At 34.0% G+C, this 117031-nt stretch overlaps 11 protein-coding genes across 20 annotated transcripts; 4 read left to right on the top strand and 7 right to left on the bottom strand.

Moving 5' to 3' along the window:
- Positions 1–8502: 8502 nt before the first annotated feature.
- LOC25482514 (protein TIFY 6B) lies at positions 8503–12535 on the top strand. The gene is made up of 7 exons (XM_013611089.3): positions 8503–8734; positions 9440–9564; positions 9929–10221; positions 10313–10397; positions 10773–11094; positions 11276–11333; positions 12062–12535. The coding sequence occupies exons 1-7, from the start codon at positions 8659–8661 to the stop codon at positions 12186–12188; spliced, it is 1086 nt and encodes a 361-aa protein (XP_013466543.1). The 5' UTR covers positions 8503–8658; the 3' UTR covers positions 12189–12535.
- A 7911-nt stretch (positions 12536–20446) lies between these two features.
- On the bottom strand, positions 20447–38831 carry LOC25482512 (mediator of RNA polymerase II transcription subunit 23). The gene is made up of 21 exons (XM_013611087.3): positions 38585–38831; positions 38468–38511; positions 38245–38344; positions 36508–37497; positions 35481–35715; positions 34836–35053; positions 34323–34530; positions 31435–31715; positions 31103–31186; positions 30390–30484; positions 29169–29331; positions 28774–29019; positions 27630–27800; positions 27309–27422; positions 27097–27222; positions 26044–26192; positions 24495–24735; positions 23614–24388; positions 22793–22974; positions 21123–21226; positions 20447–21034 (listed from the first exon to the last, which is right to left on the bottom strand). The coding sequence occupies exons 1-21, from the start codon at positions 38702–38704 to the stop codon at positions 20833–20835; spliced, it is 4848 nt and encodes a 1615-aa protein (XP_013466541.1). The 5' UTR covers positions 38705–38831; the 3' UTR covers positions 20447–20832.
- Positions 38832–43287: 4456 nt separating this feature from the next.
- LOC25482511 (glucan endo-1,3-beta-glucosidase 3) lies at positions 43288–47927 on the top strand. The gene is made up of 4 exons (XM_013611085.3): positions 43288–43615; positions 45255–46508; positions 47028–47055; positions 47477–47927. Exons 1-4 carry the CDS (start codon positions 43555–43557, stop codon positions 47628–47630), a joined length of 1497 nt encoding a protein of 498 aa, XP_013466539.1. The 5' UTR covers positions 43288–43554; the 3' UTR covers positions 47631–47927.
- Positions 47928–48819: 892 nt separating this feature from the next.
- On the bottom strand, positions 48820–53642 carry LOC25482510 (50S ribosomal protein L15). Of its 5 annotated transcripts, none has more exons than XM_013611082.3 (7): positions 53355–53642; positions 53184–53255; positions 52364–52788; positions 50978–51061; positions 50801–50890; positions 50028–50280; positions 48820–49177 (listed from the first exon to the last, which is right to left on the bottom strand). In XM_013611082.3, exons 3-7 carry the CDS (start codon positions 52763–52765, stop codon positions 49041–49043), a joined length of 966 nt encoding a protein of 321 aa, XP_013466536.2. In that variant the 5' UTR covers positions 52766–52788; positions 53184–53255; positions 53355–53642; the 3' UTR covers positions 48820–49040. The 5 variants fall into 5 exon arrangements, with proteins under 5 accessions (XP_013466536.2, XP_024627083.1, XP_024627526.1 ...); XM_024771315.2 differs by having other exon boundaries at positions 53430–53642; XM_024771758.2 differs by having other exon boundaries at positions 48820–49197; positions 53430–53641.
- A 975-nt stretch (positions 53643–54617) lies between these two features.
- LOC25482509 (dynein light chain 1, cytoplasmic) lies at positions 54618–57317 on the bottom strand. Of its 2 annotated transcripts, XM_039833944.1 has the most exons (3): positions 56866–57317; positions 54954–54996; positions 54618–54868 (listed from the first exon to the last, which is right to left on the bottom strand). In XM_039833944.1, exons 1-3 carry the CDS (start codon positions 57148–57150, stop codon positions 54807–54809), a joined length of 390 nt encoding a protein of 129 aa, XP_039689878.1. In that variant the 5' UTR covers positions 57151–57317; the 3' UTR covers positions 54618–54806. The 2 variants fall into 2 exon arrangements, with proteins under 2 accessions (XP_039689878.1, XP_013466535.1); XM_013611081.3 differs by having other exon boundaries at positions 54618–54996; positions 56866–57316.
- Positions 57318–64846: 7529 nt separating this feature from the next.
- Positions 64847–76798, top strand: LOC11431603 (transcriptional elongation regulator MINIYO). 3 transcript variants are annotated; one of them, XM_039833936.1, is made up of 11 exons: positions 64847–64953; positions 66252–66490; positions 67703–68672; positions 69593–69687; positions 69821–70008; positions 71065–71170; positions 71260–71520; positions 71938–72123; positions 72255–74543; positions 75585–75794; positions 76423–76798. In XM_039833936.1, the coding sequence occupies exons 1-11, from the start codon at positions 64923–64925 to the stop codon at positions 76615–76617; spliced, it is 4770 nt and encodes a 1589-aa protein (XP_039689870.1). In that variant the 5' UTR covers positions 64847–64922; the 3' UTR covers positions 76618–76798. The 3 variants fall into 3 exon arrangements, with proteins under 3 accessions (XP_039689870.1, XP_039689867.1, XP_039689873.1); XM_039833933.1 differs by lacking the exon at positions 64847–64953 and adding an exon at positions 64983–65500; XM_039833939.1 differs by lacking the exon at positions 64847–64953 and adding an exon at positions 65567–65987.
- Positions 76799–79631: 2833 nt separating this feature from the next.
- LOC25482506 (uncharacterized) lies at positions 79632–87448 on the bottom strand. Its single transcript, XM_024775558.2, has 11 exons — positions 87156–87448; positions 85698–86843; positions 83449–85593; positions 82350–83073; positions 81998–82173; positions 81746–81883; positions 81535–81648; positions 81308–81451; positions 81177–81227; positions 80792–81046; positions 79632–80438 (listed from the first exon to the last, which is right to left on the bottom strand). The coding sequence occupies exons 2-11, from the start codon at positions 86841–86843 to the stop codon at positions 79719–79721; spliced, it is 5613 nt and encodes a 1870-aa protein (XP_024631326.1). The 5' UTR covers positions 87156–87448; the 3' UTR covers positions 79632–79718.
- A 1562-nt stretch (positions 87449–89010) lies between these two features.
- On the bottom strand, positions 89011–95318 carry LOC25482505 (exosome complex component RRP42). 3 transcript variants are annotated; one of them, XM_039833927.1, is made up of 9 exons: positions 95179–95314; positions 92233–92312; positions 91944–92077; positions 91777–91833; positions 91544–91636; positions 90687–90765; positions 90445–90569; positions 89558–89701; positions 89011–89483 (listed from the first exon to the last, which is right to left on the bottom strand). In XM_039833927.1, the coding sequence occupies exons 3-9, from the start codon at positions 92067–92069 to the stop codon at positions 89247–89249; spliced, it is 861 nt and encodes a 286-aa protein (XP_039689861.1). In that variant the 5' UTR covers positions 92070–92077; positions 92233–92312; positions 95179–95314; the 3' UTR covers positions 89011–89246. The 3 variants fall into 3 exon arrangements, with proteins under 3 accessions (XP_039689861.1, XP_024631323.1, XP_024631325.1); XM_024775555.2 differs by lacking the exon at positions 92233–92312 and having other exon boundaries at positions 95179–95318; XM_024775557.2 differs by lacking the exons at positions 92233–92312; positions 95179–95314 and adding an exon at positions 92652–92788.
- Positions 92687–95313, bottom strand: LOC112418743 (uncharacterized). Its single transcript, XM_024775554.2, has 2 exons — positions 95179–95313; positions 92687–94065 (listed from the first exon to the last, which is right to left on the bottom strand). Exon 2 carries the CDS (start codon positions 94057–94059, stop codon positions 92806–92808), a length of 1254 nt encoding a protein of 417 aa, XP_024631322.1. The 5' UTR covers positions 94060–94065; positions 95179–95313; the 3' UTR covers positions 92687–92805.
- An 8176-nt stretch (positions 95319–103494) lies between the features above and the next one.
- Positions 103495–105158, top strand: LOC25482503 (2-keto-3-deoxy-L-rhamnonate aldolase). The gene has a single exon (XM_013611075.3). It carries the CDS (start codon positions 103611–103613, stop codon positions 104667–104669), a length of 1059 nt encoding a protein of 352 aa, XP_013466529.1. The 5' UTR covers positions 103495–103610; the 3' UTR covers positions 104670–105158.
- A 1829-nt stretch (positions 105159–106987) lies between these two features.
- On the bottom strand, positions 106988–112202 carry LOC11421623 (putative receptor-like protein kinase At4g00960). The gene is made up of 6 exons (XM_003589619.4): positions 111896–112202; positions 111671–111810; positions 110538–110748; positions 108919–109153; positions 108118–108268; positions 106988–107706 (listed from the first exon to the last, which is right to left on the bottom strand). Exons 1-6 carry the CDS (start codon positions 111957–111959, stop codon positions 107281–107283), a joined length of 1227 nt encoding a protein of 408 aa, XP_003589667.2. The 5' UTR covers positions 111960–112202; the 3' UTR covers positions 106988–107280.
- Positions 112203–117031: the final 4829 nt, after the last annotated feature.

Below are 117031 nucleotides of genomic sequence, written 5' to 3'. Positions count from 1 at the left end.
GTTTGTCAACACAAACCGCGGGAGGGAGAAGAGAGGAGAGAAAACCAGAGAAGAGTATTCGATTCTCAGTTTTGGAGTCAAGAATACTATTCCCGAGCTCTCAATTTATAAGGAGGATTTCTACTAGAGTGTGTGATCTATCCGATGTGGGACATAAAATTTTCAATTCACACTTTACACTAGTTTCTCCATCCTTGTGTTTACATTCCAAAGGCTCCACAAACTCACTAGTATACTCCAAGTTTTTTTCCATTATACACTAGTGTTCCAACAATCCCCCACTTGAATTCAAAATTGGTTTCGAAAGTTACGTTTTAAACGTTTCTTAAAGATTGCTAGTAAACAAAGGTGTCGCCAACAACTTGAACCTTTGCATAGTGAGTAGTATTCCGATTAACAAGAATTTCTTACAGCATTGAACTCTATCTCAGACATAGGACCCACACACAACCTTTTCTTAGGTGTTTTCTAAAAAGCCCATGCGTTAATGGCCTTGCACATCTATCCCAGTTTTAACGAATGCTCTAGGAATTCTGCCTCGAAATTCCATAAGAACCGGCCTCAGTTCTACATACGTATAGGTGAGTCTATCAGAAGTACTCCTGTAGCTATGTACTTCACTCCATAAGGAGTATAGATCTCATTAAGAGTTTCTATTATCTCAACCTTCGGTCACTGCAGGATCATGCGTTCTCATAGCATGTTCTATCACTTGTGATTTGTTATTACCCATTGAACCTAGTTCTTGGGATCTCCAGTCATTTAGGTCGGGTTTCCATCACTTATGATCAATAGGCATTAGTCCCATCCTACTGGATGTATTTGCGACTTTCTCTCTGTTTAGTCCTTTCGTCAAAGGATCAGCTAAGTTTTCATTTGTTCGTACGAAATCTACTCTTACCGTTCCGTTCGAAAGATATTCTCTTATCGTGCTGTGTTTTCATCTTATCTGTCGTCTCTTACCATTGTAATAACGATTCTCAATCTTTGCGATAGCCGTGGTACTATCACAATGAATTAACACAGCTGGTAACGGTCTCTCCCATAAAGGGATTTCAGATAGCAAGCATCTTAGCCAACTTGCTTCTTCACTAGCAGCAGCTAGTGCTATCATCCATTGTGGACTGAGCCAGAATGGTCTGTTTCTTGGATTTCCAGGAAACAGCTCCTCCAGCAATGCTATATATATAGCCACTGGTCGCTTTGGAATCATCTGATAAGGTGTTCCAATCTGCGTCACTGTATCCTTCAAGCACTGCAGGATATCTCTGATAATGCAGTCCTAGAGTCATGGTCTTCTTCAAGTATCTCATGACTCTTTCGATAGCTTGTCAATGCTCCATGTTTGGCCTGCTCGTAAACTTGCATAATAGTCCCACGGCGTAGCCGATGTCGGGTCTAGTACAATCAGTGGCATATCTGAGACTGCCAATGATGCTCGCATATTCAGTTTGTCTAACACTATCTCCAGTGTTCTTAAATAGCTTCACACTTGGGTCACAAGGTGTGCTCGCAGGTTTACAATTGAAGTAATTATATTTCCTTAAGATCTTCTCAACGTAGTGAGATTGATTCAAGGAAATTCCATTATCAGTTCTAGTAATCTTGATTCCAAGAATTACATCTGCTTCTCCTAGGTCTTTCATATCAAAGTTGTGGCACAACAATGATTTCACATCTTTAATGGCATTAAGGTTTGAACCAAATATGAGTAAGTCGTCTACGTAGAGACATATGATCGTGCAAGTGTTATTTTCGTACTTGTAATAAATACACTTGTCGCTTTCATTCACCTTATACTCATTCTCAATCATTAGATTGTCGAATTTCTCATGCCATTGTTTCGGTGCTTGTTTTAGACCATACAAAGATTTGTCTAACTTACAAACTTTGTTCTTTTGTCCATTGATTACGAAACCTTCAGGTTGGTCCATGTAGATTTCTTCTTCTAATTCACCGTTTAAAAAAGCAGTTTTTACATCCATTTGGTGTACTATCAAATTGTGGATGGCCGCCAAAGAGATTAGTACCCTAATGGACGTGATTCTAGTTACAGGCGAATATGTGTCAAAGAAATCTACATTTTCTCTTTGTCTAAAACCTTTGGCTACAAGGCGTGCCTTGTATTTGTCGATTGACCCATCATGTTTTAGTTTCTTTTTCAAGATCCATTTACAACCTATAGTCTTGCATCCAGGAGGCAAGTCAGTTAGGTGCCAGGTTTCGTTGGACATTAGAGAATCCATTTCATCATTTATAGCTTCTTGCCATAAATCAGCGTCAATTGAAGACAGAGCTTCCTTGATGCTTGATGGATCCTCCTCTATAGTATACGCCACATATTCGGGGCCATATTCTTTAGCAATTCTTGCTCTCTTACCTCTACGAGGTTCTATAACATCTCTTTCGATGTTTTCATTGCTTGTTATGATTTCAGAAGGTTGATCAAGAACTGAGTTATCGGTGCCCCCACTATTACCCCCACTGTCTCCTGACTTAAAGGGAAATTTATTTTCAAAGAAGTCAACATCATTTGATTCTATGATCGTTTTAGATTTCAGGTCGTAAAACCTATAGGCTTTACTATTTAAGGCATACCCAATGAATACACATTCATAGGCTCTACTTGCTAGTTTGACTCTTTTGGGGTCTAGTTTTCTTACATAGGCTAGGCAGCCCCATGTTCTAAAATAAGACAAGTTTGGTTGTCTTTTCTTCAAAATTTCATATGGAGAAATTTTGTTCTTTGTTTTGGGTACTCTGTTTAGCACATAGCAAACAGTCAATAAAATTTCTCCCCACCAATGAGGCGTTGCTCCGGAATTAAGCATTGTTGCAACTACTAATTCGGTAAACGTTCTATTTTTTCTTTCCGCTTTACCGTTCATTTCAGGAGAATAAGGAGCAGTTGTTTCATGAATAATTCCGAGTTCTTTATAATACTCATTGAATGTATGTGATCCATATTCAGTACCTCTGTCACTTCTAAAACGCTTGATTCTAATATTGAATTGATTTTCAATTTCTTTTACATACTGTTTAAACATTTCAAGCGCTTCATTTTTATTTCTCATTAAATACACATGTGTGTAATCCGAGCAGTCATCTATAAAAGTGATGAAATATCTTTTTCCATTTCTAGTCAAGTTTCCATCTAATTCGCATAAATCAGAATGAATTAATTCGAAAGGTTCAGTTATCCTGGTTACCGATTTATGTGATTCTTTATTTATTTTTGCTTGACTACAAAATTGACATTTTTCAAAATCGTTTAAAGATATTTTAGGAATTAATCATAAACCGCTCATATTTGAAATAATTCTTTTGTTAACGTGACAGAGTCTAGAATGCCAAATATTAAAATCACAGAACATATAAGCAGAAGAATAAATTTTATTCATATCAATGTTCAACTTAAACATGCCATCAGTGGCGTACCCTTTCCCAACAAAAATACCATTCTTAGTGATGGTGTACAAATCAGCCCCTATGCTTTGAGTAAACCCAGCCTTATTCAAAAGAAACCCTGAAACTAAATTCTTCCTAATCTTAGGAGTGTGCAGCACATCCTTCAGTATCAGAGTCTTTCCAGAGGTGAACTTCAGCTCTATATCTCCGATTCCAGCAACATCAGTGGAGTGGGAGTCTCCCAACAACACCTTCTGATCATCATAAGCAATATATGTTTTGAACATATCTCTATCATAACAGCCATGGCGAGAAGCACCAGTGTCCACCCACCAGCCATCAGAACCTGCAATCATATTTGTCTCAGTAATCATAGCCACATAGGGCTCATCAGGTGCAGCAGCAGTAGCCATGTGAGCCTATGCTGGTCGGTTGGTTCTGTTTCTGCACTTGCGTGCCATATGACCTGCTTGCCCACAATTGTAACAATTGAAAGGTGGAGCAGCATCATTCTTGGGTGGCTGTTGAATCTGGGGTCTAGGATTGTTCCCAGTCTTATTCCTGTTGGAATTCTTATTCATAGGGCGGTTCTGATTCTTAAATGGTTTGCCAGCAGGCTTCAGAACAGCACCTACAAATTTCTTTTTAGTGTTGTTGTTTGAAACAGCAAACACCTCTTCATTCTGGTCCTGCTTTCTCGCTTCTTCCTCAATACGAAGGTGAGTGATCAGACTTTCAAGAGAGAACTCCTTAGTTTTGTGTCTAAGAAGACTCTTGAAGTCCTTCCAAGCAGGAGGCAGTTTATCAATAATCACATCAATTTGGAATTGTTCGGGAAGTGTCATCCCTTCAGCTATGATCTCGTGAGCAATTTGTTGCAGCTCATGTGATTGTGCCTCGACGGACTTATCATCACTCATTTTAAAGTTCAAGTAGCGGCTTACGGCGTATTTCTTAACACCAACCTCTTCCGTGTCATACTTTTTCTGAAGTGCCTCCCATAACTGTTTGGCAGTATCACAGAGTCTATAATAATCATACAGAGGGTCTGTGAGTCTATTAAGAATATAATTCTTACAGAGGTAGTCATTTTCCTTCCATAGAGCAATATCTATGGCTAGCAGTTTATCTGGGTCAGCTTTCTCAGGTTCAGCTTTCTCAGCAGCAGTAGGGTCTGCTGCCTTACCGTTATTATTCGCTCCAGCAGGAGTCGAACTCGTAGGTGCTACAGGCATAGCTTCCTTCAAAACGTAGGCAACATCTTTTGCTGCCAACGTTTGAAGTGGCTACCCGTAAACAGAAACGGTTTGTTAAAGTCATCAGCTGAAACCGCGGTAATTTTTTCAGAACTCATTGTATCGTATTCGAAACGTCTTAAAAATGTTGTTTTTGTAATTTGAAAATTACGACAGAGCTTTGAAACTATTACCGGGGTGAGTCACGACCAGGTCGCTTTCTTTAAGACGTTTCGCGGCACTACCTAAGTTGTGCAAGGTAGACTAGCAACCGCGCCGTCTCCAGGATAAAACAGCCCAGATTCTAACTGTACGATTAAAGACTGCACTGCCAGTAATCGCTCGAGAATAACACCTCAATATGGTTTTCGAAAAACCACTCTAATATGATACGTAGACCACTCGATAAACCAAAGAAGGAGGAAAGAAAGAACGGTTCGTCAACACAAACCGCGGGAGGGAGAAGAGAGGAGAGAAAACCAGAGAAGAGTATTCGATTCTCAATTTTGGAGTCAAGAATACTATTCCCGAGCTCTCAATTTATAAGGAGGATTTCTACTAGAGTGTGTGATCTACCCGATGTGGGACATAAAATTTTCAATTCACACTTTACACTAGTTTCTCCATCCTTGTGTTTACATTCCAAAGACTCCACAAACTCACTGGTATACTCCAAGTTTTTTTCCATTATACACTAGTGTTCCAACCGATAAACCCACGGAGAGAATGAAAATATCATCTTTTGCCCTTACAATCATTGAGAATTATTTTCCTTTATTAGATTTGCTTCTAGTAGATTTCTTTTTTGTGATAGTTGGGGTTTGAACCTTATATATTGTACATATCAACTGAGTTAAACTCACGAGGACGGCTTCTCAAGATTGCAACAACTTGTGTAGTCCTTTTTCAATAGTTAACTATTTCCATTATTACCACACACAAAATGAAATTGGTCTCCAAAACAAATCGGGCTTCGAATAGAAAGAAAAAAAAATTAAAGGCATAACAGAAATTTGAAGGCATAACATCAAAGACTAATTGTGAGATATACTAGATTATAGTGAGAGGGTGAAATTAAAATGACATAACAGAAATTTGAAGACAAAAAATTAAAATTAGAGTTGTATGACTATCTTCTAATTAATAATAATTGATCTATATGACATTTCATCTTTTTTTTGTCAAGTAGTTTGATAGTTAGAATTCACATTTTTTAAGATAAATAAATAGGATGTTTAGGATTCGAACTCATATCCTATATATAATAATGCATGTCCCTCTCAACTGAGATATGTTTACAGGGACATGACATTCCATCTTCTATCTTCACTGAAAAAAGGAAAAAAGAGAAACATATATATGATAAAAAGAAAAACGTGGTGGATTCCAACTAATTCATTCATCTTTATTCAAATTAAAACTTTGAGTAAACTCCACGTACGTACCAATTCAATTTTTTTTCCTTTTTTTATTACAACGTACCAATCCTACTTCATTAAAAAAAAGGAAAAAAAAAAACATTTTAAATTGTATATTTCGACTGTCTCTAGATTCTAACTGTCTATCTATAATTAGTAAAAGAAAACTAGGCTTCTATAATTAACATGATATATAAGATTCAATATTCATGGATATATATACACGTGCATATAATTTGCCCTTAAGGGTCGGTGGCATGTAAAAATGGGGTCGACACGTTACACAAGTGGATAACGTGGTAGGGTATAATGCACGTGGGTCTTAACTTGATGGATCATCCTACAACAACTTGTTATTTTATTTTTGAGAAAAATTAACTATTGTCTCGGGATCACTCTTAAAAATATTAAATGATGTGTTTTTATGAAAATATATGTATTTAATATATTATAAATTGTTTTATTTATTTTCGAAAATTTAATTCAATTGATAGGGACATTGCATAATTTATGCAGGGGTCGGGGTTTAAACCCCGAACACCACACTTCTTTCATTTATATGTGTGAGTTCCGACCACTAGGCAATTAGACAAAAAAAAAAGTGTTCTACAATAATAATTATGGATTACATGCATCATTAGTTGAATGAATATAAAAAGTTAAATTTATTTATAATTAGCAACAGATTAAGTATTACTCTAAACTTTGTAATTAATGCTTTTTAAATTTTGGCATTTCATAGCAACGTTTTAAATTAACTACTTTTTAATGATTTATTGATTACAATTGAATGAGAAATCAAAACAATATTTACAGGGATCAATTAAATTCATAAATACACTACAGAAGAGATAATATTTAAAAGGAAATGTTAATGTGTGCTCTTAAGGCACAAACTAATGATTCAAATATAGAGAAAAAAAAATATTAGAATGTGTGCATTATATTTAACACTCCTTCGATTCCTTTTTAATCGTCACTTTTGATTTTTTTACACAAACTAAGACAACAAATACATTTTACTACTTTTGATACAATAATTTATCTTTTTCTTATAGTAACCTTCATCATGTAATATCTCATTTCATATATTTCTCTCTCTGAAATAAATAATCAAGGGTAATAATGACAAAACAACATTTAATGTTGTATTGAACTTTGAAAGCGACACTTAATTAGAAACAATTTTTTTTCTTCAAAAATGACAATTAAAAATGAACGGATGTAATATTTAACTTTTTAATCATTTAAATGCACAAAATTTTAGAAAATACTCATTCCATCCCTATATGTAAGCACCATTTGCCTCTAATAAAATAGTGCTTAGATATAGGGACGGAGGAAGTATTTTTCCTTTTGATTTCTTAACATGTGCTCTTAGAATACAAGTTAACATTACCCATATTTAAATTACTTGAATAGGATTTGGACCACAAATATAGATGGAATTAGTGAAAAATTATAAAGATATCAAAATTGTCACTCTTTTAAGTATATTACATATTTTTATAAACAAAAAATTAAATATGATGGTGCTATAAATTCACAATTAAAATAACTGTTGTCGTCGCTATCAAACAACCTACTTTTGTGGTTTTCTTTTAGTTTTTATTGCCCTACAACATGGTGGGAACATGCCTATTATCTATTTTTTCACAATTTTTTTATTTTAATTATTATTAACCTAATTAACTCTTTTTTCATCGAGGAAATACATCTAAAACTCTTACAAACAACCCAATAACGTTTAAATAAGATGACATGTATCTCTTCTAATTTAATTAAGATCTTGAGTTCGAATCAAGTCTTCAGCATGCAACAGCGTTAAAACTCTTAAGAAAAACTAGTCGTTCTTTTAAGTCTCACAAGACTTAAGAGATGCGTATTATTTCATCCAATGATTCGACTTTTATTCATTATTACTATTATTATTAGAAAAATGACAACAAGTGTTCTAAGGACACTTTTAAGGACTTTATATAATTAGTTTTTAGGAAAATTTGTACATTTTATGTATCGAAAATTGAAGTATTGAATTTTTTCAAGAGAAATGCTAGGGACACTCTTTTTTCAACACTCATTTTTTAATTGGCTTAAATCATGGTGGGTCTCACACTTTGAAAATGGGTTCCACTTAAAATGGTGGATCACACATTGGTTTAAGCCAATTAAAAAGTGAGGGTTGAAAAGAGAATTAATTTAAAATCCTTAAAAAGTATTTTTGACAAAGTATTTTAATACATTTGTTATCAAGACCCTTATTATTCTTACATCCTCCTATCTCTATATCTAATCTTTATTGTAAGAAAAAATATAGTGTTAACTCATTTTTAATATATTATATACATCATTTATTGAATGCAACTTAAATAGTCGATTTTTTTATGTAGTATTTTTTTAATTATTATTGTTTGTGCTATTAATTGTGTATTTATGGTGTTTCTTTCTTACGTTGTTGGGACCAGCCAATGTGAAGAACAGAGCTTGCTTTTCCTTTTGTTTGGTTTAAGAAAGAAAGAAACTTTTCAGAATTTCAGTTGTACTAATTCAAACCAAACCAAACTGGGTTTTCATTGGTTTCTGGGTTTCTTCAAATTATGGAAAGAGATTTTTTGAGTCTTTGCTCAAAAGAATCATCACCTGAGATTAACAATGAAGGGTCAAAAAACTCAGGCATGTTTCTTTGCTCTTTTTTTTAATTCTTTGAGCTATAATTTTGGTTTGGTTTGTGGAATAATTAAATAGTTGAACAAGTTACTAAATTTTATGATTTTTTTTGAAGTTGTTTTATTTAGTGTGTATAAAATTTGTAACTAGTTTTGTTGATTTGAGTTTGAAATCCTCACAACACAGATGCTTATATAGATGTCAAAAAGGTGAAATTTAACATATAAAATTGAAAATTTATCCTTGAATTTTTTTCTTCTTGTCCATATTGAAGCGTGTAATAGTGTGCCAAATTGATTATTATAGGGTGTAGTAGAGTATATGATTTTTTTTTTTTAATCCTCGGGTTTCTCTGCAAAGGAGACCTGGAAAATTGGAGTTTGGTCCGAAGGTAAATAAAGTATGGTCAAGGATTGTTCCAGCCAGATTCGACATTAGCTACTCCTGATCAATTCGGCGTTAACTGAAGCTCGTTAAGCACTTGAGCTCAACGGGGGGTTGAGTAGCTTGATTGGTTTGAGCCAAGGGTTAAGTAGTAGGGGGAGTCGGGTTCAAACCCCGGTGAATGAGAAAAATGTTAATCTAACAACTAATTATTAACATTGCTTGTTTAAAAGAAAAAAAATCTTGAGCTCAATCACTTGATTAATTTGATTATGAACATGAAGTTATTTTAGCTTATGTTAATGATTCCTTTGTGGCTATGTGTAGGTTTTTCAAATGTTTCAGCAGTAAAATGGCCTTTCTTGAACAAAGTCGCTGTTCATTCATATTTGACGCCTTTTAAAGTTTCTGAAGACGATAAGGCTAAAATGATATCTTCTGGTTTCATACAGGTTTGTTAATATCCTTTCTCTAAATTTCTGTTTTTTGTTGAAAAATTGTGAAGTTAGGACAACATTCAGTTAATCAGGATTTCAAAGTCATTAAATTTAAGCGATTAAAACAGATTCACTTTTAGAGGGTCGTTGGACTCGAGCGTGAGCAGATAGGTATTTTAATTTTCAGTTCAATCTGCTTACGGTATCTATCAATTATACAAGTCTTTTTAGGATATGATTCATATGAAATTGCTTTTCAGATCCGAACATAATTTTAGGATGTTTTGCTACATATCATGTCTACATTTGATCTCACATTTAATAAGTATAATCTGACATCTTTTTCCACTTCCTTCCATTGTTTGTTCTTACTATTTAGAACTCTTTCAAACACGATGGACAAGTTGGCATTCATTTTTCTGTGAATCAGTATCCTGTACAACACAATGTGAATTTTATGAATCGTCATCATGATGTGAAGATGTTTCCAATTTCCAATCAAGCAAATTCACTTTCTGCGGTACATCCGCTCCTAAAAAATCATCTTGCAACTTTTGGTCAGAATATAAATGGTGCTAATGCGAAGCAATCACTACTTGGTGGATTACCGGTTACCGCACCTCATTCAGTTCTTCCGATCGTTGGTACTGTTGCCGGTTTGGTTGAACCATGGTAATTTTCGTTTAATGCTTGAGATGTTTCTTAGGAGTAATGGTTTGAATTCAACTAACTTGTTTGTCTCATTTATATTATGCTTCAACAGTGAGAAACCATCTGCACCTGCTCCTCAACTTACCATGTTTTATGGCGGTACTGTGAACATCTTCAATGATATCACTCCTGAGAAGGTATTTTTCTCTCATATATATTCACCTATTCTGCTTGGATTGATTTAATTGAGCTTGTCTACTATCATAAGCACTAATGAGAGTATGAGACTGTTTGGAGAGCTTATCGAAACAGGTTATGACATGTTCATTGTCCATAAGCTGTTTTCAGGTTATTATCATAAACTAACTCATTAGGATAGCTTATGAAAACAACAGCTTATAGCTTCAATAAAAACAATATGACTATTTTATTTTACTGTAAAGTAAATTAAGTTGTTTATCCAAACAAGGCCCAAGTATAAAGGAAAAAGGGAAATCATACATCTCATAGTTAAGCTTAAGTTTGTTTCATTTTGACTGAAGTTAAACATAGGTTTGATCAATTGTATTCAGGCACAAGCCATCATGTTGTTGGCTGGAAGTGGCTTATCTGCAGCTTCAAACAGGGCTCAACCTGAAGTTCAGGCATCTAGCTCGAAATTCGCATCAGGTGATGATGGTTTGCCTATAAGTCCACCTGTATACATACCACCCTGCTCTGGTATTTCAAGTCCTTTATCTGTTTCTTCACACACTGGTCCACAGCCAGGGAGTGGCTCAAGTAGCAGTGATGAGTTTATGGCTGCTAAAACATCTAGAGGCCCTACTCCTACCACATCTGCTTGCAAAGTTGTGACTCCAAAAGTAGTCAATGCAACCACCATGATTCCATCAGGTATGTAACAGTATAAATTCTTGCTACATGATGTTATTTTACTTATTCGCATTCTTTTGCCATAAGTTATAATAAATATAGGATGCATCCTTTTGTAGTATGGAGTTAATCATGTGTTTGATCATTTTTAGTGTTTGTATTTAATGATTTTAATGGAATTGGCATATAATATTTTATGCAGCTATACCGCAAGCTCGCAAAGCATCATTGGCTCGATTTTTGGAGAAGCGCAAGGAAAGGTTAGATCTAATGCACGGGTTCTATTTCTCATCATTACCTTTTCCATAGAACAAGTTATCATCTTTAAATTGTTGAAACTTGAAACATGTTGATTTCTTATTCTCTCTGAGTTTTTCATTGTTGAGAGTTTTACTTTTACATCAGATATGATGTAGCCTAAAAAATCTTTATGTGGGAGATGTAACTCACCTTACAAGCCAGTTTTGTAAGGTTGAACTAGGCCACTTCAAATATAAGATGGTCTTAGAGCCCATTCAAAAGTCTTTATAGGTGGGAGGCATACATCACCTTACAAGTCGGCTTTGTAGGGTTGTGTTAGGCCAACACAAATTATAAGATGGTCTGTCTGAGAGCCTATCCGAAATTTGTTGGGCAACCCTTTATTGGATCACACTCTAGATGTCAAGTTCATGGTGTGACGAGGGTCTGTTAAGCGTCCCAAATCAGATGTGATATAGCCTGAAAAAGTCTTTATAAAGTGGGAGGCACACATCTTACTAGCCGGTTTTGTGGGGTTGAGTTGGGCCAACACAAATCATAAGATTTATTTTCATGATTTTAAACTTTTATATTGTCTATACTACTCGTTTGCCTCTAAATAAATTGGTATGATGTGTTGGAAGGAAGAGGAAGAAGTAACTCACCTTCCAAAATAATTTTATACATCAAGTATCATCAAAATCATGTGAAACATCATTACGATTCTCATGTGTTTCTGTCAATACAGGGTGATGAGTACAGCACCATATAACCTCAACAAGAAATCTGAGGATGCACAAATGCCGAATTCAATGGGTGCTAACATCTCTGCGACCACTGGTACTGCTAATATGCTGGTAGCAAACCAAGGATAACAGTAAGTAACTCCTTCTTATAGAAGGAGATTACATAAGATGGAGAACATTTGCTCCAACATGTAACTTAAAATATTGTTAGAAGATGACTCTATTCTTCTTCCATGATTAAAACTTATCCTGAGATTGATATGTATGTTTGATACATAGGTAGGCATTTCCCTTAAATAATTTGTTGTGGGGGGGTCTTACCTTATATTAAGTGGTTGGATTCTATCATAGCTTCCAACAGTATAGCATTAGCATAGACCATTATGTAACTATATCTGACAATCTGTTACAGATATGTTGGAGAATTCAAACCAAGATCGAATATATATACATTTATATTTAGTTTTTAGATTTTACTTTTACTCTGATGTACTAAATTTTTTGAAGAGATATCCTACTTTTGTTGCTCTGATTGCCTCTGCTTGATGGTTTTAGTTTTGAAAAGTAAACTCTTATTAGGTTCCTGAAATATCTTTAGAATATCAATCTGATAGTAAAATGATACTTTTTACATCAAAGTATTGTGTTGTTATGTTTTATTTGGATCTAATTGTCATGAAATAAGTAAGTTATATAAGAGAATTACTTTTCAATTACCTAATTGGCATAATAAGTATCTTTTGAAGAAAAATTTAGAATGACAGAGGTCAGAGTGATAAAAAGGTCATGATGAGTTGAACTTTCATCACAAGCATAATATACTAACTACTAACATTTATCATTAAAAAAGTTTGATCTACAACACTTTTGCTAAACCAAATCATCATAATCCGGTACTTATCGGACTAGTTTTTTATGGATTAACATTGAAGTTTAAGCATTTAACATTAAGAGTTTAATTTGTATACATCAACGGTGTAAAATAATTTTATGTAAATGTCCACTTATATTTCTTTATTTAGACATTTTTGCCGGTATTTTAGGAATAACTATTATATATGTATGTAATTATTAGGAAATGATTGGGTGTTTGTGTAAATTTCTTACATTGTCATTGCATATAAACTACACTCTGATATTAATCAGAGTGATCTTTAGGACAAACAATTCAGTGGTGCATATTGCAAACTGCCTTTGGAATTCATACCAAATTTACAAAATGTTGTTACAATGGAAAGAGGTGATGAGATAAAAATAAATATATTGTCAAGCAAGTTCACAATAATTTAAATTAATATTATTGTAGCCTACAAAGAAAGGTAAACACGAGTGTATGAAAATCACAGGTTTCACTATCATACATTAACACTCACGTGAAATAGAAAGATGATATATAATGACAATATTTCTACAACCATAATTAATATATGCCTCCCACTTGCAAATTTGCCAATTTGTCAAAATAAAAAACATAAATCCGTTACATGCAAAGTTGATAATTAGTGGTACCAAAGAAATAAAAAAAATTAACACTTCAAATCAAAGTGTAGCAGAAAAGATAGCAATAAGAAATATCTACCAGCTATATGGTATGGTGTAACAATCAATCACGTTTTCAACGAAGGAATAATATATAGATTGACATGGCGTGCATATGTGTCAAAGCTTCAACCAATCATCAAAGTGATTTGCTTTTGAGGTCATATTTTAATTGTTGCTTGCTACCTTCCAATTCCAAAGGTCGTTTTCAAGGCATGTGAACATGTCTGCTTTATATATATACTCACTTTTTTTTTTTCCTAGAGGATTTATTTTGAGGAATTTTATGTACTCCCTTTTATTATTCATAAGTATATCATATTACTCATTATCTATGTTTTTGTCATAAAACTATTATTCAAGAAATACATAAAATAGGTATTAGAAAATGATTAATCTGTACCCGTGAGTTTAACTCAGTTGACAGAGACAATGCATAATATATGTAAGGTTTGAATCCCGGACACAAAAAAAAATGATTAATCTATATTATATATATTAAATTCAGGTTTTTCATATTGATTGAATCTTATATAATATAATATAATATAATTGAAAAATATGAAATATTAACATTTTCTAATTAACAACTATTTAGTAAAACAATTTTTTTACATTACTTAATTTTTTATCTATATTTTAACTTTTTAATTTTTTTTTGGTATAATACCTTAGTGACTATAAATTTACCTTTTAAGATGAATAAGACCGTTTTCAATGGAAAAGTCTCAAGTTTTAAAGACTTGGTACTTATTAGGTATCTCCATTTTGGAGAAATTATTGAGGGTCTTATAAGACCTAAGGTTTCACTCAAAACTCTCATTCTTAAGTGGGATCCACACTTTTTTAATATTATAAAATTGAAATATAATGATATAAAGTTATTGATAGTTGATTAGTGGATACCTTTTAAAAAATTTGTGTGAAATTATGGATTGGAGGAATTGGGTGTTTATTATGTACTAATATTAAAAAATTATAAATGAGTGGTGTGTATACGTGAGATCCATTTTAGTATCCAAAACTGAGTGTCTTCATTGTGGATGTTTTAATTGGAATGTCAGGGGTTCAAACTCAGACCCTTGCATATATTATTTAATGTAGTTAGCTCATAAGGACTAAATTATTAACTAAATTAACTTTCAAACCTAATCATAAGATATTACATTGACATCTTTTTAACTAAAGTGTCATGTTAAGTTGTGTCTTAAGAGCATATACTCCATCCGTTCTAAATTATAAGCAAAAAAAAAAAATCACACTTATTAAAAAAATTAAAACATAAGAATTTGGAGTATAGTTTTTTGTGTTTTCTTTGGAAAAAGTTTTATAGGAAGATGTAAAACCAATTTTCATTGGCTATTGGTTATGGAAAAAATTGAATGTAATTTACATTTAATTTTATGAGAATAAACAAAAGTTTTTCTAGAAAAAAGATTTTCTAAAAAACAAGATTAAATAGGATAAAAGTGTGTCCTTTTTGCTTATATTCTGGGACAAAGAAAATATGATTTTTTTGCTTATATTATGGGACGGAGGGAGTATTAAACAACTCAAAAATAGAAACATTCCTTTGAATTTCGTGCATTCAATTAATCAAAAGTAAAAAAAAAAAAATTCAAATGCATCTATTACACCAAATTATTCCCACTTTTGGCTCATTAAATTTGTCTTAGGGTGTGTTTGGTTTAGAGGAGAAGTTGTGAAGAGAGAAATAGGTGAGAGAGAGAGAGTGAGAAGAGAGAAATATGTGAGAAATATAGTAGATATGATGTGTTGTTTGTTATAAGAGAGAGATGAGAGAAATAGAAGAGAGAAGTGTTGATTATTTATAAAAGTATTAAGATGTCCCTACAATAAAGTGAATAGATTGAGAATATAATATTTTAATGCAAGGGCAATAATGGAACAACAAAGTGAATAGTGTTCTCTCTCTCCTTTCTTCTCTACTGTGAGGAGAAACCAAATGTGGTAGGTCCCACTATTTTTTAATCTCTCTTCCTTATTTCTCTTCATTCTAAACAAGAGAAAGTTACTATCTCTTCTCTCTTTGTCTCTTCTATCTTTTTCTCTTCCTTATTTCTCTTTAAACAAACAGACCATTAAGAATACAAGTTAGCATTTTCTTTTAACTAAATTAAAATAAACATAGCAATTTTGTTCATTTTGACTCGCAGAATATTGAATTTGTTCAGCTAGAGCTAGAGATGAGCTAAAGTATTGAATATGGTTGAGGATAATACATCTCAACCCTCTTAACCATATGATTTTTTTTTTTTGAAGGACTCTTACCCATAATTATTAGCTTGCTATTGAGGCTTTTATAAGTCAAATTTTCAATGCAAAATCTACGCAAATTTAGGTAGGAATCTTGTATTAAAGTATTATCATAAGAGTTATGCTTTGAGTTTCAATACATTGCAAAATAAAATTCTAAAAAATCAATATTTCATTTTCAACTTTCACTTATAATTGAATAATCATCTTATAATTTTATGTTCTTTAAAAACAAAATCTTATAATTTTATTTCAATTGTTCTTTGCTCAACTTGATCTCGTCTTAAATAGACCTAATCTTATTTTAACTCGTAAAACATCAAATTTGTTTGGGCATAAGGAGTAAAAATTTAAGATTCGGTTAGGGACCAAATATAACATGTCTCAACTTGTCCCTTACTAACTTCTTCCTAAAAAAAAATTTTATTTTTTTATTCTGGAGATTATATTTTCTAATAGAACAAACAAACAATCTGAATTTAATATATTTGGGGGTTTTGTTGTTGTAAATATGTATGGAATTAGAAGAGAAAATGAAATGTAAGATTGATGATTGTGGGTCTAGTCATTGGAGCTAGTCGATGACTCTCAGTCAAGAAGGCAATCACCTAGTTTACAAATCTTTGTTAAGTGGCGATGATCTGTCATTGGAAGACGAAATTGAACATTGTTCTTAGATTATTACATTTTCTACCTCGTGTGTTTCTTACACGCTCTATTTTTTTTTTCTTTTTCAAAAATACTTTTTGCTCGGATTATATAACATAAACTCATTTATATAGATTTTTGAATTATAAGATCTTAAACCTTGTTTTGTCAAGGACTTCATATTACATAATCACTAGATGATATAATTAAAAATGACAAACAATAGGTAAAGAGATGAGCATGGTACAAATTCTCATTTTATTAATAGTTCAATACTTTCAAGGTACATTTACATTAAAATTAGCATTATTACAATTCTAGACACCTAAAGCTAAATCTCTAATAGATGAAAATGGAGGAGGACGGAGACTGAAGTAAGGCTTGTTTCCTCTCTCGTTTTAAGAAGGGAGAGGAGGGGGTAATGCTAAACATGGTGGGAGAAAGAGATTATGATGAGCAACCTTAGACCTAAAAGAGCAAACTTACACTCAAACGGATGGTGTCAATTCGCAGAGTGAGGCATTTCCTTTTGACCATTCATACTATCCATGGATAAAGGTAAAACAAACCATTTTATGAAAGAACAACAATGAAACATTGTAAAAGAAAACAAAAGGAGAGAATGTGAAATATAATGAAAATTTGAGAAGAATTTGTGGGTATTTATATCAGGGAATTTGTGAAGAATGGTGCATAGAGTATAACAATCCACTAATTAGAGTAAATAAAAATGTAGTTAAAATGGTCTGACTAGACAAGGGACAAAAAACAGTGTTGAATGAGCTAGTCTTGCTGACCAAGTTATTGTCCATACTTTGAATTGATTCAGATTATGTAATCTTAAACTATATCAGAAATGGTCGGATAATATCATATGTACAAGTACAAGAGTATGTTAAAACTCGTACTTTATAAGGTGAGGGATGGTTCGAATTTTATATTTTGAACCAGTCAAGTACATAATTTTTCTATGGTTCACATTACAGCGACAATTTCTTTGATCCATTGCACAAAAAACTTCTATAATTTGGTGCGCTTGTTCATTTGTTGTAAAACACACTAGATAATCAAGGACACTTCGGTCATTGATCTAAACACCAAACTACTCTCTCCGTTCTTTTTTAAGTGTCTTTTTAGGGTGAATTTTTCGTTCCTATTTAACTGTGGTTTTGGTATTTTAAGGGTACGATTTGTCAGTTATACCCTTTGGCAATTATTCTTATATTTTTCAATAAAACTAATTAATGATATATATTTGGAAAACTAAAATTTATTTTTTTAAACAAAGTTTGTTTGTTTTCTTTTAAAACAAATTTTTTTCTTGTATCTTCAAATTTAAACAAATTTTTGTTACCTATGATAATAGTTCCATGAAGAGTAAAAATTCTATAAATAAGTCCTCGTGAGCATAGCTCAGATGGCATGGACATGCATTATTATATGCAGGGGTCGGGGTTCGAATCCCGGACACCCCACTTATTCATCTTGAAAAAGGTGAATTCTAGCCTGGCTACTTGACAAAAAAAATCTATAAATAATACGAGTAGTTGTTAAAAATTTCAAGTGCAAAGTAAAAGAATAGATCTCAGAGAAGAAAAATAAAAGCCTCCATGAATGTTCAAAAGAAAGAAAGAGTCGAAAACTTCATTGGAACTGCTGATGGGAGCTGAAGATGGAGAAGTAGTTGAAGACTCATTTGACAAGATACAAGATCAAAAACAAGATAAACCGCACAAAAAAATAGGAATTTGTTGGAGAAAGAGAGTAGTAACTAACAATTGTTCGTTACATATTAAATTTATTGGAAAGATAAAATGTGTGCAAAAAAATTGAAAATTATTAGTGGATTAAAATGATGGTATAATAGGAAAAAAAATGCAAAAATACACTTCACTATTTTTGTGTTATAATTCTAAAACGACACTTAAAAAGTAACGGAGGGAGTAGTTCTTTACTACAACATGAGAAAACCCAATTTGTTTCGGGTTCGAAATGATTTCACATTGTATGGGTTGAAGGATCAGTTGGATCAAATCAATTGTCGACTCAACCACAAAGACACAAGGAGGGTGGACAGTGACGAGTATCGCCGTCCATCAACTGGCTCAAATGGAAGCATACAGTTTACCCATACGAAACTTAGGAACGAGAAAGATGTGGGAACCATGTTCTCAATATTTGGTCAGTACAATACTAAAGGACCAATCGAGTTAGAGATTTCGTTGGTAAGATCTTTCGAAGATATTTGAAAAAATTTGATCCGGCCCCGGACATGTGAAGAAATCAGAGCTTGCATGGAGGAACCAAATGAAGAAGTAAGTTTGTATGATATGTAATTTTTTATGTTGTGTTTTACGTTGTTGAATTATGTAGTTTAATTTTTTAATGTATTTGAAATTGCTATATTTAATGTATGTCGATGAAATTACATTACCTGTGTTAAAACTCATATTTTGCAGGGTGAACGACAATTTATCTGGTCCATGACGCACATCAACTTGTATAAGATGTTTGATTCATTTGTTGTAAAACACAACAAAGAAAGAACTCTGAAACATTACTTGGTGGATCTGAACACCAAGAGTTTGTTATGAACTTGATCTTGTTTTTAGAAATAGAAATATGAAAGTTGGCAGGGCAACTGAATCAAGTTCAAAATAACATTTTGGAACACACTCTCTTTCATCATCATTATTTTATTATGTTGTTTTACGCCGTTTAATTACGTCGTTTAATTTTTTCATGTTTTATGCACCATGCAAAACCCTCCAAAACTCAAGTTTTAGCACAGCCTGGGATGGTTTGGATTTTATAATTCAAATCCTTCTCTGAAAATTTCAGATTATAAACCTGGATCATCCCATAATATGGAATGTGACGTTACATCCAAGGTTTAGGCGGTTTGTGATGTGTTAATTGCATTTTTTGTCGTTTTAGACATTATAAGTGTTTCCTTTGACTATAATTACGGTCTAAGAACGTTTTAGGGCTATCTATCGCCTTGCTTCATTCAACATTTTCATTCATTCTTTATTTCTCATCCATTCTAAAATTTATTTCTTATCTTTTAGTCATGAGGTGTTCATGACATCATTGGTCACTACTGACCATTCATTCATACAATCCCAGATATTGCTTTGCAGTTTTTGTGAGGATCGTACGATGATCATCATAGACCTTTGATATCAATTAAAACATTATTTCTAAGTTTCAATATGTTTTTGATTCTATAATTCAAAAATACATATGAAGAGGTTCAGATTTTATAATCCGTACAAAAGGTATTTTGCAAGAGAGAAAAAATAAGACACATGAGAAAACACATTATGGAAAAAGTAATAGTCTTGCTTTTACGTTGCCGTCCTCTTCAATTTTCAGAATCGAAGTCCACATCCTTTAAATATAGTGTATCGAATATCATCATCCCTTTTGGTAACTCCATTTTGATCTTATCATGATTTTTTTTTTCTAGAATCAGGTGTGATGCTTTAATGTATCCTAAGATATTCTTGGGTTTCACATTCAAACATGTTTTAAGAAATATTTAAGAATATAGATTGAGTGAAAAAAGGAATTTGGGTAGTTTGCAGCCGCGCCAAAAACCATTCCTACCTTGTACGTATTGATTGCAAGTGGCATTGCAAACAGATTGGTGATATAAACGGAAAGAAAAATTATTATATGGTTGGACTCAAATGGATAGTGAACCTCAGTTAAGGTCTCCAATCTTTTTGCACAATCCGATTCAAATCTTGGCTTAAACAATCTTTGGTCAACATTTATTCATCTATCAGTCGAACTCGAAATTATCCGAACTCCTCAGACGGTTAACAGAAAAAAAAGGACTTGCCAGGCGTAACGTAACAGGTTTCTGTCGGCATTTCCACACTTTCTAACTCGTTTTTGAAACACTGAAGGTCAACTGAAATTGAATACAGACAAATGATTTTCTGATACAAAGTTGGGTAGAAATGTGTAATACATCAATTTATATACAACTCATGACTCTTACAATATCTAAATCCTATGATGCATCTGTCACACGCAAATGACTACAAAAAAATGTATGAAGAATCCACGATATGCTTTGTCTCTCTATACCAATTTTGAACTTAAAAAATTTCATTACTCCTATAAATATCTACCCACACAAAATAACTATTTCTAATTTGAGTAACTGACACTTTTCTTCAATTTTTCTCTCTAAAATAATTTAAACCAAAACAAAAGACCAGGTTCTGCCATATTAATACTTATGGAAGACTGAGAACTTGCCATTTGCTGATATGTTAGTAGTATACTCATGGACCTAAGTTGGATTTGGGACTAACTTTGGATGAGAAGCTGCATAAACAGAAGAATTCACATCAGTATTCAAGTGTGAGAGCAGATGTTGAATATCTGGACGTAAACTCTCCGCTGCCCTTCCAATGAGTGCCAGAACATCTGGTCGAGGTTTGCTGCTAGCCTGCACAGGCCCTCCCTGCCCTTCATAGTGAATGACATGATGACTGAACACCAAGTGATAAAAATTAGTGGCAACACGAGACTTGTTATAACTTCTGGTAAGACGTTTTGAAACAAATTGTTAAGACTTACAGGAAATCAATGATATCTGCTATCTCTGATGCATCAACAGCAGTTGATGTCTGGGAATTCTTTCCAAATACATCCACTAATACACTCAAGAGTATAGATAGGGTCTGTGACATTTTTCAGAAGATGACAGTAAAACAGTTAATACCCAAAAAAAATTAATGACACATTAAAGTTCCAATAAATTATGTATAAATGCATAATAAGATCCAAACAATAAAGAAGACCATGAGCTATGAATAAAGGTAAACTAGACCTGAAAATAAATAAAAAAATTCAAAACAGCTTTAGCACACTTAAATTTACACTCCACGTAATTTCATTAATCGATGGATAAAAAAGGAAGGACATACTTAGACAAGACCTGACAAATCCTGATGTAACCATGTTAAATCCTTCGAAAATAATAATAGGAAAATTACAAACTTGTTATTTATATATGACGATATTTGGTGTTCCTCTCTTACAGTAGTTTACTATGGTGGTAATATTTTACTTCTAGTTTGTTATTTCTTTTGGTGATGTGGGACTCTTTAACACCCCTCCTCACGCCTGGCATTATTGGGCTTGCTGCATGGGATATAAATGGTGGGTGGCCCAACGGATCTTGGAGGAGGCTCTAATACCATCTTATAATTTGTGGTTGGGCCTAATACAACCCCACAAAACCGGCTTATGAGGTGAGAACTGTCCCCACTTATAAACACTTGTTCAGGCCATCTCCCAACTAATATGGGACTCTTTAACAAATTCTCTTGCTTGGAAACTATGTGCCGCACCACTTTATGCTACTTCCAACGTTTTAACCAAGGATTCTTGCTACTCTTTCAACCCAGAAGTTGGTGTCTGTTGGATAGGAAGATGATTAATAGGGGCAGTGTTCTTGTTACTCAAATTATTCTCAAATGGAGGAATTTTCCTCCTAAGCATGGTACTTGAAAGTTTGCTGCTAATATTGATCCTGTTATGGCTATTCTACATAGAAAATGATCAATTGAAGAAGTATCTTTGCTCTTGAAGTTCTAATCAGATGGAAAGCTTTGCCTCTTAAACATGGAACTTGTGATCATTCATCCTTGAGGACAGGGATGTTTGAAGGGGAGGGTATTGTTACAGTAATTTACTATGGTGGTAATATTTTACTTTTAGTTTGTAATTTGTTTTGGTGATGTGTCATTTGTGAGTCGAAAGGGCTCTAGAGTATTCCAATGGATCATTTTGTAATTGCCTCAGCTATATAGCTAGGTCAATCATCTTGAATGAATCAACTCGTATTTCACAAAACTTATCTTCTTCTCTATGAAAACTCTCTAATACTATTAAATTTACTCTTCATCACCGGAACTCATTCAATCATTGAGTTCCCTGAGTTTGAGAACAGAATTTCTTGGTTAATCCCTGAAAATTAAATTTCACATCTCATCCTCAAATGTGTAGAGCCTCAAGTTTATTGCTAAATATTTGGAAAACAAAAAAGACTACAACATCAATAAACTATAAATAACAGAAACGAGTGAACTCATAGTTCTATCATGACTTCAAAAATAAACTACTCTCACGCATCGAAGGGTAAGACTCTTTGTATAGCATTTATTGTTCTCAACATCAAAGTATTCAACCTAGCAGACATATGAAAGTTGTATTAAAACTGTGGAATTGATAATTTTATGTACCTTGTTGAAAAGTGCATGAGCATTGGCAAGTTTTGGAAGGAGGGGGCTCATTATACGAAATGCTATCCTCAACATTGCAACTGACGTTACTGGCCGAAGTTGCTTGATGATAACATTAGTTCCTTCAAGCCATTCTTGAGGCAGGTTACTGAAGAAAGAATGAAGCAAAGCAACCACATTCCCTGTAATAAAAAAGGCCAGTATTTCTTTTAGGCACAACTAACCACTAAAAATAGAATGTAATTCACATAGATTAAATGGAAGCAGCATATCCTAGTAACCATAAATCAATGTAATAACACTTCAGTTTCCATTCAGATGCTTGCTGAATTTAATGCTTAGAAAATGATAATCATCTGCGTAAAATGATTAAATTGCTTCCATACACAATAGAAACAATAACGAAGAATTTTAAAATATAAGGCTGTGCTATGAGTGTATAACAGAAGAAGCTTAGTAATAATCAGAATATGGTTAGTGGCGCCACGACAGCTGTCCTTACTAGTGACGGCTGTAACAACTCAGCAGAGTTTGTGTAGGTTAAGTCCCTGATAGATTAGGATAAGAATCGGCAGATTCATTCAATACAAAATACAATTTCAGTAACAGTGTTTCTCTCCTCTATCCTAGTATCTCATAAATGTTATCTCATAAGTGTTTCTCTCTTCTATCCTAGTAACAGCATTTCAGATACGCAAATATGTCAAACATAAGTCACAATTTTGAATATCAAGACAGATAAGTGATATAGGGAATTCAAATTATAATGATTCAATTTAAGCAAGGAATTTTTCACTAAACAACCCTTTGCCAAACCATACCGATGGCTGTGGAGGTATTATCCTGTGCAGCCCATGTTGGATCTAACAAAGCATAGCCAACAGCAGAGTCTATTTCCGCAAGAGACCTTTTCACATCTGTAAGCCACCAATTCTCTTTTATTATACGTGTTGTCTCCAAGTAAAGTTGTGAATGAAAATCAGAAGGAAGCTGAGCCAGAAGGAGGCCACAAGCTTGAATCAACAAGCAAGACAGTTGTTGACATGTATAACCACTTCGTGAAGCAAAATTAGTGGTATTTACTCCAGAAGTTGAAGGAGTTGATCTACTTGCACCTATGGAATCTGTGCTTCCCCCTGAAGGTGATGTTGGCAACACTGAACCTTGCCCTACACCATTAGAGGAGCCGTTGAAAGAATCATTAGACTGGACCAATGTTGGTTGTATATTAACAACAATTTGAACAAGTGATTGTACTATCTGAGAAGCAGACACAGGAAGGGAAAGTATTTCAACAACAGCAGTCTCAAGAACTAGCTGGGTATATGTGCCAGGATCCTGAATTTGGTAGAATGCCTTTTGACTCTCTGAAGCATTTGCTGGCCCAGACTGAGAGACAGCTGGTGGCTTGCTTTGTGAAGTACGTTGTGCACCGTTTGATGAATCTCCTATGGATCCCGATTTTGAGTTGTTATGTAATGGAGGAATGACATTATTTACTATTCCCAACAAAAGAGTCGTAAAATAGTCATGAGGAGGGCACATGGCAGGATTTGGCGAACTTATTTGCTGTGGGAATGACTCTGAAAAGGGAATCTGAAAGAAATACAGGCCCAATAAATGTTCAGAGTAATACCAATTTTAAGTTAAACAACTTTAAGGAAACAAAAAACTGCTGACAAAATAAAATGAAGTTCATTACCTTACTGATGTCAAGTACATTGAGTATTCGAACAATGAGCTTTCCAGGAAGATGGCCATAGAAATATGCAAGTATATCACGAACAAATGTAAATCTTAGAGGGTAATAAGCAAGCAATGGAGAATATAGGGCCAGTAGTCTTTCTGCTGTATCCATTGCATCATTTTCAATAAGTCTGTAAATTATTAAGGGGATAATTGGAAGCAAGCGTGCTGCAATATCATCAAAGTACACAGGTTGCCTGGAACATTTGTAGCAGCCAGCATTAGTCCGTGCAATTTTTAGAGTAATGGACCCGAACAAAGAATTACAATGAATTTAATACTTAAATACCAAATAAAAAACGTAAACACATACAAAAACTCGCTAAATCGAAAATCAGTTTAAGGAAGCTTCATCTCTCTCGTTGCAAGCCGAAATGTTGGATGCATTAACAAGAAGTGCACCTACTATTAGCTAAAGCTTATACGGTAATTTTGGTCTCCATTAAAAACAACTGGGAGCCTTTTTGGGAAGAAAAAAAAAAACTGGGAATGCTTTCTCAAAAATTACTAAACAAATTTAGATTCAACTTATTTTTCAGAATTCTTTGTCTTATCATGCTATGTTACTTCTTGATTGAATCATGTCATATTCTGCATGTAATTTGAATCTCCCTATTTTTATTTTTTACACTTGGTGCATGTGTGTTGAATAATCAATAGTCACATTGTAGAGTGGCCTAAATCTCATCAATCAGTGAATGTATTTTAAGTTCAGCTATATAAAGCTATAACTGAAACAGTGCATTAAGTTAATTGTAGTTCTAGTTCCAATTTTCAGAAATACAACTTCCATGTTCTCTCTGAAATTCTACCTCCCACAATAAAGAGTCATAAATACATAGATTTACAGTTCCCCTACTTAATGTAAATTAGTCGAGAGTATCGTAGAAGAGATAGGACAAGGCTTTACAAAGATATAGATGTTTTATGCTCTTTTGAAGAACGACCGGAATTTTCAAGGATAAATGTTTATATATTACTTCTTATTCTGATATTTCAAATAAGAAGTTGCTTTTTTAATGTCATATTTGCCTTTTTAATATGTATTTACATTTTTTGCCTTTGGTTTTAATTTCTCTTGTTATTTTATGATTTAATGGGATGTCTTGTCTTATAATTTTGAACTTCACTTGTCTTATTTATTTTATGATTTAATGGGATGTCTTGTCTTATAATTTTGAACTTCACTAGTCTTATTTTTAAGTTTTTTTCTTTTATTTAAAAAATTCTGAAGTATACAACACAAGAACAAACAACTTGTAAAATATGAGAAAGAAATAATTCTCTAGTTTTTGCTATTAATCAATCTTTTATTATGTCTCATTCTTTTCTTATGGCTTCAACCACAAGAAGAATATTAACAGATCTCCATCAAATAACACAACAATTTGGTTTGAAGTTCCATGTTTTCAATTTTCAAGAAAGGGTTTATCAACTGCTGTGACAAATAAAGATGATGGATCGCAGCAAAGAAAACCGTAACTCATTGTTTCAAAGGAATGTACCTATCCTTCCATGAAAGATGATTTCCAAGAGCCTTTTGCAGCTCAACCCGCTTGAACATTCCTGTGTATAGCCAATGTTCAGGGTGCCCACGAGTTAAACAAAAGAGTTTTACTCTCTGCTGAAGCTCTTGCCTATCAAGCAAACTAATCTGCAATTACATCCAAAATAGTATTAATCTTAGTAGACGAAAGATACAGAAGCTTAATTTCCCCTAGTTTATATTATAACAAATATGTTTACTTGGCCTTTCTATTATGTTCAGCTAGATCGTGATACATTTCCACAAGACATGCAAAGGGATAGATGACTTGTAATATACTGATGTTTTCTTTCAATACTTGTGTTTCTATCTATGAATAAATGTGATGTTCGGGTGTTCTAAATTTGGGAGCGGAAATAGCACTGAATCTCAAGATGTGAAACAAAGGAGGAAAAATAAAACTAAAATGTGAAATTTAACCACAAAAATCTAATATCTTCATTCTTCAGTAAAAAAAAATGAGAAACTAAATGGAAAAAAGGGGAAGAAATAGACGGATCAAGATGCAAAGAATTAATGAAATCGACTACATAAAATTGGGATAAAATGTCACCAACTATAAGCAAGTTTAGGACCCATTTACTTTGTGAAAACATTATTTTGTTTTCATTTCTCAAAATTTGTTTTAGTTTTACTTGTTGACAGGAAGAAAATAGATTTTTAAAGCGAGCCATTGTGATGAAGAGAAGATAAAATGCTAGGTTACTGATGCTGCATTTCTAAAAATAATGAAAATAGCTCTCTTGACATTTTCATCATTTCCATTTTCCAGAAACACAAGACAGTTGTTCACTTCAGGTGTCTCTTTTCTTTTCTCCTTGTAAACAAATAAAACTAACACAAATTTTAGGAAATGAAAATAGAAAATGTTTTCACAAAGTAAATGGGCTCTTACTTTTCTCAAACTTTCAATCTCATTCTTTTTACTTATTTTTCTATTTGGAAAAAGAGGTCATGACTGGTGTAGGGATTAAAAAATATATATAATCAAAGTGAATTTGAATGTACGTACCACAATACGCAAAGCATGTGGATCATCATCACGGTCGGTAAGTGCAAGAAGCAAGATATCCAGAGGAAGTATCTCATTTGTCCAAACAAAAAAAGCAAGACTTGAAATGGCTTTTAACATAAGGTCCTACAAAACAAAACTATATGAAGAATGCTAAAAGGATACTGATTTACAGAATTGAAAGATAAAAAGCCTCATTCACAACTGTTAACCTGAATCAAGTGTCCTTGTTGAAGCTCTATTTGCATATGATGAAGCATAACATCAACCATTGTGTAAATGTTAGATGTCACTTCTTCAGGAGAAAATTCCCTCAGTACACGTCCCTAGACCAATATGGAAAACAGGTTAAGCATTTTGAGTGCTTAGGAGAGTTTTGGGAATAAAAAGGAAATATTTATACAAAGAAAGAATATAAGTGTCAATGAACGCATCGGGGAAAACTTCCTTGTAACAAAGATAAATTTATTTCAAAGCAGGAAATATTAAAAGATACCAGCACAATGACAAAGATAGCAGTTAAAGATAAATACCAGGTTTCCACTGTTAATGTTCTCTGCATGTCCTTGCATTAGTATCAATGCACCAGCACACAAATACTGTCTATGCTGAGGGAAACTATGGTTGATGTAGGTCATAACATAATTACTATCTGCCGAAGGTGAAAGAAGCTGGTTGCACTGGTGTATAACCGTTTGTTCTGCCTGCACATGTCTCAAATATTAATTTGCATATTTAGAAACAATATCAACATATAAAAAATTATTAAAAAAAAATAAAAAAATATTCACAAGATTCAGTAACTCTTAAGCAAGATTTATGGACCATTGTTAGTTGTTACTATATTCATATTTCACAAAAGCAACCAAAGAGAAACTAGAAGTAAAGAGGCTTTGAGACAGCGCGTAAAAAATCTTAATGGTGGGACGAATCAAGGAACAAAAGATTAGCTTAAAAAGGTGTGTTATAAAAAATTGTCCGTTTTAAAATGGGGAAATATCAGCGTACTTGCTAAAAATAAGCAAAGACAAGCAAGAGACTTGAACAAGGTGTGATGCACCAAGAAGATGAAGGAGAAGTATTAGGTGCAAAACAATATTAAGACAGGATGGAAGAGCTGTTTTTTTGTAAACTTCTGAATGAAAAATATAAGTATTCATTGAACTTAAATAGACTTGACAAGAAGATCAAAATTACTCCTACTGCCAAAGAATCTTTTTGCAAAAAAAATAGTAAAATAGTAAAATAACAACAGAGATGGTGGACAATGTATATTATTGATGGTTGATGATGAAAACAGAAATGCAGAAGGGAATAAACAACCCATACTACCCTAGAGCATATCCTCAAAGAATGAAAACTTCTCTGCCTAACAGAAATTATTCCCTCATCATGACCTCTCCTCTCTCAACAAATTCCCATATAACCGAATTCCCACTAACAAACTTACTGCTCTCCTTCTCTCTCTCGCCTCATCATTCTTCTCTCCCTTTCTATTATTTCTTATATAAACCCTCCACACCTTGGGCCTGTTTTGATAGTCCAAGCCCATGACATCAGTTGAGGGCCTATCAATACCCCTTTTTAATTTGAACCCACATGGTTTGTCCACACCTTGCATTATGTGTCTTTGTTCTTTACTGAAGGCATGCCTGCACATATGAAAATATAACAAACCTGCTGCCATGTTTGGATTGCAAGGCTCCTTTTATCCGGTCGACCACTCAATGCTTCACGCAGAACAGACGGGAAGTATCGTAGTGTTTTTTCTGACCAGGTATGTACGCTGGTTGCCATTATTTGTTCCAACATGTTTTGGAGATAAGGCAGGTGATCAGCATCTGCAATCCCGCGAGTCTTAATAAGTATAGCAAGTGTTACAACAGTCACTCGGTTCAAAGTTTCCGAAAATTCCGTTGGGCCCTGCAAATAGTTAAAAATAAAATATTTAGACAAGAAATAAAACACCAGTCATCATATAGAGTGATGAGTGAGCTCAAATAAATAACATAAAATAGAAGTTTCTTTGCCCAAAAAAAAAAAAGTTACAACTTTGATACCAAAGCAAATACCTTTCCTTCCCTTTTGACCAAAAAGAAATCCCTCAATGAGAATATAAGATTCAGGCACAGATTTTCAGCTAATCTGAATACTCGATGATCTCCCCGTTTTCCTTTTAGAGCAGAAATTATCTTTGTAACATCATACATCAAGGCTTTGCTTTTTCCCTGATACCTATGCAAAATGAACAATTTATATTTTTATCTTTAAATCATAACTTTTGGCATATCTAATTACCAGAAAAATAGAATACAGATTTGAAAAAAAAAACTGTACATGCAAATACACAGTTTTGGCTTTTATTCCGAGTAAACAAAAAAATTTGGTTTTAGCCCCTAAAACATGGGAAAATTTTCTTTTAATCCTCGTTTTTTATTTTAGTCTATGTACTAGTTGTTAACAATCGTTCCAGTCCCTGAAAGATGGGGATCATATTGATTTTAGTCTCTGAAATAAGGACCGTATAGGACTAATTCTAATATTAACAAGTATTACGGGAACTAAAACAAACAAGGACCAAAAGCAAATGAAAAAGATATTAAAGTCTAGAATATATAGCCTCAATTAAGTCCATTTCTAAAAAATAAATACACAATTGAGTGAAAGAGTCCAGATGTAATGGTAAATAGGGGTGTGCACAATATTTGGCTACCCCTAACCAAACCTTTCCACATGTTAAAATCCCAGTAACTAAACTAACCAAACCAGCCCATATCACTTCAAGAACGGTAAACTGCACAAACCGGTATACCCATTTTACTTAATTGGTTTACACCGATTTCACAAATCCCATAAATGGCACAAACTCGCAGTCACATCAATACACCTTCTCTTATATCTTCTCCACTGCCATCACTCCAAATCAATCTACAACTTATTTTCTTCTTTTACTTATCAACCGCTAAATTCTTACAAATCGATAACAATCTCCATGTATGTTGACCTCTTTTTTAAATTTAAATTATTATTATTATTTGATGCAATTTAGTCCTCTCAATTTCCTTGCCGTTTTTAGCACTTTTTGTTTGAGTAATTCCGAGTTGGATTCCTCTATGACCCATGCGCACCCCTAATGGTAAATGATCTTGTAGCGTTCAAACTTAAAACCACTTATTGAACTGAAGGGCACAACCGCACAAACATGAGAAAAAAGATACAGGGACTCCTTACAATTGCAACATATCCTTATCTTTGAGAAAAGAAATTTAAATGGTCCATATAGAAACAATCACCTGTAAAGTGGAAGTAGTCTGTAGTTCAATATCTCAAGCACCAAAAGTGTTACACCAGGCCTGCTCAACAAAGAAGGACTCTTTTGCCCCAAATGCTGCAAGTGACAATTTCATGATATGTAATCATAACATCAGCAAACAAACAAATAATAAGTATACAGAAAAATGAATGGGCAACAAAATTTATCAAAATGCTTCATGAAACCACAGTGGAAAGGACAAGAACTTGGTAAGACACGACCAAGAAAATGTGAGATAAAAACAACGCTATATTGTAATTTTACGAGATTGGTAGTCTGTTCAGTACTCCATAAAAAAAAATTATTATTAATTTCATGTGGACTATAACAACAAGCTACATCAATTACTTCATTTGCCCATATAACTAATTTCCATTATAAAAACTAATCCAAAGCTGAAAGCTAACTTTCACTAGATGTAGTAGTTCCACCATGGAACTTCGCACATTTAGTACTCAGTTTAACATTTCATCAGAAGTTAAGAGCAAAAGTAGTTTCGCCTAAGCAGAAAATGGAATCATAAAGATAAGATATTTTTATTTACATATTGACATATAAACAAAAAAGTAACACAATGTTATCACTGAAGGGAGAATGAAATTACAATGAAATAAAGATAAGATATTTTTATTTACATATTGACATATAAACAAAAAAGTAACACTGTTATCACTGAAGGGAGAATGAAATTACAATGAAATGTGAACGGAAAAGTGAATGAGGTGCAATAAGCAGCAATCTGGTATAAGTTTCAACCATTGCAATGCTGGGTAAAACCTGCACACAAAGAGAAGCTAAATATCAAAAGAGCTGTTCCTTTAGCTGATGAGAAGGGACATTAGAATTATTCCTTTCCAATTCTTTGAAGATGAAATCATTGCTTGAAATGATAATTACCAGGACTTTCTCAAGTCTAAATGATAGTATGATAAAAGATATACTGTGACAGTATAAAGCATATAAAGTATGGTGGTAAATGATCCTTAACATATGTGTGTGTGAGAGAGAGAGGGAGGAGGGTGAACCTGTCCAGAAAACAGAGAATCTTCCATTTGATAAGACAGCTTCAAACATAAGTTCATCGAAAACCCCGATATCAATGACATGGGCAAGGGGTTAACTTCTCGTGTACAAACTAATCTTTCAGGTGGTTGTAGATTTGTTGCTGGTGCCAAGTCAATAACTCCAGCAGAAGTTAACCAATTCATTACTGTTTCAAGAGCAGGTTGTGCCATTGTGTAGGTCACAACCCAAAACATCCCTATTGAGCGTTCATCCATATTCATATAATCCATCATTCGGTCTCCTGAAAATTCAAGGGTTTATTAGAATGATAAAATCAGATAATACAAGAATAATAGTTTAACTACTATTTAACAATATTTCACTCAGCAAACTGCCAAAAACTATGGAGAAGGGTAAAGAACAAATGTAAGGATCGGCAGAAAGTGTAGCAAAAGAAAAACAGAAAAGATAAAGAAAAATTTAGTCAGGGAGAAGGAGATACACCATGACACACACACAGTAGGATAATAATTGGATGACTTTCCTTATACTTGTCTTAACTACGAAAGGAAATACTACTAGTCTATAACTAAGCTACAACTAGAGTAAACCATGATAACTATTTCCAATTTACCATCATATCCAACAATAAAAGAAGATTAAAGTACAAAGGATGAGGATTTCCAGCTTTCAACATCATGAAAATAGTAAAAAGAAGTCAAACAGAAAGGAAGTGTTGATTGTATATATAATTATATGATATTCTTTACTTTATTATTTGATTTAGTTTCCTTACATAGTTAGCGAATACTGATATTGCTCCCAACCCTGAGGTATTCAAACTCTGTTTCCCCCTTATATATAATTGTAGGTATAAGAGCATTGTGGCCGACCCACTCTCCGCTTTTATAAGTTTCACATAGTCGTTTCGGTTTAGGTCTTCATCCGTTGTTGCGATAGCCATTGAAATGCAGTTGTTTGAATTCTAAGATATATTGAAAGATAACATGACAAGGGCTTGTTTATACAAACAAAGATCATATTAATATTGTTGGATACACAGTTGCAAATTGGGCAGGTGATGCAAATGATATCAAGGTAGTCAAAATCGAGATCCATTGTAGGATCAGGAGGGAGATGCAAGATCGTAAATCGTGTGATCATAAGATCCTACTAGATTCACAAATTTATACATACATACATACAAGACAAAATAAACTCTAAGATATATTAAAAGATCACATGACAAGGGTTTATACAAACAAAGATCATATTAATATTGTTGGATACACAGTTGCAAATTGGGTAGGTGATGCAATTGATAACAAGGTAGCCAAAATCGAGATCCATTGAAGGATCGGGAGGAGATGCAAGATCGTAAATCATGTGATTGTAACACAGATCTTAAGTTCCTACCAGATTCACAAATTCATATATTATTTACATAAAAGGCAAAGTGAATAGATGAAGAAAAATACTTCAAAATACACCATAATTACTTGACAGTAAAAAAATAAAAAAATACTCCTATAATAATTAAAGAATAATATAGCATAACTTGTTTATCATAATGTGTCTAACTTTTTATATCACGTTAGAAATTATTATTAATTTGCAAAGACTAAAATGAAAGCAAGTTGAAGAGATGAATCAAAACAACAAACATATCAATGTATCATAAATGTGTTCTCATAGTGACGCAGAAAACTGTCACTTTAATTATAAAAAAGGGTCTTACTAACGAGTATCCAAAAGACATTGGTTAAGGAATCCACAAAAGGGAAGATTTTCTTGGGAATACATGTTAACCACTTGTCAACGTGGTAAATACAACATTTTTCTATACAAACTTACCTCTTTTGATTCCTTAATCAATGCCCTAAGGATACTTGTTAACATTCTTCAAAAACAAGGCCTGTGTTGACAAAAATCCCTAAGGATACTTGTTAACATTCTTCAAAAACAAGGCCTGTGTTGACAAAAATCTAGAAAGGGTAAGAAACAATTCAGCACCCATGTTTCCCATTTCTTCATCTTCTTTCTTCTCTTTGGTTACCGTTTTCTCCCTTTATTTCTTCCATCAAACTGAAGCAAGTTGCGATAAGGATAAAGGCAGAAAGGGTTGCACGATGAGGGAGAAAGGGTCAAATGACAAGGGTGAGCGATTTTGTTGGCACGAACTCGCTCAACCCCAGCAAGATCGTAAAATCAAATGATTCTACGACTTGAGCGCGATTTTGACTACCATGAGTGATAGAGGCATAATGTGTTCTTATTAAGCAAAACTTAATTTTGAGGAAAAGCAAGCAAAATGTTGTTGCAAGGTTAAATATAGAGGCATAATATCGCGTTATGGCTCACAATACTTATAAACTTTTGTGGTGAAAACACTCAAAATAAGAGTTGAAGGTTAGTGAAATAGGTCTTATGGAGCTTGTTTGCGATAACTAATCAGCATTTTATCTTTCCGCAAACCCATTTTTTTAATCAAGTGGCATCAAGACTTCCTCTTAAAGCTCCAACGATTGGCTGGATGATATCGTTATTGAGTCTCTATAGCCTATAGGAACCTCAGATTGATTATATATGTAACAAGTTGGATGCATGTGATGTTATGCTCCAACTAGAAGGAGCGTCTACATTATAATAATAATAATTATTAGTTAGTCCTTCTCTTTGTTATCTTTGATAATATGGTTTCCCTGGATTGTTAACTCGTTTCCAAATTTCCCTCTTTTGAGATATTTTCTCCTGTATAAATAAATATGCATAGTCTCATTGTATATTGAAGACAATTATTCAGTACCATTTATGGCTCACATTTAACTTGAACAAACAGCAAACCATTATCTAGTGATTTAACATTGTCATACATTAAACCATGATCAAATAGTCATATTTAATCTACCTTTGCTTGCTTGTCTCCACCATTCATCTATTTGCTTTCCTTTTTGAAGCTGTTCGTTATTCAGGTATTCTCTGGCTGATGTGTTCAATGACCATATGCGTAAATTTTGACAACTGCTTACGAAATCAAGCAAGATACTTTGAGGACTATTAGGATCTGAACTTCTGTCCTCTCTATGAAATGATAATACCTTTCTGGTTGTTTCCACCTGCCATGCAGTGCCTAGGACATTATTATACATCTAATGCTAGCAAGAATAATTTCATGAAAATAATGTAACACACCAACTTAAGTAGCAGTCCCAGCATTAAATTACTATTTTAAGTGGATGAAACATTAGAAAGTCCGGGTATGTAAATTATTCATTCCATAAATCATTGTGCTATTACTAAAATATGTTTTAGACCTCAAAAAATATTCTCTCTTTGCATCAAAAGGAAAGTAGAAAGAATAACAAGTTTTGCTTGTCCACAACTGAAGAAAAAGACAATAATAATGTTTAACGTTAACCACCTTTCTAGAATCTGAATTCAAAGCAGTCATAACCAGCTCAATTCGTATGATCTGTGCAAGCAGCCAAGTCACGTGATTTGTCTTGAGCGTATGATGATCACCTTCTGCAAGACGTGACACCAGCTTGTCCACAAAATCGACAAAATTAATGCACCCACTTTTCATAAGAAAATAGAAAATATCAGAGAAGACAAGCCATTCCTGCCAGCAATTTATCTCTGCAAAATTCAGAAGAAATTAGCTTCTGAAATGTGATAGACATGCTTTCCTAGAATCAATCATCATTTTCATTAGGATAAAAGATTATCTTATAAAAGAAAAAAGGAAAGAAGGCATGTCAGAGGGAGGAGATGATAAGGAAAGATCGAAAGGAAGTAGCACAAGATGCGAAGTAGCTATCTAGTCGCAGAGAGGTAATAAACACAACCACATCCACACGATTCCTACCTAAAATATTACCACAAGATTCCTGCCTAAACTTGAATCCACATTACTTCTACGAGCAGTGTTTAAATCCCAACAAGACAATCTAACATGGGTTTTGTGAGTTGAAATACACACGCGCGCACACACAGTTCTACGACTCTATCTACGATATATATATATATATATATATATAGAGAGAGAGAGAGAGAGGATCATTGCCTGAATTTGTTAATTTCAATAGTTCTACGATTCTATCAATAGTTGCCTCACAGATCATTTCCGTAGAAAAAACAGCACCAGCAGTAGGCCCTTGAGCTGAAGGCCTGTAGGGAGAAGCCAGTACCAGTACCCGTCTCCACCAATCAGGTGAAGGTGTAGTACGAAGAGCATGCCTGATGCAACGTACAGCTCTCTCCCAGTCCAAACTTCCCTTCTGAATAGAGATTGCAATATCCTACAAACAAACATCAAGACACTAGTTTATCAACTCGAGACAAATTATGATCAAACTCAAATACATGCATTCCATCAGAATAGAATAAGACTGCAGAATATTGGACAAACTAAAAAAAATTAAATAATAGTTGACATTCAAATTGGAGAAATCAATGAATATTAGAAAATTTATTAATGGACTGTCTATTAGAATCAATTATATCGATAGATATATTTAATGAAAATTAATGAAATAAACAGTGACGAAATGCCATGCCACTAATATTCTATCTGTATGGTAGATCTGGAAAAAGCCAGAAACACAGTGCATATATACAGATTGTTATGTAAGTGGAAACGTGACGATCATATTTAACTTATTGATGCCCAAAACCGAAGCAAACAGGGTAACTAGATTTACTAGCTCAATCATTTTTATAAACAGTTCTGAACAGCTACATCAAATGTTCCGCATAAATAAATCATTAATAACTCAAACTAAATCTTTCAGAATTATGAAATTGATTCCCTACTTTAAACAACTTTCCAGTCAACTTTTTATTTGACGTGCTGTGAAGGCTTGGTTGATCAAGTGATTACTTGGCTAACCATTTTGCCTCACTTTCATAGCAAAAATCTTAGTACAGGTAGTATTGATTTTAAGACGGTCGTTATTTTGCATTTTTAACAAGAGATGAAAAAGGGTATTGTAAATATCTAGTTTGCTGAAGAATATGATAGTATCCAAGCATTCAAGTACAGTCTCATTCATCAATATTGAGTTTCTTGAAATAGAAATGAGATTTTTTACCTCTCCGTTCAATGGTTCCCCAAGCACACTTAAATATGAGATTGGTGATAGGCGCAAATGTGCTATTCCTTCACCTGAAATAGTAGGTGTTGTCTGATTCAGGATCCGATGAGTCCCAAATGTAGGGCAATGTAGATGCTGGTCTAACATTTGCATGTGCATAGCCATCATATCTCGTCTCCTGTGGATCTCCAAGATAAGTGTAAATAATGCTTCATCATCAGGTATATTCTCCATGAATTGCAAATCACTGCGTAATAATTCATAAAAGGGAACCCGACATTTTCCCTCGTCAACTAAAAGCCAGATCACATCCAAGCAACTATGTAGCCATGCAACTAAGGCATTGTCAGGTCTCCATGACTTTTGATTATCAGATTCATCAACTCCTTGTTGTCCCTGGTCCCAATTCACCAGCCAGTTCAGCATATGGTTGAAGATTTCGGCATATGTCATGGGTTTCAAACTGAACTCAAGACCAGTTAAAATAATCTTGCAACATAGCTGGCGAAGGCTACTGTAACTGATATCATTATTTCTAACAGATGGGCTACCTCTTTGTTTAGACTGTTGTCCAGCCGAGGAAATATCAGATGATTTTACAGGAGATAGAGCTGCACAAGACAACGGCTCAATAGATGACTGTGCAGGGGAGCCAATAGTATGGACAGAAGTCAATGGAGATGCGGGATTTGATGACTGAAAATTAGAAGAATTAGCAATTGTGCTTGGCGGAGGCAGCATTCCCGACTGTGATAAGCTAGAGGAGGTAACTGTTGACACTGCTTGACTCGTTTGACCAACCGGTATTTCTGCTGAAGAAACTGAAGAAACAAGGGCCGGAAGAAAGGTGTCCCAGTTAATGCACCCAATACCGCACAAGCTCCGTAAAACAAAAAGCAGAAAATCTGACCGTGGCCCATGACCACTACACTGTACGACCAGCGGTATAAGAATAGCTTCTGTCACAGAACGCAATTGCTCATGGTCCTGATATAAAAATGCACCATTAACATAAATAAATACAACAATGACAACAGAAACGCATAAACATTGTCCATGACCACTAAGTGAATGTTTGGTTTGCATAAGAGGAGAGATTGGCAAAATCACAGTGACTTGTGGTGATTTTGGCAAACACTGCACTTTGTAGTCTCACAGAATCACGATGGCTCACTTTGATTTTCCAGTGTCACCAGTCATCCAAACATGCATTAAATATGATTGAAGATTTTCAAAATATTGATGATTTAGTCAGCAACTACAGTTTTGAAGAATAAGTCCCTGTTTCGATAAAGAGTTTAATTAAGCGTTTATCATATAAGTGTTTATGTATAAGTTATTTATATGTCAAAAGATTAAATAAATGTCATCAGTTGTTTCCATAAGCTGTCCCAAGTAGTTCTTGTTTGGATAAACAACATAATTTGCAGCTTATAGCACAATCTCTTATCATAATAAAGCTCATATGCATAAGCTATCTCCTTGACAAAAGATAAAACTAGTTAAATTGTTTTCGTATAAGCTATAAGTTGTTTTCACCAGTTCTCCCAAACCGTCTCACAAGTGCTCATGTCAGTAGATTAGCTCAAATAAGTCGGTCCAAACATTATGACAGTAGATAAGCTCAAATATTTCAATCTAAACATGCCCTAAATCAACAATTCCATCTTTGCAGGCTTTCACATCACTTAAACAAGAAAGCGAAAATCCGTAATTTGAAGAGAAAAAACTCACAGGAAACTGACTCTGAAGCTGCTCAAAATCAACAATGAATTGCTCATTCGGCGGTGGAAGCTCTCTGTTAATCGCGTGCACACGTTTCTGCGTTTTGTTCCTGAAATCAAATTTTCAACAAAAACACATTACAAAACCCTAAACAAATTCTCTAAACTAAAAAACCAAAGCAAAAAATAAAGGATTAACGAGAATTGAGCATTGTTGCAGTGAGTGAACTTACGGTGGTTCACGGATTGAGTCGTCAGGTTTGTTACGACTGTTTCTCTGAAGAAACAAAAAGAAAATGAGGAAGATGAAAATATCGAGGAAAGAAAGAGAATGGAAAGAAAATTCTTACTCCAAGTCCTAAGTAGAGGTTGAAGAGATCGAGAATTGGAACACGCGCTGGGTGGAATTGAAGAGAACGCGATTGTGATGTTGTTGTTGTAATTGATCTTTGATTTTGAGATTGATCCATTTTCACGCTTTCATTCAATTTTCGTTTTTGTTTCTGGGTTTAAGCTTTGGAGTGTTGTAGCGGAAGCTAGGAACGTTGAAAGTCAAGTGTCACTGTATCGCATCGGTTAAATCCGATTTTGGCTATGTGTAAGTCAAATACAAATAACTACCATTAATAACTACTTCTTTTATCGTATTTTTTTATATCTTCGGTAATAATTTGCACCGTATATTTTTTTTTATCGTATACAGATCTTTTTAAGCATGTAATGTAACCAAAAAAAAAGATCTTTTTAAGCATGCATCTAATTAAATTATGTTATGTAGATTATAATAACATTGATGAAGACCACCACGAATCTATCAAGATATGGTTGGAAAATCGAGAATTCACATGATCGTAAGAGATCTTGAATGTTGTCTTTGGTATTGGTATGTATGAGTTTTTTATTTTTATTTGATGATACTTTGAGCGTAGATCAATCTTTTAAAAGATCGATGCTCCTCTAAATTGATTCAACTGATCATCAATCTGTCGTAACATATATTTATTTGTATTGTTAGTTTGTTAGGTTGACACATAATTGCATCCTATCATCCCTCTTTTTGATCGACATAACTGGTGCACCATAAGGAGACATATTGGGTCTAATGAAGTGTTTATGAATGAGATCTTCCAATTGTGTCTTAAGTTCCTTTGGTTCAAATAGAGGCATCAGATAAGATGCAATGGAAATAGGTTCTGCTCTTGGAACCAAGTCTATATAAAATCTTCTCCCTTTCCAGTGGTAAAGAAGTAATTTCGTTATAAAGAAAATAATCTTTAAACTCATTCATTAACTACTAGTATAGTAGTATATCACTCATTTATTATTCAGTTTAAGTAACCCCTCTAAGCATTAAAAGAAAACTTTGTCCTCTAATAAAAAGGCATCGAATAATCTTATGAACATTGTCTAATAATATCAACTAGGATGAACTGTTCAAAAACGGTGATAGGGCATTTCTCACAAATTAAAGTAGTCTCAATCCTACCTTTAATAGTTGTGGTTACCACCATGGGTTAAAACATTGATGATAATTTTAGCATGAATCGTCAAAAGCAATTGAAAGAAATGAAGGAGTTCATTGCTCTATTGTCAAATACCATAGACACTAATTGTTGATTAATGTAACACATACCCGTAAATAGTTCATTTTTGCCGTAACTTTCCTTGTCTCCAAAGTGCAAACTCTACATGTGGTTGACACATTGGCAGTGGCAGAGCTCTTAATGGGCGTAATTGGGCCACGACCCACCGCCAAAAGAAAAATAAAAGTTTGTTATATAGAAGAAATTACTAAAACACCCCTAAATTTTTAATACAAATTAATTGCGACTCACCGACCTTTTTCTTCTCACGTGTGCGTTCCACTCCACCGACCACCGTAAACAAAAGTGATGGTGATTTAACCGGGTTCTCACATGTTTATGTCATATATATTGATACATTCACGCCTTTCTTTTTTTTTTCTCCATATCTTTCACTCTCTTCATCGGAATATTGTTGCCGTCTTTTCTAGTTGATACAACTCTTAGTATTGCTTTATAATTTAGATAACATGATCTAGAATTATTTAAGATGAGTTTCTAAACATAACATGACAATTTTTACTGAAAGAAAAATTACTACAGATATTAATTATGAAATTATTATTGATGGTTTCAAGTCACTCACATCGGATGGAGAAGTATTTTAAATTTTAAGATATGTAATTTAATTTATTGATTATCAACTCTGTGTTTGATACTTCCTTAAAAAACAACTTTTGTGCTTAATATTTATCACAACATATATTTTCTCTTTACATATTATAATTTGTTTTTGTGGCCTGTCCAATTTCAGATCATGTTTTCCTTCAAAGAAGTTCACTTTGTAACAGTATAGAAATTTGTTTCTTAAGTGCCCGGACCCCCGCACCAATAGCAGCAATTAAGAACATTTTCTTCCTTCTTAAGTTCACCTCCTTTGGTTTTTGCATTCCGAAACTTCATGAGATTTTTGTCACTACGCTTCGACTCATTTTTCTTGGCATATTGATTGTATCGTATCGGCTCATAAATAATCCAATCTTCTCATCATCGAAGGAGTCTTTCTTAGTGTCATCACCATCTTTCTATAAGGATGTGGCATTCAAAGTAGAACTAAACTTTTCTTAGAATTTTCTTCAATTGCATTAAGTGCTCTTTTTTTTTTGGGTCAAGTAGCCTAGTGGCTAGAGCTCACACAATTAAATTGTGGAGAAGTGGAGTGTCTGGGGTTCGAACCTCAGCCCCTGCATATAATATGCAATATCCCTACCAACTGAGCTAAGCTCACGGAAATACATTAAATGCTCCTTAATATCGACAATATAAACATCATAGAAAAATCTTTATTACGTTTAATATTCCCTATAAATTGACTTAATGATGTCTGAATCACCTTGGTTGATAATATTGAGGTCACAATGGAAAAAGAAAGTAGTAAAACTTATAAAATGGTCTCATAAGAATTGTTAGTGAAAATTATTTCTTCTATTAAAAAAAAATTGATTTAAGATTCTTTATGGTTAAGAAACTCTCTATCTCTTAGAAGAAATAGAGTACTCTATTCATGAGATTGATGAAATATATTGTTAATGAAATTCTCAATTTTTGTGGTACAAAAACAAAATTCTCAATTATTTTATGAGAAATGAAAATAACTCCAAACAAGTCGCAAGCAACTAGTAAGATACAGGCATGTCCAGCATGTGAGAGAGTAGCAACTTCGTATGTCTCGTATCACACCAATCGCTATCTCTCATAAATTGTACCAACATAATATACCTCTCCAACTCAATATAGAGTGTGACACCATTGTCTTTTTGTTTTTTTTTTTTTAAATAAGTGATAAATCCTTACAACGACATCATTTTAATTGTGAATAATGATATTTAAACATCAAAATCCTTACATTATATTGGTATAACGTCATAAAGCCATACAAATCTGAAATTGGGTTGAGAGATAAATAAACCTGACCAAAAGTTGTTTTAAAAAATCAAACTGAATTTCTTCCGAACAATTTGTAGTCACTTAAATCTAATGATTTGATTAATACTATAAGTATTTTTATGTTGAAATAAATGAACTCTTTAATTATTCCCGCACACGCACACCACCACCTAATTAACAACATGGATTAAGGAAAGAAAGCCCGACAATAACACGTAACTCTGTCTACTTTTCTATTCTGTAGTGTTTTTGAGATATACTTGTGTTTAGTTGTATAATACTGTAATGTTTACAGCACTAAAAAAATAGTACTATAATGTTTCACCACAAAAATAATGATAATAATACAATAATGTTTTATTTAGTTTAATTTACTTTTCAGTTTAATAATTTCTCTGAATTAGTTGAAAATTATGATAATAAAGTACGAAGGTATCTATTTACTAGCACTACAGCACCTAGTAGTAGTACATACATACAAACACTGAATCAAACATTGATAGAGTAAAGGCTGAACAAATTGTCCTGGAATGAATTATAGCCCTGGTCTATCTCAGACGTTATATTGGATTCCTGACACAAACACTCATTCATAAATCCTATAAATAAATAAATATAAGTCTTCTTAACAATACTCCAACTCTTGTATTGTTTAAAAAATGCATAAAAGAAAATATCAATTAAAAACTTTTTAAAGTAATAATTATATTATTATTTATACAATAATTATTTATTTTGGTTCTTTAAAGTTTAAACAATGTCATACTAAGACAGTTATCAATAAGCCTCTTCAAAGTCCTGTGAACATAGCTCAGTTGGTAAAACAATACATTATTATATGTAGAGGTTGGAGTTCGAACCCCGGACACCCCACTTATTTACTTTATAAGGTGAATTCTAGTCAATAGACTACCTGACCAAACAAAATAAATAAGCCTCTTCAAATAGAAAAAGACAGTTATCAATAAATTTTATGTTTCTTAATAAATAACAAAATTTAAATTTTTAATCAAATGATAATATATTTGATCTCTGGTGTGTAAAAAAATATAAAAATGAGAAGTTATATCGTATGTCTTACCGTCTTAAACAAGATTAGATATATTAATCACTATTTTTTTTGGTTACATATATATTAATCATTAACGTGAGTGAAAACTTCGTATTAGTAATTTGTTAATAAAAAAAAAAGAATAAATATCTATAATAATAAATATTCAAAGAAAAGTTAACCGGACACACGTAAAGATAAAAAATTTGTATCAAAAAATGTGCTAATTTATTTCTCAAGAGATTAAAGTTTTATATTTGTTTTTTTTTTTTTTATAGAAACGTTAACATGTGTCTTAAATCATAATCCATATTTAAATATGTTTTTTCTAACATATAAAAATTTGTACATATTTATAAGTTCAAAAAAGTAAATTTATATTAAAATTTATACATTTAATATTAAATATGTATTTCTTTAATAAATAATTATTGTTTTTCAATAAAAAAAAATTCACTTTTGTTGTTTTATAATGTGCAATATTTACACATATTTGAGAGACCCTTCAAAATATAAATCATAAGCTAACACCTTTTCAGTTTGACCAGACACAAAAAGGACCAAAGCCTCTCCTCTCACTTCACAAAAGTCCCTACACCCTTGTTTAGTTCCCATCTATCTCTCTCTCTCTCTCTCTCTCTCTCTCTCACTAACTTTCTTTTGTTTTTCCCTCCCTTCAAAATTCCAACTCTTTCATCAGCTCCTCTCTACTTTGTTTCATGTTTCTGGGTTTATAGTATAAAGTTTGAGGCACTGTTCTTTCCACATAGTGCCTTTTTCTAAGGAACAAGAAGCTTTAATGGCTATTGCTGTGCTGCTTCTTTTTTACCTTCTTTCAATCTCTTTATCTTTTCATGGAGGTAACTCTTAAATATTTTATTATTATTTTTCCATATTTTTTCTCCTTTTCATTTCTATGGTTTTCATAGTTTCATTAAATAAACATGACATTATTTGATTACTTTAGCAGTTCATAAATTTATGTTTAGAAAAAAAAAATGATGAATATGTTAAGGGTAACTGTGTAAATGCACAACCTTGCTGGTTGCTACAACAAGAGCATGATGACAATGCTGATACAGAAAGATATAATAATGATAATTTATTTTTTATTTTTCTTGGCTAAAGAGAGGGTTTATGTAATAAAATAGTTTATTTTATGTTGTCTAGAATCTTTGATCTGTCCTTGCATTTTTTTTTAGTGAGATTTTGGCAAGTTATTGCTTCCCAGCTCATCAGATATTTCTTTTGCAGTTTGCACTCAACTTCATTTTTATAAAAAATATATGTGAAATGACTAACATACCCTTTTGTGAGAATGTTGCCTATGATGATAAGAAATAAAATCAATTGGGGGTACATTACCAAACTTGGCAAAGTTCTGAATGTGTTACACTTACACTTGTTTAGCTAAATCCATATCCCAAGATAGTACACAAGGAATGCATATGGGATGATAGGTATACTAACCTTGATTTTTGTCATGGTTCAAGATAAATAATTGTACCAGTTGTTATTATTATTATGGTCTGTACTGATTTGTTTGCCCCTAAAGTTATGTCATTTTCAAGATGAACAATTTGACCTTTGGCATTATTATAATATTTAGTACCCTGCCAATAAGAGCCATTTTGTTTCATAGATCCTCCACAACCAGCTTTATAGTGCATTTGACGGTACACCGTTAATGAAGAGAGATAAATTATCTCTCGCAATTCAACGATGTATAGCCAACTGCACCACAAAGCCAGGCGTAGAGGATCCTGGGCCATTGAATACCTATAAAACAAAACTAGTGAAATAATTTCGTTCTCTTGCGCAAATCTAGGAAAAAGATGGTTGGAAATAGATGAGTGAAATTTTGCTTAGTGTTATTAATGGAATTTTTTTCTTAAGATAGATAGATTTCCTGAAACTACAATACATAATCCTTTGTGGTGAATGATTTCTCACTGCCCTAAAGAACAAAGTAAGTAGTAGCAATGTAATCCGCAAGGCATGGCTCAGCTGGCAAATTTAGTGTTTGTTTGAATTGACTTATTTGAGCTAATTTACTGGCATTAATGCTTGCGAGACTGATTGGGAAAATTTATGAAAATAACTTATAGCATGTCCATAAGTTGTTTTTAACTTATTTCCATAAACTCTCCATAACAGCTTATGAAAATAGTTTTTATCTTATATGAAAAAAATTTAACTTTATTTTATCTTTTGTTCTAGAAATAACTTATATGGTAAGTCTTAAGCCATAAGAACTTAAGAACTCATTTCAATCTTCTTATTAGCAATTTAAAATTACATAAATTTTAGAAAATAAAAACTGAAAATATTTTGAGAAAGTAAACATGCCTAAATGTTCTCCATTTCCTATTTGTCTTGCATGATTGCTACATTTGCATTACTTTTCATATCTCATTTACAGTTCTATTTCATCAGCATCATATTTTCAGGGATGATTTATATTCACTAAAAGTGTATATTGCTTTTTTTGTTTTGCAGATGCTTATATAGGTGTCAACATTGGCACAGATGTAACCAACATGCCAAGTCCAACGGAAACCGTGGCCCTTCTCAAGGCTCAAAACATCCAACATGTGAGACTCTTTGATGCTGACAAATCTATGCTTCTTGCACTTGCCAAGACCGGAATCCAAGTAATTGTTTCTGTTCCTAATGATGAGCTACTCGGAATCGGTCAATCCAATGCAACTGCCGCAAATTGGGTTGCTCGTAATGTCATAGCTCATGTCCCTTCAACCAACATTACTGCCATAGCTGTCGGTTCCGAAGTCTTAACATCACTCCCAAATGCAGCTCCTGTTCTCGTATCCGCACTACAATTCATTCAGTCTGCACTTGTTGCAGCTAATCTTGATGATCAAATTAAAGTATCTACTCCACTTTCTACTTCCATCATACTCGACTCTTTCCCACCTTCTCAAGCGTTTTTCAATCGAACTTGGGATCCGGTCATGTCTCCTTTACTTAAATTTTTGCAGTCGACCGGTTCTTATCTTATGCTCAATGTATATCCTTATTATGATTACATGCAATCCAATGATGTAATCCCTCTAGATTATGCTCTATTCCGTCCCTTACCGCCGAATAAGGAAGCTGTTGATAGTAACACTCTCCTGCATTATACAAATGTTTTTGATGCAGTTATTGATGCTGCTTATTTTGCAATGTCGTATTTGAAGTTTACTAATATCCCTATTTTAGTCACCGAGTCAGGATGGCCCTCCAAAGGTGGTTCGTCCGAGCCGGACGCAACTCCTGATAATGCCAACACCTACAACAGTAATCTCATTCGGCATGTTTTGAACAATACTGGGACTCCTAAACAACCTAAAGTCACTGTTAGTACATATATTTACGAGCTTTATAACGAAGACTTGAGATCAGGTCCGGCATCTGAAAGCAATTGGGGGCTTTTTTATGCAAACGGAGCACCAGTTTATACCCTACACTTGACCGGTGCTGGTACTGTATTTGCAAACGATACAACAAACCAAACATTTTGTGTCGCTAAGAGTAATGCCGATAGTAAGATGATACAGGCGGCACTTGATTGGGCTTGTGGACCAGGGAAGGTGGATTGTTCACCTTTGTTGCACGGCCAACCGTGTTCTGAACCGGATAATGTAGTTGCGCATGCTACATATGCTTTTAATGCTTATTATCAGAAGATGGATAAATCTCCTGGGAGTTGTGATTTCAAAGGAGTTGCCTCTGTCACCACCACAAATCCAAGTAAGGAATGTTTATGTTTTTTAGTATCTACATGTGAAGTTCACTATAAAAGTATGAATATATTTCATTAGAACATTTTTGGAACCATTACTAAAGATATAATGGTAAATACATATTTGCACTTTGAAACCTCACACAACTGCACAAGTAAACACAGTCTATGAAGCTCCGACACAGACACAACACTGATAACGATAATAATTCGTTTTTTTTTTTTTAAACTTAATGTAGCTACACGTGTTAGTGTCGCATCGGTGTTCGACTCTAACACATATCAGACACCAGATAAGCTATTTTAAAAAAAAATTGAATGTAGCTACCTGTGTTAGCAATTATTAACAACAATAGCTAAAGTGGCCATAAAATTTGTTGTTACTTTCAGCTTTTCTCTACATTAGCTATTTTTTGTCAACACTTCTGTTATAAGTTGAAGAATGACACGCATTCACAAATCTCAAATTCAAGTACATTAGCATTTTGAGACAACTGATATATTTATTGTAATCTTATCATTTACAGGTCATGGTTCCTGTAGATTTGCAGGAAGGTATGATATCAATTCTCAAGTTTATGCTGACATATATCAAATTATTTTCTGGTTTAATGTACTGGATTCTTGTTCTCATTTGCCTGACATACTAGAAATACCCCTTTTCAATTCTCATCTCATCATCACTACAACTTGTCACATGTTTTGCCGAGTAAACATTCATTTTGGTCGTTGAATATGTCAAGCTGTTATTTATAGTCTTTAAATGTTTCAAAATTACAAAAACATACCTGGACGTGTCTTTGCTTATTCTTAGTGAGTTTGGTCCTTAAATGTGTCTTTCGTTAGTTAGTTTAGTTCTTAAATGTGTCTTCTGTTAGTTAGTTTGCAATTTCAATACATTCACGACAATTTACTCTTGTTTTGTTCTTTCTAATATGTATATATGTCTTTTTTTTAACATCTTTGTGGTGAGCAGTGGCGGTAAAAACGGCACCAACATAAACGGCACAGCACTTGCCCCTGCTATCAACTCCACAAATTCAGGCTCTTTTTCACAATACTACAACGGTGGATTTTTCACCAGCTATATGATTCTTGCACTACTTTTGAGTGCACTTGTTGTCTTGTAAAACTAGGCACAATAGTTACCTAATTAGCATTAGAATCTAGTTTATGGAGATACACTCTTCAACTACCTTTTGAAAGGTTGTAGCATGCCCAATTTTGTGTTCCTCTTCTTGAGGATTTCAAGGGTGGAGAGGCTGGTCGATATTGGTAATTGTAATTGTAACATGAGTTGGCCATTGATTTTATTTTTGTACAAACTAGAGGAATTATTTTACATCATTGTGTAACTACCTTATTAGAACTATTATTTTTTCTTGTCATAATGTAATGACAAAATCCATTGAAATTAGTTTATATTATTATGGTCTTAAGTTCATCCTATTAGATTTCCTTTGTGTAAGTAATTATTATTATTTATTTATTTTTGATACATGTGTAAGTAATTTATTTTAAAGTAGAATTTGTCTTTTCTAAACACGAAAATAGTTTACCAAATCTGTAACTCACGATGTTAACACTTTGATTTTGGCACTCATTTAAAGACAATTAGTTACGTACTTAAATATGTTGAATAAATTGTACAAAACACACTAGCATGTGGTTGAATGTAGTGATATATTGCTCATCAAAGTGATAAGCTATTCTACAACCTTAAGCAAATGGTCATAGTTTCGAATTATTATCTTGCATATGGAGAAAATTTGGTTGAGAGGAAAAAATTCACCTTATTTTCCTAATAGATTCTTCCAACGGCATGATAGATATTTGATATCTATGACATGGACCATGATTATAAAAAAAATTAATATTGAAAGAGTAGTAAAATACTATTTTACCTAATTATCAATTTGCGGGATGAAAAAAAAGGAAGTTTGAAAAACAAATAGATGGAAAGTTTGGAATAAGAAAATGGAACCAAAATAAGGAGACTGTATACACCATTTTCTCTATCCTCTGCATTCATCATCAACCACCAACAGCTCACTAGTTTGCTACCTCACTAATATGTCTGCTCTAATGGCAAATAAGGATTCAGCCCTGCTTTTATGCTGCAGGTAGAGGCACTAAAAATCTAGAATGCAGGTCCTTACTATTGAGGTCAAACTTAAGATATGGTACGACTAATGACCACGCCTTAGTGATTTTAGTTTTTCAGGTTATTCTATGTGCAAAGCTGCAGAGATTAATCACTTCAATGATTTAAAACACATATAAGAACGTTATCGAATGATAACTTTTCATACGCACGAGTCAAAAATTAAACTCTTGACCACACACATAAATGATCAGTTGTCCAACGTTGATATGCTTCAATTGTTTTCATCAAACTGATATTCCGGGAAAAATTTCTTTGGAGCTGAACATTTTTTCATGGACTTAATCCTCCAATTCTCGGTGGGAATGAGCTTTGGTAACCTAAAATTCAACTGTGAGGTAGATAAAATCTAACTAAAGATGGTTTCAGTCACAAATCAAACCCAAGTACTTCCGACCAATTTGACCTGAATTGAATGAGATTCATTAACTACTTGATTCCAGCCAATTGGTGCTAAGGTGAACAACATATAGTTGTGCAAGTTATGAATGGTCCAATGGTGCAACAGCTGTCCTGAAGAGAAGGATATGAACCTTATCAATGGAAATAAGAAGAGTCAAATTCCTGCAAGACAATTGAAAATAAGCTCTGCACTGCAATAAGATCATATTTGCATAAACAGCTTAATTGTCCAAGAATTGTGCAACAATCAAAATTGTCCCAAAGATAGTATAATTCATTAAAACATCACTATCATACATTTACTAAAGACAAACTATAGATATGCATGCTATTAGTGTAATAAGAGTTCAAAGAACTATAACTTTAATAATGAAATGATGGAACAAGTAACATTTTCAGCATAAAAAATGTCATATTCATGCTACTTGTTTTTGGGTTAAATACCAAGCACTTATTTATTGATTTTACAACCAACATATAGCTAATAAGCATACTTTTCAGAATTACTTCATACTTGAATACATGGAGAGTCATAATCATAATAAAAAAGTTATGCAATTTATTTGACCTACCATCATTATGAATCTTAAAAAAAAAAAAAACATCAACCAATTTATTTGACCTACCATCATTATGAATCTTACACAAATGTAAAAAAGAAAAGTGAAATAGTTCTGACCATTTTTCATTATTGAAGAGGCCAGCATCATCCTCTCAGCACACACAAAAATTAGTTCTGTTCAGCTGAGTGATCAACACTAGTTTCTTGAAAAGAAATTACATACAAAACAAGGTTTCCTCATTTCATTTGTCCCAAATGAAATTAATTTATCATTAGGAATGAAATACTGGGACATCATGAGAGACTGTATAAAAACCTTTAGAGCAAGCCGCTTACAAAAAATTACAAATTCCAGAAAAAAGAGTACTAAACATATGTTAGTTATTTAACTGAGCTGACCTAATGGAAGATCATTGCTTCCTTCAACTAAAAATGGAATTGGCTTCTTCGGGGCAGGCAGCCGTCCAATGCTATCAACTTTATCTTTTTGCTTTGGAGGAGGTCTAGCTGCTTTAGGCAACAATCTTCCTTTCTTCTCAAACCACTCGGGCTTCAACAGTGCCCGAAAGCCTAACTTATTGTAATACACCTTTCTGACGGACCCACCAGCCGCTTCAACTGCTTCCTTGGCCCTGACAGTGACCCTTGTCACCTGTAAACTCAATATGTTATAACAAAAGCATAACATGTAATCATAACCTCATACTACATGAGTTTAATTCTTTATTTGAAATACAAAATGGAAAATACCTAAGTTAGAGAAAATTAGCAAGTAAACTTTGAAGATATAAGAGCTATTCCAACTCTTCATAGCAAACTCCAAATTACGAAACCTCAAGCCAACATTTTGTTCTTTATCCTTAGACACTATAGAAACTTTATATACCACATGGCTGTCCCCACTTTTGATGGTTTATGCTTGCCGAAAGAGAAAGGAGAGTGAAGGCATTCAAGCCAGCATCAAAATAAGGATAAATAAATTATTTAACAAAGGCAAGAATGGTGATTAGTTATGAGCTTAGGACCAACGACTAAATTCATGATATTAGACAAAGATAAGTTCAAAAAAGTTGAAAAGTATTTCTAAAGATTTGTGGATCAAAAGGCATTGTAGATTTGTAGTGGTCCTCAAAAACACTTATTACTTAGCCTTCGAATCAAAGTATACATACCTCAAGATGAATTGGCCATTGGATCTTCTCAGAACCACGCCCCATCAATCTTACTCCATCTTTAATTTGCTTCCCAAGTACCCCTGCATCCTGTGTATGGTAATAGATAAACAAAGAATGAGAGGGAGCACATGAAGCAAACAAATTCATTTTAAGTGAGGAAGTGGTCACAAAAACCTTGAGTGTTTTCATTGTGATCAATTCAGAAGAATCTATCTTGCCTGCATTGATAAACGTTGCAATTTTTCCCAAACCTATTGGCTGCAAAAGAAGAAATAAAACAAAATTTTGAATATAGCAATACATATGACTAATATATTGAGGAACAAATGGGAAGGATACCAAACAGGGAAGGTCCAAAAATATGAGCTCAAACTACGGCTAGGAGCTTATGACTACTCTACTCTACATAAACACATCTAGATATTAAAAAAAAGGTTTAATTGCACTTTTGGACCCCTATCTTTCCAAAAGTTGCGGTTATGGACCCCTAACTAATTTAAATACAAAACAGCCCCCTATGTTTTGATTCTTTGACAGTTTTGGACCCCCAAGGCAAAAAAAAATTGACACGTGGCACCTCACTTAGTGTGCCACGTCAGCGTTGACCGAGTCAACAATGGACTGGGGGTCCAAAACTGCCAAAGAATCAAAACATAGGGGGCTGTTTTGTATTTAAATTAGTTAGGGGTCCATAACCGCAACTTTTGGAAAGATAGGGGTCCAAAAGTGCAATTAAGCCTAAAAAAAATATATTAAGGAATTAAATTATGCACACAATTATTTAATACAACTTGAATAGGCCCCTACAATACTTAACGCTCATAGATCTGGAGGCTCAAGTATATCAGCCAAAGTGAACTACACATTTGGCATTGTGTCATTCTATATCAAAAATCACACACAGTTAAAATACATCCGGTAAATATCCATCAAATGTCAATACAATAAAGTATAAACTTTGACATATATTTGATGCCGGCATTCACATTACTTTTCAGTGCATATCATACTTAGCAATTGACATGTGGAAATAAGAGATTTATCAATTAAAACCAACACAATCAAGCCACTCAGCCACACATGTTTACAGAAGATTTCAGAGTCCTTGAAAGAAAAATCTTATCTAGCATGTGATGTCTTGTAATAAAATTAAAACCTAATATTTGCATTAAACATAGCTCTTCAGCTTCACAAGGATGCTCAGGTATGCTTCATTTTTACAATATTCCTGGAGAAATGGTTTTCTTTCTTGGAATGTGAGTCAAGCAGAATAGTCTTTATTGGTTTTAATAAGTATGCAAAAGAAATTCTGAAAAAGTCTCAGATGGAGAACTCCATTATTGCTCACAAGTAACCACCCATAAATCTCAGAATTATAATATTCAAAACTATAGGAGTTCCACAATTATAACTAATGAACTCTAATAATATATACTAAGGCATAATTTCATTTTCCTGATGAAGCAAACATTAGGTAGCCAATGGTCAAGTTCCCGGTTAAATACACAGAAGAATCATTAATCAAAAACAAAAAAGATATATAAACAGGAAGAAGTATACCTGAAAAGTGAGGCTAAATGGGTTCTTGAAACCACGTTTAGGCATCCTACGGCGAAGAGGGGTTTGGCCTCCTTCGAACCCCAATTTTGAACCTTTCCTGGCTCTCTGGCCTTTGTGACCCCTCCCAGCAGTCTTTCCCTTTCCAGATCCAATACCACGACCTTTCCTTGTCTTCTGTTTTCGGGGAACATTATCTCTCAAATCATTCAAGGCCAGAAGACTGTAAGCTCTAAAACCTTGAAAGTCTGGGTGAGCATTGGGATTAAATGTGGCATGAACGTTGAGAGAGTGAGGGAGCTGCAAGGGATGAAATTGGATAGACGGGTATCCGAGAACGGATTTGTTGTGAGTCGAACTTCTGATGATCGAAGTCGAGAGAACAGAAAGCCTTTTCCTTAGCATCTTTCTTCAACTCTAATCTTTCACTAACAAACAGGAAGTGTTTCTTATAGACTAGTAATCATGCATTTCACACAGTCATACATTATGAACTATCAGATCAAGATTAAACTACTTAATTTTCAATTTTGGTAAATTGGATTAAAAATACAAAGTTGAAATGCAAATCGTTTTCTGACAAATGCTTACTCTGAATCAGTTATAAAAATTACAATATATTGACATCACAAAAACCATTTTATCTATTTATTAATTAAATGAAATCAAATACATATTTTTTTGTTAGGATAAAACAAACACACCTACGTTGAAAAGACACAACAAGAAAAAAGGTCCTAAATAAATTCAACAAAATTCCATGAACCAAATCAAAACAAAACATGTGCATATTGAGTAATAAAAATTCATGTAAAGCATATACCGTTTCTTTGGATATGACTGCAAGCTCCCGAGACTTAACTCCTTATTTCACAAACTCTCATGCTGCATAGCCCTGCAATTTCAAAAATAACTCAACTTATTCAATATGCAACGTGTAATACAACCCATTGAAAAAAATAACTCAATTATTCAAAAATCCATTTTCTTATACAATTCAGACGATGGCTCAAAAACCCATTTGCTTATAATGATTCAAAAACCCATTTTCATGCAACCCATTTCACACCTTCAAACTTTCACAGCTATGGGTCTGAACGACGGTTGTGGGTTTGTTCGACGGCGAGTGTGAGAGGCAGTGAGTGTGAGACGGTGACCCTAAGGTTAGAGGAAAAATATGAGTGTAAGAAAAGAAGCTCTAAGTTCATATAGCTTTGCTCTGGCTTAGAACGGACCCCGTAAATGGCGGTGAGATTGATCCCTTGGTTCTTGGATTGGATACAATTTAAAAATAAAAAAAAAGATTAGAGGAAAGAAAATGACAGGGAAAAACAAAATGGAGTATATATATACACTTGTAATTTGAGCTTCTTCTTATTTTTACTAGTAAATAGTCAATTACTCTTTGAAATTGTAAGTTTTGTCAATTATCCCTTGAAATTAACAAAACTTCAATTACCCTATGAAATTGCACAACGTTGATCAATTTACCCTCCGTCAAATCTTTCTATTAGTTAACATGACGTTTTGCAAATACCCCCTGAAGTTTTGTACTTATGTGCAAAATGCCCACTGAACAAAATTTGTATATTTTTTTCTTATATTTAAAAGTGACTGCATTATCACTGAATTGTGGAGCATATTAGCTAAGTTTTGACTAACAGAAATATTTGACGTAAGAGGTAAATTGATTAACGTTGTGCAATTTCAGGGGGTAATTGAAGTTTTGTTAATTTCAAGGGGGTAATTGACGAAACTTACAATTTCAGGGGGGTAATTGACTATTTACTATATTTTTATTCTTCTATTTTTTTGGTGACATGAAGTCCAAAAATGTGACTTATATGTTGAATTTTTTCATTTGACTTGTATACGCTTATTCGAAACAAAATTGCAATTTTGTTTGTATGTGTAGCTTAAAAAATAAAAATAAATTGAGGCTGCTTCATAATGCTATGAAAAATTTGCATTTCCTTTTTATATACTGTTAACAAGATGGAAGACTTTTTAGTCTTTAGTTGATTATTCTGATAGATGTTTGTTTATAGGAGTAACATGGTTTTATTTAACTTTTGAAATATAATAATTAAAAACATACATCAAATTTTCTTCGAAGCTAAACATAATGGACTTTGGTACGTTTGACTGTGAAATTAATAAAATCTAACCAACGAATGTTTTAGTTAAAGACCAAACTTAGGTATTCCTGATCGATTTGATCTTGATTAATACTCCTTAGCTATTTAAGTCCGATCAATTGGTGCTAATCCGAACAACATGAATGTGTATATCTTGTTAGTTGCCAGAAGAAATTTTGCATTTAAAGTGCTGATCCACACATAAGAAATCCAAATATAAGTGCATCAAATACATCACAAAATATAAAATGTCTTTTGATGTTTCAATTTCTACATATCATCTGGTTTAAAGCTTTGAAATTAATTCCTCAAAGGATGCATAACTTATAGCTGTGGAAGTTATTAATGGTCCAATGGTGCAACAGCTGTCCTGAAGAGAAGGATATGAACCTTATCAATGGAAAAGTACACAAAACCACCAACAGAGTGTGTAACATAGGAACCAAAACTAGTACCAACAATGCAGTGCCAAGCTGGGCCATAACAAGAGTCAAATTCCTGCAAGACCACCAAATTTCTTACCATTGTTAGCCAAAGTTGTTTTCCATTTAGAAATGAACATTGAATAATTCATTAAAACATCACTATCATACACTTAGTAAAAGACAAAGGATAGATATGCATGCCATTAGTGTAATAAGAGTTGAAAGAATTATAACTTTGATTGATAGTGAAATGAGGAAACAAAAAGTAACATTTTCAGCATAAAAAATGTCATATTCATGCTACATGTTTTTGGGTTAAATATCAAGGCACTTATTTATTGATTTTACAACCAACATACAGCTAATAAGCATACTTTTCAGAATTACTTCATACTTGAATACATGGAGAGTCATAATCATAATAAAAAAGTGATGCAACCTATGTTGGACCACAAAGATATCAAACATAACACCAACTGTTTACTCCATTACACTAAAATTCCCATGTGGGAATGAAACAAGTAGGTTTGCACAGGTTTTGCATCTTATTATGTCATTTTCATTTTCACTTATTACTATGAACAGAATATGTATTATACAAAAAAATCTAGGTTCTGTTTCATCTATGATCACTTTAATTTTAGGTTTAAATAAAATTTAAGTCCTGCAAACATATAGCAGTCCCTGCAAAATTTGTTCATATTAAAATTGGTCACTATAATATTCATTTTAGTCTTTATTTTGAGGAGCTATAATTAAATACTCTACATATTCCAAACTCCAATTTTAGCAGGCAAATTTATAGACTATAGAGCTGAAAGCCAGAAAGAATTTGTAGACTATAGGATCAAAGTTCAACATACAATTGAAAAAATTATAACTAAGATTCTAAAGAAATATTTTGGCACACCACAAGAACATGGATGAAGAAGTAACTGCATACATAAGGAAAATATGTCTACTCAACAAAACATCAACAAACAATTAATTATGATTCCTAAAAAATTAATTACTATGTGAAGTTATGTTGGGTTCAAGGAAGCGTCGGGAACAACAACAAGTCAATGATCCAGGACCACAACAGAGGGAGACGCCACATCTCCACCCAAAACCTTAAGGCATTAGGCATATGAGTCACCTCTCTTATATATCCAACATTTTACCTATTCATAGGCAATGTGAGACTTAACCACTCACACTTAAAACCCAACAAGTTCAAGTAACACTAAGTATAGATACAAATGAAGAAAAAAAAATCATCATCAAGATAGACAAAGAAACAGAATCAAGCTTAGTGCATGTTTGGTATCAAGATGAGTTTGCTGAAATCACGGCGAGCCATCATAACTTTGCAACATGGTGGCTCATGTTAAATTGCTTTGGGCATTGGAGTATGTTTCTTTCAAAGGTTTGGAGTGTGTTTGGGACCCTTGGAGTATATTTCTTTCAAGGTCTCATGTTTGTTTTCTCCCGGTGCCAATTTATGTAGGCTTTTGCTTTGGCTTTAATTGGGGCCCTTATTAGTGGATGGTGAGACTGGTCTCCTGACTTGATCAATCATCGGATCGAATACCGAGTTTTAAAAAAAAACAATGATAAGTTTTTCTAATTTGTCAATGAAACATGAGTACGACAAAAATAATAGCCAATCTATGTGTCAGATTCTCCAATAACAAAAATTGATTTTGAATGAACTATAAGATTGATTCTAGCTTAAAGTGAATTGAATTTAAAGTGATTTATGTTTCAGTATATTCATCTAAGGCTAAACCTTAAAATTCTAGTTCCAAACATGTAAAATCAACTCCACACCTTTAAAATCAATCTGTCACCTCCAAATGTTTCAGCTGAAGCCAAGTCAAAACAGTTTTCAACAAATCATGGATCAAAGATCACAACCCAAAAAATAAATTAGAAAAAAAAAGAAAGAAAGTAGAGTAACCTTCTTAAGGGAGAGTGCCAAGTGTTTACTGTCAGGCTTCTTAGTAGGCATAGAATCAAGATGGTCACGTGCAAATTGGAAAGCATGTTTCTGCAAAGGAAGAGACATGTCACAAGCTTTGACATGAATGCTGTTGTTGTTGAGTTTAATATTATTTTTATAATCATGTTCTTGTTCTTTCTCTTGTTTTTGTTCTGGTTGTTCTGTTGATTTCTTCTTCTTGTTCTGTATCAAACTGTTTAGAAACTTGCTCCTTCTCTCTAACTCCTTCTCTGCTTCTTCCATGTGAATGTGATGTAACTTAACTCACTCACTCTCTCATTACTCTCCAAAACCAACCCTTTTCTTCTCAAAGCATTGGAAACTATTTTGCACACTTTGGTTTGAAAGAAGAGAGAGAATGGTACAGTGTAAGGGAATGATAGGAATAGCGACAATGAAATAAAAAAAGGGTTTTGTGGGGTTATGTATTTAACTAAAGTTGTAACAAAAAAAATATTAATTGAATTTAATCATTTACGTTTTTCATTATTAATTTCATTTTTATACTGTTAGTGTATCTCTAATGCATCTTGTAATGTAGCCATGTAGGAAGAACACTAACTTTGTTACAAAAAAAGAAAAACAACACTAACGTTTACTTGATGTTACTGTATTCTCTCTTCTATTCTATGCAGCAGCTATAATTCCTTTTAGTATGTGATTAATTATGTTTTGTTGATAAACCAATGTATACTCTAAGATTAATTTTTCGAAATAAGTAAGATTCATGAAAGAGATTGATCCAATTTTATTTAAATCATTTTACTCACATAATCAGAGAGTCTTAGTCTTTTATATGACACTTACTTAGTATAGTTCTCTCTTTCTCCTTTCATATCTCACGCTCTTGGTCTCTATCTTCTCAATCATCATAATCTATTTACTAGATAATGCATTACAATATTGCACTCGGGATCGATAAATACTTTTATTTTTATTAAAAAAATTATCCACTGCAGAAATGAGGATGGGTCGGAAATACCCGAATCCATAGGTAACAAAGTGTAATTTGATTTTTCATCCACATAAAAGTATATGAAAGTATAGTATGAGAGCGGAGGATAAAATCCGTTCCGAACCCGCCCATTACCATGCCTATTCTTAATTTCTTACGTTGCACATGGTGTTATAACTTTATTTGACAGAATAAATAATACCGTTTAAGTTTATAGTTAGACATTGAATCTCAAATTGGATAGGGTGTCATCAAGATTAATGAAAAAAGTGGATGGATTTGGTGTGAGATGGGTAGAAAATAAAAATTGGATGGATTTGGTGAATCGTGTATAAGTTGCTTGTTAGTAGTACTTTTGATGAGTCAAAAAGAAGTTGCTACTTTTGATGCATTTGTTTGTTGTTTGTACTTGTAGCTGGAGCCTGTTTCCTTCCTTTGTCTTTGTTGCGTGTTGACGAGGCCATTAGAATTTGGACAAAATAGCAGTGAATATATTTTAGAAACTCACGCCGAAATTGATGCTTCGATTAATCAACCATAAAATAAATTCATCATCTATTATATCGTGTGTTTAGGATCATAGGAGTATAATATAAGCTAAAGTATATACCTATTCCGCTTAGAAAATTGATGTTGATACATTTGATTTGGCTGAGACACACGAGTAATTTACCTAAATGCCTTTCGGCAGTTAACTGTCGAATTTTGTGGATACCGGCTGCAGTTAACTCCCGAGATTTTCCTCGGCAGTTAACTGCCGCCGGTTTCATTTTTCCTCGGTAGTTAACTGCTGAGGCGTCCTGAAGCCATAAAATGGCAGAACCTGTTACATGTGTTTTTACACATTGTAAACACATTGTTTCAATGCCAAATCATAAAGTCAATCAAAGAAAATTACCAACATAATTGAAATTGAAAATATGATACGGAAATGAACAATTGTCATAAATATATATCGTCGAAACAAAGTAACAACAAATGTCATGAAAATACAACGAAATGACCAAATGTCATAAAAATATATACCAAGTCATGAAAATATATCCTAAACATTAAATACTACTCCTGGTCCTGCTGATGTTGTTGGTGCCTCCTCTTCGGCCTCTGGCCTCGCCTCCTAGTCAAGATCGGCGCGATCTGCTCCTCAACATGGATCATGGCCTGAAACCACTGTTGAGGGCTCATGACCTCCTCCTGACCTAACTGCACATTAGCGTAGGCAACAGCGGCACTAACTATGTCATAGGTGTCAGGCGAGCTTCTCGCCTTGTACCGCTCCCACGGCTCTGCAATGATCTGATCTTCATTTGCTGGCCTCGGAAGATCTCCTGAAAGAGGTGGCAAAATACGAGGGTGAGACACCTTAGTGTACCATAACACATAGCCCTCCCTCATACGACATGTCTGCTCTGCTGCCTGCTCACCCTAATCGGCCGCCTTAAGCATGTGAGTGCGGAAATCGACGAATGTCTGCACAATCTAAGGCGGTGTCAGCTCTACAACATTCGTCGGATGTCTAGGGATCATCTGGACGTATCCGTACTGCCTCAACACCCTCTCAGACAAGTGACGGTACACCCTACGAATACCGCACATAATCCAGCCTGAATACCAAAAAACCTCCTCAAAATCCTGGATTTCTTTGTGCTCTTCGTACGGCCTCCAGCATACGTCATCAAACTGAATACGATCAAGCAATGAGCGATATGTCACCCCCTCTCCATGACCCTTCTGTAGCTTCCACCTCGCAGCAACCGGATATTACAACAATGAACATCATTTCCATAACCTAAAATCATTCAATATAATCATCATTACAATAAAATTTATGTCCATTAGTTCCATAATAACCTAAACATCATTCAATAATTAATATACACTTAAACATTTCTATACACTTAATCATTTGTGTCCATCATTTCTATGCACTTATCAATTCATAAACTACATTAATTTATCAATTCATAAACTACACATGCAATCATCAAAATGTCAATTTTAAAATCAACCCTAACCACATGCAAACTACTCTAATTTTTTTTTTAAGTGTTCAAAGAATTTTATATACGCACATCTGGTATCTCAGTTAGATATAGCTGTTGGGGTGGTATTTAATAACGAACTTCAAGAGTATTATAAGGATGAATAGAATAATGAAGATCTGGACGACGAAACAATCGTCAATGATTCATAGGCCCAACCACAAATAGGGAATATGGAAATTGCATTACACTATAGGTTATTGAAGGTGGGAAAAACACAAGAAGGGGGGTTGAATATTGTGTTTTCTTTTTCTCTAAAAAATCTTCTTCTGATAACACTTCAGAAGCAGATTAGGAAAGCTTCTAATGTGGTGTTCAGAATCAGATACGCAGCGGATAAAACAGAGCAGAGAAAAGAAAGCGAGACACAAGCAATTATCCTGGTTCCTTCCACAAACCGGAAGTAGTCCAGTCCCCCTTGCACTTCCAAGGAGATTTTCATTAAAAATCACACAGATTACAAATGCTCAATACTCTCTAAGTATGAGACTTCTCAAAATGCTCAAGCACGCAGGCAAGAGTCTTCCAATGCTCAAGCACTAAAGCAAGAGTCTTCTAATGCTCAAGCACGCAGGCAAGAGGCTTCTATTCAAACAAAAATACAGAGAAAATGTTTGACTTTGAACACTTGATATACTATCAGTGGTGTTATCAATACAATGCAATAAAGACTCTAGACTTAAGAATTTATGAGAAGTATCAAATCAGTGCAGAAATTCAATGTGCTTTTTAGAATCAAATTTGGCAGAGTTTTGGCGCTTTTAACTTGTGTTGATGTCTCTTACCAATCTTCAAGTCCTCACTCCTTTATATAGAGGTGTGAAAGAGACGTTGAGATTTTTAGCACGTCTAAAGAGTCGTTTGAGTTCCTTTGATCATCCACCAGTAATCTTTTGCTTGATTTGAGTGTAGTCCTTTGAAGGATCAACTTCAAATTCATTCCCATCTTGAAGGAACATTTCTGCAGGCAGAGCTGTTGTCTTGTCTTGTAGCGTAGACAAAAACAGAGTAGTGGAGGTAATGGTTGTACACTTGTACTTTGTCAACTCTGATAACGAAAGACAAGTACCCAGTGCTTTCCAAATGACCGTTGATACCTCCCTTTCAATTCTTCGTTCTCTTAGACGAGGTTGAAACGAAAAACAGCTCCTTTGAATCTTCAGTTTAAATATACTGATCAATTGCAGCTTCTGTGATGATATAGCTTCTGATGAAATCTTGCTTCTGATGGTCTTCTGCTTCTGATGAACTTCTGCTCCTGATGACGTCATTACTTCAGAGACACTTGTTACTTCAGAAGCACTTCTTAGCTTCCGACGCAGTTTTCTTCAGATGCTTTGGATTCCTTTGCTCTTCATTGTTCTTCCAAGACCTATTGAAATTGAATGACTTTGTCTATGGTCCTGTACACTTGAACAATTATTAGCAATAGCCAATTGACAATTTTTAATACCTTGTTATCATCAAAACTCATTAAGGTTTATTGTGAAACACATTTTGTTCCAACAGTTATTGCCTTTGTATCAGTGATCTCTAGATACCATGTTGAGAGAGAAATAAGTGGGTGACATATGTTGAATATTGTGTTTCAACTAACATGTATCAGAGAATATGGGAAATATTATTCTCATCTACATAGCATAATATGATATGATATGCCTTTGCAATATTCCTAAACAATAAATACAAAGATCATAATATATTTTTAAAAGTCTCTTTGCACCAAACACGCACATATCAATATGGTGTATCTTTTGTGACATGTTTTTTTGTAGTGAAGAATTCTAAGGCTGTATCTTTCGTGTTTTTTGAAGTTCGACACTAACATGAAAGGCTTGTCAAGCAAGTTATCATACAAGGAATGTGAATTGCTCTGTTTTCTGTAACTCTTATTTTTCTTCTGTTAATGTTATCAGTAATTTCTTTTAGTAGCAACAATTGGAATCTAATGGTTAGGGCAGTTGGAACAATTTTCTTTTCACATTAATATGTAAGATGGGTCCACTGGCATAATTTAAACTGGCAGTGTATACAAGTCATTCATTGGATATACTACATTTCTATCAAACATTCGTAATGTACTGTTCCGCTGCAGGATAATGAAGAGATCTTGGAGGCTTATGCTAAGTCATGGGTTTCTGATGCTCTTGACAGGGTTGAGATTCGAGGATCAGTTTCATATACTATGGCTGTCCATCACCTTTCCTCATTCATATTTAATGCTTGTCATGTGGATAAGTTATTGCTGCACAACAGGCTTGTTAGGTCTCTCTTGAGAGATTATGCTGGGAAGCAGCAACATGAGGTGAGCATGTTTTGAATGCTTTTTACCTGATGGATGGATGGATGTATGGTTACTTAGAGAAATTTCCATTCAAATCTGTGCTGCCAAACATGTATCAAGTAAATGTTGTGTGTTGGCGTGTATTTGCCATGGATGAAAGTGGAAGATAAGATTAAGATGTATCTTATTCGTCCTTACTTTAGAGCTGTGCTATTTTGATACAAAATGAAACAATTTTTGACAATTTATGCAGTTCAAGTATATGGTTAATAATGTTCAATGGATGGCTAATGGATATAACAAGGTATCACAACTCATTAGCCGTCTACTGAACACAAGTAACAATGATTTTGAAAGTCATTTACCACGATTTTCTAGTGTATATTAGAACATAAATCACAGTTGATAGATATCATGTATATTTGAACACCTGAAAATCATTATATTTGAACAAAATTTGAATGATTAATGGATATCATGTGTGTTTGGAAACCTTAAAATCGTGGTTAGCTAATGTTTGTGGATAGGGAATGAGTTGCAATAACATTTGAATTGGATGATTAATGGATATCACGTATATATGGAAACCTTAAAATCGTGGTTAGCTAATGTTTGTGGATAGTGAATGAGTTGCAATACGTTGCTATTATTTCTCTATTTTATTGAGGCATCTGCATATACTTGCATGATGGTGTAGTTGGCCTTGTACTATATGCAACCGTTACTGATAGAATTTCTGTTACAGGGAATGTTAATGAACCTCATTTCCCATAGCAAGCAATCAGCATTTGACATGGGTGAGCGGCTGGATGGTCTACTGCATGAAGAGAGCTGGTTAAGGAGTGGAAACACCTACTTAAATAAGGAGTGAATACAAAAAAAATAAGTGTATTTTTATGTTGTGTTTGAAAATGGAAAAGGGTGAAAAGAGAAAATAATTGATTCATCCATTGTATTTTAAGAGTTCGATCTACGTGAGTTGGTAGAGATATTGGGGCCGGAGTTCCAACCTTGGACACACCAATTCTCCACATTTAAAATGTGTGAGCTCTAATAAGTAGGTTAATTGATAAAAAAAAAGTTCGTTATTTATTAATGGGTTAAATATGTTTTTGGTCCCTATAAATATATCAACTTTTCGTTTTAGTCCCTCTAAAATTTTCCTTCAACTTTTAGTCCCTATAAAGTTTTCAATCTTCACTTTTGGTCCCTCTTTTAAAGTAAACTCATATGTAAAAATCATATTATTTAATAAAATTTTCCAGAAAAATTCAAAATATTATAAGAATGACTCCAAAAAAAATTAAGAATTTTTTAACAAAACATGAATTTAATATGAATTTTTATATTGTTTATGGTTAAAAATTCATATTTAATTTGTGTTTTGTTAAAAAAATCTAATTTTTTTTGGGAATTGTTTTTAGAATATCTAACACATTTCTGCACAATTTCATTAAAAAATACAAAAATTAATTTAAAAATAGGGACCAAAAGTAGTGATTGAAAATTTTATAGGGACTAAAAGTTGAAGGAAAATTTTAGAGGGACTAAAATGAAAAGTTGACATATTTATAGGGACCAAAAACATATTTAACCCTTTATTAATTAAAATCAAAATTAGAACCAATTTAATATAATTAATTTATATATTATTTTTTAAAAGTTTTCAAGAACATCATAAACCGTTTTATATTTGTTTTTAAATGACTACCTATAAATTATTTTCACAAAAAATAATTTTATTAAATTTTAGGGATTGCGATTGACTGCTGCAGTTATAAAAATGATGCAGTCACACAGTTAAACTAAACATAGCCATATGATCTAATCGACAGTTATGATTCAAATTTCTCTAGTTTTTCTACTTTAAACCCATTACACAGCGATGGGCTTGGTTGGAAGGTTGATTTCATGGTGAACTGTCTCTAATACAACCCAGGTTAATTCGTTGATCTGGACCGTACGATAGATCAGATGGCTGAATTTTTTTTAATGTGTGACTGCGTTATTTTCATGACTGCACAAAAACAAAAGACTCGGGTATTATTTCTCAGAAATCAATTTCACAATCGTTCTGTCTATTCCATCCTCTGCCTCCTTAAACCTCACTCAAAACCCTACAAAATTTTCAACTGATTTTCGCAACGTAGAACGCAGTGAGTCCTTGCACACACTTTATTTTTCTTTACCGCTTTGTATTTTCGCGTTGTTACGAAGAAACAAGCTTTGTTTTGAATGAGTTTCTTTTTTGAAGATAATGGGTTCTTTTCTATTTTTAATCTTAACTATTATTTATTTCAATTGAATTTTTTTATTTGTGTTAAGTGTAAACCTAATACATTCAGCCATAGTTTTAAAAATCAGACCGGTTATCGACTCGGTCATATCACTGGGTCGCTGAGTCATTGGTCGAACCACTGAGTCATTGGTTGAACCACATGACTGAACCGTATTAAATCGGTTGTATGACTCGGTCTCTATTAAAGTAGATTAAGCCGGATGACTAGGCCCATAAAAAAATTATAACACTTAAAAAAGGAAAAACAATATTTTTATAAAACACTTATTAACATTTTTCTAAAAAAAAAGTGTGTGAAATATTTTTCTAAAAAAAAGTGTATGAACTATTATTTGTTTTTACGGGAGTTGTATAAAACATCTTCCTCATTCATCATTAATTTTCTCTCTCATCCCAGTTTCTCACTCTAAAATCTCAGGATTATCACACCCAGCAATGTTGCACACACCCAGCAAGCAAGCCCAAGGTGATTTCATGTTTAATTTCAGTTAGTTAATTTCAAGACCGATAACCAGTGGCAACTAAGTGATTTCTTTCTCTTCTCTTCTCACAACCTGTTTGTTCTTCTCTTCAAGATGAGTTCGTCAAGTTCTGTTGCTCACTCAACCTCATTCCAAGTCCTAGTAGGCAGCACCAGCAATCTAACCAATCCCACCATCGATTTTGCGGCATCGCTGCTACAATTCATTCGTTTCCCTCCTCTGTCAATTTTGGGTTTAATTTTCAATTTTTTTAATCTATTTTTTAGGGTTTAATTCATGGGTTTTTTTGGTTAATACTTTTAGTTGGGTTTTTGGGTTCAATAGTATTAGAAATGAATTATTTTTAGGTTATCTTCAATCATCACTATGTCCTGGCATCTTTGCTTCTTCTACCTCTACGGTTCAATTCTCAGTTTGGTTTGCTTTCAATGGGCTTGTTTGCTGGGTGTGAGAATCCTGAGATTTTAGAGAGAGAAAATAGGATGAGAGAGAAAATTGATGATGAATGTATGAAGAATGAGGAAGATGAATGTACGAAGAAGAGGATGAGTTTTAAAAAAAAATTCTGGATTTATAATTTTTTTTATTTTTAATATTTTTTTAAATCTTAGAGGATCAAAATTGCAGTTTTTGTATATAGGGAACCAAAATTGCAACTTTTTAAAATTTAAGGGGTGAAAAGTGCACTTTAGCCTAATAAAAACCCTATTACACTACTTTCCAAGATGAAGTTATGCAGCAGCCTCCCTCTTTCAATTTAGTAGCCGCCACCCTCTCTCAGATTTGATCTCTCTCATTTTTTTTCTTCATTGTAACCAAGTATACCTCATTTCTAAATTTTCTTTCCATGAACTAGATGAGGCTTGCTATCGTGTTCCATTCTCTCTTCTTTCATGGTTTTTTCTGATTTTTTTTTTTATCAAATTGGAGCAGCTATGCGTTGAACCGGTCTGGTTCATCGAACCGGACGAGTCACCGGTTTTTACCGGTTTTGGTCGAGTCGTTCCGGTTCTTACCGGTTCGTTTGCATAACTTGAATATAATGGGTTCTTTTCTTTTTTAATCTTAACTATTATTTATTTCAATTGGATTTTTTTATTTGTGTTAATTGTAAACCTAATACATTTAGCAAAATAGATGCTTGTTGTATTATTACATTAGAATTAAATTATGCCATGAGACTGTATTTTCCAGCTAGCTTCTAAGTTCAATTTTTTACACTGATACTTATGGATTTAAAGATTTTTTTTTGAGATTTAATGACTTACTTTTTTCAACAAAGTTATGGAGAAACCAAATGGCGAAGCGAAGAAGAAGGTGAAGATACTAAACACAAGCTCAATACAATTAAGCCAACAACAACAGCAACAACAACAACAAATTGCATTTCAGTTGGTTGGTTCGATTGTTGAAAAGGGTATTGATGATAGTGGCACGCAAAAGAAAACCACTACTGCCTACTCTTTTCCTAAACCCACTGTTGTTCCTTTTCCTGTTGCTCGGCATCGTTCCCATGGTCCTGTAAGTAACCCCATCACCCTTTTCTTCCTAAAGTTTCAACCTTTTTATATATTTTCAGTAATATATAACAATTAGTTAATGACTTCGAGTCAAAAGGGTTGTTTCAAAATAATGAATTGATATTTTTCGACACATTAGACACGACACTGACACGTAGGGACCTATGAAGCACTGACACATTGACACCGATAATTATTTGAAGGAAAAAAAAAAAAAAGACATAATCAATTGTAATCATGTGTCAGACACTGACACATGATGGATACCCAACACATCTTCGATCATAAGTGTTGGTGCTACATAAGTAGAGACCATGTGATAATTTATGAAAATCGAAGTGATTGAGTGTGACTACTTGTGTTGGTGTTGTGTAAGTGTGCAAGTGTTGGACATTAGACACGTCTTCAATCTGAAGTTTTTGTGGTAGATAGGTAAAATTGTATTGATGGTTATAATATTCTTTATTTCCATTGTATTCTTCGTGTATTTTTTTTAGAGTAATCAATAAGTAAAGATGCAAGTTTGTTTAACATATTTTATATAGAAGTACTGAATTGTTATCCCAATTTTGTCGAGCTTAAAAGGTATAACTTGGGTATGAAATTCTCTGTGCGTATGTTATATACGGACTTATTTTAGTTGAGAAATGTTGGCAACAATGTTAGGAAATATAGTATAGGAATTAGTAGTGAAATATTCAGTGACATGGGACAAGAGGTAAAACAATAGTAATTAATTTATTGCAAGAGGCGGGATATAGTGTCGCGAAACCGTCAGTATTATGCACATTACATCTCAGAGACTTGCATACAATTGTATCCATGCTTGTTTGTTTGTAGTTGTTTGTAAATGTTTCTAAAAGTAGAATAATCTAGGGTTTTGTTTGACTTTTCTACAGTTCATTGTTATGTATGTTTCTATGTTACATGGTAATCATTTAGGCATTATTGGAACAGTCTAAAAATGTGTATCAACTTTAGACCATATTCTAGTTTTCTCTAATAATATGCAGCAATTTCAACATACACTCTAACGCTATCTCCAACAACCTCTTCATTATTGGAACCCTTGTGAATTTCAACCAATCACGATGATAGTGTTGGAGATAGTGTGTCGCTAGCACTCGTTATTTAAGTTTATTGTCAATGTTGTCTGTCTGTGTAATGTTTAGTAAGCCCATGGACTAATACTTAGAATTTGGTGTTTTTACAGCATTGGCGTCCACTTAATAGTAAAGGAGGTTATGATCATGATAATGATGATGGTGACAATGACGTTGAAGATGAAGATGACACAGATTTTATGGGGTTTGAGAAAGCTGCTGCCTTTGCTAATCCAGTACAAAGGAAGAAAACAAAGGGTATGGATTTTGGGAAATGGAGAGAGTTTACTCAAGATGATAAATCTTTCTTAGGCAAGGATTTGGAAAAAGACGTATCAAGCTATGGCCCGACTACAGGGAGAAAGAAGAATGAAAATGGTGGTAAGAACACATCCAAGAAAATCTCATCTCATTCAGATGGTAGTGTTTTTGCTTCTACGGAAGTCGATGCGAAGCCACAGTTAGTTAAATTAGATGGTGGTTTTATCAATTCAGCCACTTCCATGGAATTAGATACTTCAAATAAGGATGACAAGAAAGAAGTATTTGCAGCTGAGCGGGACAAGATTTTTTCCAACAGAATGACTGATCACAGTTCCACGTCTGAAAAAAACTACTTCATGCATGAACAAGAGTCGACGTCTCTTGAGAGAGAAATTGATTCTGAGAATCGAGCTCGCATCCAACAAATGTCAACTGAGGAGATTGAAGAAGCCAAGGCTGATATAATGGAGAAGATAAGTCCTGCATTATTGAAAGTACTGCAAAAAAGAGGGAAGGAGAAATTGAAGAAACCCAATAGTTTAAAATCAGAAGTGGGTGCTGTCACCGAATCTGTTAATCAACAAGTTCAGAGTACTCAAGGAGCTAAACATTTGCAGACAGAGGATGACATCTCCCATACTATAATGGCACCACCATCCAAAAAACAGCTAGATGATAAGAATGTTAGTGGAAAGACTTCAACCACCACAAGTAGTAGCTCATGGAATGCTTGGAGCAATAGAGTTGAGGCCATCAGGGAGTTACGATTTTCATTGGCTGGGGATGTTGTCGATACTGAACAGGAGCCTGTGTATGGTATGACTTCATTCATCCTTTTTAGGTTTCTTTGTCTAGCTTTTGAGTTCTAATGTCAAACTAATGCTATATATGATCCTTGCATTTCTAACTGCATCACGATCTTAGTTGTGGCTAGATATATCTGTAACTTCTAATAATATCAACGATTGTGATGTAACCGTAGACACACGTTAGAACCTTGAACCCTGCATATATAGATTTAAAACCTTGTATATATAGATATAAATATAGGATGTTCCTTGTTTTGTCTTTCAGGTATCTATTAAATAAATGCTCCGCTGGTGATAATATGCAATCTTAACTGTAGATATGGGCCCTTCTTTATTTGGTATTTTGATCATGTGGGAAACTAATACACAGCTATTGATAATATGTATTTTTTAATGTTTGAATCCTTATCTTGATAAAACCATTTTTTCCCCAACTTACGCAGTTCAGTTTTTCCAACAATCTGTGGTCATTTTTTAATTGTCACTTTTAAATGCACATGAACTAAAAATAGTTGGCATTTCTGTGTGACCTTGAGAGGTTTAGATAAATGACCTTGCAAGGTCACAGGCTGTCTGTGAGCTTCGAGTGAATTATGCCCCCTTGTTATCTTTAGGCTAGAAGTTAGAATATTTATTACGTCGCACTTTATACTATGGTTTCCTAGTGGTTTCCTTTGCTTTCTAATATTTCAAGTTCATAGACCACATTGTTTGGTTATTGTTCTATATACGTCATGTCAGATGTTAACATTTGTGAGAAAAAAGTTGGAGCCGTGAATATAAATTTTCTGTTAGGAATAATATCCGTCAGATGTTAGTGTGTGCTGAATATTAATTGGTATCCTGATTATTCTGCTACTGCTAATAAAATGAATATAAATATAAACTTTGAATTTTCTTTGTATGACAATTCTTGTTATGATGCAGATAATATCGCTGAACGTGACTATTTGAGAACCGAGGGAGATCCTGGTGCAGCTGGTTATACAATTAAAGAAGCACTGGAAATTACTAGAAGTGTGGTATGTTATGTGATGTATCTTTTAGTTGGATGTGATTGGAATGGATTCACATTTCTTAGTGCAAACTAATAAATAAAATCTATAATATTTTCCACTTGGTAACATATTTTCTGCAAAATGTTATTTTTTTAAGATTCCTGGACAAAGAGCCCTTGGATTGCATCTCCTTTCATCCGTTCTTGACAAGGCACTATGCTGTATTTGTAAAGACAGAACTGGAAATATGACAAAAAAGGGGAACAAAGTCGACAAATCAGTTGACTGGGAGGCTGTTTGGACTTATGCACTTGGTCCTCAACCAGAGCTCGCTTTATCACTTAGGTAATTTTTGTTTTAGGCCTAAGTTGTTGGTCTCATCATCTACTCTTAACTGTCGACTGAAATGCCTGTTTATATATATAGTGAAATTATTATGATTCCGTTTCCTCTGTAGATTAAATACTTGTATATATATTTTTTCAAATCTCCTTGTAAACATTTGTGAATGTATTCATGTTAAACTGGCTTAGAGTTAGAGCTCAAAAGTGCATCAAATAAGCAGCATCCTTCTTGACCTGTCACGTGACTATTTTGTTGACAAGTCCCTTAATATCTGGAGCTTGAAATTGTTTCATTTGTTATTTTTTCCATTTTATTTAGCTGTTTTTCTTGTCATGCTCTCCTTCCGTCATCCTCTCTCTCTATGTTGTATTCTTTCTTGCCAATGTGTCTTTCACCTAACCGTTAGGTCTGGTATGTATAGATTGGCTGACTCCTGAAATCACCCCACCATCAAAGTTTCAAATGTCCAACAGCTTCTACAAGTGCCTTTTATGATTTGTTTTCATATTTGATCAGAATTTAGAGTCTAGTATCAGTATGAATAAGGAACTGTATTTTGTCTCTCGTAAATCATTACACACCATATGTCAAATAAAAAATTCTAAATTTTTAATTCATAGTTTGGTTCTCTCTATTCCTCTTATAATTTCAACAATTTTCGTTCTTTTGAGATGAATTCTTATGCACACAAGTTTTTGCTATCTGTGTCCAAAAGTCAAATTGGATGATTGAGAATCTAGATTGCTTGCTTGATTCAAGCCTTTTATTCTCATGCAGTTAATAACAAGGATACATGTCGGTGATCCTTAAAAGGACTTTTGTTAAGCTACTAATTGCAAAATAATGTTATCCTAAATGATAACTCTATCTTGCCATTATGTATAAATTTTGCAATTAGATTGTACCGTTATGTTTTGATGCATTTTCTATCTGAGTAGCTTTGCCTTTTAATAAATAGCCACTGATGAATACTTAAAATCTTTTTAGTTTTATAGGCATAATTACATTTCCCATTATATGGGCTTCTTGTAATGGCCTTGTGCTCTGATTTTTCAGGATGTGTCTTGATGATAACCATAATTCTGTGGTGTTGGCCTGTGCAAAGGTTGTTCAATCTGCATTGAGTTGTGATGTGAATGAGAACTACTTTGATATATCAGAGGTAAACATGGTTTGTATATTTATAAATTTAATCTTATACTGTTATTCTGTGTTACAAATTATATTCATCTGTAATTCTTTTACTTCCAGAACATGGCAACTTATGACAAAGATATTTGCACAGCTCCGGTTTTCAGGAGCAGACCAGATATTTCTCTTGGATTCCTTCAGGGGGGATACTGGAAGTACAGTGCAAAACCTTCTAATATTCAACCTTTTAGCGAGGATTCTATGGATAATGAGAGTGACGATAAACACACGATTCAAGATGATGTATTTGTTGCTGGACAAGATTTTACGGCCGGTCTAGTTCGCATGGGGATCCTTCCTAGACTTCGTTATCTTTTGGAGGTAAAAAATAATTATTCACGATGAAACATTTCATGTCATAAGATTTTTGTAGAAAGACACTTAGAATTTGGGTTAGGTCTAACTTAATCCTAAAAGCTAGCTCAAGTGGCGAGGATTGTCCATATTTTATAATAAAAACGTTGATTTTATCTGTTGTCGATGTGTGATCTCAATACACCCCGTCATGCTCAGGACTAGACATCTGAAGTGTGAACAAATGCAAGATCCCCAATAACAGATCTAAAACAGACTCTGATACTATCTTAGATGTTTGCCTAGGCTTAACACAAACCTGAAAGCTAGTTCAATGGGTGAGGATTGCCTCAATTTCATTAGGAAAATGTTGTCCATATCAGTAGTTTCTGCTTTAGAGTCTGTAAATTTCAATGTCAAACTCATTATTTCCTATGGTTGCAGACAGATCCTACTGCAGCTTTGGAAGAATGTATTGTTTCTATACTGATTGCCATAGTAAGGCATTCGCCTTCATGTGCTAATGCAGTGCTGAAGTGCGAAAGACTTATTCAGACAATTGTGCAAAGATTTACTGTTGGCAATTTTGAAATTCGATCTTCCATGATAAAATCTGTAAAACTCTTGAAGGTGAGTGATAATTTTAATTCCATTTTATAGATTGCTTCATATATGTATTATTTTCTTGTTATGTTTGTTAAATTATTTTTGTATTTGCAGTTAGAGAATCATCACTAATGTTTCATTTGATTTTGGAAAAGGTCTTGGCTCGTTTGGACCGCAAAACTTGTTTAGAGTTTATAAAGAATGGGTACTTCAATGCCATGACTTGGAACTTATATCAACTTCCTTTGTCCATTGACGACTGGCTAAAGTTAGGGAAGGAAAAATGTAAACTCAAGTCTGCACTGACCATTGAACAATTGCGTTTCTGGAGGGTCTGCATTCGATATGGATATTGTGTGTCTCACTTCTCCCAGATATTCCCTGCCTTGTGTTTTTGGTTGGATCTTCCTTCATTTGAAAAGCTTACAAAAAATAATGTTCTGAACGAATCTACTTGCATATCTAGGGAGGCATATCTTGTTTTGGAGTCTTTGGCCGAAAGACTTCCAAATTTATTTTCGCAACAGTGTCTAACAAATCAACATCCCGAGTCCACTGATGATGCAGAGTTCTGGTCTTGGAGCTATGTTGGTCCGATGGTTGACTTAGCCATAAAGTGGATTGCAACAAGAAGTGATCCAGAAGTATATAAATTGTTCGAGGGACAGGAAGAAGGGGTGAATCACTTCACTTTAGGAGATCTCTCGGCAACTCCTTTGCTATGGGTGTACGCAGCTGTGACTCACATGCTTTTCAGAGTTCTTGAAAAGGTGACATTGGGGGATGATATCAGCCTACAGGAAGCTAATGGGCATGTGCCATGGCTTCCGGAATTTGTCCCAAAGATTGGGCTTGAGTTGATCAATTATTGGCATTTGGGCTTTTCAGTTGCCTCTGTGACAAAATCCGGAAGGGATTCTGGTGATGAATCTTTTATGAAGGAACTGATTCATTTGAGGCAGAAGGGGGATATTGAAATGTCATTGGCATCAACCTGTTGTCTAAATGGAATAATCAATGTTATTACTAAAATTGATAACCTGATAAGGTCTGCCAAGACTGGCATTTGTAATCCCCCAGGCACAGAACAAAGTCAATCGAAAGAAGGAAAAGTGCTTGAGGAAGGCATAGTTAGTAGGTGTTTGGTTGAATTAAGGTCTATGCTTGATGTTTTCACGTTTTCAGCTTCTTCAGGGTGGCAGCGAATGCAGTCCATTGAAATATTCGGCAGAGGAGGACCAGCTCCAGGCATGGGAGTTGGATGGGGTGCCCATGGTGGAGGATTTTGGTCAAAAACAGTTTTACCCGTTCAAACAGATGCTAGATTGCTCGTCTGTTTGCTGCAAATTTTTGAAAATACATCTAATGATGCTCCCGAAACTGAACAAATGACCTTCTCCATGCAACGAGTTAACACTGCATTGGGATTATGTTTAACTGCAGGACCTGCGGATATGGTTGTTATAGAGAAGACATTGGATCTATTGTTCCATGTCTCTATTTTGAAGTACCTTGACCTCTGTATACAGAATTTTCTCCTTAACAGGAGGGGTAAAGCCTTTGGGTGGAAATATGAAGATGACGACTACATGCACTTCAGTCGGATGTTATCATCTCATTTCAGGAGCAGATGGTTATCTGTAAGGGTGAAGTCTAAAGCTGTGGATGGCAGTAGTTCTTCTGGCGTTAAGGCCACTCCAAAAGCCGATGTGCGTTTGGATACGATATATGAAGACTCAGATATGTCTTCTACAACAAGTCCTTGCTGTAATTCTTTGATGATAGAATGGGCTCGACAGAACCTACCACTTCCGGTCCACTTTTACCTTAGTCCAATCTCAACAATTCCCCTTACTAAGCGAGCTGGTCCTCAAAAAGTTGGTAGTGTACATAACCCACATGATCCCGCTAATTTGCTTGAAGTGGCCAAATGTGGACTTTTCTTTGTTTTAGGCATTGAAACAATGTCCAGTTTTATAGGAACTGGCATTCCTTCTCCTATTCAGCGTGTATCATTGACATGGAAGTTACATTCATTATCTGTCAATTTCCTTGTTGGAATGGAAATACTGGAACAAGATCAGGGCAGGGAAACTTTTGAAGCTTTACAGGATCTTTACGGTGAGCTTCTTGATAAGGAGAGGTTTAACCAAAATAAAGAAGCTATTTCGGATGATAAAAAGCATATTGAGTTCCTGAGGTTCAAATCCGATATTCACGAAAGTTACTCGACATTTATTGAAGAACTTGTAGAGCAGTTTTCTTCCATATCTTACGGTGATCTAATTTTTGGACGGCAAGTTTCAGTATATTTACACCGCTGTGTTGAAAGTTCTATTCGACTTGCCACCTGGAATACACTGTCTAATGCTCGTGTTCTTGAACTTTTGCCTCCTTTAGAGAAATGTTTTTCTGGCGCTGAAGGATATCTTGAACCTGCAGAGGTAAACAATTAATTCTCAGTTATTTTACTACGGAACATTGTCTACACATAATATATCTTATGCTTTTGATACCCGCTCTTTTTTTAAAATCGAAGATATAAATGTCATTTGTATGTTGTTATGATTATAATTTATTGAAAATTTGTGTTTAAAGTGTGGTTTAAAACATAGAACATCTGCTACAGAGTACAGTAGACTTTTATTTTTTCTTGTATTGAAGCTAAAATCGGTAAAAGAAAAGAGTTGTTGGGTGAATTTTTTGAAGTGTTCAAAGAATTTTATATATGCACATCTGGTATCTCAGTTAGATATAGCTGTTGGGGTGGTATTTAATAATGAACTTGAAGAGTATTCTAAGGATGAGTAGAATAATGAAGATCTGGACGACGAAACAATCGTCAATGATTCATAGGCCCAACCACAAATAGGGAAATATGGAAATGCATTACACTAGAGGTTATAGCCTTTGTATCAGTGATCTCTAGATACCATGTTGAGAGAGAAATAAGTGGGTGACATATGTTGAATATTGTGTTTCAACTAACATGTATCACAGAATATGGGAAATATTATTCTCATTTACATAGCATGATACGATATGATATGCCTTTGCAATATTCCTAAACAATAAATACAAAGATCATAATATATTTTTAAAAGTCTCTTTGAACCAAACACGCACATATCAATAGGGTGTATCTTTTGTGACATGTTTTTTTGTAGTGAAGAATTCTAAGGCTGTATCTTTCGTGTTTTTTGAAGTTTGACACTAACATGAAAGGCTTGTCAAGCAAGTTATCATACAAGGAATGTGAATTGCTCTGTTTTCTGTAACTCTTATTTTTCTTCTGTTAATGTTATCTGTAATTTCTTTTAGTAGCAAAAATTGGAATCTAATGGTTAGGGCAGTTGGAACAATTTTCTTTTCACATTAATATGTAAGATGGGTCCACTGGCATAATTTAAACTGGCAGTGTATACAAGTCATTCATTGGATATACTGCATTTCTATCAAACATTCGTAACGTACTGTTGCTGCAGGATAATGAAGAGATCTTGGAGGCTTATGCTAAGTCATGGGTTTCTGATGCCCTTGACAGGGCTGAGATTCGAGGATCAGTTTCATATACTATGGCTGTCCATCACCTTTCCTCATTCATATTTAATGCTTGTCCTGTGGATAAGTTATTGCTGCGCAACAGGCTTGTTAGGTCTCTCTTGAGAGATTATGCTGGGAAGCAGCAACATGAGGTGAGCATGTTTTGAATGCTTTTTACCCGATGGATGTATGGTTACTTAGAGAAATTTCCATTCAAAATTTGTGCTGCCAAACACATATCAAGTAAATGTTTGTGTTTGCGTGTATTTGCCATGGATGAAAGTGGAAGATAAGATTATGGTGTATCTTATTAATCCTTATTTAAGAACTGTGCTATTTGGATACAAAATGAAACATTTTTTGACAATTAGGATGATTAATTACAGTTCAAGTATATGGTTAATTATGTTCACAACTCATTGACCGTCTACTGAACACAAGTAACAATGACTTTGAATGTTTCGCAGTTGATCGATATCATGTATATTTGAACACAATTTGGATGATTAATGGATATCACGTATATATGGAACCTTAAAATCGTGGTTAGTTAATGGTTTTGGATAGTGAATGAGTTGAAATACATTGCTATATTCATTAGCTATCAACTAAACGTACTTAACCATATCTTTAAACTGTTAATCATCCAATTTTTTGTCAGGTTTGTCAAAATATTATTTCACTATTTGAATGAGATATATTGCACCTGCATATACTTGCATGATGGTGTAGTTGGCCTTGTGCTATATGCAACCGTTACTGATAGAATTTCTGTTACAGGGAATGTTAATGAACCTCATTTCGCATAACAAGCAATCAACATCTAACATGGATGAGCAGCTGGATGGTCTACTGCATGAAGAGAGCTGGTTAGAGTCCAGGATGAAAGTATTGAATGAGGCATGTGAGGGAAATTCCTCTCTTCTGACCCAGGTAAAGAAGTTGAAGGATGCTGCAGAGAAAAATTCCTTGTGAGGTATTCAAGCATGTAAATATAGGTCACTCAGAAAGAGCAACAAAGGGTATTAGATTTTGTAAATGGATTCTCTTAAATGTTACTGATTGGAGTGTACTGACATTTTGTATTCCATGATTGCCTGGTTTGGCTATCAAGATTAAATTTAATAAATTAATCATCAAGGAAATCACTATGTTACCTTTCTATCCTATTTCCGCCGAAATAAATAAATAAAAAAGAACAACAATAGTTCTCATTACAAGATAAAAAAATATAAATTTTCAAGCTCGGGGACATTTTGCATATAAGTGCAAAACTTCAGTGGGTATTTGCAAAACGTCATATTCACTACAAAAATTTGACGGAGGGGGTAAATTGATTAACGTTCTTCAATTTAAGGGGTAATTGATGTTTTGTTAATTTCAGATTGATAATGAACGAAACTTACAATTTTAGGGGTAATTGGAAAAGGAGAAAACTCAGAACTCATTCTTCTTCCTCACAGTTTTGAAGATAATGGGTTCTTTTCTATTTTTAAGGCCACTCCAAAAGCCGATGTGTGTTTGGATACGATATATGAAGACTCATATATGTCTTCTACAACAAGTCCTTGCTATAATTCTTTGATGATAGAATGCGCTCGACAGAACCTACCACTTCCGGTCCACTTTTACCTTAGTCCAACCTCAACAATTCCCCTTACTAAGCGAGCTGGTCCTCAAAAAGTTGGTAGTGTACATAACCCACATGATCCCGCTAATTTGCTTAAAGTGGCCAAATGTGGACTTTTCTTTATTTTAGGCATTGAAACAATGTCCAGTTTTATAGGAAGTGGCATTCCTTCTCCTATTCAGCGTGTATCATTGACATGGAAGTTACATTCATTATCTGTCAATTTCCTTGTTGGAATGGAAATACTGGAACAAGATCAAGGCAGGGAAACTTTTGAAGCTTTACAGGATCTTTACGGTGAGCTTCTTGATAAGGAGAGGTTTAACCAAAATAAAGAAGCTATTTCGGATGATAAAAAGCATATTGAGTTCCTGAGGTTCAAATCCGATATTCACGAAAGTTACTCGTCATTTATTGAAGAACTTGTAGAGCAGTTTTCTTCCATATCTTACGGTGATCTAATTTTTGGACTGCAAGTTTCAGTATATTTACACCGCTGTGTTGAAAGTTCTATTCGACTTGCCACCTGGAATACACTGTCTAATGCTCGTGTTCTTGAACTACACATGGTAAAACTACATTAATTTATTAATTATTGAATGATGGACACAACCACAATTTTATACACTTAATCATTTCTATACACTTAAATCATTTTTATCAATTCATCAACAACTACATTAATTTATCAATTCATAAACTACACATGTAATCATCAAATTGTCAATTTTAAAATCAACTCTAACCACATGCAAACTACTCTAATTTTTCTTTTTTTTAAATAAACCTAAACAAACTAACATAATCATTAAAATAATTGATACAACTTACTTGTGATAATGTGCAGTTGATTTGCTTGCAATTCGTGAAAATTGCTTTGGTGAAGATTGGAAAGAATTTGAGAAGTTTTGAAACTGATTTGTGTTTCTGTTTATGATTCTGTTTATGTTTAGCACGCCTCGACAGTTAACTACCGAGGTTTTCCTCGGCAGTTAACTGCAGCCGGATTTTTAATTCCTCAGCAGTTAACTGTCAAGGGAGCAAAAACGTATTTTACTCGTATTTCTCAGCCTTATCAAATGTGTCAACAACAATTCTCTTCCACTTAAGCATAGAGAACAATTGCACATTTATACACACGATCACAAACCACATCTTCTAACAAAAAAAAGTTGCATCAATCACAACTCAAAATATTTTATCCCAAATCTTCTTTTAAAAAAAAAACTTTTCTCCCAACTCTCGTTGATTCAAAACACTCTTGTACTTACTCACCATCACACCTTATAAACCACTAGGACATCCCACACCACCAACATTGACCTTTTCTCACAATTTTGTTATGATCCAACACTCTATTTTTTTTACACCTCATCGATGACAATGATCTACACCATCGACACCCAACCACATAGCCACAGTCGATCTCTTCCCACGCATATGTTATGATCTAGCACCCTATCTTCCTCACATCCCCTTGAAGGTGACGATCTAAAAACCGACGACCACTCATACAACCATCGGCGACCACACCACTCGTGAATACTAATTTTCTCTTCTCAACCAATGACTCTTCTCGTTAATAAACAAGATACTAGTATAAAATACTTGTTCTAGTGGTGAGGGACTTGACCTTTCCCTCACCTTTGACGTCGCCCCAATCTTTTTATATAAATATACCTTTCCAATTATTTAAGTTTAACTTTAACCCTTCTGTCTTTATAGACATGACCATCCTTTTTATATTTTAATATTTTTTCTTACCACTTTTTTCATCAAAATCAACGCGACCTCCCTTTTCTTTTTTATTTTCTTTTTTGAAAAAATTAAATGTTAAAAAAAATATTGATTATAATAAATAAAATTGGTTTAATGATCATCTCACAAGAGTGATTGATAATAGTTGAAAATACGTTGTTTTGAAAAGATTCTTGGTGCGATGTTGGTATGCTCTATGAGAGGTTTTGTAGGCTCTATGGAATTCTCTAAATAAAAATGTGATTGTGGCTGAGATGTTTAGTTTCAGGTGGTGAATTAACGCTAAGTTCATCTGTCAAAAAAAAATTAACGCTAAGTTCAATAGTTTCTCATATGACCTGCATCAATGGTGCTCTAATACTTTATGTTGTCTTAGTTCTTAATTTTCTCTTTGTTTTTGTTTTCTTTATTTGCTTAATTCTTTATTCTCACTTCTTGTGCTAGAATAGTTTATTACTGTTCTCGTGAGCTTAGCTTAATTGGTATGGACAATGCATGAAATATGCAAGGTGCGGGGTTCAAACCCCGGCCACCACAAAAAAAAAAAAAAGTTTATTAATGAAATATTTGACTTGTTTAGAAAAAAAATAAAACGATTCTTAATAATCATTAATGCAAGTATTCAAATTTTATTTTTTTTGACACAACAAATTCATAATATTTGGAAAGCTAAATTATGAGATTTTAGTCATAAAAGTAAAATCTCCTTTAAGATCTTCCAGCTAGCATTTGCATGAGCTAAATCTTCCTTAGACTTTAACCACCCATCAGTGCATGATTTCATTTCCTCTCCCAAACCTTTCCATTTTTCATAGTCCTTAGATACCACTTGAGTGTACTTATCAAGTTGAGATTCAAGAAAGTTCTTCTGAGCAAGAATCTCACTTTTTTCATCAATTAATCTTTGAATCTCCATATCAATAGTATACTCTTTTGCCAATGTTTCAGAAAGTTTAGTCTCCAAGTTTTCAATTTTTTCTTGTCCTTCACTCAACTTTACATTCAGCTCCATATTAAGGTTCTCATAAGTAGACATGAAACCAGAACTTGATTCCAATGTGCTCATGGCTTTAGGAACACTTTCTTTGAAAATTTTCAACCGATTTGCAAAGTCTTTGAGGATGTTCTGTTTGAAAGCATCTGTAATTTCCCCTGCTAAAGAATTTACAATCCTCTCTACATTGTTGAAAACATTGTTGTCAATGATAGTCTCAAGTGACATGTTGAGATAAACAGATAGTTCAGTCTTCAACTCAAGAATCAGACTAGAGGTTGAGTTTTCAGTATCAGGTGAAAAGCAATCAACTTTGGCATTTTTGTTGAATTCATCTTTCAATAAGCTACTTGACATTCTTTGCATTGATGATGAAGTGGAACATTTTTCATTGGTTTCAATGATTGGAGAAATCTAAAACAAATAAAATGAGATTATAGCTTCAAGTCATTAGTAACATTCCTCCATATGCATGCAAATATAAGATGGCTAAAAAAGTTACTCAATTTAAATGGAATTTTTGTCAAAAGCATTTGTTCCTATTTATTTTTTCAATTTCAAAGTTTAACAAAACGTTAATTATTATTTTGTCAATAATACCTTTAACTATTTATTGCAGAGAGAAATAGGTGAAGTGAGATGATAAATAGTTAAGAGTATTATAAGAAATTGACAAATAATTCCATCAGAAATAATAAAACTTATTGGTTTTCTTGGTATGTGTAAATAACGTTAAAACGAAAGCTAAAAAAGAACCAATGGAATACCTTGGAAGAGGTTTCATTCAACAAAGCAATCACTGGAGCAAGTGCCCAACAATCCAACTCTTGAAATGATGGGACTACTGATGCAGTTTTGCTTGATACTACTTTAGAAACACTTCCATTTGTAGAGCTTTTAACATTTTGTGTAAGATTGGAATGTTCATCAGGAGTTCTATTGAAGCTCTTATTTTCTCTTAATGTTCCTTGTTCCATAGGAATTTGTTCATCTATTGATTGTTTCTCAACCAACTGTGGCGACTATAACAAATATGATATAAAACAGGATTTTAGCCATTGAACACATTCAAAAAAATAGTATAATTTTGATACACTGTCAGTGTAAAGAGTTTTACACTGTCTGTGGTCCTAAATGACATGGGGAACTTACTGTGAGAGTTTCATCTGAAGTTGAAACTTCTTCAACATTTCCATTAACATTCTGCATGGTACCAAGTATATTATTTTTCCCACTGCTCACATACTCGTATGTACTTTTCTATTCAAACAGAAAAATATTACCTGTGAAGATGCTTTTTGTAATGGAATAAGCAATGATCTTGGAGATTGTTTCGTTGGTTCTGAGTTTGTTGACCATATTTTTGTTGTGGCTTTTTCTGCCTCAGGACACTCCAGAAGACTTTGTTCCACTGTTTCTTTAGTAGTCTGAAGGAATACAAAAGGATGCATAAGTTGAGTTTGCAATGTTTTGTCTCAAGAAGCACAATATCATAAAAGCTGAAATTCACCAAGACATTATAAGGCAATGGCACGGCAATTTCCAATTTGAAACTTTCTTTTCTGAGCACTTCTTGTTGGTCAAGAAAACTTCTTTCTCTAACTACTTTTTCATCCACCAGTTCCTATGTGAGTTCATGAAGAAGAAAAGGTTACATTTAAAGACATTTATTTCCACATACAGCACTAGTTGCTAATTACAAATAGAGTAAGTAAACCAACTTGTGTTATTTCACATTGATGGATATCTGAAGGAGTTGGACAAGGCCTTGTTAATGTTATCACTTCTAAATCTGTTGATGAAGTTTCCATTCTTGAATCATGTGCAGCAACAATTTCGTTATCTGCTTCATCAATATTCTAAGCAAAGCCAAAAGATATAATTAAGTCGCTTATATGGTAAGATTAACTAGCAATGATTGAAAACTTCAAGTGTGCAATGTGACATATATAGATAGATTAGTTAGTATTAACCTGTGAACAAAGAAGCTCCCTTTGAGGTGCTGATTGAACCTGCACATCTTGAACTTCCTGTACTATCGGTAATTGATGAGTGGTTTCTGATATTGGATTTTCATTTTCAGCCTCTTCCACTATAGTGTCAAATATTTCAAATAACTCCCAGTGAACATCGCGATCAATGTTACCATCTAAAATAAGAAAGAATATACTGTCAAAATTATAGCAAAAAAGAAAAGGGAGTGGTATATTGTAGACGAGAAAAAATATTTCTTGCTTTAGAAGGTACTAGTTTATACCGTGAAAATTACAAAAACAATAAAAGTTTTCTTAATAAGTAGACAATTATGATAGATGAAGTGCATACCTTCTAATATGTTCTTTAAGTCCTCAAGAGTAGTTGTTGAATCAAATGAAAGGTTAGGGCAATGATCCACAATGCTGTAAGTCACATTCTGCAACTCCATATGTTGGCTCGGATCAGTGAGGTTTGGCAGTTGCATAAGCACCAGATATTTGAGATTAGGAAGCCGAAGTTTCTGCTTAGGAATCTCATCATGTGGTTCACTTATAAACATGTCATCTAACTGAGAGGCTTCTTTTATGATCATGAGCTCTAACTTTGGAAACTCTTGGAATGTGTTGACAGAGATGAGACTTTTCAAACCGTGGCAACTCTTGATGATAAGTGCAACGAGCTTCGGAAAGCATATCAGTTGAGATTGAGGAATTGTCTGCCTTTGATTTTCCTCATTGTCTTCCATTATTTTATGTAATCCTTCACAGTTGCTGATTTCTAGATATGTAAGTTGTGGTAGGCTTCTCAAGACAGATGCTGAGAATACAACTTTGAGTTTACTACATCCCTCAATTTGTAAAGTTTTGACATTTTCGAGGCTCATAATTTTTTTTGGACCCATGAATGTATACCTTAGATCATGTAGATTGTTCAATTTCAAGGATTGCAAACTTGAGCTCATTTGTTGAGCAATGGTTGGATGTTCTTCAAGACAAAATATCCCTTGAATCCCTGAGTTCTCTATGCATAGCTTTTCTAGAGTCTGGAAATGCTTCATGATTTCTCCTATGTCCTGTAGAATTGAAGCATACACTAATTAGTTGAATTTGACATGAGAAACAACCCAAATTAGGACATGTGTGGACCAAGCATTGTATTGAAGCTATGTGGAGTTTCAAAGGTATTTCTTGAGGAAAGTGTGCAGCATTACTCTAAGAGTTGTTATTTTACACAAATTTGACATTAAATTTCGTCGTCAATTTTGATGGTTAATTACGTTCAATGGATAGTTAATGAAAATAACAAGGTGTCACAACTCATTGTGGTTAATGAAGTTCAAATTGATAGTTAACTGTGTTCAACACAATAAGTTAACAATCATGATAAAATAGGAAAATATGTGATTTCATTAACAAAAATTTCTACCGTAATATAAGAATTTTGGTACCTCGGTGGATGTGTCGACTAGTTGTCTTGCACCCAAATGAAACATGAAATCACTAATAGAGTTAACGGTAAACTCGGGACACCCTTCCAAACAAAACTCCTTCAAAGATGGATATGTGGCATTATAGCGTATGGAGCAAGTACTGACAAGTTTTGGTACTCTAGAGAAAGTTAAATGCTCCAATTCTGGGAGATCAATATGAACCTCTGTGTCATTATTATTATGTTCTTCGTGTTCTTGTCCCAACATATATTCCATTTGGCTACAATCCTGAACACTCAGGAATTTCAACCTTGGGAAGACTGAGCCGTGCGTCACGCAATTCTGATCATCTCCAACATCTGTTATGATGTTCTTCAATGAATGGCATTCCTTAATTCTCAATTCTTCCAACAACATTGTTCGAGCAACCGATAGACTGAACAGAACTTTTATTTTTAAACAGTTTTTGAGCCTTATCTCTCTAACATGGCGCAGGATCAGTGACTGTCTCAAAAGGCAATTAGAAGGACTGCTTGTGACACATTCTGTGATTGTAAATTCTAATTGGTCACACATTATCAAGTCAAAAGTTTTCAACTTTGGAAAAATTGTGCCATAAACTTTTTGATCAGTATCATCATGCGGAACTATATGCTCTTGTATGTTTTCTTCTTCCTCCTCAAATCCTATTATGTTTCTCAGTTCCTTGCAACCTTCTATTATCAGTTCTTCCAATAGGACAAGACTTGCAGCCGTGGAAGGCGTGAACATAGACGTTAACATGCGACAATATTCAACTTGAAGCACCTTAATTCTACCAAGGTTCAAGTTTCCTTCAAATAATCTCCCATGCAACTGGTGACATAAATGGATACTCATCTCTTGCATGTTACCAAAGAAGTCTGAAGGAGGTGGACCATAGCACAGTTCTTTCAAATTATCCATGCTTCTAACCTCTATCTTAACCAACTTAGAGAATATGCTTCCAATGGAAGATGAAAAGTTATTAGTATCAATGAGGCATTCTATCTTAGAACAAATCTCAAGCTTGAGATGGATCATGTCATTCATTTCTCCTCCTATTGCTTCAACTAGTTGCGGTGTTACAGTTGTATAATCTCCTCGAATCCTCTTCAAATGAAGAATCTCTGCTCTTTCCACCAGGTCCTTAATTGTTGCATTTGAAGTGGGATCAAAATATTCAATAGACAAAGCTCTTGATATGGAGTCATCCACTGAATGATATAATCCCAAATCGTGCCCTATCTGTATATGGTACCTCTGCAATGTCGGGATAATGTTGTATTTGTCAAAAATGGTAGCAACAACTTCTTTATCAAATCTCCATTTGAATCTGTCCGGACTTCGCATGACGTACAATTCTTCTAATTGAGAAAGTTTTCCAATCACTTCAAATGGATTCTTATCAATTACACAACATGTCAAACTCAATAATCTCAACTTCTCTAGTTTCACCATCCCTTTGGGAAGTCTAATGATTGAGCAATCACTCAACTCAAGAGTCTCGAGTATTTCTAGTTTTAGCAGAATAGAGATATCACCAAAATTAAAACCTCTCAAGCATAGAGTGTGAATGTTTTTTAAGAATTCAATTGATCGTGGCAAAACTAGACTCGGCTTTCCCCTAATGTTTTCGGCCTTGGCTATAGCCAAAACTTCTAGACCTTTCGTTCCTTCGAAAAATGCTTGTGGCATTTCCACAACACCGTCTTTATCTATGCAATGTATTATCAGAATCTTAAGTTTGGTGCAATCCAACTGATTCAGAAGGGGGGAAAATCTTTTTACATCGTGGCAATACAAATATGTCATGGTACCTTTTTTTGCTGTTGCATGAATTTTGCATCCCATAATCACCTGAATCTCATAGTTTTTAATCCAATGTGCCGCATCACGTACCAGATCATGCATTTTGACACGTCCTTCCTGACCTTTCAACAATAAACAAGCATCTAGGAGTTTCCTTTTCGCTGTAAGCATTTCTATCCTTGCTGCTTCATACGAGTCAACGTCTCCAAATATGCCCAATCCTTTCCCAAATCTGGTTAAATCCTCCACACGAATTTCATAATCTTCAGGGAATAGAGAACATAACATGAAGAGTTTCTTGGCCTTTTCATCCTTAAGATTTTCGTAGCTTACCTGAAATCATCAACAAGAATTTGGAATTAAAACATTATGGCATTGTTTGATTCATGTAGCTGATTCCACCTAATGGTAAGATACATTGGTTACAATTTTTTCACCTGAAAGCATTTATAGATCTTCAAATCTTCATCAACATTGCGGATTTGTTTAAATTCTTTCAAGCTTTTAAAAGCTGCCTTCCAAAGTTCCGGAGGCTGGTGCTTCAAACTTTTTGCTATAGCTGTAATCGCGACAGGTGATCTTTTACATTCATTCGCAATTTGCTGTGCCAATTTTTTCAAACTCTTCGACGAGTCATCCCTTAATCCAGTATGCTTTTCAAAAAGAATCTTTGCATCTTCCTCAGATAAGAGCTCTAGCTCAATATTGCTTTGGCAGCTCATAGAATTGCATACACTCATCTTGCGCGACGTAAGCAAAACTCTACAAGCACTGTGATTGTTACTAGAGGGGATACCGATATCTTCAAACTTGAGCTCCTCCCAAACATCATCTAATATTACAAGTATCCTTTCTCCGTTTGTTAATCTAGACCATAGTCTTTTCGCCCTTTGCAACTGGTCTCCTTCCTCTAGTTTCAAACCTAAAGGGACAGCAATGTTATCTTGAATCTTTCTGATATCAGGGGCATGCGACACTGTAGTAAAGATGACTTCATCAAATAGGTTTGATCTTTTGACTTCATTACCAACTTTTTGCACCAATGTTGTCTTACCAGTCCCTCCCATACCATGCAATCCAACCATAAAGTTGTGGTCATCTTTTATTGCATCCAAAAGTTGTTTATGTTGGGAGCTTCTGCTCTCAAATTCAATAAAATCTTGTGAAGAATGATACTCCACACCAGGAAGCTTACCAGCACGGCCAACACTTTCAAAGTTAAGTCCCTTAAGTTCTGCAATCTCCAACGTCTTTAACGCTAGTTTCTTGCCTCTTTGGTATTGCCACATACAATTTGGACACCATCCGAAAAAACAAGTCCTTTTTGTTTCAGTGTTTTCATCGATAATATTGTCAGCATTTTGGATCCAAACTGTAACATCATTCACTATCTCCTCAGCTCTATTCTTTGCCACATTCACATTTTCTTGTACACCTTTCCTTTTTGCTCTCAGCTTGCACTTTTCCCTTTCATGCTCTTCAACTATGGTCTTGAAACAACATAGGTAACGTGCTTCGCCAATTGTCAGATCCAGAATTTTTTCCGCAATAACTTTGAAGCAATCAGAAAGAACTGATGTCATCTGAAATACAAGATAATTAATTAGGAAATAACAATTCACTTAGAATCATTGCCGAGTCCCAAGCAACGAGCAGTCTTTCAAGCATTGTACCAGTGTCAAAAACTACTATGTAGTGGCTAATGATAGAATTAAATGATCGAGATTCAAACAATATCATAACAGCTAATATAGTAACATTTGCATATCCAAAAAAAAAAAAAAAAAAAACTAGCTAGATTATCCCAGATTTGCTAAATCAACAACAACAAATGGTGATAGTTAGTGAAAATCAACTGTAAGTTAAAGTTGCAGATTTTGGTAAGCAGGACTTACTATCAAACAAACACTGATTGCAATCTTCTCCTCTCTCTTTATTGTTGCTATTAATGAAGCAGAAATAATTGAACAACTAGTAAGGAAGAGAACATGAAGAAGATTTGAAGTGAAAGCAAGCACAGTAAGAAGTAAAAGAAGGTGAAGCAACCAAGATTTCCATAATCATAAGTGAGAGCAAGACATGCACTTTTGGTGTCAATTGTGGATAGGTCCACATCAGTCAACTCTTTGGAAGTAAGTTTTTCATTTTTTTTGTCTTCCACTGCCCACCATTCATCCATCTTATTGTTTATTATTGAACTATATATCATTGTTTCACTTTCATGTGAAGTCCCATGTTTCACACCTATTTCTTTTGTTTTTTATGTGCACCTGATTTTTCTTTATTTTCCCCATGATATATCAATATGTTGAAAACCAAAAATACTTGTAAAAATTAAGTGTTCAAAACAAAACAAAAAAAAGCAATCACTACATGGCTTAAGAAAAAGGGGCCTAAAATGTTATTATATTCAAATTTCTTTTTTATCAAATTAGTATTTCAAAGGGGAAAAAAGTATATTTACAAGGAGTAAAAAGAAAAATATTCAAGTAAACATCAAATAGTTTTTTTTTTAGGGAAGTAAATATCAAATAGTTATTGACAAAAAAAAATAGCAGATACAAAACAGTCTTTATTTTTGGCTTCTCAAAATATTGTAACTTATCTATTTATTGTCATTTTCAAACGATTTATCTGTATATTATTGAGTTTTTCTACTTGCACCCTAGTTAATCATGGTTGCACCCCAAAATGACAAGATTACCCTTTCATAAAATTTAATCAAAAACTTAGTTGAAGTAGGTCATATAAACTGAATTTAAGTGTATATACTTAATCTCAGTTTAAGTAGGTTCATGTAAACTGAGTTTAAGTAGGTCATGTAAACTGAGTTCATGTAAACTAAATTTAAGTAAGTGTATCAACTTAAACTCAGTTTAAGTAGGTTCATGTAAACTAAGTTTAAGTAGGTCATGTAAACTTAGTTTAAGTAGATCATGCAAACTTAGTTTAAGTGTACATCTAAAAGTTCAATCTTATTCAATGATTATACGTCATCTCAGTTTAAGTATGCACATGTTGTAAACTCAGTTTAAGTAGGTTCATGTAAACTTAATTTAAGTAGGTTCATGTAAACTCAGTTTAAGTAGGTTCATGTAAACTCAGTTTAAGTATGTTCATGTAAACTCGGTTTAAGTAGGTTCATGTTAACTCAGTTTAAGTAGGTTCATGTAAACTCAGTTTAAGTAGGTTCATGTAAACTCAATTTAAGTAGGTTCATGTAAACTTAAAGTTTACATGAACCTACTTAAATTGAATTTAAGTTAACCTTGCCAATGTAAATTAAAACTGTAATCGTACAGTACAGTGCATCAGTGCAGTTGAAGGAAAAAAATTGAAACTAGCAAATAGAAGAAGAAATTCACTTACTTATATCCAACTGAGTATGGATGAAAAATATTTTGATTCACTCTTTAATTTTCATGGAGATTGATATTGAACATCAAATTGTTTGATCGATCGCTTTGAGGGGTGAAAGAGGGTGAAACTCACTGACAATGAATAAAAGTAGGGTTTTAAGAAAATTTATATAAAAGGGCAATTTTGGTATTATAAAAAACTTTTAAGAAAATTTGGGTGTAACCAAAAAAACATGGGTGTAAATAGAAAAACTCTATATTATTTTTACTCATCTAATGATGTACATTTTAAATTCAATCTAATTAAAACTTGCCTTGTGTTTGACAAAACCCCCCAATATCGTCATTTTCCTACAAGTTCAAAATTAATTTTCCTACTTGAGAACTTATGTAACCTTAAAATGTACTAATTTCATCACGAAGTGCATGTCATACAAGAACGTTACATGGCTACCAAAAATGCATCACTCTCTACCACAATTTAAAATCTTCATGGCATCAAACAACCATCTCTAATATCTATAGTGTACACCTACTTGGCAAGAACTACCAAATTACAAATTTTGTCCAAGTCAATGACTGAATATATTAGTGTACAACACATCCTAGTGATCACTAATATCTACATCATGACTCGTCTTCAGCTTCAGCAGAAGCTATTTCTGAATCCAACTTATTCATTAACTGCTCGCTTACATGCTTAGCCACAGATACCATATCAAGAATGACACTTGGATCCAACCCTGCACCTCCTCGTTTGGTTATACCACAGATGTGCCCTTTCCTGTTAATAGAGATAGAAACTGCAGAGCTCATTTGTGATTCCTCTTCAGGCGTGGCATCCACAATATAGTGCCTCCCAATCTAGGAAATAGAGATTGTATGAAATTCACAAAATATTGTCAATCTTAGAACACAAGATAGCATAAGTATGTTACCTTAGTCAGTGTAATTATCACAGGGACTCCAGATGTGTCAAACTGCAGAAACTCCTCGTCACTTACATCAACTTCTGGTTGCTCGTCACTTGATGCATCAGCAGTAACTTTGACGCTTGGAATACCGGTATTGCTCAAAGCAGCCTAAAAGAATAACAAGAACCATATGTTAGGGCCTTTCCAGTTAAGGTTGCTTTTGTTAAACAACTTAAAAAAGTGCTTGTTGAATAAGTGTTAATCATATACGCATTTATCTATAAGTTTTTTTTTTTTTTTTATCAAAGAGGAAATTAATGAAGTTAACTTTTTTGTTTTCATAAGCTAAAAGGTAGTTGGAATAAGCTAAAAACAACTGATGACCATAGGTTATTTTTTATAAGTTCCCCCCAGCACTTGCACAAATGCTCTTTTATAATATAAATTCAAATAAGTTGTAAATAAACTCTTCCAAACACAATCTTATCCTAAAAATATCTTTATATTCTAAACTTCATGGTAATATAATATAGCAAATCCATGAGCAAAAACCTCCATTTAGCCAATTGCAAGATCGTTTGGGATATTTTAAAAAGAAAACAACTAGAACGTTTTCAGCTGTAGCATAATGAAACAATTAGAGAAGACCACAAGTTTCGGGTAACTTCAAACCATTTCACAAAACTCCTATTTAGAAAAGGAGGGGGAGATCTTAGTTAACATCTTTTAAACAGCCCAATATCATGTTTGTATCATCAACAAGACAAATTGGAAAGTAAACATATTCACAATGTCATAAAAGGATGATCCCTTGTCTGAACTGCTATCCTCATTTTATAGCCAAGAATCCATTATTCTCATCTTTTTCAAGCATTTATAGCATATAATGTTATATTCATTTTAAGTTGTACCTTGATGGCAGAACCTAGAGCGTCTAACAAATTTCCATCTGAACTGACAACAAGTCCATCAATATAAAGATCCCAACAAATTTTTCCTTCGACAACAACTAGAGAAGTGCGGTCGATTCCAGCACCTGGCAGGGAAAAAAAGAGTATGGCTCAACAGCAATAAATATAAAATTGAAAAGAAATAAGAACATTGGAAGAGAAGTATGAGTGAGCACTATCTTCACGTTAGGAGAAAGATATACCTGCTCCACTTTTAGCACCCAAGAGACATCGTTGAAGAGCAGTTGAAAGTTCTGCTGACAACTCTTCACCCCCTCTTCCCTTTAAACATATACAAAAGATATAGAACACCAAATAAAACTAATTATATTGAAGCACTAAAAGGTATTTAAAAATAAGAACGATAAATAAGACAATAATTAATAGAAAGTATTGCGGTTTATGGCAGATGGATGGTGTCTATAAAAGTAACAAATATGGTGTGGTGCCATATTTGAAAGGGAACAGAACAAGTGAAAGAACAGAACAAGGAGAACAAAAGAAGTTGCCAGAAAAGAGAAAAAATAAATAAAATGTTTGTTCACTTAAAAGGGTCACAAGAGATGCGACAACGCCAAAGAAGTTTGGCAGTAATGGAAGGTGGCTAATCAGCTGAGTTCAGTCGCTGAAGAGTTTGACCAGCTAAAGTGAAGAACAATAGGCTAGCTACTGGAAGTCTCGAATCAAATGATATTTCTGCTGTTGGTGCCATGAGAATGGCAGCCGCCATTGTGCACCGCACCATAGCATGTATATGGTGGCTTGTAAATAACTGACACTGTACCATCATTGCACTAGCATGGCCACTTTTTGATAATACTGGAAAACACTATGATTGACGAGAGTCTATCACTTATTGATGAAAAAAAATATGTTCCTGTCGAACTCGAGTCAAGCTTTGAGTTGACCTTGTTCTTATTGAGTCATGTTGAACCAAGTTTGACTCAGCCCAACTCATTTCCATCCCTATTCAAGATACTTATATAACATGAAGTAAACCAGAATATTTGATTGACTTCACTAGATAAAGAGAAGCAAGACATGCAACAGAATATGCAACCTCAAAAGCAGGCTCTGCGGTTGAACTACAATCAATGTATATGAAGACTTTCCCTTTGTCAGGTTGCATTGAGCTTGGTTTTCCAAGTTCAGCCTGCACTTGTGTAGCCAATATAGTATGATCAGTAGAAAAACTAACGTGATTTTAAATAAAATAAAAAAGCAATTGTACTATTAAACTAAAGTAAGGTATGAGTCATGAAAGAAGAGATCAATTCCAACATTTTAACAAACCTTCACACTGGCAATGACCTCTGTAGCACCAATTTTTACTCTTGCCGAACCATTTGCCTAAGGTCGTCAAATGTACGAATTAAAACTATTTGAATAAAGAAAAATTCAGCTGGCTGGGGTCAAATCATTCAGATACCCTTGCAAGTGCCAAGTCATCAAAGCATTACCTGAGGAATAACTCCAGTTTCAACATGGATTGGTCGATAAGTTAATCTCTTTCTACCATCACAGCGAAGATCCTGAGCAATGCCACCTTGGATGAAATGTTGTTCTCCTAGAGATAAACCCACCATTCCTACAACTGCACACGTTTAGAGAAACTACATGAATAAAAGTACAAAGGGAAAACTACTGCGTATCAAACAAAGTTGCCAATCCTAGATAGTTTAACATGAAGCAGTTAGCCAAGAAAAAGTAAGTGGGGTGGCCACCATATCAAAATTATGAATACCATACCATAGGTGTCACCTGTCAGTCCCTGGTAGCAACACGAAGAAGCAAACCCCAAAAAATGCTATAGTAGAATGCCCACTATACTGAAGATTAGGCATACAAGATTCACAATTTATAATACAGATAAATGCTCAAAATTAAAAAACAAATATCCAAAATTGACGACTTTCATGGTTAATAAGTTACTAATGTTATGGTCTCGACACATAATCACCATCGGTTTTAGGCATAAGTATCAAGTCAATAAGAAAAAAAAAAGTCAAGAAGCATAAAGATACAAACAAAAAGAGAAGACACAAATTAATGAGGTAGAAATATCATATAAAAATTGAGAAATAATTTTTTATTGCTTCTGTTGCCATTAAAATACTTTTCCCCAATTTCACATTATCTCATTTGTCAAAGACAACCACATTTGTTACCTAGTTTCCTCGAAAATCAGGGGAGAAACAATTGGTTCTTTAAGACAAATTAATATCAAATGAAGATCCTGAATTTGAGCTGCCATTGGCACCGCTAACCGATAACTAATTCAATCCAGTGTAAAATAAGATGGTATTGCAATGCAATCACTGGTCACAGGCATACGCCGTGCAAAAAATACATGTTCCCTCTATATCTAAGAACCCTATTGTCTGCTCCAACACACCACAAATGGCCTCGTAAGTCCAAATGCCCTTTCATTCCAGCTGTTTCCCACACAAACTTGAAAAGCCCAAGCGCTCGATCCAACTGCTTCACACCACGCCCAACCATCCTCTCACTATCTGAAGTCAAAATTCTTCCCATAGACAAGCAAAACCTGCTATCATTTCCATTTTTATAAATCCCACCACACAGATCTACTTCAATATCGGTAACTCTTCCATAGAGGTAATACTGTAATAATGTGAATAAGCAACCAGATGAGTGGCCCAACGTTTTTGAAAGCTTCTTCTGCACCAGGATTTGTAGATATCTAGCATCCTTGTAAGCAATACTGTTATCGATTGTAATATCCTTGATGTGTAAAAGTCCTTCCTTCATGACCTCAACCTTAGCGACATGCGACTTTAATCTTGTTTCGCTTTTACAGCATTTAATCAGGTCATTGAACATCGCAAGAACATCTTCCCATTTCTGGGAATCAGAAGAATTAACAATTTTTGAAGGTGCAAACTTCATCCATGATGATGAGTCGGCGTCAGAAAAACTGGCAGTTTCTGTCAGAAACTTCAAGCAGCTGTGAATAATTTGCTGACCCAATGTAGTACCTTCGTTTGAGCCCTGAGAAGCCAAATAATCCAAATCAACTGCAAAATTATTCAGTGTTTCTTTAAGTGCACCAGTCCATATATGATGCTGCGTAACCTGTGGGCATACTTTGAAACGAACCACCTTCCTCTGTTGAGCAGAAACATCAAGAAAATTGCTCACCTTAGTCAGTGAATCAATCACCCTAGGTTCTCTTTCGGTTGTTTTACTGAAAGGGGTAAATGCATCATGTTGCGTATTTGTGTTCAAGGCCAAAACACGTCTCATTTTGTCCTGAACAAACGGAGACCCGATAAACAATCGGACAAGAGACTTGAACGTACGCATTTCATTCTCAATTTGATCATCAAAAATGGTTGAATTACTACTTGCATCAACAAGCCTTCCATTAATTGTATCCACATTTGCAAGCAATTGGGTCAACTTTATTATCTTTGGAAACTCACTCCGATACCACTGCATGTCGTAAACATCTTGTGAAGAGTGATAAAGCATTGAGCTCAGACAGAGAGCTGCAGTCTTTTTGGTTCTAAAATGATTTCCACCGTAAAGCAGCTCCCGAATTCTACAAGCCATTACTACCTGGTATGGCAAAATGCCACAACTAAATGTCACCTTCCAAGCAAATTCTAGTTTCAAGAAGATGAAAACAAAATCAAACAACCCCCCAAATGGCAACTAATATACTATGAGCCCACTGACTTCAAAAGAAAGGTCATTTTTTACTCCAAGCCATTTTGTCAAACATATTTTTGCAGGTGCTCTAAGAAAAGAATCTCTCCATCTCTGATTATGCAACCACGTTATAATTCTAATTCCTAATTTCTGATACAGATAGAAAGCAACATAATACTCCCTCCATCTCATATTACGTGTCACATTAGCAAAACAAATTGTCCCAAGATAAGTATCACTTTATGTTTTCAATATAAAATTAATTTTTTTATTTCAATTCTAACTTCAGATGAAATATTATATGCAACACCCTAAAGTCCATTGTATTCAACTATGCATCTCTCTTAATATAAGAAGAGAAGATGTTGTGGAAATCCTATTAATGCCCCAGCCTGATTAATTGACAAATCACCAAAGTAAGGGTAAAATCTGTCTTTAACTTACTTTATTCAACCAAATTACCACAATTAACTAAGATGATGTCATGTAACTACAAATAACTAATAGTTTAGTTCATTTGCTCTTCATAAAGTCATTTCCATTTGATGCCAACTAAATAAATCCGATTTTGGTTGACACGGAAAACGAAAAAAGTTTTCTTTTGTACAAAAAAGATATAATCTAATGTCAGATCTACAATCAATTGGAGGCAAATTTTCAATTTCAAATTTCAAATACTCTTATATTGTCATTCACTACTCTTTCATAATTTAATACTCTCTCGTTCTCTCAACTGTCTCTCCTCTCTCATTTTCCTTTTCCTCTTCTCTCTTTGACAACAAGAAGAACACGCAGGTATAAGAATTCATTTTCCTAATATCATCAATTATTTCATTTGTTGTTGACCTTCATATCATGTATATTTAACAAAAACAGTCCTAACACAATTTTACAATTATATCAACAAAAAAAAAGCAAATATACAAAATATATTCATTAGTTATACAACATCACATCCAATTTCATATTTGTATTGTTGTTGTTGCATGTAATGGAAACAAAATATGTAAAGAACTTGACCTTGATGAAGACAACAGCCCAGGTTTAAGTGTTTGTGTAAAAATTCTGATCCAGATCGGGATGAAAACACGTAAGCTCTTTCCCGGCGCGGTGGTTGCAAGCTCCGGCGTGGTGGTCACCGGCGAAGGTTGTCCGTTCCTGATATTTTTAAATGGGTTTTGTAGAGAAGATGGAGGGGACTCTTTTTATGGTGATGGATTTTCAAAAATGAAGATGGTGGAGCAATGTAACGACCGCCGGAGACACACTGAAGGAGGGAGGAGGCGGAGGCGGAGGCGGCGGCGGCTAGGGTTTGTTTGAGAATGAGAGAGTTTTCCAGATTTCTTTGGTGAAGAGAGAGAAAATTAACTTTGAAATAAATATGGTGGGTGTGGAATAAAGTTAAATGACAAAAAATAAAATAAAAAGAAAATTATAAAAAAATACTCTAGGTTTGTACGAGATAGAAAGGGGGTAAAGGGGTATAGACTTTTTTTATTGCAAAATTAGTGTAACATAATAAAAATAAAAATAAATAAATTCTTTAAAAAATATATAAAAAATAATAATAATAATTTCTTTATCAAATAATAAAAAAATAGTAGTAGTTTATTTAACCTCTAAAAATATAATTTAATAAATGTTATTTTACATACACACACATATATATATATATATAACGACGTGTTTTTTTACAAGATCTAAAGACGTGTTGTTACATTAATTAATGAATATTAAAATTTAATTTTTTTTTAATATTCATAAAAACATAAGGTAAATATAACTTTGATTTACACAACAAGTTGTCCTTTATAAAAATTGTTCATGCTAAAACATTTAAACTATTTATAATATCATCACTGTTGGATATTTTTTTTTAATATCTGTATAGACTTAAAATATACACACAATATCTCATTTTCCATTATATTCAAATATTATAACATTGTTTACGTTTCAAGTTTAACAAATTTAAATAAATTTATGTTATGTAAAAATTGTATTATATTTTAATGTGCATTATCATATTCTGCAAAATGTAACAATCATTATAGAGAAATAACTGCTCATCACATGTAAAGAAGTTATATTAACATTTTCAAAACCTAAAAAAAAATATTACATCAAATTTTTAAATAACAATATATAACAACCATTAAAAAGAAAATCAGACTCTTTTAAACAACAAACGGTTACTGTACGCACGGGTATGTTACTAGTGTATGATAAAAATGGTGAACACTCAAATGTTAACAAGGATAATTTCGTAAAATTGTTACAATTTTTCATTTATTTTAATCTTTTTCGTTTTATGTGAAAGAAAAACACTCTAGCACCGACACATCAATATAAAAAGGTGTGTTCAGTGTTCGGCGTGTGTGTTGGTATCAGACACTGACATGACACCAACACAGATGATTACAATCAATCACTTATAATTTCTTATATTATTATCAATGCATGCGTCTCAGTGTCGGTGTCATATCTGGTGTTTGTCTGTTTGGTGTTTGTGCCTCAGCTAACAAGTAAGTTGAAACTTGATTTTCGGACAATCAGGTGGGAGTGTTTGGCATCAGGAATTTAAATTCAAATAAGACCCAATCTACTAAACAACTAACATTTACATCAACCAAACAAAAAAGCATGAAAATAGTTCAGAATAATATCCAAAAATTTCCTAGCAGCAAAATATGATCTTTCTAATTCCAAAATCTTTATGAAGAATATATAAAACACAGACGAGCATAAAATGAAATTCCCACAAAAACATAATAACACGGCACCATGAAAATGAAATACCTTAGAAAGCGGAAGCTGAAATTCACAATGCAGTAACGCCAAAGAGAAAGGAGGAAGTAGAGACCGCCAAGTTCCGTGGTATTTGCAGCGATCTTTATATATAAAAGTTAAGCGTAAGTTAATTTTTAACCTAATTTTAACTTAGATTTTATGATGATTTTTACGTTATTACCCCGTGTTCAATTAAACCTGTTTAATTAAGAGATAAACTTTAAAAATCGTTCATCCTATTCCTATAACAATTTCCTCATATTTTGTTTCCAACACAACAATAAACAGATAAACATAAAAAAATATATATATATATATACAATTTCCTCCTATTTTGTTTCCAACACAACAATAAACAGATCAATTCCCCACAATAAAGAGATCTAATATTAACCACGACCCAGACTTCAACTCCTCACAAATTTAGCTGTTTCCAAAGCACTTTCACGTATCAATTCTCCTTCTCACTATAAATGTGTACCATACAGAATTGAATAAAACACATCCTTTGTAACGCCCTAGTCGTTATTTTATTTATTTTGGAATTATTTAGAGTCTTTATGTGATTTTAAATAATATTTGTGATTTATGTGGTGTGTATTATTTTATTATATGATTTATTTTTAATATAATTAGAATAATAGGAGTGTGGGGAGTTAAGTAGGAATTAATGAAATTAAGGGGAGTTTAATGAAATAAAGGGAGTTATATTTTGGGGAGTTAGGAAAAGAAAGGTCAGAAACGTTTTTACGTGAAACAAGTTTTGGGAGAGAAAAACCAAGAACTAGGGAGAGAAGAACTAGTAGAGCCAAGATCATCCGATTGCCGTGCGTTTTTCTGAATTAAGGTAAGGGTGAGACTAACTCTCAATGATCTTAATATATAATTTCTGAAAATTGTTTTTAACATGAATTGTTCTTGAGATGAAGATTGGGAATTATGGTTCTAGGCCGATTTTGAAAGGAAAAGTGTAGGAATCATGTTTAATGTGCTTAGAATTCATATTCAGATTGATTACAATGTTTAGAATGTTGCTGGAATCAGAATTGAGAGAGATTAGGAATTGTTGGAGAGAATTGAGAGGTTTTGCAAGATTGCTAGAATGATCTGAATTGTTGTTGTTAATACCTGTTTTGTGTTCCTTTAGATGCCTAGTTGTGTTCTGAACCTGTAAACATCTGTTGGGACACATTCCGAGTGATCAGGGGATTAAAATTGAGTTTTGGAGTGAGAAAGGGTTTGAAACCCGTAAGTTTTTGCACAACACAGATGATAGGTCGCTTAAGCGAACACTCATGTTAGCAACCCAGAAATCATCTTTAGTCGTTCGCTTAAGCGAACCAGGAGCGAACCCGTAAGCGAAAAATAAATTCCATTCTGCCAGAAGTTCGCTTAAGCGAACCGTTGTTGAGCGAAACCCCAACTCTCTGTAAGCCAGTCGCTTAAGCGAAGATGACCTTAGTCAACCACTTTTTGAACTTTGCCTCGTGCATTAGGGGATCCTTTTGAGCATTTAAAAATGTTTCTTTCAACTTGTATAACCCTTATATATACACTAAATCCTACTGAAACACTTTGGTAATCGAATTAGTCGAGTTTAGTGAATTTGAAGATGATTGAGTATGAAACCAAGTGAACATATACTATGTTGAATGAACTTGATGCACTGGTTTGATTATTATTAATTGTACATTTTCTGGAATGCTTGAATTGGTTTTGATGAGTCATTGTGAATTATGGAGTCGTAAGTCATATATACATATATGCATTGTCGAGTTGTATGTAGATATACACAAGTGGAGTCAGTTGCATGAGCATGAAAGCGGGAGGGCTCTAGCCCTGGAACGCCTCGTCGTTCAAAGCGGGAGGACTCATGTCCTGGAACACTTTGTTGTTCAAAGCGATGAGGACTTATGTCCTGAATGAATGCTTTAACCATTCAATAGCGGTGAGGACTTATGTCCTGAACGAATGCTTTAACCATTCAATTAGTGGTGAGGGCTTCGGCCCTGAATATGGTACCACACGCATAGTTGCACTTGTTGAGGAGTCTTGGAAGTGTAGTCATGTTATTGCATGAGTCGTTGTCATTGGTTTGAAATTGCCATGTTATTGATACTGTTGTTGATTATGAAATTTATACATATATTGGAATAATCATTGATATTTTAGGGTGTTAGATTCAATTGATGTTATCATATATTATTATTATTGTTTGTGAATCCCACCCCTTCTGCTTGAAAATGTTGTCATTCCTATGGTAACTTGCAGGTGATCCTGAGTAGTAGGTGGTGGCTCAAGTGTCTAGGGCTCTGATACGTACGGGATGAGAATTTCTTATTTGTTTTTCATTCCTTGTGTATCAATTTTTTGGAACTTGCTGATGTAACCCTTTGCTTGATTTGTTGGATTTATTTTGTTGAGGCTTTTATGCCAAGATTATTTATGGAGAATTAAACAATTATTGTTGTTGCTTTTAATGCAAATATTTCGCTGCCAGTTAATGATATTTTGAAGGAGGTTTATTAAATAGTTTTACATTCTATTTAATAAATTTTGAAAATGTAGTGTGACATGCCCGTTTGGGTTATTACTCTGATGAATTATCATTAATTAATTGATTTGGAATAACGGGGTGTTACATCCTTATTTATCCCTTTAATCATTCGTTCATAGAATTTCTCCCTTCAATCATTCATTCAAAGAATATCAAGTGGTAATATTGAAAAATGTTGTTGTCGTATCACTGCTTAACGGGTATATCTCATGTTATGGTCTGATTTTTGCGTATGTTTTCATGCTTAAAGATGTTTTGTAACACTTTTTATTTTTACTGTATTGATGCAACAGATCCTTTGGTTAATAATCCAGATTCATATAATGGAGTGTTTGCTGCTCCATCTGTTTGCTTTATTTTCATTTGTTGAATCAAACATTTGATTCTTCAGTTTTTGCTTTTCAATGTAATGAAGTATCAGTCTTGCTAAATTCTCTTCATAATTTTAATCTAAGCATCCAGATTTTATTCTCTTTTCAATTTGGACTTTCTTTTTTAACGGCATCTGTCTCTTATTTTCTTAATCTTGATTTTACAATTTTTTCAGATTCTCCATTGTTGCAGTTTTACTACGATGTCGATATTATGATCTTTTTCCGTGTTCATTTTCTTTCAATTAAGCGTAAGTATGCATTCGCTTTTCTTCATTCCTTCCTTCGATAGAATGTCGTATTAGCTTTGTTTAGTCTTCCCCTAAATGAAACAGATAAGCAATTTATTGAGGGATTTAAGTGTCTTCTTTTATTTTCTTTATTTATTTATGTGTGCACAACTCAAATAGTACCTATCTTAAAGTAAAAATCATGTGCAGTTGCAGGTCCTCACAATGCAACAATTGCTAATGTTATTGGTGGGTGAGTAAGAGTTTAGTCTCTTCATTTGATAAGGAGATTTTATAAATATAACTTTCATTTGCAATATTTAAGATTATAACTCAGAAAATATACATTGATTTGATTTTCACTCTGTGAAAACTTCTAGCAGGTGGTGAAAAGTGATCATGCTATATTTTATAGAAATTTTATAGACTTAACTACAAGGGATTTGTTTCTGTCTTTTAGTTGGTTAACAATGTTTTTGTCCCACATTTTGTTCTCTTAGATGTTACACTTTTTAGTTGTTAACATTTAATGCCTTCTTTATCTTAATTTATACATGTAAGTTCTTATCAATATTGATGGAAATGTGACAACATAATATATTTAGTGTATAAAACGTAGGACATGCTTCGACAGAGGGTATGAATATGAACTAGGCATTTAGTTGCATGTGTGAATGTTAACTATAACATAATCTTTCATTGTTTTATATTCAGATAATATTTTTTAGATTTATTTTGTCTTCACTTTTTTCTAAACTGCTTTGCTGATTTGTTGTTTTGTAGTCATAATAATATTTTTTATTAGAGGCTTTATGAATGACAATATCAATTCTATAGATAACACTTATCCGTAGAGCTGGTCTTCATGGACACACATGAGTTCTCATCATAGTCATACAAATAGAATGATCCCTTTGAAAAATTCTTGATATTGTGGAGGATATAATGCAAATTTAATTTTTTGTTGATTAGTTTAAAGAATTGTAAGCTAAATAAAACAATCAAAATATTATTGTTAATTCTTCTTCTTTGCGCATTGTGTTTAGCATTTCATTGCAGGAAAACAATTTACATAGAATTTCTTAAGGTGCCTAAAGCAAATATAAAGGTCTTCTATTTTGTTTGTGGATTGAGATAATACAAAAGTTTCAGTTGTTTCTAAGCGTTATTGAAAGTTAATGATATTTGATTTATTTTTTCAACCTATAAAAAACTGGTGTTTTTGTCGTATGAGGAAAGTCATGTGCATGTGCCTACTATTCAACTTATGGTGCTTTTGACACAAAAACAATACAACAAGAGGAATTATGATTTTGAAGGCTAAAAATCTTTCTTTTGGGTCCTTTGAGAATAGTTGATTTTTGTTTTGAAGGTTTATTATTGTTATTTAGGTATGAGTGGTTTTCATGTAACATAGGTTTTTGGAATCAAGTAGTGACCAATTTGTATAATGTCGATTCTATTTGCACTTGCAAATTTTTTAATTAAGTTTAGATGATTACAATGAAGAGAACCAATTGTAATTTTGATATGTGAAGGATTGGAAATAGAATTTTAGATCCCTGTCGTTGTCTAATTTTTATTTTTTAATATTCGTTTGTTTCAACTAAACGATTTCATGTCATCTCCTACTTTATTTTTTGAACTTGCGTAAGTAAAATGTATAATACTCTTCATCTTTTATTTATTTTAGGATTTTTTTTACCATTACTTATTCTTATATATTAGTCGAAATGACCCGTGCGACGCACGGGTCTAAAGTCTAGTTTGAATGATATGTTAAAAACTAGGGTTTAAGAGAGGTAAATTTGGGGTTTTTTATTTGTCAATTAAATTTGGTTTGTAAAAAAAAATTGTTAACAAAAACATGAATTTAATATGAATGTTTATATTTTTTACGGTTAAAAATTCATATTTAATTTATGTTTTGTTAAAAAAAAAAAAAATCAAAGATTTTTTACAATAGTTTACACATTTCTGCACAGTTTCATTAAAAAATGCAAAAAATAACTTAAAAATAGAGACCAAAAGTAGTGATTGAAAATTTTATAGGGACTAAAAGTTGAAAGAAAATTTTAGAGGGACTAAAATAAAAATATGACATATTTATAGGATCAAAACATATTTAGGGACTTTTTTTATGGTTTTTAAAATAATCCAAGGATCGATTTGATAGTAACACAAATAATTCAGGGACTAATCTGATGGTAAAATTATAACAGATATGCAACATTTAATTCATCTTCAACCTCTTTTTATGGTAAAATCATTACAACTCTACACAACCTTAGAAATATACATTAGCATGTTGCAAAACTCAAACAAGCATATTATAACTATCATAAACTTAATCACCCTAAGCTCACTTTCCATCAACCTTGCCCTCCAAACCTCGTCATTGCCACTTTCCTTAGCCTTAAGCATGGACTGAACCTTCTCCATCATTCTTGTCTTTCTTCCATGAGCAGCACAAATTCCATTGTTTTTAAAGTAACCTAGTTCTTCAACTTCATCAACCCACACAACACTCAAGCATTCTCACATCACCATTAAACATGGAGGATGAAGATGAAGTTTGACTTTGATAGCTCTTTTTGCCCATATGACCACCCCCATCATTTTAGATTCAATTTCAACAGTTTTGCTTGAATGAATTTTGCAGATTTTAGTTTTCAGATTCAATTAAAAAAAATTAGGGTTTGCAATTTTTTGATTTGGGGAAGAACATGACCCTTAATTATTGGAAGAAAATTTGGAGATTTTGGAGTGTAGATTAAACATTGTAAAATTAGGGTTCCAATTTTATACATTTGGGGAAGAAATAGCCGTTGGAGAAGGAAGAGAGCCGTTGGGAAAGAAGAGCAATTTCCTGAAATTCAATCAACTTAGTCCTTGAAAATTTAGGTCATTATCGGCCAAATTAGTCTCTGCCTACGTGGCGTCTGACATGTGAGAGGTTAACGGCCACGTCAGCCTCGTTAACACTCCGTTTGAACTGAAGGACTAACTTGATTGACATTTAACAAATTCTGGGATTAAATTGATATTTCGCATAATTGAGGGACGAAATTGGCCGACCCGTGAAAATTCAGGGACGAAGTTGATGATTCACTCATGAAAAATAGTAGGTGGTATACTAGGTGGATCATGGTTGGTTAATGTAACTTGGCCATTTTATGATCAGTAATGAAACATAGACACCTTAGGTGGCAATACACCCTTCGACATCCACACAAAAATCTGACACGTAGTCATGTAGACCCCGCACAAGCACGCTTTCTTTTTCCTCTCCTCTTCTCTCTTCCCAGTGCATGGGGTGTAGAAGGATGTATGAGAATAAATGGTGTCTATATAACATTTTCCTTTTATGATAGAGCGATGTTGTCTTTTCCTCTAAAAAAGACAAAATTAACCACCTAAACGACCACTCTCTCCTCTACTACAATACAGTACATTGTCTGTCTTCTCCAAGAACAAGACTGAAGAACAAACACAGAACCAAAAATGGCTAACACCACCTTCACTCTCACACCATCAAAACCAACCCTCTCTCCCCTCACTAAATCCAACTCCCTTGCCCCTTCCAATCTCAACTTCAAACTCATTTCCTTCTCTTCCTCCACTCACATGGCAATGTCCTCTCGAAAGGATCCGACACTTCTCAAATCCTTCCCCGACGACACCGCCATCACAATCACCACCACAACCCCCACCCCATCCTACCGCAACCTCAAATCCCGTCTCCGTTCTAATGAAACCCTCTACGGCCTCTTCCTCCTCACCTTCTCCCCCACTCTCGCCGAAATCGCCGCCCTCTCCGGCTACGACTTCGTTGTCATCGACATGGAACACGGTCACGGCAGCATCTCCGACGCTCTCCCCTGTATCCACGCACTCGCCGCCGCAAATACCGCAGCAATCCTCCGTGTCCCAGAAACCACCGCTGCATGGGCCAAGAAAGCCTTAGATTTAGGCCCACAAGGAATCATGTTTCCTATGATCGAATCCGGTAAATCCGCATCAAAAGCTGTATCTTACTGCCGTTTTCCACCCAGCGGAGTTCGTGGGTCGGCCCATCCTATTGTTCGGGCTTCAAGCTATGGTATTGATGAAGGGTACTTGAATAACTATCTTGACGAGCTTTTGGTAATGGTTCAAGTTGAATCTGAAGAAGGTGTGAAGAATGTTGAAAAAATTGCAGCCGTTGATGGGGTTGATTGTGTGCAAATGGGACCGTTGGATTTGAGTGCTAGCATGGGATATTTGTGGGATCCGGGGAATAAGAAAGTGAGGGAGACGTTGATGGAAGCTGAGAGGAAGGTGTTGAAGAGGAAGAGTGAGAAAGATGATGTTTTTTTGTCGGGTTTTGCATTGCCGTTTGATGGGCCTAAAGATCTTCGATCGCGTGGGTATCATATGGTTTCTGGTGCTACTGATGTTGGTTTGTTTAGAAGTGCGGCGGTTGAGGATGTTAGGAGGTTTAAGGAGAGTTTGGTTGAGGATGGTGAGGATAGTGATAGGGAAGAATTGGGTAAAGATGATGAAAAATACTGGAGTGAGTGAATGACATACTCGATTTTCTCAGTTTTTCGATTTATGTATGATTATGTGATGTACTGTTGTTGTTAGTTAGGGTATGCATTTAATCTTCAATAAAAATAAACTCTTTTTGATCTGTTATGGCTATAGTCAAGGGTTAGAATTGCGGTTAAATGCTGCTTCAGTTGCAGTCAACTGCGATCAACTTACAATTGTCTGCCGAGATTGTGGCTGGGTTTAGATGTACTGGTTATTGTATAGTTGTATTTATTTGATCAATGGTAGTGTTGTTTTGACTTGTTATAGTTAATTGTTGATTAGGCTGAGTTATAATTGGTCTTGTACTAGATAACAAATCTTTGATCAGTTGAGCATAAATTATGGGAGTCTCGGCTCCCAACTTAGGTGCTATTTGGCCTCTCATTGTGTAACGTTGGACTTGCTTTGTTTTTGTTTTTCATTTCGGTGATCGGGTTATTTTGATGATTATAGATATTGCTTTTTGGGCATAAACATGATGTTCATTAGTGGTTCTTTGTATTTTAATCATTAAGCAAGTCGTGTCTGTTCAAACATATTATGGTTGAATTTGGTTCATTTGTAATGCTGAGGGACCAAATTAAGTCAGTTTGTTGTATTCTAGCGTTTTCATTATCATAGTACAATTTCAGTTTTGTTCATGGCATTTCAAGGAATTTGTAGCTGTTTGCATTTGTGAAGTATCGAACAAGCAGGTCATTAAGAGTTGCTATTGTGTCACTCTTTAGAATAGACTAAGTCTCTTGATCTTTGATGAGAGAAAATACACACTGATCTATTATTATTTCAAGTAGTGAAACGGGTACTCTTGGTGTGCTATAATACATTTAATAATATGGTGCTTGTTCTGTGATTTCTCTTGTCGTGGTGATTCTTTACAGATTCAGCTCCAAAACTATACCTTCATATGGAACATGAACAAATATGACAGGTAATAGTTGATATTGAAAATCATCATTTGATTTCTCATAATGTAATATAGCAAATTGATTGCGAGGGCCATCTTCATTGATTTTTTTCTGCTGTTGTGACTCTTCACTCTTGATGGATATTTTTTATTTTACATGAAAGTTTAAATATGGTTGGAAATAGCTGATATTGAATCATATTATTATTTTTCTCATAATGTGATATAGTAAATTGATTGCCAGACTATTTTCGTAATTTTTTGCTAAAGCGACTTACATTTTATTTGAGCTTCCCACAATAAACAAAGAGTAACGGATTGGAAACAATATATTTGGTGGTGAATTTGATTTGGTCTATTGTAGGGGAACCGTAGAACTCAGAAAATTGCTTGAGAAAGTCTCACAATTTGTGAAATATACACGTATATGAAAAAGTGATGAGGAAGACATTCATAGCGTTGTAAGTATACCTCATATTGTAAGTGTTGGAAATCCCGCCCTGAATATGAGTGGGTGGGTTGGTAATTCCACCTCAAGTGCGTTGGAAATCCCGCCCCGAATGTGAGGGGGTGGGTTGGTAATTCCACCTTAAAATTGCGATGCGATCTGCCCCAAGTTGTCTTATGTTGGCTTGTCGTTGAGGGGGTGGATTTAGTCCCACATCGGTTAGATTGGAAGCTTGATCAGAGTTTATAAAGAGGAAGCACTCCTCACCTTACAAGCCGGTTTTGTAAGGATGAGTTAGGCCCCAAAATTTCAACATGGTATCAGAGCCTATTCAGGATCTACTGTTGTCGGGATTCCGCATTGCCACGCTTCATGCCCATTGGGCCTGAGCGTGAGGGGGTGGGTTGGTAATTCCACCTTAAAATTGCGATGCAATTTGCCCCAAGTTGCCTTTGAGGGGGTGGCTTGTCTTTGAGGGGGTGGATTTAGTCCCACATCGGTTACATTGGAAGCTTGATCGGCTTGTCTTTGAGGGGGTGGATTTAGTCCCACATCGGTTACATTGGAAGCTTGATCAGAGTTTATAAAGAGGAAGCACTCCTCACCTTACAAGCCGGTTTTGTAAGGATGAGTTAGGCCCCAAAGAAACCCTGAAAACGTCCACCTGCAAACAAACTAGAATCTTTGAATCCCTCGTGACGGAATGACGTCGGGGAATCAAAACATGTGCCACCGTAAGTACACCACATTAATCTTGCATTTGATCTTGTTCTTCTAGAAAAAAAAATGAAGAAAGAAAAGTGCTAAGAACACTTTCTTTTTAACCTTCTCTTTAACCCCCACTTTTTTGTTAAAAAAATCAAGGTCCATATGAAGAGGTAGGACCAACATCAACTGCAACCAATGAAATAGTGTTAAAGTCCTATCATTTCTCTTGAAGGATACATATTGATGCTAAAGTTATGTCAAAAATATTCAATCAGTAAAATTGTTTGTAGCTATTCAACAGTTTTGTTGTAGTATGTCATGTCACTTCACCATTGAAGCTAACCTTATACCGTTGAAGGAAGGCAAAAGAAGGAACAAAAAAAGCACACATTTGATTTGAATCCATCATTCTTGACCTACTCCTAATAACATTTACACATGTAAAACAAAAATTATGCTACAAGAAACAACAAAAGAATCATATATAGCCGGAAATCTCTCCAATGAGAGAAAAGAATGATCAAATGATAACATCAAGGAAACATTGGACGTTTCCCTCGGGAGTCTACTTGTGCAGTAGCAGAGGCTGTTCTTGTTGCAGAAGAAGTGGAATTGGTGGTAGTAGTAGCAGTAGTAATAGTGTCACAATTGCTGGAATCAATGTGTGAAGCAGATGAATTCTCATCATCAGTAGTGAAAGGTGTATGACTACGAGGCAATGCTCTTCTGTATCTGGAACCGGGCATACCTGGTCTCGTTGGTTCTTCCATGTGACTTGGAGGCTTCTTTGATAACATCAACGCAACACGCCCCATCGTTGGACGAAGTTGTGGATCTCCTTGCGTGCACAGCAGACTCACTCGAATGCACACTTCCACTTGCTCGGTGGTTGCCACAGAAGATGCCACTGTGGGATCCACCATTTCTAACCACTTCCCTTTCTTGTATAGTTTGTATGCCTGTAAAACAATAGAAAACAAATTAAGAACCAAAGAATCTGATTGAGATCGCCTATTTATTAGAGTATCTTCTGCTCACAACTAAGAGATAGTCCCTTCAAAAAATTTAGAGCCCATTTAAGGTTGTCTTTCTCAATGATGAATTTGTATTTGTATAAATCAGATATCAAACTCATAACCACATAAGTTTACTGATATTATTAGATTTTTGTTGGTAGGACATCTGAAACTAGAAAAAAGAGACTATTATTTTATTCATCTTTGAACAAGGCACGTCATGCTTTTAAGTGGTTATTTTCTGTTTCTTCTTTTACTTTTCACTAAATTTGTTTTTACTTTGTTTGTGTTTCCAAATATCGGTATCAAAATAAGATGTCAAACTAAAAAATTAAACAGAAATACAAAATTTACCCAATTAAGGAGATTGTCTCCATTGAAGGCTGAATCCGAGGAGGAGTTTCGATGACCGGAGATCAACTCCAACACCAAAACTCCATAGCTATACACGTCTGCCTTCACAGATAGATGTCCATGCATCAAGTACTCCGGAGCCATGTATCCACTGCATATTTCACAAGTTTCATCATCATCATCATCATCACCATCATCATTATTTAACTATAGATGTCCATGCATCAAGCACTCTTATGATTTAATTAATAATTCTAAAATTTTCAGTTTCAAACTTCATTTCTATGCAAAACTATATCAAAGTGGAGTATTTTTTTGTTCTCTATCAACATTATGTTGGGTCTGAGTGGAATTGAAGTTGGATCCCTTAAGATCTTTAGTTCGAAAGTTGCGGATGAAAAAAATGTGATTGAGAGAATATACTTCACTAAAGGAAACTGGTCAGGTTCTCCAATAGATATTAGTCATTGATAAAAAGCCATTGAATATTTTGCATCAATAACATGATTACCGAAAACATAGAATCAAAGTATGTTATCATTGGGGCAGTTGTAACTACTACTACATAGAATCAACCCTAAGAGCAGGTCAAATATGTCAAAGTATATTTGATGTAATGTTTCATGGATATGGTTGAAACATTCACCAATTGAAAACTTGGCAGACATAACACGTTTAATTAATTGTTGACTATTATCAGAGTTTTGCTTTTTAGGTACATTGACATTGACTTTTATATAAATAAATAAACATAAATAAATGTATTTTGTTGAAAAATTAAAAGAAGAAAGAGTAATTTACTGTGTTCCAGCCACACGTGTATTGACATGAGTTTCATCTTCTGGAAAGAGACGAGCCAAGCCAAAGTCAGCGATCTTAGGGACCCATTTTTCATCAAGTAAAATGTTGGCTGCTTTTATGTCACGATGGATAATGCAAATATGAGAGTCTTCATGAAGATAAAGTAAGCCTCTTGCCACTCCATTGATTATGTCAAATCTACGTTTCCAATCTAGCTCTTGTTTCTTGTTTGATCCTACATACATTAATTTCCACACAATTCTGTTTAGCAGTAGTTCTTTTGTCACATCAATTTTAATAGGTTAATGTTAAAAATAATGACAGCTACAAACTAATTATGTGTTTTGTTTTTATTTGAAATTCCACTCAGGCAACAAAATAAGGAGTCTTAACATATACAATGCGAAAGTCAGGTTGAAAAAATGTCTCTATTTCCAGCAGAAAACTGTTTTAGATGCAAACAAGGATGTGAAGAGTCCCAATGTATTGGTCGCTGTGGTCCAATATTAAAAAAAAAAAAAACACATTATGAAATCTAAATATTTCATATTCAGGAAGAGAGAACCGTGGACCATAGGTGGTCTAAGAGGTAGACCAATACCTAAACATTATTTGAAGCTCAAGCGATGATTGATGACGGATCTTGGCAGTAAAAACTTACAGTCCTTTTTGTCCTTAGGCTGAGATAGTCACCTGATTGGCGTCGATTCAACAAAAACAAAGAATAGCATATATGAGTAAGTTTTGAGGCACACATGTTTGTTTTCCCTTGTTTTTGTCGAGCCGAGTACCGACAATGATCAGGTCGCCATCTCAACTTTGAGAACAAGAACCGTACACTTCTACTTCTGATTTCTGAAAGGCGAGGTCTATTGTTATTGCAGTTTTGAACGATTTTGGAATGATGCAACTCCATGCCAAATAAGGATGGATGTGGGTTTTTAGTTGTAAGGGCAAAATATAGCACTTTGAGATGTTTTAATTTCAATGATGCAACTACATAAATGATTCATGCACCAACTTCAATGATAAATCCAAATAAGGATGGATGGGTTTTTAGTTGTAAGGGCACAATAGAGCACTTTGAGATGTTGTCAATTGTCAAAACTTGAGAAAAACCTATCCCAAGGTACTAAAGGGAAAAAAGGTCCATATTTAGTTGACACAAATGAAATCTGTGATGGAAAAATATACCTATGCACACACTTCATGGCCATCCATCCAAATACTGAGTTAAACAGTTAATTAGCTTAATAGACGATCTACAAGATTACAAAAATATACAGAGTACTTAAAATAGAAACATTCTACGACAAGGAATCAGCAAGTCAAATCATTCATTGGATTTAGTATTGAAAACCAGGGGAAGTAAGCTTAATGTTCACACCAGATACCTTGTTTAGTTTTAAAATGGTATAACTTATTTTATATTTTTAAATACTTTATATTATATAGAAAGCTATGAAAATGTTCCTCTATATGTTCCTAAAGACACTTAATTTGGAGGTAAGTTTAGTTTAAACATTTCTGAAAGGCTTTGATATAGTATGTGATCTTATTCAACATAATAACAGAATTCAACCGAATAGAATAAGAGAATTTGAAAAAGAAAAACTCACTGAATAGGAACTTGTCAAGGCTCTCAAGAGGGACATACTCATACACAAGAAGCTTCTCTCTGCCATGGATACAATAACCATACAAATTCACCACATTACGGTGCTGCACACGAGTCAGCAGCTTTGCCTCCGCAACAAACTGTGTCTTCCCTTGATTTGAACCACGTGATAACTTCTTCACCGCTATCTCTCTCCCATCATTCAATTTACCCTTCAACCAAAAAGACAAATAAAAACCAAAATTGCCACAATTGTTTTAATTACGGATCAAAAGTTTCAAATCAATGTCTGCAATTATGATTGCAGCTCTAGCAGACTAGCATTAAGGTTTAATTTGGTGGTTTCTTATTCACAATTTTCTTTAATTAATCACAATTCAAAAGCTTGTTTGAGCCAATTGAACCCTATGTAGTATGGTTGCCGCCTTTCCAAACAGCAGGACATGAAAATCAAATACCGATCTTCTTGTAAATTCTACGACTAACACTAATAGATGATCTACAATGGACTGGTACTTGGACGAGAGACGTTGTCTTTCAAAAGTAGAAGTTCACAGTCTTCTTCGTCCTCATAGAGTCGCGAATGAGATGACGAATTGTTACAGTTCGACAAAAACAAGGGAAAACCCATGTGCATCTCTCAAAATCAAAACTCAACTCATATTCGTTTTTCCTTCCTTTTGTCAAATTGACGTCAATCAGGACACTGCTTCAACTATAAAGACGATAAGTACCATAAATTTCTACCTCCAAGGACGTTGTAGATCATCGTTAGAAATTCATGTGATTTTGAAATATGGATCAACAATAAAACCAACCTTATATTCTATCCACTTTTTTTTTTTTTTTTTTTTTTTTTTACAAATCTTCTACCTATTTATCTAGCTATAAACTCTTAAAAATCTTAGTCTAAAGATACTTGCCACAATTTCACATCTCTATTTTTTGCCTTTTTTTTACATTTGTGTAAACTTGCATGAGATTTTTACTAACATGTGTCAAAATTTCAAACCTTTTTCTCACATTCATACAATATTGAACTAAATTTTTACTAAAAACAGCTTGATTGATTTATAGTATTTATAATCTAACTACTAATTACTAACATTTTGCCATTAAAAAAAAATTATTTACCTTGTAGACAGGTCCAAAGCCTCCCTGACCAAGTTTGTTATGAACATGAAAGTTGTTGGTAGCAGCAACCAATGTTTCATATGAAAATGTCCTTTGCTCTTGTGTAGCTATGTTCTGTATATCGTCTTCACTATTTCCCTCTAATCACAAAATATTACAAAAAAGATAAAAAAAAAAAATAATAATATTTTTTTCAAAAACAAAGAACTGGGTTTTGTTGTTTACCTCTGGTAGAACCAAATTTGAAGGGCTTTATGAGATTATGAAAGAAATTGTTGGATTTGCTCATAGCGCTTTATGGTTCTCCCAAAACGAGTCCATGAAATGAAACCTCAAAAATTTGTGAAAAATATGAATTTGATGAAAGTGGAAAAGTATTTGAAATGAAGAAAATTGAAAATTTCTGAGAAGGAGTTGTTATGAAGTGAAAAAGATGATCAAGTGTTGCAGTTGATGACAATAGAGACGTGTTGGCCTATTCCCTATGTCATATTGACCTTTCTTGTGCTCTTATTGACTTTCTAATCCATTCCATTCCATATTCCTTTGCCTTTTCATTCGTTTCAGACTATGAAAATGATTTTTCATGTCCAAATTTTATTTATTTGTTTTTATGAAATTTTTACTATTTGACAAAAGTTTGCTAATGATTTGTAAAAAAAAAGTGTGTTAATGATCGTTGAAATGCTTAATGATTTTCTTTTGGTAGATAAGAAGGCAAAGTCCAAAAAAAAGAAAAAAATTACATATTTAAGCTAACATTTTGATACATACATGCAAGCGTAGAATATGTCATTATAAAAGAGTTTTTTGAATATTTTTAGGAAGAGTCTCTAAAACATGCCGATTAAATGGGTTTAAAGGTATTAAGAAAAATTGAGAGTTTAAAGTTGAGGTAAAATAAATGGATATGTTTCCTTCGTGTTAAGTATTATTCATCTGAACTTGCCAATTGATGTTATTGAGATCATCAATGTGCCTAATCAAACTAAGGATATTTCTATTGATATCTCAGTTTCATGTAACCATGTCAACTAGAACATTCGAGTCACCGTTAACTTAAAGGTGGGTAATCTTTCGTCTTTGAGCCAAATCCATATTAATATACATGTCTCATATCTCAAATCAATGAAAATAATATACTTTTGATGGGGCAATCCAGTCACGTGTGTTTGCTCGCAACCTTCAATCTCCTTTGTCATGTTGAGAATCCCGTGAATAGGATTGCTAGAGAGGTGGAAGCCCTCTTAAAAAATACTTATGTTTCTCCACTTTCATTGATGCCAACAATTAACCATGAAAACAGCCTACCCAGCGGCGAAGCTTGCAAAAAAATTATGCAAGGGCTAACTATAAAAAAGATTTTTTTTTTTTTGAAAACAAACATATTTTTAAGAATAAAATATATTTTTAGTCACATAAATTATAATTTTTTTAGGTTTATTCCTTAATAAAAATTATTCAATTTTTATCTCAGTTTTTTAAAATTTTACAAAAACAAAGTGTTTTTAGTCTTGAATTTAATCTCTAACAAAAAATTAAGGACTAAAATTAACAAATCTTATAAACTTAACATAAAAATCGCTATTTAGAAACGTTGGGTAAAATGTGTTTCAAGAACCCAATTTTATCAATAATTGTCTGTTTAATAATAGATTAATAATGTCTTTTCAAATGTAAATGAATAGGTTATTCGCAAGAAACTCATTGTCCATTTAATTTGTCTATAAATATTGTCTTGATAATTTTTATTGTTGAAAAAGGCTTCTCTATTGTTGTTATTTAGATCGGGAGTATCAAACCAATACAAATAAATCTATCAGTTTTGTGGTAATTTTTTTACTTTATTATTTATGTAAATTTTTGTGACGGAACTTATTTGGAGTAGCTCAATGTTTATTATTTGAGGTAGCCGAATATAAGTACATACCGACCACTTTAAGTATAATATTTTTTTTGGGGTAGCCAAGGCTACCCCTCCCATGTGAAGGGCTACGCCCCTGAGCCTACCACTCATTCTTGTGAGTTCTCACAATCTTGCTGTTCAAATTGTTGAATATTCATTGCCTGCAATTCAAAGAAAATAAATTAGTAATGTGACTAGAAGCCACTAACCTGATCCAAGTATGGGTTGCTTCCGTACTATCTCTCAGAGCATCTATGATTGGCTTGTCTTTATTTTCCACAGAAAAAAAAAAAAAAAACAAGTGAGAGACACTCCAAACCCTATTTATTTATTTATTAAATGATTAGTAAGAAGGTGCTCTTGACCAACAATCCACATGAATGTTTGGATTTTGTGAGGACTCTTTCAATTCTACAAACATTTCCAACTCTAACCAATAAAATGGTCGTGCTTCTACTAAAGGTTATAAGCACTTTGAACGGTGAAGTGACGAGTGTTGATGTCACTCCATCTAATGAATTCAGATCTATCTGTTATTTTTAATGTTGGAATGACCATCACTAGGTTTATCATAATATATGGTAGATGAGTCAATCTCTTGAGTCCGCTAGAGCATCTTTCACAATGATGGTTGTGTCCATCGTGTGGTGGGTAGAATTATTCATGAGATGGTGACTATCATATATCTATTTATGAAGAAAAAATTAATATGTTGTCTGTAACACCCCGTTATCCCAAAAACAATTAAATAATAAATAAATATCAGAGTATATCACCAAAACGGGCATGTCACACTACTTTTCAAAATTTCTTAAATAGAATATAAAACTATTTAATAAACACCAACTTTAACAGTTTCATCAAAACCTTGCAGCGGAATATATCAACATTTAATAACAACAACATCCAACATGTTAATTCTCCAATAGATAATCTTGGCATAAAAGCCTCGTCAAAATAATTCAATAATCATCAACAAGGGCTACATCAGCATGTTCCAAAAATGATACATAAGGAATGAAAAATAAATAAGAAATCTCATCCCGTACGTATCAGAGCCCTAGACATTGAGCCACCACCTACTACTCAGGATCACCTGCAAGTTACCCATAGGAAGGGCAACATTTTCAAGCAGAAGGGGTGAGATTCACAACAATAAATATAGATATAAAATTCATCAATTGAATCTAACACCCTAACATAATAACAATTCATCAATATATAAATATATCATCATTAACAACATCAACAATAAATGGTAATTATAACCAACAACATCGTCTCATGCAACTACTCGACAACTCCACTAGGACTCCTCGACAGTGCACATGCATGCGGTACCAATTTTACAGGGCAGAAGCCCTCATCGGATATTGAATGGTTAAAGCATTCATCAAAGCATAAGCCCTCACCGCTTTGAACAATAAGTGTTCCAGGACATGAGTCCTCCCGCTTAGAACGACAAGGCGTTCCAGGGCCAGAGCCCTCCCGCTTTTTATGCTTATGTAACTAACTCTACTTGTGTATATCTACATACAACTCGACAATGCATATATGTATATATGACTTTCAACTCCATAATTCAACAACATGTATGATTTAATTAAATAAAAGCATACATCACAGTCAACAACAGATCATCATAATCAATTCAATAATTCCAGAAAATGCACAACTAATCATAATCATGCTCATACATCAAATTCACTCAACATTATTCTAAAACAGAACAAACAACTCAAATACTGGGCAACTCGCCTCGCGAGTGCATCTGCTCGCTATGGCGAGCACTAGAATTGGGTTGCTCGCCGTGGCGAACTCAAGGCGAACTGAAAATAGGGTGCTCAAAACTAACCAAAATACGGCTTATAACAACAATTTAAAAATCATGATCTCTCAGGCACTTGCTCGCCATGGCGAGTGGTTCTGCTCGCGAGGCGGGCTATGAAGTTGTTCACTCGCGAGGCGAGACTAGCTATTCGCCGGGGCGAGTGATGAATGTCAGCACGGACAGAATGCAGGTTTTTCCCAAAAATCTCATTTTTCTCCAATGCACTCCCCAAATTAGTTTACAGATGCTAAACTAAGTGTTGTATGCAACCAGAACCTAATTCTAACATCAGAACCACAATCTCTACACCCAAAACCCAATAATTCATCATAAACCTAAAACCCCCAATTTCTACCAAAAGCTTGTTGAACCAAAATCAGAATTGAATAACTACACTATTGAAGCAAACCTCACCCTTACCTTAAATCAGATGAACGAATGCACAACAATTGGATTCTCTTGGCTCTTCTCCCTTGTTCTTGGTTTTCTCTCCCAAAGCTTGTTTTCACGTAAAAGCAGTTCTGACTCTTTTCTTTTCCTAACTCCTCAAAATATAACTCCCCTTATTTCATTTACTCCCCCTTAATTCTATTAAATCCTAATTAACTCCCCAACCTCCAAAATAATATTAATTCACACATTATTCTAATTATATTAAAATAAACTATATAATAAAATAATGCACACCATATAATCAACAAATATTATTTAAAATCATATAAAAGACTCTAAATAATTCAAAATAAATAAAATAACGACTAGGGCGTTACATTGTCCATTTTCTAACTGCCAGATTGTATGACACTGACACTGTTCCAAATTATTGCTAAGACTAAGGTTTTCAAAGAGGGAATTCATAAGGCCGCACACTTAGAGAAACTCGAATATCCTTATCTTTATCATAATTACTATATAGGACTTTGCACTAGAGCTCGTTGGGATTATTAAATAGGTTCCACAACATTTTCATAAGAAAAGTTTTATTCATTTGATGAGGGTGCCTAGTAACCAAATCTCCATAAACTCTAGCCAATCACCAAACCTCTAAGCAATATAAGCATATTTTATCTTGAAGAGAGGTAAATGTAAATATATTTATAAGCACTTTTTTAGCCCCAAAATTTTCTCTACCTTGGACTCGGACATCATACAACCACACACATAGAGAAACTTAGAGATCTTTATCTCTACCATACTTACTATACGAGTGCATTTGACTCACAAAACAATAAGGACTAGACATAACAACACAATAAACAACTATACTAGAGAGATGATAGTTTTTATATCAGAAATGAAAAAAAGGGTATTTTGGTATTTTTGGAAGAAAAAAAACTTTGATCTAATTTACTTTTTAAGGTAAATAAGTTGGAAATTCAGGGTTTGAAAATTCGACTCCTGAATATCGCAATGTATATACCAACTAAGCTATACTCACAGAGCCAAACTTAAGTATTTACTTATTCTTATGAAAAAAGAAAAATTATATGCATGGTTTTTTAGCTTAATTTCACGTAAAGATTTGTTTTTTTAATGTAATTTTTACGCTCTTAATTCATTTGCATATACTTATGAATCATATGCAAAACTAAGTGATAGACCATAAAAAAGGGAACTAGTCTTT

Source organism: Medicago truncatula, chromosome 1, assembly GCF_003473485.1.
Source record: "Medicago truncatula cultivar Jemalong A17 chromosome 1, MtrunA17r5.0-ANR, whole genome shotgun sequence".
NCBI lineage: Eukaryota > Viridiplantae > Streptophyta > Magnoliopsida > Fabales > Fabaceae > Medicago > Medicago truncatula.
Note: the sequence above shows the minus strand (reverse complement) of the source record. Positions and strands in the feature narration are given on the sequence as shown.

What these genes read in the sequence shown, in the direction of transcription:
- LOC25482514 (XM_013611089.3), top strand. Translation starts at nt 8,659, where the DNA reads ATGGAAAGAGATTTTTTGAGTCTTTGCTCAAAAGAATCATCACCTGAG. An exon ending in TGAAGGGTCAAAAAACTCAG is followed by an intron (nt 8,735 to 9,439) that starts GCATGTTTCTTT and finishes GGCTATGTGTAG; the next exon opens with GTTTTTCAAATGTTTCAGCA. An exon ending in TTGGAGAAGCGCAAGGAAAG is followed by an intron (nt 11,334 to 12,061) that starts GTTAGATCTAAT and finishes CTGTCAATACAG; the next exon opens with GGTGATGAGTACAGCACCAT.
- LOC112418743 (XM_024775554.2), bottom strand. Translation starts at nt 94,059, where the DNA reads ATGGCTTGTAGAATTCGGGAGCTGCTTTACGGTGGAAATCATTTTAGA.
- LOC25482506 (XM_024775558.2), bottom strand. Translation starts at nt 86,843, where the DNA reads ATGACATCAGTTCTTTCTGATTGCTTCAAAGTTATTGCGGAAAAAATT. An exon ending in AGATCTATAAATGCTTTCAG is followed by an intron (nt 85,594 to 85,697) that starts GTGAAAAAATTG and finishes TGATGATTTCAG; the next exon opens with GTAAGCTACGAAAATCTTAA. An exon ending in CATTGCCTTATAATGTCTTG is followed by an intron (nt 81,452 to 81,534) that starts GTGAATTTCAGC and finishes GTATTCCTTCAG; the next exon opens with ACTACTAAAGAAACAGTGGA.
- LOC11421623 (XM_003589619.4), bottom strand. Translation starts at nt 111,959, where the DNA reads ATGAGCAAATCCAACAATTTCTTTCATAATCTCATAAAGCCCTTCAAA. An exon ending in CAAATTTGGTTCTACCAGAG is followed by an intron (nt 111,811 to 111,895) that starts GTAAACAACAAA and finishes TTTTGTGATTAG; the next exon opens with AGGGAAATAGTGAAGACGAT. An exon ending in GAGACAATCTCCTTAATTGG is followed by an intron (nt 107,707 to 108,117) that starts GTAAATTTTGTA and finishes ATTGTTTTACAG; the next exon opens with GCATACAAACTATACAAGAA.
- LOC25482512 (XM_013611087.3), bottom strand. Translation starts at nt 38,704, where the DNA reads ATGGATCAATCTCAAAATCAAAGATCAATTACAACAACAACATCACAA. An exon ending in AACAAGGACACTTGATTCAG is followed by an intron (nt 27,223 to 27,308) that starts GTTAACAGTTGT and finishes TTTGTTTTGTAG; the next exon opens with GACCTTATGTTAAAAGCCAT. An exon ending in ATGTACTTGACATCAGTAAG is followed by an intron (nt 24,389 to 24,494) that starts GTAATGAACTTC and finishes TATTTCTTTCAG; the next exon opens with ATTCCCTTTTCAGAGTCATT.
- LOC25482505 (XM_024775555.2), bottom strand. Translation starts at nt 92,069, where the DNA reads ATGGTGGGTTTATCTCTAGGAGAACAACATTTCATCCAAGGTGGCATT. An exon ending in AAACTGGAGTTATTCCTCAG is followed by an intron (nt 91,834 to 91,943) that starts GTAATGCTTTGA and finishes TGACGACCTTAG; the next exon opens with GCAAATGGTTCGGCAAGAGT. An exon ending in CCGCAGAGCCTGCTTTTGAG is followed by an intron (nt 90,766 to 91,543) that starts GTTGCATATTCT and finishes ATATGTTTAAAG; the next exon opens with GGAAGAGGGGGTGAAGAGTT.
- LOC25482503 (XM_013611075.3), top strand. Translation starts at nt 103,611, where the DNA reads ATGGCTAACACCACCTTCACTCTCACACCATCAAAACCAACCCTCTCT.
- LOC11431603 (XM_039833933.1), top strand. Translation starts at nt 65,398, where the DNA reads ATGGGCTTGTTTGCTGGGTGTGAGAATCCTGAGATTTTAGAGAGAGAA. An exon ending in TGGAAATTACTAGAAGTGTG is followed by an intron (nt 69,688 to 69,820) that starts GTATGTTATGTG and finishes TATTTTTTTAAG; the next exon opens with ATTCCTGGACAAAGAGCCCT. An exon ending in ACTACTTTGATATATCAGAG is followed by an intron (nt 71,171 to 71,259) that starts GTAAACATGGTT and finishes TTTTACTTCCAG; the next exon opens with AACATGGCAACTTATGACAA.
- LOC25482511 (XM_013611085.3), top strand. Translation starts at nt 43,555, where the DNA reads ATGGCTATTGCTGTGCTGCTTCTTTTTTACCTTCTTTCAATCTCTTTA. An exon ending in TGTCACCACCACAAATCCAA is followed by an intron (nt 46,509 to 47,027) that starts GTAAGGAATGTT and finishes TATCATTTACAG; the next exon opens with GTCATGGTTCCTGTAGATTT. An exon ending in TCCTGTAGATTTGCAGGAAG is followed by an intron (nt 47,056 to 47,476) that starts GTATGATATCAA and finishes TGTGGTGAGCAG; the next exon opens with TGGCGGTAAAAACGGCACCA.
- LOC25482510 (XM_013611082.3), bottom strand. Translation starts at nt 52,765, where the DNA reads ATGCTAAGGAAAAGGCTTTCTGTTCTCTCGACTTCGATCATCAGAAGT. An exon ending in CATTTAGCCTCACTTTTCAG is followed by an intron (nt 51,062 to 52,363) that starts GTATACTTCTTC and finishes CTTCTTTTGCAG; the next exon opens with CCAATAGGTTTGGGAAAAAT. An exon ending in AATGGCCAATTCATCTTGAG is followed by an intron (nt 50,281 to 50,800) that starts GTATGTATACTT and finishes TTGAGTTTACAG; the next exon opens with GTGACAAGGGTCACTGTCAG.
- LOC25482509 (XM_013611081.3), bottom strand. Translation starts at nt 57,150, where the DNA reads ATGGAAGAAGCAGAGAAGGAGTTAGAGAGAAGGAGCAAGTTTCTAAAC. An exon ending in TGGCACTCTCCCTTAAGAAG is followed by an intron (nt 54,997 to 56,865) that starts GTTACTCTACTT and finishes GTGGTCTTGCAG; the next exon opens with GAATTTGACTCTTGTTATGG.